The sequence below is a fragment of the Falco peregrinus genome, chromosome 6, assembly GCF_023634155.1.
Source record: "Falco peregrinus isolate bFalPer1 chromosome 6, bFalPer1.pri, whole genome shotgun sequence".
Lineage (NCBI taxonomy): Eukaryota > Metazoa > Chordata > Aves > Falconiformes > Falconidae > Falco > Falco peregrinus.
The window spans coordinates 25116189-25226667 of record NC_073726.1 but is presented as its reverse complement, the minus strand read 5'-3'; the positions used below and the strand labels follow the sequence as shown (position 1 = coordinate 25226667).

The following is a 110479-nucleotide window of genomic DNA, read 5'->3' as shown; positions in this document are numbered from 1 at the left end:
TCTTGGAGCAGGAAGGCAGCAGCATGGTGCTCAACCCAGCACGGTGAGGCTCTCACTTAGCACTGCTTGGCCGCTAGCTGAAATGTGGGTTACGGTAGGTAGATGCCTGTTCTGTATGTAGCTTGGTGTGTAGATATGGACGCTCCCTTAGGTGTGATCTTGGAATAGTAGAATCGTTGAGATTAGAAAAGACCCTTAAGATCTTCAGATCCAACTGTCACCCCAGCACTGGGACCTGCCTCTCACAGCCCCACGCTGGCAGGGCCCGATCCCCTGTGAGCACTTGCACCAGCTCCCCCAGTGCCCTCGGGTGGATCCCATCCAGCCCCGTACACGTGTGTGTGTCTCGGTGGTGTGGCAGGTCGCTGACCATTTCCCCTTGGATTACAGGGGCTCCGTGCCGCTCCCCATCCCTGCCATCCAGCGCAGGGGGCTGGGTGCCTGGAGAACAACTGCTCTGACTGTTAAGGACTGGGGCAAGGGTGGCACTGGGCACCTCAGCCTCTGCCTCAGCCTGTGTCGCTGCTTCCCCCGCATCCAGTAAAGGGTGCAGATTCTCCTCAGCTCTCCTTTCGTTGCTAATGTATTTATAGAAACACTTTTTATTGTCTTTTATGGCAGTGGCCAGATGAAGTTCTAGTTGCGCCTTGGCCCTTCTCACTTTCTCCCTGCACAACCTCATGACACCCTCGCAGCCCCCCGAGCTGACTGCCCCTTCTCCCAAAGGCCACAAACTCTCCTTTCCCCTCCCCCCCCCCTCCCCCGAGCTCCCCCCAAAGCTCTGTGCAGCCGGGTCGGCCTCCTTCCTTGCCGGCTTGTCCTTCGGCACGTGGGGACAGCCCGCTCCTCTGCCTTTAGGATTTCCTTCTTGAAGCACATCCAGCCTGCCTGGGCCCTGTGGCCCTTCAGGGCTGCCCCCGAGGGACATTGTCAGCCAGTTCGATGAGAAGCTTTTAGTGCATCACTTCTCGCACGCACCCCTCCACCTGCCCAGGGTCTTGCTCCCAGGCAATCCCTGCGTCATGCAGAGGCAAAGGCAGAGGAGTGGAGTCTTCCCCACGTTACTGACTCCCAAACTATAAATAACTTCTCCCCTGAGGTAAGGAGGGTCTTTAGACTAGATGGAGCCAACCCCTTCCACGGGAACACACCCTTCTCTGTGTGTTTTGTTTTTGTTTGGTCATCTTTTTTCCCTTCAAAACAGGCCGCTCTCTTCCCATGTGGGGTGGCTCCTCCCATGTTAGGAAATGCCTGGCTTGAAAAGTTGTCAGCGCAGCCACGACTACTTCACCTAACGGTCAGATGCATTCTTGTCTCAAGGGTTTTGCCAGGAAAGATTATTTTTGTTAATAGGGCTGGTCAATACTTCTCAGCCTTTGGATTTTTCCACTGGGCCATAATTACCTGCTGCTACTTGCAACCGGCAAAATAAAGAAAACCAGAAGAGGCTTCTAGTAACTTTAGGATTAAACTGAACAGGCACGAGGAACCAGCTGGCAGGCTTGGAGAAGCAACTCGTTTTCAATGTCCTTCTTGTTCGTGAGCCTTTGCACCTGCCCTGAGCTTTCATGAATGTCTCGTGGAGCCCCAGGAGTCACAAACTAATTGGGAGAGGTTCCCCGGAGCTGCTGAGGCACTGTTATCCTAGAACCATTATTTTCTCAGATGGGTGTCTCTGTGTCACAAAGAAATGCAGCTGTTACAGTGTCTTCACCAGAGGGACAAAGCAAGCCCAAGGTTTTGGGGGTTCCACCCCTCATCATTTTTTTTTTAAAGTATAGTTCCCTTTCCCGATAAAACCTGGCATGTATGTTGAAGGTTTGAATTTAGAAGACAGACATAAAATCCTTCGCTCAACCATTGAATCAGGGTGCAGCTCCAATTTCCAAAGCCTGTTCCATAGCCAGCCCAGGACTCTGCTGAGCTGCTGCCCGAGGTCTGTCACACATAGCTGTTTGCCTTAGTCCCTTCACTTGTGATTGCTCAGCCAGTACAGTGTCCCCCGTGGTGTCCCCTTGGCCACCCTGCTCTCAGACTAGCCCTTGCCTCAGTCCCTGCCCCAGGCTGCAGCAGCCACCTGACCAGCAAAACACCGTGTGGGGAAGGAGGCAACGACTGTCTCACCGTATCTATTGCAAAATTTTCTTTATTTGTGAAGCAGCAGCCCAACGCAGAGCTATGAGGAACCTGGGGCAGGCTGGGTTAGGACGTGCAGCTAACTGGTGCCATTCATTGCATAGAAAAGTGCTGTCTACCTTCCACGAGCAGCCCCTGGCGCTGCCGTAGCAGAGGAGCCGGGACATCCTTCCTCTCCATTTCCTGGCTTGCAAATGGAAGATTACAGCAGTTACTGAAAAAGCACCTGACCAAGAAACTAACAAGACAGGACCAGCAAAGGTCAAGGGATGTTTTGCCAGAGACCGGCCAGACCAGGGGGAAGCCCAGCTTAGCGGGTACTGCTGAACACCACACATGTATTTGTGAGTTTATGCAGAAAACTACAGCCAGGCTCTCCCAGTAAGCTCACATCCACCCCCCCAGCATCACCACACTCCCTGCCAAAGCCCCACACAGACCCTAGGACAGGCCCCATCTCCATAAACCATGGCTTGTCCTGCCCAGGAGTAACAGGGACCTGACGGAGCTCAGTGCAGCTGTATGACAGGGTGCAAGCATCCTTCACCAGCTGGGGAGCCAGCGTGGAGCTGCACGGGGCTCCGGGGACCCCAGCTCTTGCTGGGTGTAGCGCACGCTTGTGCTTAATGGCAGCTGTCACAGTACTCCTCTCCTGTTGCTGACGGTGGCTTCCCATGCAAGTCACTTCCCTCTCTGATTCAGCCTCGGAGAGCTCTTGTAGTGGGATCACTCATTTCCTCAGAGGTTTGGGAAGGTCAACTTCACCATCAAATGTTCGTGATGTACTTTTTCCCATCATTTCAATGGAAGTTCTCTACTCTGAGCTTTTGTTATTGTAAGCATCAGAAATATGTGTCATTTTTTATCTGTTCTCTGCTGGCTTATCCGTCCCCACGAGGAAGGGCAAGGGCTGCGTTTCCCAGCTGGGAAACAAGGACAATGATGTTAAGCCACGAAAAAAAGAGCAGAGATGAGCTTGACCTTTGGGTTGCCAGGTTTATACACTAATCCTGAATCACCCTGCCTCTCCCACCAGCACACCTACCACTTCAGTAGCATTTCCTTGCCAGCCCAGGAGAAAAACCAGCAGCCTGGAAGCTAAGACTCACGTGTGCAATGAGTTGTTCATACTGTGATTAACGAAGATAAGCCACCCATTGTGCTGATGCTGAGAGGGTGGAATGACACCAGAAGGAAAAGAGTATTCCTACCAGCCGTCATGGCAGGAGGGAGAGTATTTCTTCATTTCTTAGGAAACAGTTGTCAGCACATTTCTATTTCCGATATACAAGCCAGCACAAAGGTAGAGGATCGACAGGGTCTTCAGGCTTCATGACACAAACTTCATTACCATGGAACATTTCCTGCCTCCTAAACAGGTTTACCTTGCATGATTAGGTTTAAATTTTATTTATGGCATGAGTTCTCCAGCATGCTCAAGCCCAGGAAATAGGCACTGTGTGCCCAGCACGGCAGTTCCTGCTACATCCTGTAATAAATGCCCGGGCTCTGCACTGGCTGTGCCAAGAACAGACTTTCCTCTGCGGCGTGTCACCCTGCAGGCAACAGCGATGCTTTCCCTGAAACCAAAAGCTGGTTTGGTTTTACGTTAGGTAGGACTCACAGCTACTAATAAACCCCTAGTTTCACAGGGCTTGGGATTTGGGACCCACCTGAATAATAAACCACCGACGATTACACCTCTCAGGTGTTACAGTAAGAAAGGGAGAGTTTGTCTAAGTCCTGCTGTTGCATCCGTCTTTCCACTGGAAAAGAAAGGCTGCCGCAGAAGGGATAAGGAACTGGTGTCTGCCTGGAACAGCTTGGCTGAATTCTCATAAAGAAGCAGACTGCTCCTCCTGACCAGGCTGACCGATGGGTCTTCCTCCCAGGAGAGGGTTCTTCCTGCCACAGGCTTGAGGAGGAAGCCATAGCCCCACCACCACAGGAAAAGCTTCCCAGAGCAGAGATAAGAAAAGTCCCTCTCACTACTAGGTTACCTGGGCTTCATTTCTGTCACTCCAGGGATGCAACTCATAGCAGTTTAATAACCACTTACTGGATTAATACAGCCTAAGCACCAAACCTCTCTTCAGGCAGTTATAAAAGCCTTACCGATGCATTCAATTCTTGCTTCCCGGGAGAGAACACCTGATCTTTAGCTTGCTACAAACAGACATACGAGAGATGTATGTGTGTGCATGTATGTATATCTATACATCTATAATATACCTAATTTTAAGAATTGGATACTGGCGCAGCAAGGAGGATGACCAGCTCAGCTGGGCAGTGACACTGAGACACAGGGGAGCTCTGCAGCCAGGACCAGCTCTTCCTCGTAGAGCAGATGTGGACTTCCCATCACAGCCGGAGGGGCTTCCAGCAATTGTTCCCTGAAGAAATGCAAGCAAGGATGAGCGGCAGCCCCGACACCAGGCAGGCACAGTGCGCGCAGCATCCTGGCCCTGCCGGTGCGAAGGGTTTCTGAAGCTGGCTCTCTCAGGGCATCCTCTGGCTCTGGAGAGGCGGTTGCAGTCCCTCACTCACTGCCGTTTCGTGGCATTGCTATGTTCGATCAGGAGCTGCCCAAGAAGGAAGCCAAGGGTTCAGAAATTAGCGCCTATCTCCAAAATGGGGATTTTTGATTAAATTTGATTTTGATTTAACTAAATTAACCAGAAAAGAGGCTTTTAAGGGACTGAGTGGTGGCTGCAAGCCCTAGGAAGTAGGAACAGCAGGTGGAAAACTACAGTCCTGAGCAGGCTGCTTGGGTATCCCCAACTCCTGTACTTGCACAGGCTTGTCCTTGTTGGCAGCGGAGGCGCAGCTGACGGTAGTGGCTAATGCTACCAAAATCAAGACTCTCATTAACTCTGTTTCAGCATTTCTTCTCCCGCAGTGAGCTGACTGCTGTCAGAGCAACCCAATTTGCTTGCTCACAGGTATTTTGAGATGTTTCATGCCCTAGCATACCTTGTCTGAGCCTCTGCTACCACTGGAGGAGGACACAGGTCTACCCCAAGCCCCATATCATATCTGCCAGTCCCACACAGATGCCTTGGGTAACACCTCAAACAGCCTCAGTCACCTACGGGACTCAGCTCCAGATGAAGATGTGAATTTTGGTGGCTATGCACATGTGGGACACCCTGCTCCCACTACTGCAACAGAGATCTCACCCGTGACACCTAGGCAGTGACTGAAGTCACCCTAAAGAAGACACCTAGTAGCTGCTGAGGCTTCACTGATCTGATCTCCACCAGCTGTAGCAGGACTTTGATGCCTTCTACACAGTGTAGACATCTCAGCTGATTTCCACACTCAGGCACCTGATAGATGCAAGAAGTAGGACCTGAGCAATTTTGCATCTGTATGAGACTTCATGGGTACCAGAGGGCTTTTTTTTTTTTTTTTTTTTCACAGAACTGGCAGGAAACAAAACATCACTCTTTACAGCATCACTCCTTGACTGTTTCACACCACCTTTGGTGGTGCTTCCATGGAGCTTTCTGCATTTTAAGGTCTTCTTCTTCCAGTTCAAATTCCTATTTTGAGGAAGAGCAGTACACAGAGGGAACCCCTTCTCACGCACACAGAGCTCAAGTTCCAGTGTCTGGGAAGGAAACTTGCGGTCTAAATACATAAGTGAGATGACATGAATTCCTACAACAAGCTCTGTCTACCCTGAAACAAGGGTCCTCACCTCTGTCACTGCCAGGATGCCTACATGGACAGAGGAGTGGGGGTGGCCAAACAGCCACCAGGTGTGATGGAGCTTGCCTAGGACACAGCAGCATGAACAGGTTTAGCCATACAGCTTCTTAGATGCAGAGAGAACACCCTGCAGTCATGCCTGGAAGGCCAGTGATAAAAATGCATTCAGGCAATCAGCACACGGGAATGGCCCTGGGCCATGCGGGGAAGGACAGCCCATTAGGACAAGCCACCACAAAAACCATCCCCGTGTTACCAAGGGGGATCCGATGGCAAGAGGAGAACTGGCTACATGTATCTGCTGCAAACAGAGCTGAGCAATGAAACCAGCCTTAACATATTGGGTAATCCATCAAGAACAGGCCAGCGGTGTTATTTCTTGGGGACAAACATAGCGCCAAGGATTTCACACCGTGTAGATAAAATCAGTAGTTTCCCAAAGTCAGAAGTTTCCCAAAACTTCAATCACTTACACCAAATGGATGGAGCAGAGCGCGCAGCCAGGTACCTACCACAGCCATGTGACCCAAAATACAGGCATCCGGTGGCTTTCTCATCGCACTGCTGACCCTAGGGCTGCACGGTACCTTTAGTGGAGAAGAGCATCACCAGTATTCAAGATCATTTCCCTGGTCCTCACGAGTATTCGGGCTGTGAAACCCATTCGTGAGAATGCGACGTGGGTGTCCTTACCAAGACAACCTTGAGGTACTACCAAAAAATTGCAGACAATTCAGAGATAAATACAACAACGTTTTCAAGCTCTTGGGCTGTCAACCCTGACTTGTTTCCAGCAGAAAAGGCCACTCTCCTTTATCCCACACGCAACAGGAACTTTTTTCTTGCAGGTAAATGCCAAAGAACAAATAAACATCAGCAAAATCTAAGTTTCTTTCTCCTTTTTAAATGTCTGAACCATTTTTTTATTTGCCTGGTGGCTTGGATCCAGATAGTGGAGGGAGGGAAGGAAGGACTGAGTCTTTTTAACAAAACACCATTTGTTCTTCTAATGACATAGATAAACACCAAGTGTTTTAATGGCACAATCATACCCCAACAATAACTTAAAAGCAAACTTTATAATCCAAACAATACAAGTAAATGTTTTGACATTTACTCACTTGTTTGATTCCTGCCCAAAATAGCTTCCTGCTCCCAGCACATTGGGATCTCCTTACCAGTGGTTGGAAAAAAGCTATTTCTAGTTGAGTTCTGAGAGGAGACTATGAAGCGTCATCTCAGATGAGCATCTTCAGCGGGGCAGAATGGCGTGTGGCTGAGGAAAAACCTCAGTGTGGAAAAAATTAGTGGTGAAGCTGAAAAGGAAGGGAAAAAAAAATATTTATTAAGGGGCAACAACAGGCTTGTGGTATCATTATTATCATATTTATTTTGAAAATATTCACTCACCTGGCTAGGATATGTGGTCAACAGCACCGCATTTTGAGGATAATAGTAACTATCACAGTTTTTTACTCACTGTTTCATTCATCTACTTTAATTTATACCCCTCTGACAGAAAAGCACAATGACCATCTTGATAACAAGTGTGTAGCTGACGGCAGCTCAACAACCCTGCTCGGGCAGCGCAGCCACTGCTGCCGGTGCCACCAGTGCTGCTGGTCCTTCAGGTCCAACCTGCATGGACTACTAATGGCTTGCCCTTGGTCACAGCCGTCCTGAGTCGGTGCTGATGCTGAACAGCTGGACGAGCTGTGAAACGCTATGCTGCCAGCTGACCGAGCCCATCCTGGGTGATCTCCCCAAGTCAGCACTTTGCGACAGCACCACATTTACTGAAGTCAAAAGTGTTCCCACGTCAAGCACAGAGAAGGCTGCATCAGCAAACTGCCGAGTCCAGCAGTGTAACTCCTCGCAGCTCTCATCGTGCTGCCCCTGCCAAGCCCACAATTACTGCTTTGCTGGAAAGGGCAAATCAAAAAAACCTGAAAACTTGAGCAAATCAGGCAATCTCCACAATACAAAAGTACTTTTCTAAGCCTTAACATACATAAAATTACATTCTGTGTGTGTGCACTGCGGCATGTGCGTCGATGTGCTTGTATATATTTTTAGCTCCATAACAAAGAGGACAACAGTTCTTCCCTTTGAAGGCCTAGAAAGTTAATAAAATTATAGCAACATATAGCTGAAAACTCAGCAAGTCAGGAAGAAAAAAGATTTATACCTTTTCTTCTTTTATCATGTTACAGCATTGCAATGGTAGAGAAAGACAGCAGACAGCACCAGCTGGAGTTCAAGGTGTTGCCTGTGATTATGGACATTCCCAGTGAACCCACCACTTTCCCATTTAAGAGCTTCCCAGCCACCTCGGCTCCATCCTGGAGCAAGGACCAACACAGTACCTCAGCTCAACAGCCTTCCAAGTGATGCCCCATGAATCCTGGAATGGTTTGGGTGGGAAGGGACCTTAAACATCACCTAGTCCACCCCCCTGCCATGGGCAGGGACACCTCCCACCAGCCCAGGTTGCTCCCAGCCCCGTCCAGCCTGGCCCTGAGCACCCCCAGGGATGGGGCACCCACAGCTGCTCTGGGCAGCCTCTGCCAGCGCCTCACCGCCCTCACAGGGAAGGGTTTCTTCCTGATACCTCATCTAAATTTCCCCTCTTTTAAACTGCTGCCTCTTGTCCTGTCACTACGGGCCCTGCTAAGTCTCTCTCCAGCTTTCTTGAAGCCCCCTTTATATCCTGAAGGGATGCAGTAAGGTCTCCCCAGAGCCGGCTCTGCTCCAGGCTGAAGAACCCCACCTCTCAGCCTGTCCTCACAGGAGAGGGGCTCCAGCCTCTGGGATGCCCCAGGGTGCATCCCACCGGGTCCCATGGACTTACATATGTTCAGGTTCTTCAGCTGGTCACAAACCTGATCTCCTCCAGTGGGAAGGCCTTCATTTCCCCAGCCCCTGCCCTGAGCTTTGGGGGCTTGAGAGCTGCAGGAAGAGAGATTACCATCTAACACCAAAGCCACAGAAAAAATATATGAAGTACCATCATGCAACACACTTTCTGGTTGTCAGCAAGCCAGCTCAACAAGCCTCACATCTGTGAAGGCACAACTTCAAATATCCAGACCTGACTTTAGTCCAAATTCTTTCCAGAGAACGATAACAGAAATCTTTTATGCAAGAAAGAATTTCTCCATCTACGTATGCTTTCCTAGATTTAACTACTTCCATGCATGCTCAGGAACACTGCTCTAGAAATACTCTTTGCAAGAGCATATTTAACTAGCATCCCTTGAGAAACATTCCTGGAGGAACATCCTCTCTCTCATCGAACAATGCCACACCTTGAACTTGGTGTGATTCCCCCAGTGACCTGGTGCACCTGCAGGTCACCGTACTCCAGGCAAAGAGGAGATGCTCAGGGGGCTGGAGCCCCTCTGCCGTGAGGCCAGGCTGGGAGAGCTGGGGTGGTTCAGCCTGGAGCAGAGAAGACTCCGGGGAGACCTTGGAGCAGCTCCCAGTACCTAAAGGGGCCGGCAAGAAAGCTGGGGAGGGACGTTTTACAGGGGCCTGCAGCGACAGGACAAGGGGGAATGGCTTTAACCTGAAAGAGGGGAGACTTAGATTGGATACTGGGAAGAAATTCTTTACTGTGAGGGCGGTGAGGCGCTGGCAGAGGCTGCCCAGAGCAGCTGTGGGTGCCCCATCCCCGGGGGTGCTCAAGGCCAGGCTGGACGGGGCTGGGAGCAACCTGGGCTGGTGGGAGGTGACCCTGTCCGTGGCAGAGGAATGGAACTAGATGGTCTTTAAGGTCCCTTCCCACCCAAACCATCCTACAAATCTATGATACTAGATAAAACTTCATTAATAAAAATAAAAATGTCATCAGGATAAAGCAGCGATACTCACAGGTAAGACAAGCACTGATCAAAATACAGGTTATTTCCCTGTTCCTGTACCGAAAGCAGGCTGCTCACCTCGCCATTTTCAACTAAATATTCTTTAAACAATGACAAAGCATTCTAATGACATAAAATGAAATGACATTCCAATGACATCTAATGAAATAAAATGACTATGGGGTGCTGTAACCCCTACAGCAACAAATTGTACGTGACTCGGGTGGAAAAACTGCTCTGCAAGCAGCAGGATGGCACCTAGCTGCACCACATCTGTGAGGCTGTGGGGCCAGCACAACGGAGAAGCAAAGAATAGATAGGATGCAAATATTTTTTTTTTGCTGTGTATGTTCAAACATCATTGTTTCACTCGCAATGACTTTTGACATAAGATTTCTATTCAGCATACCATCAGAATAATTTATTTTGAAATTAAACTTCAAAAGATTTTTGAGGTCAGCCTGAAGTCCAGGAAATCCCCAACTGACCACCAACTGTTTTCAGCGAGTAATTTTATAAATGTATTTCCATCGATCCAAATTCCATCCAAGACATTAGATTGACACACACAAAACACTAAGGTGAACTCACATTTTATGTTTATGCAGTTATTCAATTCAGATAAATTAAATGCTTTTGAAACTAAGCAGCATGTTCAGAAAAGGAAGCTGACTTCAGTTTGAACCACAATTAGATGCTTAATTTGCTATTACGAATTAGTAGGTATTTTTCATCAGGGAAGTGGAAATTGGATTGGCCCGCTGGATACAGTCATACTGCCGTAAGAAGATGTTCCTGGAGGAGCTCAGAGTTACAAATGTGATTAATAAACATACCCATAAATTCTATGTGGAAAAAATTCATAGGAAAAGAAACAGTTGAAACGAAGACCTGGCCTTCCCACAATGTACTCCTCCTTGTAGGGCAGGTACATCCCACAGCCATGCCACGTGAAGGACCTTCTCCAAGCACAGGGACACTTGCAAACAACTGTGACAACGTGGGGGTTTTAAGGTGACTGTACACTTTCAGGATACTTGCCTCCTTACTAAATGATATCCGGCAGCAATCTAGCAAAATGCATCTACACATGACATTGTAAAACCTTCAAGCCACGCTCTGCAAACTGGAAGTTGTCTACCAGCAGCCTGAGCAGAGGTGTCCTTGGGGAAAATGCGCTCCAACGATTTGAACATCTCCCAACCCTGACTGCTGTTACAGCGCACAAATGAGAGGAGCAGACTTAAAGCTGCGCTTGCACTTTGTTCACTCCCACTGTTCAATTTTGTGATTACAGAACACAACGTTAAGTAGGCACATTGCAACAACCTTGAATCTTTCTGTCCAAACCACATCACTTGAATTAAGGTAGGCCAGTTTTCCAGTTCAGTTTCCCAGGTGGCTGCAGCAAGCCCCGGCTCCACACAACACCAAGGGGGCAACAGGAAGCTGCTGCAGACAAGGTGGTGTTAAGCCACTTCTTTCAGAGCCACTGTCAGCATGACAGCTTATGGGATGTGAAACGATGACCTGTTTCACAACTCCTTGCTGAACAAGAAAACCTTGCATTTGGTAGGTGTGCTTCCAGTACATTTCTTGGGGTAGGAATCCTCCTGCTTTGGTAAAATGCCATCTGTTTTTACATTACTTGTCCAAGCTACAGCCTGATGATATATCACAAACTCTTCAAAACATCGTTTCAGAAGGACAAAGTCAACGTAAAGAGACAGACACCAATTCTAAATTACAACACTTTATTGCAGCATTGGCAAAGATCAGATTTCTGAAGCTGGTGAAGATCGGGCGGCATTTCTGTATGAAATGTTGCATTTTACAAGTCTCTCTTCCTACATGCAGAAACCAAAAACAGTGGTAAAAAGGATTTTAAAAGAGCTAGAAAAAAAATTAGTAGTAACATACAGATGAGCTCCTTAACCCAATTAACTATCTCTACCTGAAAGCAAACAAAAATCTATGCTAATAAATAACAGATTGTCAGAAACAGACCAAGAAACCTCAATTTCTACTTAGAAAAAATAGAAATTCTACTTGTTTCCAGACTTAAATCTTGTGGGTTTTTTAAACTTTTTGTTTGTTTCAATAGACACAGAGGCTTATCAGCCCATGAAGATCAACAAAATATTTGGATCCACTCCTTGACATCCTTCTGTTACGCTGACCGGCACATTTTGGTTTTCAATGATACATACAACGGGCTCAACCATATCCCTGTCCTTAGGCTGGTGTCAGGCTGTTCCAAGCAGTTCAAGTCAACACCCTGTGTTAATCAACTTCACATTCTATTTTAAACCTCAACAGATATTTTACCTTCTTGCCTCTTTAAGTTTTTCACACCTTCCCACCTCCTCCTTCCTGCTCATCTGGCAGCAAAAGGCTATTCCTTAACCAAAACCTGTATTGCTGAGGAGTGTTTGATAAGTTAACCTACTTGTCAGGGGTTTCTTTTAGATTTCACTGTTTGCTCTACATTTTTCTATTGTAGATTTGCAGCCCCCAAGGAATATCCTTCCAACACAAAGCGCTTGATTCGGAGATAACGTAACTTGCGCCAAGTTTAGAACTCTGTTCTCCCACATACTGAGCTGTCCAAGACCTTTTCCATTCCAGTGTGATTTATCTGAATTTCAGGTTGATCTTTGTTTTCACCAAGCTGCTCACCAGTCAAGTTAACCATCTCATTCATTTACTTCTGCTCTTACAAAAAGATTAACCCTCAATGTGGTTCCCATTACAAAAAGCTTTTTTTTTCCTTTTATTTTTTTTCTTTTTTTTTTTTCTTTTTTTTTTGGTAGGCCATGACTGGAAGCTTCCACTTGTTCTGTGTGTATTTGGGGGGGAAGAGGGGAGGCTGTTGTCTCTGCCCCATGGCCCCAGCCTGTCCCAGGTTTTGATTCTGAACGCTCTAGACTGACATGCTGAGATGTGTCCACTGCTCTCATTTAATCACTGGAGAACTCCACTATCCACAACATCAGAGATACAGGACCTAATGAAATGACGCTTGCTGCTGGATCAACGTCTCCTAAGAAAAGGAAAGATAACAGAAATACTTTAGTTATAATATATCCAGTACTATGCAGGTTAGCAACCACTGAAAGCAACTGCTAGCAATTTTGATATTCTTTTACCCTATACATATTCAAGTTAGGTATTTCTATTACCTGCACTAATTTTTTTCAAAAGATTACATCAGATATAAGAAGGTAGATAATGTGTTTCAGGAAAAAGTCCCCTATACAATCTCAGCAGACGAATCTAAAATTGTTCAGAAATAGCTGCCTTATTCTCCCAGATGAGATGCTAAACTACTGAAGTGCACAACTGATTTGTCAATTTGTTGAAATACAAGTTATACTAAATCGTTTTCATCTTTTTGTGCAGTTTCTTAATGTTTAGAAGTACTGCAGAAATGTCAGAGGGCTTTCCAGAGTCAAATAAACATTTAGAACCTTTCTAGAGTCAACAGTTGTATTAAAATCTTCAATCATCCCTTGTTCACAAAATCATGTCCCAACCTAGAAAAAGTCGCATTTAATTACTCTTAAGAACGTAAATATCCATTGAAAAGTTACATCAATTTTCAGGCATGTGACTCAACAAGACCAGAGTAATCTAGCAGTAACGCTAATCCAGTATCCCTAACTTCATCACCACTGTCGGTTACTGGACCTGGGCTGCTTTTCATCTGATTTCTAGACTGCAAATTAAAATCTAGTAGTACAAAGCAAAGTTAAAATTAGACACTATTATAAGAAAGCTCCAGGGCTACACACCCAAGTCTTTTACCATGTAAACGAAACAGTTCCTATTTCTCTACATTAGTGCATAAACCCCAAGCATTTGTGGAACAGTAATTTAATCTAAACTTAGTTTTTATTGAAAAACTTGCAAGATAAATGTTTCAAGTATGTTAACTGGACATAGTAACTATAAAGCTTTCACAGTGATACTGTATTCTTATGTATTGCTTTGTTATGTTACCCAGTATTTGTGTATTTTACTTCAACATACTGTATGTTTTTGCCAGGAAGTACTGAGCTGATGCATCACTAGAACTTACTGCAGTATTGCTTCTATTACTTGGTTTTAACCACCTTTTAGTGAAACATAATATAATACTCCAATTCTTTGTGGCACACTCAATATCAGGAACACTGGCTATGTGTTTGCAAAAGAGAGGAATTATAATTTTAATATATTTAGTCGAATGAGATTTCACTTGCAGAATGTTACAACTGAGAAGAAACTTCCAACATCAATGAATTGCAGAATCATGCTTTTACCTCTACATGTCCCTTTAAAAAAATAATTCTGCTGTTGATGGGAAGGGAAGGGGAAAGGCTAGGACTAGCTGCGTGTATTTAACTTCATAAAAGTTACTCTCATCCAAACCAGCATGTTGGTGGCAGGTAAGGGAGAGTAAGCAGTGTTTCAGTGGATTACGGCAAGGTGCTGCTCATAAAAATCTTAGTTGTAGTTTTTCCAAACACAGGTATTTCACATGGCATCTCTCTCCAAACTAGTAAACTTGATTCAAACCTGTATCTGTGGCAAGGTCAAACTTGGTACACAGTTGTAATTAAAAAAAATCCTGAAATCTATGTGCAAAATATATCTTTTTTTCTGCAATCTACTCTCCTCCCCTACTTCCTGCTACCAACGCAGTTATTAATTTGTGTAAAAATCGTATAGTGAGCTTCTCAATGCCACTGCGTAAATATTAATAGTGCCTACATACTCCATGTGATGGAGAAACACATAGATACACTTTTACATAACCATGGCCACAGTAGAAAACTGGAACTCATAAAAATGCACAGAAACATTACACTGTAGTATACGCTACAAAATAATCACAAACCTATTGCACATGTGAAGTTGGGAGAGTCTAAGTCAGCAAGACAACATTATGGCTTAAAATGAAACATGCCCAGGAGAGTACATTAAATCAAGTAATTTCTGCACATCACCGATGTGTCCAGATTATATAAAAAACCTTATTATTTCTTAACATGTGAGACCTTTGAAATTAAACTGCACACTTCTGCCTAATCCCCTCAGGTCCTCCATCAATCCACAATGCCCTATGCATTTCTGAAGTACTGTATTTCTTCACAAATTTCAGGCACCTTCCTTCTCTGAACACCTCCTCTCAGAACTCACCTGGTGCTTTGCTTTTCATGACTAATCTCGGTTTTGGTGCTCTCTGTTGCCTCTCTCCCCTAATCACATTAACCACAAACAGGAATACAGTGAACACCTGAAATTTATTTTTCTGTTTTAAGCATACACTCTTCCACGAACAGCTCTTTTCTTTGTGTGCTTTATTCTGCTGAAAGCACTTTCTTGCTTTCAGATGCATGAGCTTGGGAGGGGACAAACAATTTCTCAGAGGGGAAAACAATCTGAAGTTCAGATTCCTGCTCCAAGCTGCTCCCTGCACGACAGCAGAGATAACTTACAGAGACAGATCTTTGTTTTCTCTCCCACAAAACTGCCCTTTGACAGTACGTATGCATTCCTGTATACTGGCAAGAGAAGAAAAATACTGGCAGATAGCAATGTAAATCCTGGGAAACTTAAATTCAAGCACTCGTCAAGCCACAGTCTGCTTCTTTCCTATCTCACACATCTATGGCATTGGACAAAGTATCCCTTGTCTTCCCCATGGCAGTACGCAAGTATGTTCACGTATCAGACCATGAGGTGATTTGATTCGACAGAAATGAATGCAGTAACAGAGATTAAAGACTTACTGTACCTTAATACGGGCTGGAGAGAAACATCAACAAATGTAAAGTGTTTAGACTCATTCTAAACACTTTGCTACTGCTCATGCGACTATGCTCTCAACAGCAAAATTGAAAATTACGTTCTGTAGAATGTGAGCCTAGCCATTTCGTATTGCAAAGAAATAGCACTGGACTTTAAACAGCTGTTATCAATTTAGCAGTGCAAGAATATATTATCTGGAATAATCATATTTCAGACCATGTGTTTCCGGACTAATAAAATACTAAGACGCCCATGGCATTTCCTAACAAAATCTGAATTACCAACTTCCATACTGTAAACAGCACAGATTCAAACAATCCACAAAAGCTAGACTCAACTATGTAAGAGAATCTTAAGTTGTGCAAGTTCTTTTTTATATTCTCATCTGTTCAACAAAAATTAAATAACCTGACTAAATAAAATCAAAGTCATAGTATGCCAGATGGGTTATTACCAGGAAGGTGTTTTGAGGATTGTAAGGTAGTTTCCAGAGGGCCACAAAACTGCAGAGGTTTTTGTCTGCTTTATTAGTATGATTATTATTGAAATAACTCTTTTAAACAAAGAGTCATTATAAACTAGTATGCAAATAAATAAAATCTTGCCTTCCTTTCCCTCTAAACTCTAATTGTGATCGGGGTCTCTCCACCTTTGCTACATGGGTTAGACTCCCACCTACATTTGCAGAGCCCAACAAGCACCACCTTGCCAAGACAAACACCTGAGAACCTGGCTTTTCTTACTTTTTTTGGTTCAATTCCAGTGCAGACCATCAAAAGAAGCTGCAGGACTTGGCCATCCCCCTACGCCCTTCATATTCCCACCCTGGGCTTCCTCCCATAAAAAAGCTGAAGAGGGAGGCTGGAATTTCCCTGCTGAGTTTGGATGGCTTTCGTGGAAGGCTACACTAGCATGTGTATGTATTAGGGAAAAGGATGTAGTACAGGATCGAGAATGACAACTGAGAAAAGGTCAAGATGAAACTAGTAGTGAAAAAGATGGCAAAGAGTAAGGTCAACTGAGCTACCACACAATTAAATAGATGACTGAATTCTTTAGTATCTGTATCTAGTACTTATATCTAGAATGTAAAAGTGGGAGCCACTTCATCATAAAAATCTCTGAAACTAGCAAAATATTACTGCTAAAGTGATGACCTTTCAATTTTATTTTTTTTAAAGAATACAAGAGATCATTGAAAATTACAACTAAAAATTTCGAAACCAGCATGAATAACCAAGAAATACATTTGTTAGTTGAAGACAGTGCCACACCAACACCCAGGAGTCTGTCTCATTTTAGAAAATGACAATGGTAGTCTATGACAATCAGCCAGACTGAGACTAACAGAGAAACTGGATTTAGGCTGCCCAAGACTTCTGGTATGTCAGTAAGAAGTGAATTCAAACCTTCAAAATACAATATTGGTCAATACATCAGCTACATGGCAGGTGATGTATGAAGTGTGTTTGTCCAGTAGCTGAAACAGGAAATTGTGTTAAATTCACACTTTTCCTTATTACCCCATGCTCTGACTTTTCAGCATTAATGCAATACTATTCATTATGAGAAAATTTAGCTAATAAAATCCTAACATTCTGTTACTGCCGTTATGCTTCACTTTTATTTATTAAGTGGGTTAAACAGAAGTAAGAGTCAGATGCAAACAGAAGATGTAAAATTACCAATTAACTTGAATATCGTTTAGTTTATCATAGTGCTGCATCCCAATGAACCTTTAGACACAAACAGGTCCTCTTTCTTTACTATACTTTCAGAACAGCAGTGAGTTTTGAGGTTACTGCTTTTAATAAGGAGAGGTTTAACAAGACAAAAAACCTCCTTGGTAAGGCCCACTTTCTCTATGGTCAAATACTCACTGCAATTCTTGGTAATCAATGTTTTAAAACAGATTTCACAAAATGTGGTTGCTTTCATTTCACTTTATAAGCAAGCCATTTATCAGGTATTCATCCTCTTTAAAGAAAGGAAAAAAATATTTTTGAAGTGAGAGGCCAAAGTCCTCTTTTAATACACAAATGCTACAGAACTGAAGGCAAAAGTGGAAAGTGTTGCCTTCCCAGTTTGCTGAAGCAAATCAAGGAACCCTACTTCCAAAAGAGTCACAGTAAATTATCTTTAAGGCCAGTCAGTCTTGAATGTACGAGTCCCAAAAAGAATCTCCTCCTTGCAGGATTAGCAGGTCTTAAAACCTGAGGCTAAACCAGGCGATTACAAGCAAATAACAATAAACTCCAATTTTTGATCCAGGATTTTGCACATGTTAAATAAGAAGAAATCTGACAAAGTCTGTAAATCTCACTTCATTTAATTCAATATAGAAAAAGTACATACATCACAAAGTAAACACTGTGGAAGATTTCTCTCTTGTTTTTTAACAAAGTGCATGTTATATAGCCACAGCCACTAATTAATTCTTTCATTTACTGTGGGTTTATCACAGGCAAAAGAGGCATCACATCTGTGGGTGATTTTGGTTTTTTTGGGTTTGTTTTGGTTTAGCACCCCACTAGGCCCAAACTGAAATCACAGAAAAATTTAGGTTCCAAGGGCCCTCTGGAGGTCATCTAGTCCAAATCCTGTGCAGACAGCAGGGCTAACTGCAAAGCCAGATCCAGCTGTTCAAGGCCAAAAACATACAAGAGAACAACCAGTGCTGCCCTCATGAATCTCTGAATCATCCATTACGATAGGTCTATTTGGATTTTACTTGCTAAAAGATGTTTGAAACATGGTGCTTAGGACATGTCAGCAGCACAAAAGGATTTGGTGTTTTTACCTTTACATTTCTCTACTCAACAGTACTTAAAATGCAAGAAAGTCCTCATCTCAACTTCAGCTATCAGAACCCATCATATTGTACATTACAGTGGAATCAACAAGGAGATTTATTTGCTCAGATTATCCCTAACCTCAGAAAATTTAAAATAAAAAGTTGCATACCTTAAAGAAAGTAACATACATTATTATTTCCAATAAATTCGAGTTACTATTGTAAGAAAATAATTTATCAGTTTTCCGTATATATGAAGAAACAATGCAACACAGCTCACTCATCACAAGTGATAACAGCATCCCGTAGGAAAGTGAAAACTTCTCTAAACAGATACTAAAATTAATAGCTCAGATCTCTCAGCAAATCGGAAACACTCTGGTGTCCTCTAAGTCCATGGGGTAACTTCTTAACTAAAGCATGACGGGAGTCTGGGCAGAGACTGCAGTCCACCCTTCAAAGTCAGAAGACAATCTTTAATATTCCCTATAAATCAGAAGCTCTAAAAACGTAGGTGACAGACAATCTATACCTGAAGTGGTAAGCCACTGGTGGACCCACAGTCTCTGGTAAGAAAATCTCTGCTTAAATATCTTTCAGTTGGGGTTAAGAAAAGCAAAATTCCCTTACTACAGGCTAAGATGGCTCAACTGATGCATGACCACAAGCCTGAGCACTGCATGACACAACAAATAAAATATGCCTGCTAAAACAAATTTCCTGGTCCCTGCTCTAAGGAGCTTACAGATTAAAAGGAACAAAGAGTAAATTACATAATATAAAACTACATCAGAATTGTAAGCACACGGCACAGCTATTTGAACAAGCAAACACTACTTAAACTGTTTGCTGGACAATGTCTGACCTAGTTTACAGCGAAGTCCTAAACTGTATTTTCCCTAAAACATTTGAAAAAAAAAAGCTTTCAAAAGAACTCATTTAAAAAAATCCTGCAAATATTGCACCTGCAGGTCTGGCTGCTGTTTTTAAAGAACTGCAGTGTGCTCCCCATACAGGTTGCAAGGCATTTGGGAAAGATGACCCAAAGAAGAGAAGGCTGCACAGTTATTTATGAAACACCTGCCGATATGGCAATTCAGTGTAACTGAATAGTTTCTATTCCTGTGACAGTATTAGGCCACAGTGCTATGAAAAAGCTAAAAGGACAGCACTGATCATTTTATTGAGTTATATTTGGTTAATTTTAAAAAAATATTATTTTAAACTGCAGCCTGTTTTCAAAAAACAGAGGGATTGTTTTGTTCAAGCAGTATCTGTATAGGGTCTCATTAGAGTGAGTGATCATCAGAGTTATTTTGTAACTATAAAAAAGTACCAGAAAGAATTTGGTAATGGTACTGTAACAGAGGTTTAGTATATTACGTTAACTTATTGGTAGTTTACAAAGACAGACCCATTAGTAGGTAAACTCTCCCTTCCCAGTTGTTGCTCCTATGTATCCACGGCCAAAATTAACTTGCAAAGAAAACAGAAACATGAAAGCAGTCTGTGTTTCACCTGAAACTGTCTATTCAAATTTGTGCTGCAGGGTTAATTTAATAGTTTATTTGCAAGCTTAATTTGAGTGAGAAAGGACACACTGAGATACATTAAAGTCTCAGAATTACTATTAGGCAATCTGGAATGATTCTTTTCATGTTAATACTGGTTTTGGTATGCTCTCACACACCATATATCAATGGTTCTCCTTCTCCTTCCCCACCTTTACTATATTTACTTTCCATTCATGGCTTCAAATACAGAGGTATAGCTCTCAAATTCACATTCACCAAACTGAAAAAGCACAATGAGAATTTCTCTAGACATTCAATAATATCCTCTCCCCTCTCACTGAGAAAGCAGACTTGCATCCTTTCCTCTATAAAAAAGAGGCTCAGATTCTCCCAGTCATTTCACAACTGAAAAATAATCCTCTGGCTTCCAAACCTGTGTCAAGGAGGTGTTAATAGACACCGTGTTAGAAGCACAAAACACTGCTCAGTATTTTAACTGAGTGCTTTAGAATGGAAACTACTAACAAATGCACTTGCAAGTACACAGATCATTATCTATTTCAATTATGAAGGTAATTACTTGCCTAGAACCGGAATTACCACATTTAAAAGAAGATTGTCCTACCTCCCACCAGTTTTAAAGATTAGATCTGCGTTAGGTGCTCCCTTCGGATGCTGGTAACGAGGCCGCCGTTCACGATTAGTATTTGCTGGAGCTGGACGCTGTGCCAGAGACTGCAGCATCTCTGTAATTTTACACAGAAGAAAGTTAAACACATTTTCTATGCATCATTTTAAAGAGGAATTTACACAAGGATATTTCACCACCATGTAGTAAAAAAGACATCTTATTTACAATTGGCAATACTTCAGGGTTAACACTCAATTTGTTCCACAACAGCTAATTTTAAAAAGTTACTAAATTGCATAGAGAGCTTCGACAAATCCAAGCTACCCCGTAATAAGAATTTGCATTTCCAGATGTTCTTACAGAAGCAACTGCCAGCAATGCTTTCCATCATAGGTGCTCACAAAAAAGGCCTGTGACCTTTTCTTTGTAAACTTATCAGCCACCACTTCTTTTATCAGTGATCAGGGACAAAGCTTCACAACCATATGAGAAGCCACAACATGAAACTACCCTGAAATAGTAACAACCAGACAATGCTACTGCCAATTAAAGACTCAGCAAGAAACCTGTCCTAAAATTAGGCACTGAGAAGTCTAAGCTGGCCATAATAGGATCCTTTTACAGAGAAGACAGGAACCTGAAGAGGGTGACTCAGCTGACCTACATTACACCAGCTGTCCCATGGATGGAGTTTTTCACTTTATGATCAGTGAGAAAAAAATAGGTGAGTGTAGAAAGAAGCCTACACCACCCTGTTTAGACCTGGACATCTAAATTTTAGGCAGTTTAGGCTAGGTAAGTATTGTACTTTGGCATTTGCTAAAAATTTCTAAAATGTCATTTTTTTAATGATACAAAATTGCTCTTTACCAGGCTAAGTTACTGGTTAAGTATCAAATATAATTATGAATACATCATAGGAACCTCCACATAAGCTCTGCCCATATGTTAGTGCATCTAATGGAAAGTATTTCTGACAGTCCACCTGTGCAAGAATCTGCATTACTCAGCAAACAGACAGATGGAATAAATGAAGGGGAAAATCGAATAAGCTTTTAAACAGGTTATGTTTGAAAGTCTGCTCTGTCTAGTTCTCTAATCTCTGGTAATCTCATTGGAGACACATAGCCATCATCTGCTAGAAACAAACTCCTGCTACTCTCACAATAACTTGCACAGGGCAAAACTAGAGACTTCAACGAGAATCTTTTGCCATTTACAAAATGCACATGAGGCTTTCAGTAAGTTATCCACCCAATCTTTAAGAAACTGGGAAATCATGAATGATTTTAATAGACAATATTGCTGTCAACAGTTAACAAACCATGTATTCACGCTCCACATACTCCCCTACTGACACCTGGAAAAGGCAAAGAAAGCCATTCAACACACTGACAGTCCATTTTTGTAAACATCATGAAATAACATCCTTTAAACCAATTCTGTATGCCGGGAGAGATCTCTGTTGGCAATGACAAGACTCAGGGAGAAAATAAGAAGAGATTATGGTACACTGCCAGCTAGACAGTAGAAGCAAGGAATGAATGAGCAAGTACACACATGCCTGTCTCTTCTGTTTTCCAGTGTAGGTGAAAGAAAATATTGGGGTTTGTGAAAAGTCAGTAACTGAGAAACTGCATAATGGAGAAGGTAACAGAAGGAAGAAATGGCAGGGGAGCACAATGTATTAGCTAGGCTGAAGGCATGTCAACCTACCTTTGGTTTTAGTGAAGAAAAAAGTTATCTACACAGAAAAATACTAGCCTAAATTAGAGACTCACCAGTTCCTAATATTTCTTTAAATGAAAAATGTTATTTTTAAAATTACTAACAAATATTGCTGAAGTATTAAATAATTATCTGATACTACTTTGAAGTACATTAGTGAATTTTAACCTATTAGCTACCTTGTGCAGATTAAAAAAAACCACAAAGTGCAAATGTTAGGACAACTCTGAGGCATTTTTCCAGAAACTGAGACTTCTTCCTCCACTGGCAACTTCAAAGCTTGGAACAGAAATTTAAAACCAACTTTTTCTTTCAATGGGTATGTACCAACTGGTTACAGGCAAGCTGACACTTCAAAAGTAACAATTAAATGCACAATATCTAAATAAAATATAGTTCCAAAGAGAAATGAATATGGCCTGTTTAACCTGATTAAAAGGTCCCTTTTAGTTTGGTTTTACTGTGTATATTATCCAGGTTAATAAAAAAAATCAATACCCATTTTAAAAATGGACACCAGTTATGGAAAAAGCTCTTTCTTCCACATTGATTTACCCCTGTATTAATGCTTTATACAGGACACCTAGAAAATCTATGAGAAAGTAGAAAACAATTACCAATTACTGGTTATCAATTAGTAGCAGTTGTCTGATTCATTTCTCTTGGACATAATCAATGTGATCCTTTTTTGGATAAAAAGCACAATTGCTCACAATAAAGTCTTAGATTAAACAGACATTTATAAAGATACTAACAAAGTCATATGCCAAGGCATAAACCCCCAAATGACCTGACCAGTAAAAATATCAGAAATATCATTAATGAGGAAAAACCCACAAAAAGCCTGAGAAAAGCACCTAAATGTCTAATTCTAGAGTCTACTGTTTCTCTTCCTTTTTTTTCACAGGTGGGCTATTATAAGAGGGGAGTGTCTCAGAAAATAAGTTGATTAGGTTATTTAATACTAAGAATATACTGTGTTACCATTTCAGAGCTCTGTAGACACTCACTTTGGAAAAAACCTCACTTTTATGAGTACAAGAACTAAACTTGCAATATCAAAGTTCTGAAAGAAGTGTTAGATTCCACTCTGTTTTAGAATTAGAGCTGCTTTGAGTTTCCCATTTCTTGATGAATGATGACCTTTCACTAAATAACCTCAAATGAGATTTCCTGTTAATTAACTACTTATACTGTGATTACCACCAGACTACAACATCTTTACAAAAAAACAGAGCAAGTACTTTGGAGATGTTAAATGGAAACACTAACGCAAGAACTGATTACGATCAACTTTATTGGTCTGGTTTTATCTACTATCTTTGTAAGCCAAGGAAAGTTAAGCCTGAAAAAAGAAAACACCAAACCACAAAACAAACCACCCAACAACCAAACACATCAAATGCATCAGTTTAGGGGCTATCGGATCTGTTGTATTATCTGTTTGCTTCAATCTGTCCAAGTACCAAAATGCCTGCCTTACATACCTCTAAAAAACAAATTAGATCATATAATTTGTACAAAACTTTATTTCTGTTAATATATTCTTATGCTCCATATTTGTAGCACTCTAGAACCCTTAGCAATACGAAGCTGAGGTGACAGTTTTTATTTTTCAGGTGAAGGCTACCTTTTTGTATTTGCAAGTCTTAGCTAGACTGATGAAGATTCTAAATACTATGAATATCTAAAATAACTATTAGTATCTAAAAAGCAGAGTTTAAGTTGCACAGAATCAACTCCTCTTGTATCCAACTCACTTGCCTTGCAGTAATGGAGACAATGCCACAAACAACAGATTAATATTGTGTTATCTTATTTTTAAGGAAAGTCTCAGTTACTCTCTTTCCCAAAATAAATGGAAATGCTGAGATCTGATGCCCACCTGAAAAGTCTCTTCCATGCAAAAGCTGTAAAAACTTCTTCAAGCACAGAGACCAAAGAGTAAAATAATGAATGACAAACTAAAATACAGGTGTTCCATGAAGTATTGCAAACCAATATTCAGAACTTGAACTGCTAGCTAGTTATCACAAACAATATTTTCTCTAGATCCATGAAAGTTCCTCTGAAAATAAAAATAAAAATTAAATACTTGGTGATTTTCATACCCTGGTAGTCCTCTTGTTCTTGCCGTTCATTGATATCCAAAGTGAGCTTTTTCATCCTCATTCTCTCTTCCTGTTCAGCTTGCTGTTGGTTCCAATGATTTGCAGCAAGTTGGGAAGACATTGGTACATTTAGGATCTTAAACTGCAAATGAAAATACATTTGTAAGTGCTCATCACAGAAAAAACCCAACCCCAAAGCAATCCAAAATGCAGAAGGGTTATGGTTATTTCTACGTCATTGTGATGAGATACTTCCTACAGAAGTTTCTACTTCTACTACTAGAAGTATGTTGTTTCTTGGTTTTGTTTGTGGAGTTTTTTTAAACTCTTATTTCACATAAGGAACCATGAGAAAATACAAGACACTCGGATCTCCTAAAGGCACTGAGAACATAAAAAATGCTGACGTGCCGCTAAGGCAAAAGACTATACACACAGTATTTAAGGGGAACAAAACTGATCCACTTTCTCCAGAAACACATAGCTGTATGCTTTATTTCTCATTTTCATACAAGCCAATGCCCTCACAGTGAATGACACTAGTCTTGAGATAAAAGCACCATGGCTGGCTCAGAAAGCTGCATCTCCCTCCAACAGTCTCTATTTTCTAAAGAGATGAAGCCCCTGAGCAGAATGTCTACTATCACTTGTGATAACAGAGAAGAAAGGTTCCAAGCATTTCAGATATCCTCTGGTATTCATTCCTTGGCTGGTACTTTTCCTTTTAGGGATGACTCGAGCTCCACAGGGCTTCTTACTAGTCTGGAGACAACTGTGGTGCCAAATTTAGTCTTTTCCTCCTCCCCCACATGCAAACACTCACACTACACATTCAACCGATTATCTGATTTGCTATAAGCTATGGTAAAGGTAAGCTTAGTACCACTCCTATGGAAGTACCCTCTCTCTGAAAAATACAGCTGAGCTTTTCAGAGAGGCATAGAGAAGATGCTTTCTTTTTCCCTAGCCTCAGATAATCCAAGTTTTTATTTCCACAGAAGCTCCAGAACAGAAAAGTGATTCTTAATCTTAACTGCAACTGAAATAATAGTTTTCAGAAACGTCTTAATGCTAAAGTTTGTGAACATATTTAGAAAAATTTCACTTCCTCCTTCAACTGCATGTGTATTAGAAAGAAATATTTTCGTGCTATATGTAGGGTAATGCATTTAAGGATAATCACTCTCAATATTCCACAAACTGGTACTAGTCTGAATCCTGCTGCTTGTTCTTGTAATCTATTTCCACAGAAACAGAAGCAGAGCAAACTTCTAAGTGTTCTTTTCTGCTACGCTGTCAAAAGCTAGAGACAGAAAGATACATTATCAAAACCTCTGTTGGAAGGTATATAGTAAAAGCAAAATCCTCACTATGTATGGTTAGTATTTAATGCAATCATTACTAGAGAAATCTCAAGGTATCTATTAGATAGTTAGTGCCCCACTAGCAGCAGATGAATAATGAGTGTGAGAAGACACCAAGTACTCAGATGCAGCATTTGAAAATAAACTGCGTTTGAAACAGTTAAGACAGACCCTTGCAAAGACTTGACAAAAACCTGGGTACAGTGAAACCCTATAAACTACATTTATTTAGATGAGACAGATCAGGCAGAAGATTTTTTTTTTTAGGGGCCAGGGGAGGGTAATAGCATATTATACTAGAAATTAATACAAGGTTGTTATTAAGGTGTGCAGGGAAGAACAAAACTGAAAATTCTTCAAATTCCAACAGAAAACAGTACTTATTACTGAGAATACTATGCACGTTCCCAGATACTGTCAAATACTTTACACAAACTACATAAATATCTAACCCATTATAAGCATTTCATGATAAAAATAATTCCTTAGCTTCACCACTAAGCTCCTCATCCATTTTAATATGTCCTTTATGTTTTATCAGTACTATGGATTTATCAGCTTAATGGGACTGGTAAGTGTTTTCAGACAGAATGCTTCAAGTATAAAAAAGAGAACTAAGGGTGCATATTAAAGAAAGGAAAAACAACAGACTGGTAATTAACAAAGTATCACTGAGTCACTGTCCCAAGGCATTCAGACAGTTCCCATCCCAAATCAAACTACTGATGACAATTGCTAAAGGATATGATGATTAGTGAGCAAACAAAATATTTTTGATTTGCAAATAATGAAGAGGTATATTAAAAACCTCTTACAAAATCTGTGCGATGAGGACTGAACATAAGGACTTCACTTTGAAGATGGCAATCTGAAGAAGAAAAATTATCATTCAGAAGACTAGGTTACAGATTTCATAAAAACATTACTGAGATAAAGAACTTCACGTAGGAGAAGGTAATGGATATTGCCACTCTTTTACAGAAATCTTTCAAACAAAAGGATATCTTTTGTCTTAGGTGTTAACCAAGTTTCTGGACATTACGTGACTTGCTTTTTACTGTCTAAATCTCACCTTAGCTCACACCTACCTGGCACAAAACTTCTTGGACAGTTTCAAAAACATCTAATGGTATTAGACAGACCTCAGCTCCGATCCTTTATGATAGCAATATTTCTTTATTTCCCCTTGTCCTCTCATGGCTTGCAGATAAATCATGATGCCACTGTCTCATTTCCAGTAACAATGTTCAGTTCTCTGCTATTGGTTTTCTAAGTTTTGTTATACAACTTCCTTGCTCAGTTGACAGCTGAAAAACCCACCCATCTACTGCAAGACACTGGTCTACCCAATATCCTTGCTATTGCATGTTTTAGTAAATCACAGTGTGACAAAGGATAAAAATATTGTGTCCTTGTCACTATCAGCCCGTAATGACTATTAATTTGGGTTGTATGCTGCTTTCAGTTGTTCTTGTGTTGCTTGAAAAAACTAGCTGTCAATGCCCCACCAAAATCTGGCTGAACACTGGCACATGAGCTGAGTACTTAGTGACTGGACCTCAACTACCAAATATTAGCCTCCAGAAGGAAGCACAGCACATACCATTTTCATCAGCAAGTACTCTCTTACTGTGTGAATTTCTAGTTTCAGCAGCACTGTTGACAAAGCACACAGAGACCAAACCAACTGCTAAGATAGCAAGTGATTAGGTTGATGTCGTAGTGAAGCAGTGATGCTTATCATTCCAGTGGCAGTGCAGATGAGAAGCTACTCACAGCCTTCCAAGGTTGTCTGCAAACTCCTTTTGACTGTTTTTAAAAAGCTGAAAGTTTACAGCTATAACTTAACACTAAAGCAGGCATCCATCACTTCAAAACTCTGCACATTCTGTTCATGCAGATTTAAAATAAAGTTCCGTAAGAAGGAATAATTATTTTCTTTTCAACTCCACCTCTTCTTCTTTCCTGCTTATTTTTCTGTTAAAACTGACTGCTAAGACTTATTTTTCTGAATACAGAACTATAGACAAAGAAGGCTTTCACTGACTCAAGAACTGCAGTAGTCTACAAAGCAACTGTTTTCTACATTTCTAGAAACACTGAGAGGAGTTTTGGCAGGAAGAGCCTACTCCCAAAACCAAATACTGGGGGAGGAGCAGGGAAAACTCCTGAACAAGTCCTGCTTTCTTCTTAAGCCACACGTTGGCAATATTTTCCCCTCACAGAGTACGAAGATCTTAAAATTCTTGGTAACTACAGATACTCCCAGTAAATTATCCTGAAAGAGCTAAACACCCTTTTTTTTTTTTTAATAGACTTCTCTTAAATCCCTCCTCAGCCCGATGACAACAGTTAAAACGCCCCACTCAAAATCTCTGTAGAACTTTCAGTCTGGTTTGGGCTGGGGTAGAGTTAATTTTCTTCATAGGAGCTGGCATGTGGTTGTGTTTCACATTTGTGTTGGAAACCGCGCTGATAACACAGTGGTGTTTTCCTTATTGCTGGGCAGCGCTTACACAGCATCAAGGCCTTTTCTGCTCCTCATCCCACCCCACCAGCAAGTCGGCTGCGGGGCACAAGGACTTGGGAGGGGACACAGCCAGGACAGCTGGCCCCAACGGACCAAAGGGATATTCCATACCATATGACATCATGCTCAGCATATAAAGCTGGAGGAAGAATTAGAAAGGGGAAGACATTCGGAGTGATGGCGCTTGTCTTCCCCAGTAACCATCACATGTGGTGAAGCCCTGCTTTCCTGGAGATGGCTGAACACCTGTCTGCCCATGGGAAGTGGTGAATGAATTCCTTGCTTTGCTTAAAGACGTGGCTTTTGCTGACTTTACCTCAACCCGCAAGCTTTCTCACTTCTACTCTTCTGATTCTCCCCCCATCGCACTGTGAAGGGAGTGAGCGAGCAGCCGTGAAGGGCTTAGTTGTCAGCTGGGGTTAAACCACAGCAAATTGATATACCACACTCAAGTTCCAGGAAAACAGAATAACCAAAGAAACATAGCAAGGAAATCAGTTAATCACCACTACTAAGTGCAAGCACGTATGTGCCCACTCAAATAGGTATCGCCACTTCCACTTTGAAAGCAGTTAGCACAGCGCACACTCAGTAGTTGAAGTGTTTTATAAGAGGCATCACTTTCTACATTAATTTTTGAAATGTCTTTCATATGAAAGAAAAGAAAGACTCTACTTTGGGTTTATATACCTCAACTGTTACACTACTGTCACAATTCAGTTAACAAATGTCCAGAGTAATTACAGGGATCTAAACACTTAAATGGTACAGATGCATGGAATGAAACAGTGCCTTGGGTTTCCTTTCCATATAAACGCGTTCATTTTCACCATCAATTTACACAACAAAAATGAAAAGGTTCTTTCGAAGACTTAAACCATGATGAGAAATGCATGTGGAACATGTCAGGTATTTATTTGTATACTATGCATTTGCTGACCTAAGAAAATTCAAACATACTGAAGAAACGAGCCAAGACAGATATATAGCTTGGCTGCATGAAGCAAGGCATTTGTTTGGTTTATCTACATTATTTCCATTTAAGTTTCTCCAACAGATTCACTCAGTGTGTTCTGGAATAGTCCCCTATAAATGTCTTCAGAGATAATGACTTTTTTGGCAAGGTGAACAAATTCAGCCAAATGGGAGTTACTCAGGAAATGGAATTTAGCAAATGACATATATCTCGACTTGAAGCCGAAAGTGTTTTCAGAAGAATCTGTAGAATCTTAAGATTCTGGAATATTCCTTTTTATTTTTTGCTACTCCTTTCAACATTCAGTGGCAGTCCATCAATCGCATCCATTCATCTTCCACAACTGTACTTCAAATACATTTAAGACATACTACTGTCCTACTGGTGTAATCACCAAATGTAACTAGCAATGGTATAATTTAACCACAGAGTTTTTCCACGTGATTTCTATTAACAGCCAAGAACTCCAAGAAACTACATATGGTATTTTCTGTTTAGCAAAAGTAAGTTATCTGTACCCCATTCTGAGAAAAGGGTGAGGAATGAAAACACCTGTGTGACTCAAAAGTCACAGTGTGACTTTAAGTGAAAGGATTTTAGTTATTTAAACAATATCTCGGCCTTATGTAAACTCCTACCTGCTGTTTGTTGCCTTTTCTTGTTAACATGACAAATGGCATTGTGTCTCCAGACTCTGACTCTCCTTCCCCACCACCAAGCGGAGGACCCTTCTTCAGTTGACTTTTGAGATGTAGAGGAATAGCAACATCCAACTGATGTACTTTAACAGATTCACCACTCCGTTGCTATAAAAAAAAAAAGTGGTAAATTATATAAATGACCAGATACTAAAAATGTCAGTTAAGTCTGGCAACATGCATATTTTCATGACTGAGAAAAGGTTTAATCTCCCAGGAAAATGGAACAACATAGAAATAAATGTATTAGGCTTTATTACATTTCCTTTTAGTTTCCTTGCTTGTGAAGAAGACAGTTAAAGGGACAGAGTACTTCAAATTTTAAAGTTATTCTGAATAACAACCTTCTAAAGAAAGAAATCTAGAGACTTGATTAGACAGACTTGAGAAAGGATATTCTACATTCAAGATTTCTTGTAGCCTCTTAGTAATGTATTCCTCATACAGGGTTTGCTATACTCAACACTATTGATTAGATGTGACTGGAACAAAAAAAAAAGAACTTAAAGGTTATGTAAACATAAATGCAGCTACATTTTAAACATATTAAAACCTAGGCATGGATGCTTTAGGATCAAGTCAGAAGCATCGTATAGTATCTGATGTAGCTGTTATATATGTCAGCATGTCATATATTCACTAGGCAAACAACACAACATCTATTTTACTAAAAGCTACTTATCCAAATGTGTCAACTACAGAGAAGAGGCCACAGTTAAGAAAAAAAAAAATCATGTTCTTTACTATAGGAAGCTAAGCATTTCAATAGCTTATTTTAAAAAATAATAATTAATATTTATATATATATTTATAGTATATAGAATTATATTTAGAAGTTTAATTTAAAAATTTTTAAAATTAAAACAATCGAATATAGTTAGCTGTACAGCAAATTATATTAATTCAAGAAAATAAATATCTATACCTGAAGATTTTCCAGCATCATTTTATCCAATGCCTGAATGAAGTCCTCATCTTCTGCACAAGGGACATGCTTAAGTCCTCCTCCTTTAATCATTACTTCCTATTGCAGTGGGAATAAACATTCTACTACGTTAGTTTCAGAAATACAAATATGCAGTCTAGAAATAAGTGGAACAATATCCTTATTGCTTATTATATATCATACATAATCAAAAGCTTTAAACAATTGGATTGTTAAAGAAAAAAAGCTTTCAGCCTGAATTATTTTCTTGAAGAAATATTTCCTGACCCTTATTGCATCAATTATTATGAAGGCTGGCCAGTCATAACATTCTGACATACTAGTGTATGTGCACAGATATGTATGTACACATTCTAGATACAGCAAAAATACAAAGAAAAGTCTCTATCCTTACCACACCTAATTTAACTAATTTTTCCAGTAAGTCCATAAAGTTAGATGGTCTTTTCAAGACAACTACTACTCTTCAGTATTTGGAAAGCATAACATTGTTTCTAGAACAATGTGTTAGGGTACTGGTAATGTTCATTACTTTCCTTACTATGTAACTGCAGTTCAGGCTCAACCGGATGGGTTCTTTTGCTACAGGTGTTACAATCTACCAATCCCAAATTTGTATTTTAGCAATTCTGCACTTTGTAGTTTGTCTCCTTTTTAGTTTTGAAATCTAGTGGAGCGTAACTACTTTACCTTGTTGTATAATACCACTTTGCTACCATTGCTAGATTGCAAAACTATCATTTATGCAATCTTTTCCAGACTAGCTACCACCTGTGAAAGCGCACAGTCCTGTGAAAACATGTTGTAGTAAAGTTGACAGCGTCAATATTTTCAGAAGGTAATCATGAAAGTTTGCAAATATAAAAATAACTCTAAAATGTATTTGAAAGAATAGCAAGGAGTGTTCTTGCCGTATTTTCCCAGACATGTTAGGAGCAGCATGGGAAAAAACATTCAGTAAAGAAAACCAAAGATGCAAAATTCCATTCACTTATCTTAAGCTACAATACATACTGTATTCTCCTCATCAGTTTCATTTTCCTTATTGGAGTCTGTAAGATAATCTGTGTTTTCTTCCTCCTCTTCTTCACCTTCTTCTTCCTCATTGTCAGAGCCCTCCTGAAATATTCAATGAATAACTTCTGACTATTTTAAAACAAAAAAGGCCACTTGCATCTGATTCTTCATTCACCTTTTCTGTACCTTTCCTACCCGCTCCCCAGCCAAACCTGTTTAGTTCAGTTCAGCCTCAGTAAATGTGTTATGTTTTGCATTTAATGTTTCGGTCTGGACTCACTCAGCTTTATCTGACATTTCCACACAAACATACAGCAGAAAACTGGGAGCAATGGCTGATACACGAGATGGTTGTGCTGCCACTCAGAGAGAACTCGACAAACTGGAGGAATGGACTGGCAGGAACTCATGAAGTTCAATGAAGGGAAATGCAAAGTCCAGCATCTGAGGAGCAAGAACCCTGTTCCACCAGTACAGGCTGGAAAGCAGCTCTGCAGAGAAGGACCCTGGGGTCCCGGAGGACACCAAACTGACCAAGAACCAGCAATGCACCCTTGCAGCAAAGGCAGCTGACAGCATCCTGGGCTGCATTAGGGAAAACATGTTCTTGACATGTCAAACGAGGCGGCCCTTCCTGCCTGCTCAGCACTGGCAAGACACATCTGAAGTGCTGTGCCCAGCTCTGGGTTCCCCAATACACAACAGATATGGACACATGGAGTGAATGCAGCAATAGGCTGTAAAGATGATTAAGGGACTGGAGCACCTGTCATAGGAGGAAAGGCTGAGACAGGTGGTGGTGTTTAGCCTGGGGAGGAGAAGGCTCTGAGTGGGGTGAGATCTTCTCAATGTGTGTAATACCTCAAGGGAGGGAACAAAGAAGAGGGAGCTGGACTTTTCTCAGTGGTGCCCTGTGACAGACCCAGAAGCAGTTGGGCCCCGACTCAGACACAAGTTGAAAATTTCCATTTAGATGTAAGAAAACCAGCCTTCTTTACTGTGACGGTGCCTAAACACTGGACCAGATTACCCAGAAAAGTTGTACAGCCTCCATTCTTGGAGATACTAGAAACTTGATTGGACACTGCCTCAGGCAACCTGCTGTAGGTGACCCTGCTTTGAGCAAAGGGAGGCTGGACAAGAAGATCTCCAGCGGTCCTTTCCCCACCCCACAACCACTTCTGATTCTAACGATACTATTAATTTGTGGTAAAAGGCACAAACCCAGCCAAACTTCAGGAACTTTAACACTGAGAAGCATGGATTGGAAGAAAGCTTACTAGTAGACCAACAAACCCAAGCATAAGGAGAAAAAGTATTTCCTGTTACCTTGATGAACTCATTTTCTCGTAACACTACCACTACCACGTAAACTGCTGTGTCATAGTGACAAGTTAGAATTTCTATGTACACATCTTTTTTATTGGCTCCACCATTTCTGATTCAAAATATGATTGGCAGAGTAAACAAGGAAGGTTGTTATGCTCCATAACTCTTATTTATTCACATTATACAGGCATACTCTGAACACCTGTTATTTTTCCTACACAACTGCTCAGACATCTAGTCAATGCTTTTGCTTCTACAACAGATAAAGATAATTATCTGAAAGTGTTTTCATGCCAAAAAGTAAAGGCATCTTTTTGTTGAGAAGCAGCACATACCCTGAACAAAGTTATCAGGTTCACATTGCTGCCATAAATTCTCTAGAATAAGCCTCAGACACTGTATTCAGTTTTCCATATATACAAAACTGGGATGGAAATAGCCTCAGAGTACTGAATGAGTTGTGCACACCCCACATTTCACCTGCTAACTCCATGAGATAGAAGGGCTTCAGAAAATAATGAGTAATCAAAATACCGATTACTCATTCTTTTTATGCAAGGCAAGTAAATTATTAAGTTCACCTCTTCTTCTGGCTCATTTACTTCACTTTCATTTCCAGATTGTTCCTCTGTCTCTGCTCCACCTTCTTCCTCCTCTTCATCTTCTTCCAGGGTTCTCTCCTTCTGTAATGGAATCTTTGGAATCTTTGTCATTTACAATTCCTGAAATGTGGAAAAAGAGAAAGAAGTAGAAACACATATAACCGCTCAAGTTATATGTGGAAGATCACTGCAAAAGTCCATTGTTACTGAACATTAAAACTTCCAATGGGTTGTAATACTTGACTTTTGAATGAAACATTTTCTATATAGCTACCTTACTCACAAAGGGTAATAATTTCCCTGCCAGAAAAGGAGGAAAACGTTATGAAGAATGTTTAAAGTCTCCCATAAAACAGAATCAAGATGCTGCACTGTGCAAACTGCTTCAAAATATCCACAAACTAAATGTGCAACCTTACTGAAACATAAGCACTGTTATAGATGCTCTACAAAGCCAGCAGAACCACAGAACACATCAAGACCCTGCAGTCTTAGTTACAGTACTTCACCACTACTGCCAATTTACAGGTTTCGAAACAACTATATTCTCAGACTGTAATAAAACTTTCTGACACTCTTTTCATGCTCTGAGGCTGCACTTGAACCTACGAGGATGTATATATATAAAGTCTTTAAGAAACCAGTCTCTTCCAAAAGTATTATCTAGTATGCTCACCCTACTTGCAGACAGGGACTGATAGTTCTTTCACTGTTTTACTTCATCTTCTAGTTTTCCTTACCTGTCCTGCTTGCTGTCTCTCAAGACGTTTTGGTTTACTCTGTGTGCACATTACCAAATGTAGCTCCCTAAACCTCTGCTTTCTTTTAATAAGGTATCCTTCAGTGTAATACCCTTATCTATACCATTCCCACAGCAGTGAACAGTAAGTTTTAGCTTCTTTCAGTGTCCAACTTAGTCTTAGAAATAGACTTCAATCAGAATCGTTTTCAGAGAAAGTATTAAGAATTGAGCATGGTTCTGATTCGGGGGGGGGGGGGGGGGGGGGGGAATCAATCTGTTTTTCAAGAACGGTCACTGCAAAAAATTAGTCATCCAATGCAAAACAGAACAAGCTTCCAGCACATACACTGTTGTTCTCATACATTCTTTTAATTTGGTTTCATTGATTTACAAAGCCACTTAAGCCTCCAGAGGATCATGGTTTGAGCTAGCACAAAGCAACGCTGATACCAGTCTTCTGCAACACAGCAGAACTAAGCAAGCAATTTTTGAAAGATTTTACTAAGGAGTCAATACAAGTCACTATGCAGTTCGTCATTCATGTTTTGACATCATACTGACCACACCTGGGGATGGCCATTAGCGTAAAGTCTTTTGGAGAGCAAATGAACACATCAGTTCTGTATTCATGCCACTCCTCGTTTGTTCTCTCCATATGCAAAGAACAAATGCAGGAGTACACAATTCCCAAGCAGAAGTCTAGATTCTGAGGGCATATCTCATTGGTTTTTTGTTGGTTTTTTTTTTATTTCTCTTCCAGCTGTCTTTAAGAGATCCAATATGCAGACACACACAGCCAGATCTCTGACAAAAATTTGACTAACATCACAAAGATCAGCTTTAGAAGGAGGTGAATTTTCAGAGCAATGCTCAAATTAAACAAAACTCAGAAATAAAATTAATAGTATATACGGTTTTATGGTAGTTACTGAGGATTTCAGTTCTGTGTAAACACACACATATGCTTCCTCCTTCATATTCCAGACATTTCAAAGCATTCTTCTGCACCGCCCCCCCCCGCCCCCCCCCCCCCCCTTTATTAATACTGGGCTCTTCAAAAGCACGTGCTGCTCCACAATTATGCACAAGTTCCTTTTGAATTGACCCTAATTCTTACTGGTAGAAAACCCACCAGAGCAGCACAGGAACCAACAGTCAGTCCCAAACGCACACTCTGCAGGCAACAAGCCAACCCACTGTTCTGCATAGAATTACACTTAGGACTGACAAAGAGCAAAGCACACCATGGTCTTTTGCACAGTACCTTCTTGGTGTTACTGTCCATGGGGCTGGGAAACCGTGGGGACAAACTGAATCAAGAACTGCAGATTTATTAGAGCTTTTGCTCAAGTATTAAAAACCTCATTTCCTTCAGACGTGCTTGCACCTATCATCATAACCTTTTCAAGGCATTTGTAGGAGAGAAGTGCCAAGTGTCTTTCAAAAGAATATTACATTTTATGTCACTACTTGTAAATTGCTTCTTGGTTATCATTTGGAAAGCATAAAAGCTGGTATTTAGATCATACCATAAGGAAATTTTTATCTACGTTACTACATAGGTAATTTTAAGGCATGTCAATTAAACAAACAGCATATTAAAAAACAAATTCCACGTAAAACAGAATTTGCAATGTTTTACCTGGCTCTTACACATACTTATCCAACTGGATTAAAGGATTATTCTTAAAAATTCTATTTGTCTAACTAGATGAAGTGCTATTAAGGCTCTAATTAACACTTAAATAGTGTAAAATTTACATATGAAAGCTTTTAATGAACAATCTTGTCTTCAAATAAAAATAGAAGATTAGAAAACAACTCCATTTAATGAGAAATGAGCACAGTACTATTCAATAATTAGTAAGAACTGATTTGTAAAAAGTTCTAAAAGTTAATATGACAATGATAGTTTAAGATACACACCAGTATTTTGTCAACTGAGCTGTACTGCAAACCCAACCTTTTTCTCCAGGAATTACTGATTTTTAACACAGCAAGATTTATAAATACATATTACTGTAATCTTAGCAAGAACTACAAACTAGCATGGAACCTTGCCAAAAGGTAAATATTAAGAAGAAAAAAAAAACCTTTAATAATCTAACCAAAGCTCTAATTCATGAAAAGGAAATCACCCTCTGGCCTCTACTGAAATGTAAAGTCCATTCAAAATTATTCCAAAGGAAGTGTAATGCTCAAGGTACCTGATTGTGTTTTAAAAAGCAAAATCTGTTCCCAGATTTTTTGTAGTCTTAAACTAATGCTTACTTTGACACATTAACTTTGGTGAAATCCAGAACTGGGAAGGAACACAGAGTTGCAAGCAACCAATCTACCAAAATGACCAAGCTGGTTTTCATCAGTGGCTTACCAACCCAACAGGCTGCAGGAACTGAGTGCACAGATACTACTTGCTTTTCGTAGTAGAGCATGCTTTCTAAAGTTTTCTGATGATATTCAGTTTTCTTCCTCATCATTTGCACCATACTACTGCATATACTAATATAATGTATCTACAAACAGACACACTCTCCCACTCCAAATACTACTATATTAACAGTATTGGTATTGACTTTTTTTAAAAAAAATAATTCATCACTGTAGAGTTATGGAGAGTCTATATGATCTCCATGGTGATGAGAGAAATGCAAAGAAGTTACACAAATATTCCTATCATGAGACTAAAAAGATTGTACCATGCAAATAACAATGTTACCCATCATTACCCACCATACAAAAGACCATTTAAAGAAAGACAGGAATTATCAAAACCAACTCATTTCACTTGTACACTTTCTTACCTAATTTTATTAAGAATTCTCGTTCCAAGTCTTGCACCTGTCTGATAGCTTCTTCCAGAGAATTGCAGAGCTTTATCTTTGGTCTCAGCAGTTCCAGAGTATCACTGATCATATAGTCTATGTCTATAGGAAATGGGTGGTCTTTTGTCCAAACATCCAGACTTTTCTTCCACCAAACATACCGCTAGAACACAAAATATTAAAATAAATTATATGCACAGTGGCATTTATAAACTATACAAGTTATTAATGCTTACCTATATTTGTACAGTAAAAAACGCAAAAGATTTCACATCACTGCTCTCCTATTTCATACAACTGTCAGATATTTTGATATCACTAAACACTGTTTGGTAACACTGGTATCACAAACATTAAGAACATGATCCTTTTATCATAACACTTGCCAGAAGTATGAAGACTGAGCAAAAAGGCACTGAAAAGAAAGCACCTTCTAAGGGTAGATTCTTTCTATGAGAGATGAGCGCTTGACCAGCCAGCTTTCAACTCCTTCTTCTGTATATTTTCAAGAAAAATTAATTCCCCCAAAGGCATATTATGAGGAAAAAGGGGGGGAAACATCACAAAATTTTTAAGACTGCAGCTAGCATGAAGTGACTGATACAGTTTGCTTCATAATAAAATTAGCACATACCCTTTAAAATAAAAGTGTAAGAAATAAACGCTGATCCTAAGTGAACCTAACAGTGGAATCCAAGAACAAAGGTGTTGCAAAAATCACATCTGAAAACGACATACAAGCAACAGATTTTTTTATTTAAAAGGTGACACGGTCAAAAGGAACGCTTGTCTGAAACCGTAAGGTGTAACAAAAATACAATGACTTTTTCACTGACAAGTTTATTCTGGGTTTAAAAACAAGACCATGCTGTACTTCAAAACATCATTTTACATCTTGTATACAGATGAAGGATATCCATTCTGGAGGTCTGAAATAAGTCGTTATCACCTATTTTTTTAAAATATCCTTGTTTTAGTACAATTTGAAGAGAGAAGCAGAAAGACAAAGAAATTAAAAGCCAAAGATTTTTAGCATGAACTCCATGGGCTGGAATTCCCCACTTTCTGAGGAACACATTCCAGTGTTTAAACACCCCCATCATGAAATCCTCCCCCCCCCCCCCCCCCCTTACGAAATCCTTCCCCCCCCCATTACATCTATTGAATCAGAACTTTCCTTGCTGCACCTTGTGACCATTACTTCTCATCCTTTCACTGTGCACACCTGAGAAGTTCTGACTCCTCCTCTACAAACACTATTAGCTGAGGACAGCAACTTAATGAGCATTCTCTTCTCCAAGCTGAGTAAACCCAAAATGTGAGCACTGACAGCCTCCTGATCATTTTGGTGAGCCTCCACCGGACCCAGCTTAGTTTGCTGATGTCTCTCCTCTCATCTGCCAGGAAGCCCTGACCTGGAAACAGTGCTCCAGATGTGGTCTCACAAGTGCCAAGAAGGAAAGTGAAAAAAGAAAAAAAATCATTCAAACCTCTGGCTACACCCCTGCCAACACAACACAGTATGCTGTTGGCCTTCATCACCCTAATGGTGAAAAACTTTATGTCATGTTCATACAGTACAGGAGTCCCAGACCTTTTCCTGCAAAGCTGCTGTCTAAGTAGTCAGTACCAAGGCAGTATTGCTGCATGGAGCTATTCCATCCCAAATAGAAGACCTGATACTTACCTTGGCTGGAATTCACAAGGTTTCTGTCAGCCCATTTTCCCATTTGCTGAGATCCCCTGAAGGGGGGGAACCCAAACCCTTCAGTGAATCTACCGCTACCCCCAGTGTCCTGCAACTTTGCTGGAACAGTAACATCTACATATAAATCACTTTAAAATAAAACTGCTATCAGACAGACAGGATTCTAAGAACTATAGTGCTAGAAAACAATGTAAGTAACAGAGTGACTCATGTTCGGCTTGTTAGAGAAATCTACAGAACTACATAGAATTTAGTTTAGCATACCTGAAAATATACAAGGAAGCAATCAAGTTTACGTTTGCTGGATCCTCTGTCAAAATACTGCCCACAGGTATCGAGGATAGTACAAACTAGTCTGATTCTGAAAAGATGCTCTGGAGGATCCAGTGGACTAGGACTACCATCAGGGTTCACACCAAATGATGTGAAAGAATACAGAGTTCGAAATATTACAGCTGATTCCACCATTCGATAATTGTAAAGCTCCCCCAAAAACTTGGCACTGCTGATCCGCCGTTGGTTAAACTTTGGCTGGTTAACCTTTATCAAAAAAGAAAACAAAAAAATCACTTTATCATGCAGACACAACAGAATCTTTGTAAAAGGTTTGTTGTTTGGTGGGGTTTTGGTTTGCTTTTTTTTTTTTAAAGAAAAAAGTAGTATACAAAAATTGATGCATTTGTTATAATTACAGATGGTTACTTCTGGCTACATACACTAACAAAATCAAACATTAAAAAGTAGTTATGAAAGCTGGTCAACTAATAGTTATTATAAAGTTCACATACATTTAGCACACACTCTATCTTGCCCAGAGAATTCTTGTAAATTCACCTATCAAAATATGGACTAGTCTCCAAAGTTAAGGTGCATGAATCTGACTACACTGTGAAAGAACAAATTGTATGCCATTACTACAAGGGGAGCACAGCAACTATCCTAGTAATGTCTGCAGTTTGCTGGGTTTTTTTTTGGGGTGTTGTTTTTTTTTAATTTAAATAAACCCACACAAAGCAAATAACTGAGGTAAAAAAGTCATCAAACAACAACCCAGAATCCAAGGACACCTTTCTTTAAGCAAGATTATTTTACTATTTTCCTTTCAACATAAGTAGATGAATATAGTTTAGTAAGAATGTCAGTTGTTTACCTCCATTCCTAGTCGAATATCCTCTAGTACTCCATCCACAACATGAATTCCAACATCTTCCTGGTATAAGACCAACCCTGCTAAGAGGTTGGCTACACAGTGAATACTATTATATTTCACATTCCAGATGTTGATCATACAGCATATAACATAGTCTTTTACTTCCGCATCCTGCCAAGGCAGCTTGCGCATCTGTCTCAGGACCTAAACCAAATTTTAAGACAAACAACATTTTAGCAGGCAAAGTAACAGGTTACTCACTGTCATCCCCACATCTCTCAGCTGGGATGAAATCTCTGTAGGCACCTGCAAGCAATCTCATTCTCTTTTTCAAGCATCCTCCAGATCTGCAGTAGCTATGGAAAACTCCATACATGTAACCCAACTTCTGTTCTCTAGCTACTAATGAAGCTGTCCAAATCTGTTCTGTAATTTCCTTGCTCTTACAGTCTGTATTTAACTGTAGCCTTTTATCTCTTACTCTGAACACAAGGTACTTAGCACAAAGATTCTCATTTCATTCTATATTTGTGCAGCACTTAACGCTGTGGAGAACACAGGTCCATGAATGGAACTTCTATGCATTCCAATAAAATAAATTAAGCTATCTTAAAATTTTTTTATTCCTACTTGATCTCTCTTGCTTGCAATTAAAAAAATTATAACCCTCCCCAAACCCTGTAGGTACTATATCACTTCCAGTAAAACCTGTATTAAAGATTTCAAAAGGACTTGCCTTCTCTGTGGTGACTTTGGAGAGATCCTTGTAAAGAAGCTTACGAATATATTCCTGCAAAGGAGGACGTTTTTTCTTCACAGTTTTTTCAGCTGGAGGGGGATTACAGTAGTAATATGCATTTTCTACCATTGTAACATAGCGTGCATCAAGATGCATTGCTTGTTTTTTTCTCATCATTTGTTCCTGGAAATAAATGCAAATGTTCAACTAAAGACATTGATATATTACATTTTCAAGTCAAAGGCTTTTACATCTACGTTTGGGACAAAGGAAACATGAAAGATCACAGAAAAGTAAGTTAAAAGCTTGGGTAGAGAGAAGAAAGGACAATGCATGTATGTAGTTCTGGGTTGCTATTTCCAGGATCATTTTTCTTTACAATCCCCATTTTAATAATGGTTCACCTATGGTGAAAAAAGTTTCAGGACAGTATTTAAAGTTTAACTTGAAATCTAATTGTTATGATTTAGATAAATGATTAATAAGATTATTAGCAATTCCATTCAAAACATGATTTTATTTAACTAAAGTAACTGAAATATTGATGTCTTGACACAAGCATAATGAATTATCATAAGAGTGGCAATCTATTTTCTACATCAGTATGCAACTCCAGAAAGTTTATACTGATGGTTTCACATTGCTTTTCAATGGTTTAGGCAATGACATTTTCCTTATTACATGCTCCATTGTTGTTTACCCAAGCAGAATAGGTAGTTTTTCTTGCAGTCGACCACAATGTATGACTTTGGGGAAAAAAAATTAGACAAGTAAAAGGTTACTACATCAACACTAATTACTGTGCTTAACTGTCAGGTTTGTCCTAATTTTCCTCACTGAATACAATCTTCTCTCCATATTTCATCTTGAATATGTACTTTAAGATTTATTTTGTGGGTTTTAAAAGTTTCTTGTATCTAAAAATTCTGTACAAGAACTAAAGTAGCTGTTCTAAGCCGCTGATTTTTACAGTTAAAGATGACAATGAGCTTAATTCCATTATAAAATATTTTTATACACATATGTGTATTTATGTATATATGTGTGTAATTCTGTAAGTTGCACTGCATTTTTATGTACAACATATGATCCCATATATTCTAAATCACTCTAAAGTGGTTCAACAGAAAAAGAAACTGCACCATTTTAGACTATTATTTAATAGAGGTTGGCTAAACAATAATTTACAGCATCAAACAGATAAACAAAACTAAGGTGTAAGTACTGTTCTATCACTATACCCAAATGTTAGTATATACATTCATGCAGTCCAGTAAACTAATGAAAAGGGTTTAAACCTTTTTTGATCATTAGTAAAGAAGTACAATTCTTCATGCGGTGGACTTTCCAATAAGATTGAGTAATTTAAAGTTTCTTTTACAAGACAGTGGTTGTAAATATACTTAAACAGCTCCTTAACCTTGAGTTTCAGCTGCTAATTCAATAAGGAAGAGCAGCTTTGTGTAACATAGTAACTCAACAAATAATGTGATTTTCCTCCTAGACTGCTCTATTCCTAGGAAGACTAATCTGACAACAATGCTAAGGCATTTCATTTTTAACCCTTTCCATGACACAAATGGCCTCCCCTTTGATTCCCTGAGACTGCTCCCTTCCAAATGGGAAATTTCTGTCAATTAGTAGCAAGTTTACCTACAGATGCTTAACAAATGCATACATAAATTGTGGGGAAAAACCACTTATAGTACAAAGTTCCAAAACCTAACAGTGTCATCATATACGTTAATGTCACCTTTGCAAATTTTTCACCTTTTCTAGATGCATCGGGAGAAAATACATCTTTACTGCCTTAATGACATTTATCATGCTTTACTATAAACTGAAAAATGAAGTGGGGCAAAGTAAAGCATACCAGAGAAAATGGCAGAAGGGCTTGCAAATAAAATTAAAAACTCACTAAAACTACATAATTTTTCTGTCCTCCTGTTATAAAAAGTTGTACATTATACTGTAAATAACAGGTTATAATTAAAATGTTTCTTCCCAGATGAGACAATAGGCACTTCCCCACGTCTCAAAATCACTGTAATTCATAATCTTTTTGAGCAATCCCAAGTATGTATTCTAACTCTAAGTGGATGGTATTAATCTTAATCTCTGTTTAAAATCATCACTATTTTAACCAACCATGTGTATTTCAATCCTTTTCCATTTACGGCATCAAGTCAGATGGACAGGCAACAAAGAGAAACCGTAACAATACACTGCCTACAATAACAAAAAACCTTGACACATTTCAGAAGAAAAAAGCAAGACCTGCAGTCTAAAGCACTTTAGGCTAACTCGTTTTCCTAGTCTAAAATGAAGAATCACAAAGGTAAAGCATTACATTTAAAGATTAGGTTTCTGGTTTTCCTTTAATAAAAAGATATCACAAATAACATTAAAATATCCAAAAGTTAAAACAGCAAAAGGGTTTAGTGTTTGGTTTTTTTCTTGGTACCAAAACCTCTCTGTATGTAGTGTATACTGCAGATGCATTTCAAAAGAAAATCTGGGGAGAATTAGGAGATGCTCCCCTGGTTAATAGTCTTGCTCTTGCCCCCCTCAAGGTGATAACATCAACCTGCATTGCAAGAAATAGAATTTTTGCAAAGCAGACCAAAAAAAAACAAAAAGAGAGAGAAGGGGGGGAAAAAAAGAGAAGTCACCAAGTAAAACATAAGGAGCAGGAAAAGCCCATTTCAGAAAAGCATTTCAGCATGACTAACATTTACATTATCAGATTGTAATAAAGATTGTAATAAGATACTGAAACAGTTCAGCTTCTCCTTCCCTTTACTACCCACACTACCCTGCTACTTGTTCAACAGTTCAAAATCAAAATTCTAAACTTCTTGGAAGCACAGCACTGTTATAGTGAATTAACAGTCTCATTCTAATTGTAATTCTACAATTACACTGTCACATCCTCCCACAGTTTCAACTCCCTCTACGAAAGGAGTCTCCCCAAGAAACGGCCACTGTGTAGCTTAAGTTCTATATGTTTATGAATAAAAGTGATCTTGCCCTAAAGCTTTAAAAGACAATTGTCTAAATTAAAGGATTAAAAATGCATCAGAAGTCTTTTAATACCGAAACTTGGTATTCTTTTAACAAGGCCAGAACAGCATAAGACAAGAATTTGACATTTTAAAATGATTATATTAAAGAAACATAGATCAAGATAATACTGATCTTCCTTCCAAAGCACCAATTAAAATAATCCAATTCAAATAATCTATTTATCAACAGACCAACCCTAAAGCCAAGCTAGTTTTACATCAGTATTTTAAATTACATAAAGGATATTGAATTTGAAAGACTTGCCAAGAATGATTAACAGAAATAAACATTGCCCTGATAAAAGAATCTTTAAATAATTTGCGAAACCTGACAGTAGTTCTACAAACCCAGAATGTGACCATCAAATGTTTCTCTGAAGTCACTTAGTGCCACTAAGTTTGTGGCACTCTCACAGAACAATTTAGTGCCTAATAATTAATTTTCCCTAAATAACTTTCAAAATCCATTCTTAGCTATGACTTTCTTCCACACCAGGACAAAGCAATATTGTCTTTAATAGGAGACATATGGCCTGTTTGACATCTTACTACATAATATATCGTCAGCAGTGAAGATTTAAGACCAATAATTATCTGGAAGATCAACAGGCCTTAATTCTACTAGTAAGAGTCATTGGTAAGATCAGCTTTACACTTCCTTAGACTTTTACCACAAAATCCTAATTAGCTTGCTTTAGGAGTCATCTTTTCTACAGAATACACTAACTGGTACCACACTATTTAAGTAAAAATGAAATCTCTACATTCTACAGGGCAACATTAGAAGAGGCAGCTGTTAATATGGTTGTAGAATATAAATGTTAAGCTTATTTTACATCTTAATAGATATTCCAAACTTACTTGTCATCTCTAGCTTTTCTCCTGGTTCCTCAATGTGTAAGAAAAGGTTACTTATCCAAAATCTTGTGAGGCTTTAAGCCTCAGTTATTGACAGAGCATTTGTGGTTTGTCTCACACTTCACAGTCAAGTCATGTTTAGCATTCATCCAACAGATTTCAGCAATACAGCTAACAATCAGCATTTTTGCAGTGCATAAGACTAAAAGCAGTCTGTTACAAAAAGCAACTCTGGTAAAGGTATTTGATTTTTCCTGACCTCTAAAATTTTTATTAACTACAAGAAATTGGTAGCAGTGAGTAAAGTGTCTTTTAAAGACAATGGGCTAGTGTTTTCAGGGGAAAATACTTCATTATGGACAGGAATATATTTAACGATAAAACACATCAGCTGGCAAACCTTTCGAAAACTGAGAGATTGAGCCTTTCAAGATACAAAGTACACTGCAACAAAAATCACGAGCTGAGAACTTGCAAATTATTTGCCAATCTCTATCCTCCTGTGACTGACTATGCCACTGAAACAACGCTACAACATTCTAAGATGTTCAGAAAGAAATAGCATTTTGTAGAAAAGAAATCGTATGATGTACCCAAGTATGTAACAACTACGTCTTCATTAACTCTACAGCATGAGAAGGGAGGCTATAGAGTCAAGAAAATGACATGTCAAGTATAAGCCTGTGCTTTGGTAAGGAGGAGAGAGAGCAGACCCAGCAATATTTCAGAGTTTAAGTGCTGTGTCTCTACAGAAAGAGATTCCAAACACTTACAACTGCTCCCTTCCAGAAGGGTAAAATGTCCACTTTCTCCCCCAAACACAAATACTACTTTCTTTACTGCAGATACACATGTCTATATAATTCCTGCAGTGCACAGATTTGAAGGGAACATTAAAACATCTAGTCATACTTCTAATACAGCAACATGGGCTATTAGTAGGTCTGTATCTGCTTAAGTTGCTTTTAATTTAACGCAATTTCCTATGGGTAGTATCTATTGTTGATGGACTTCAAACATGTTTGACTCAGTCTCTTGGCTTGGACACAGACTTTTAGGATTGTCTCAAGCCTGTAAACATATTATTCAGGGCTCAAATTCATACATTAAAAAAAGACCCAAAGTTAATCCTTGTTATTTTTAAATCTTTGCCAGTACTTACCTAGACTTACAGATACCACTTCTACTCTCACCTTAATTACCAATCTCCATTTCTAAACCCCCTTCCTCTAGCATCTTCATAAACTTTTTCTTCAAATTCAGAACCTCAGGTTGTTATGCAGGGCGCATAAAGGCACACTCTCAAGGCTATCTTCACCTCCAGCTGAAATATCTTACTATCTCTGGTTCGATTTACCACCATTTTCCCCCTCAAATAGCATCTCAAGCATGTTCAGGTACAGCTACCATGTTCTTTCAACCTCATCCTCTGGTTTTGCCCTATCTCTGAATTATCTGAAAAACAATAGTTTTTTTGCTTCAGAAACTAAATTCTTTATTTACATTTTAAGTCATGAACAGATTTATAGGTCAGCTGGAGTTCTCCAGCATACTTTCAGAAAGCTGTTCTCACAGGAGGTGCAATCTCAGAGCTGAGACAACACTGGACAGGCTATAAATAACAAGATGACAGGTCCATAGGACTACAAACCAAGGCTGATAGAGCCAAAGCAGCCCAGGACTCGCACATATATAATACTAGTCCATCTCAACCCCATTCCGCAATGAAAAGGCAAGATTTCAGGAAAATTGATTCATTGTCCTCCCATACTTGTCTTCTTTTTATTAAAGAATCTTATCCTCCCTGAGCAGCCAAGATAAAACTTAATGAAAGTTTTCACTTACAATTGTTTCAACATTGTAACTGACAATTAAGATATTAGTCACAATCATTGTTACAGTGACACCACTTCACAAAGCCAGAAAATAGAAGAATTGGTTTAATTAAGTGCATGACACCCTCCCCCATAAGACGATGAGTCTCCTCTTACCAAAAGAACACTGGTTCTTAAGTGAGATTCTGGTGATCTAAAGAGGAATCGTCCACAGGTTTCCAGCAGAGTACATGCCATTTCAATATGGTGATGAGAGAAGTCTGACAGAAGCATCTGGTATATGTTTATGTAAAAACACAGCATGTTAAGCATCTTTTTCAACTGCAGAAAACAGTAAGTTGTATCTACCAGACTTTACATTCCATAGTCTTTAAGAAAAAAACCGCTAATTGATTTTACTGATCAGATGTCAACAAAACCCAAAATATTCATCTTATTAAAAAAATATAAGAACTGTCTAGACCCCAAATTCTGACTCCAGAAGGCTGAAACACAGGACAGTTCCTAAGTCTAGCATAAAAAGACTACAATATTAAAACAAACACTGTAATTTCTCCCATATTCCTTCCAACTCAGGCACATCTCCTTTAAAATTCCTGCTGCTAGACTGGAAAATCACCAAATAATACTGCAAAAGGACACCATAACCTCAGAGCACATCTAATTGAATTGTATTGTTTAAGTTAAGCAATAACTACAAATTAATAGAGCTTTGCATTTTACAATAACCTATAGATGAGAGAAGAAAAATTATGAGTAACTATTTAAGCATTCAGCTTCAATACCTAATGAGTCCATATAAATGAAATTATTCCCACCAGAAGCCATCTTAATTCAAGTGAGTCTTCAACCACCTTTTATGAAAGGCACTTTTATTTTTTTAAACCCATTTTTAATTTGGTATTTGACATCAAGGATAAATGTGAACGTTTAACAGCATACAAATCGAGACTATATGCCTAGAGGTTAACGCTTTCCACAGATTTTTGTTCCTCAACAGAAGCATCTGCTAAAATGGCACATAAGCCTTTCCTTGCATCACTGAAAAACTTTCTGCCTTTAACCTCTCCCCCTTACTGTTATTTTCTCTGTAAAAACATTAATTGAGATCAACATAATGAAAGTTTTGCAATGTCTAGTAGATAAGTAGCAATGTCTACCATCACTTCACACAGAAAATTATTAGCAATTTGATTATGTCCAAAGGTGGAAGTTTATTTTAGTATATTCCTACCACTACAAAAATTAAAACATTCTAACTTCTAGAACAGCTATAAAAAAGTCTCCTCACATACAGTAGCAGCAGACATTAGGGTTAAAACATCTTAAGCAATGAATTAATGGATAACATCATCAACAGAGATACGAAGGGGAACAGGACACAACATCAGCACATACAGTAATACAGGACTGTCACAACACTAACCTTTAAACAGTGGAGAGTATCATTTTTGGAGAACATCTTAAACTTGGTAAGTTCACCAATAAATCTCACAGTTTTATTCTTTGTTTCAATGTTGATCTGGTCCTTTTTTCTTACCTAGGGGAAAAAAAAAGTTTTATTTTAGGCCCTCAAAAATACCTACCTCTTAGAAATTACTTTGACCTGAATGTGTACAATAAGCTTGGGAATTCAGCAGTGTCTGTATTTGTGTGGTTCCTTATGCTCTGTTTTTACCTATCACTGAGGTTCCTAAAAGTTTCTACAAACTTGTTTCTTTAGAAGCTTTTCATTTTCTTTCCCCATCCCCCCAAAATACTGAAGTCCTCTGACATACTTAATGTTATAGACATGCATCCACCTGGCCACCCCCACTTTAAGTAGTGGTTAAATATTCTAGATTCTATATTTTAAAAATCAACAAACAGTCTCTATATGAATATGACCACTTGTATAGTCCATAAGAAAATATTAAACATTGGCAGCTTTTTCAAGCCAGGTTAATAAAGTAAAGACTTTTTTTTTCTTTTTAAAATTACTGACATCCAGCATAATTTTACTAACAAAGTACAAATTTATATCTACCTCTAAACATAATCCACAAAATAAAAAATGGTATTTCTCCCCAACAGAAAAAGCTTAACTTCAGATAGTTAAGACTTCAGTACATCTGATCAATTCATACACATTTTTAACAGCAGTATTAGAAAAAAAATTTGAAATCTGTGCCATAAATCTCAGAAAACAGTGAGGGAATCATCACTGTGCACCATAACCGATTTGATTACAGAACTTAGAAGAATGTGGAAGAAACAATGCCACAAAATACGTTTGTGAGGAATATAAAATTCTGGTTGATGAAAACTGTAAAAAATAATTTGACTTAAGCACTACATTACAATAATAACAACTACATTAGAAAAGTAACCTTGTAGTGGGGAACCTGTTGTTAGAATAGGTTGGTTCTCATTTTGAATGCAACTTATTAATTTACAGAAGACTCAACGCTTACTGTTAAAGCAGTTTCTAATTTTTGCAACTTTTGTTTTGTTTGCAACTGTTGTACAGTTCATTTTAATACATATATATGCAGGCATACATGGTAAATTGTAATTCTAGAACAAATTTGCTTGGCTGACAAATATTCACTGAATTTAAGAATTAGTATCAACATAAAAACAAATGTTATTTTATTCCCCAAGGGATGACTTATTAGCAGACTGGTTAATCTGAATGCAAAAAACTGAATCAACAAAACATACATGAAACCTGAAATCCCCTTTCAGCATGGAACAAAGATCCTCTGCTACATCAGACATACACGGATGCAATGTGGCAACCAGTCTTGCATAAAATGGTAGCAAATCCAACCTGCAAACAAAGGAGTTTATAAAATAGACAACTAATTTATAAACAGAAATGCATTTCTGTCTACAAATATGGGCACCACTTTACTTGTGACAAGAATGAATGTATGTGTACCGACAGAACTACGTACATGCAGTTTTATGGGCTCACACTTCAGACTGCAGCATCATTTAAAAACAACAAGACAAGAAGGTATGCCACCACATCCTACTGGAATCCTTCGAAGTTAATTTCCTTTCAAAACTACTGCCTTAGGTGAAATGCCAAACACCACCTTACCTACAGAATTTGACCTTTAAGAAATCACCAGATACAAACAAAATTCAGAACCCATTTCAACATTCAAAACGAAAAATTCTTCCACAACTCCATTTGTTACCACTTTTTTTTTTTGAGTAGCAGCGGACATACCCAGGAAGGTAAAAACATCTTTATTTCTAAGGCAGTGAACTTCTACATGAATGCAGTAGTTATTACATAAAATAAAGCTCAGCAGATGTGATGTGGCAACCCTGTTCCCCAAAACTAAGCTAGCAGTCCCACAAACATTACTTCAAAATTTTCTATAGAACTTTCCTTATTTTCTTTTTCTTTCCTGGATTATATGCCTTCATACCCATTTCAAAGTACTGCATACTTCCCTTAGGGAATTCTGGAGGGCAATTTGTATTTTCCTTGTTTTGTACTTTGTTCCTTTCCATCAAAGACTATCTGGTTGTAGAAATGGGATAAGTGCTCTTAAACCTGGTTTGCACCATCCTGTAACAGGACACAAAACGTAACACTGCTGCTTTGTGTCAATGTGTATGTATCACTTAAATGCAGAGAAACCAACTGCACTCTGAGGCCTCGTAATATTATTTAACGAGCTGAAAGAAGTCTTCTTGGTTTATTTTCAGAATGTAAGTCAATGCTCCAAACACATGAACTGCAGAATGAGCCTACTGTTTTAAGTGTACAGAAACATCTTAAATTTGCATGCCTCAAGTGAGAAATTGCCTATAAGTGCCTATAAGGGAAAAACGGATCTTGAGTTTACACTTTATGAAGTTTTAAGGTTTTCCCTACTGCTAGGGAAAAGAAAAAAAAATACCAAGAGAAAAAATCTAAAAGCATAGCTGATACATTGAGCTTGCCCTGGCATGAAGTAAAACTGGAAAAGCATAAAGACAAAAACCCCAAAACAAAGAATACTCGACCACCTCCCCTCTCCTTTCTACTGCTATGTCACTAGAGACATTTCCAAGATCTTTAATATCCACTCACAGAAAGAGGGATAATTATTTATTTCAACTGTGGATTAGAAGCGTCAGAATATACTACCTGGAAGAAGCAGCCATAAAACTCCTGGTGAAACATTGCAGGTAGCCCAGTTACCTATTTAACAGTTTTTATTCTTTCCTGTTAATCGATAACTGAAGCAGTATTTACATTTTTCAAGCTTGTTGGAACACACAGTCACGAACGACTAGCCACAGCAAGTTACTATGATGTTATTAAGCATTTAGCCATTAACTCTCAGAAAAGTGAAAGTCTCATTACTTCATACACACCTACAAAAGCTCAACTAAGAAAGGACTTTGGCTGAATTGAGGAGGTGTATTTGAACTGAGGGGATTTCTGTATGGTATCTCTTTTAAGAGAAACAGCTGAAAGTTTTATTCTGGTCTGAACAAGTACCTGCCTGCTGAAAGCTAATAATTTCATCTCTGTGTAAAGTGAACATACCTGGGGGAAAATTAAAGTCTTAGAGCACATTGTTGTTATTCCCTTACAGAATACAAAAGGTTTCTTCATGGGGAAGAATACCAAGACTGGGTATTTAGAAATAGGTGAAATATAATAAGGAAAAGCCTTAGGTCAATTACAGTGAAATTGGCAATCAGAGATTGAATCTGTTCCCTCTCTCACAGGGGAGACACAAATTCATGTTCAGAAGTGGAGCTCTCACAGGATCAGTGGCACCATCTACTGGTACTTGCATAAAGGCTTATCAAACCGGGTTTTCTTTTCTCCAAAAGCATTTCTTTTCCTTGAGAAGGCGGGTAGAAATTAAAAAAACCCAACAGGAATCCCACGGGATTGCTTTCCCTTCCTACTCTTCTACATTATGAAGCAAGACCTAGCATCAGGGATGAGTCAGTTACTCTTTGAAGCCCCTGTTAAGCATCCTAAATATAAAGTATCACAGTAAAAACCCCACTACTTCTGACCATTGTCATTTTGACCACACACTTTGGGTTTAAATCTAGTTAACTCTGGATCACATGGACTCCACTTCAGTGCTGAGTACATCTTTTCCTGTAAGTTTCAAATGTTAAACAAAACAAAAAAACCTCAGAAAAATAAAACAACTTCACTCAAAATTAAAGTCCTAATTGCAATCTCTCTAGAAAATTGTATATCCAGAAAGTCTATATAAAAAAGTACAAAAAAAAAAAAAAAAAATATATATATATATAAAAAACACCTACACCCAGAAAGACTGAAGGGGCATTTTTACATTTATTAACTGGGATGCTCCCAGAAAGCCAGCTTAAAGAATGAAGTAACACAGCAAGAACTCCTGCCTCAGAAAAATAATCATAAACCAGATAAATGCAGCGTATTCACAGGGCCTGAACAGGTACAAACTGCCACCGGCACTGTTCAGTGGGAAGAGAATGATGCAGCGGACCTTGCACGCTGCCAGATAACCACTTTTTGCTTTTCTTTCTTTGCCATGGCATAAACTCCTTGATCTCAAGCACATCCCTCAGTTTTATCCTTAAATGAGACACGCCACTGAAATACTGTTAAGTCACGTTCAATTGAACAAAAAGAACCTGAGGATTCTCAGGATATAGAGCTACAGGACTACAATTTTTTCAGTTAAAATGCTCAGAAATATACAACACTCAAGAAGCAGTTAATTAATAACAGTGAAAGATAATGCTAAAAACTTCTGAATGACGAACAACGGATCCTTTCCTTAGTAAACTCACAACTTCAGAGATCACCCTAGATGGCAACAGCAAAAAAATCAGAAGCCACAACTCCTATTTACTGTTTAGCATTTGGCTAGAATTGTTTTGAATTTAAGGCATTTTAAACTTTGCACATTGAAGCTGAAAAATGTGACAGAATTGCTGTATGCAGTTAAACATAAATAATTACATGTATCTGTATAGGAAGATAATTCAGTTAGATAGCAAAGAATTACATATAAATACCCTAAAGCTGCAAGCAGTATGGGTTAAATCACTGTATTGTCACTTTATTGCAAACTATGTAGTCCTGAACTAAAAGGCTAATCATTAGTTTTAAAGCAATCCTCCAATGAAAATCTGAAAGCCACTTGTATGCTAACATTGAAAAATCTTTTTAAAAGGCTTTCTGTTCTGTTGGGTTGGAGGTTCAGATTGCAGCTGAAAATATAAATGCCATCCATTCATAAGTATTTTACAGAGCAGTGCAATGATGTTGTATACTAACACTAATCTACAGTTAGTTCAGGAAACACTGTCCTTTTCTGTCAAGTTCAGGTTTCTGTCTTGAAGAATCCTGCATTTGTCCCAATCTATCCAACCCTAGGAGCAGCGAGAAAGCTCCCTGGCAACACTGCATAATGACTTCAACTTTACGGTGTCTGCCTTACTCCTCCTACATGAAACCAGTTTGTACTTTCTTGGTAAAACTGTTGTCCCTGCACATTTCCTAAAACTCTTTAAGATCTCTCAAGAGTAGAAACAGAACTGACTCGGTTATTGAAACACCTTATTACTGCTGCCAACATAATAGCTAGACTTGGACAGCATTATCTTACATGCTTGGAGACTAAATGCTTTGGAAAATATACTGGTTTATCTACACCCTATAAAGGACACTGTTCCTCTGAGTCTTTCACAAAAATACCCAAAACCTAAAACCCCCACAAAAAAAACCTCCTCCAGGACATAACCACAACAAGCTTTCTTCTCCCATGGTATCCCAGAAGGATATTGCACAAACTCCTGGAATTAGTAAAAACCAGTTGCAGCAACAATAACGGAAGGTAAAGACATACCATTGTGGCTCAATGAAGAGATAAATGAAGCAAAACCACTGTCAAAACATAGCATACAAACCTTCAAAGCAGTGTATTATATAATTTTCTAAGTCAATTTGTAGCATTTTATAGCAGCCATTAGTACTGTGTGCCATATACACAATTCCACAAGGATTATAAACGTTGATTTCAAGACAGAAAGCAGAACTGCTCCTTTACTAACTGCAGTAATAAAGCAAATCTAAATAATACGGCTAGATTGCCATTTGAAGTCATCTGCATCTATGGGCAATTCAGCAGGTATTTTCAATGCAACTGTCTGTGGTTCAGAACAAGCAGCTCAGTCCACATCCTGTTTCTCCTGCTTAGTAGTCCAGGGACAGGCACCACTAATGCAGGCAAAAGAACAGGCAGATATACGCTACTGAACTTCAGATCTTACAGCTGGAAGATGGAGCATTAGTCAGTCCAGTAGGTCTCTGAGCAGACAGCAGAAAAAGGTATTAAAATACCTTTTTGTACGTGGAATATTAATATTTCCTAATATTAACAATAATATTTATAATTAAAAAGCAACAGTGAGAAGATCAGCTGAGCCATTTCAGTATTAGTTCCAACTATTAGAGAATTGAACTGTCACGAAGATAGCAGCTTCTTGAGCCAACCACACCATCTATACTAGTCTACTAGTTCCTACAGAAAAATTAATCTTTTTAAAATTATTATAAAACACTTTTGTGGGATAATGAAACTACCACTGGGAGGACAGCAACAATGTGGAGACTATATATGTTTCTGGGAACTTACTGTGTTCCTAGTACAGCCTCATCAAAGACACATCTCCTTTTTTTAAGTACTACAATACACAAAAGAATTTAACTTTTGCTTTCATGGTATCTGTGAAACCAAGCTGCTGGATTTACAAGCCATTATGATGTTGTTCTTTGAAAAAACCTCTTCCACTGGGGACAATGTCAACAAGTTCCTTCAGATCATTATCATCTAGCACACTGCAGTGGATTATGCAAAAAAAATAATGCATCTTCAAGGAGATTCTAAGAGTTAACAATCAATTTAACCTATCTGGAATCCACAGCACCAGAAAGAAATACAGAGCAGTAGTACAAATATTACTGTATGTTCACAGACCAGCCAACAAGCCCCTTTTAATTTTGCAAACATGGAAAATCCTCTATTATGGTAGAGCTGAAGACAATAATTTAAGTCATCCTGCTGATTTATATTGCTGCAGATGTCATAGACCATGAAAAAAAAAAGTTCTTCTCAAACTGTGTTCTGATGCATTTCATGATTACCAGCAGGCTGATAAATGGAAACATCATTTCCTCTACACCGTCATTCGGACTGAAGAGCACCTAGTTATGTCTAGCACAGAAGATATTCAGCTGCCTGCCTCCTCTATCAGTCATATTTCAGGCACAATCAGGCCTCTATCAAAGCCTCCAAAGACTGAGACGTCAAAACCTTAATTTTTAGAGAAAAGAATGCATAAGAGAATGGAAGATTATGTGTACTATCTAACTGCAAAACCTAGTATCAACATAAGAGTCAGGTTAATGGATACGGTCAGCAAACAAACCATTGCTTTATATACAGCTAAAAGAGCAGGGTTATTAGCACAGGAGATGCTTATTGCAGATGGAGTGTAGAAATAAGCTAGAATTAAGGTTGAAAACACAGTGTAGGAAGTGATTAAAAGGAAAACACCACAACAAAGTGTTTATTCAAAGCGGTAGTCTACACAAGTTTTGAGACAAAATGGACACTCAAACCATGTTTCTTCCCCCAGTGTTAAAAGGGAATGGAATCAAAGTGGTGTGAACTCTTAACAGGATATCCAAGATGTTGATGAAACACTTGAAACTAAAATCAGGATCAAAACAACCAGGAGAAACAAGGCAAGGTGGAGCTGGAAGAGCGACTCCTTCATAATTGCACCTATTTAAGTTACACCTATTAAAGGTGTAAGTTTACCAGAGAGCAGAGAAATATATTATTCTTCCAATGAATTTAACATTTTTATTTTAACATTTGCAATCATTTTGTAAGCAAGGCTCTTCCTGGAAGTGCAGGGACCTTGCTTACACAAAGAGAGACAAGGAAAAACAGCAAAACTCTACACGGACAGAAGAGGCCAGGCTCAAACTATTCTACTTGCTTTCTCTAAACTGGATGGTGTGGAATCCTCTCCTGCTGCAGAAGATACAAGGCTATTATAACAACTATGTACTATATCAGAATTAACGTACCACAGAAAATCCTCCTACCTAAACTACACTGTGCTCTAACTATTCACAGGTTCTTACATAAAGCGGTGCAAGTTCTCCTGAATTAAATATATTTTCCTTTTTTGATAGAAGGTAGGTTTTGTTGGTTTCATGGTTAAAAAAAAGTAATGAAAAGATTCACTATAAACACGCAAGTACCAGAAAACGGAAGTAATTATTAAAAGAATTTACACTGCTGTGGCAAAATATTGTGTGAATTGCTTCATCATGAATCCTAAATATTTCTTTGGGGCTCTAGCATAAATTGGTCCAGAAGTGCACATCAGTAATAAACAAATGCTACTTGGAACATACATTGGTTTTCAGTTACTTAAGCAGTTAAAAAATATACACATATATCATATGTTAAGTTAAATAACCAAAGGGTGAATCCAGCTTGTTCCAATTCAGTTCTTACCTCTGTCGAGGCACTATGAAAAGTGCTCGTACTAGTTTTCTTCTGTTCGCTTTTGTATTCATATTCATGCAAAAATCCATTGCTGCCTATAAAGAGAATAGTCAATACAGTACTTCACCTTTAATGGAGTAGGTTTTTTTAAAGCAATATAGCATGCTTTTCAAAAGCATCTTTTAGAGCTATTGCTGTTACATGCAGCTGCTTTAAAAATAACCAGAAAGAAAAATCTTCATTTTTGTCTAGAACTGACATAGCCAGAAAACACGTCCAGTTACAGGAATACAGACTGATTCTTTAAATGAACACAAGGACGAAAGCAGCTGTAGGTAGATGAAGAGTAATTTGTCAGGCAGTAATGGGAGGAAAAAAGGAAAAAGTCAAGTCTACTTCCAAAACAAACACACATGTAAGAAAATGGCCAGACTAAATCAGTATCACATGGTATTTGGGCAATGGCTAAGTGAGAAAAAGAAAGTATTTCCTCCAGGTTAAAAATTAATTCAGCTACCGCTAAACTCCAAAACTTCAAATCTTTATTTCTGATCTATTTGATCTAGCATTATAGCTTTTAAGAGTGGAAAAAATGAAAACTATGACTATACCTTGTCTATGAGGTCTCTGTTGACACAGTTTGGAAGCTGCTGGAGAAAAGCATCTACTATAAGTTTTAAATGAGATCCAGTACTGGCTTCTTCATCCTCTTGTTCTAACAGAGTGAAATAAACAAGCAGCACACATCTTTAAGCTATGAAATATCATGATTTACAATCACATTCCCAAAACACAATGCATTTGTAATGATCAGTTAAACATTCATCCACAGATTCAAAAAAAGATACAAAGATGAATACAAAATTTCATTTTTTAATGCAAAAAAAAAAAAATCCATTGATTGTCTATGCTGACAAAAGTCAGAAGTATCACCTTCAAAACCTGTATTTGTATTAATGAAGTTCCTTCCCTCCTAATTTATACTGTCAGCAGCAGCATCAAATATATATTCCTAGAAAACTATGGTAACTTCTTGAGGTGATAAAAGGAGGACCACAAGAAAGCCCAAACATGAAGGAAAATAATACAGGAATGAAAAACCCCAAACACCTTAATGCAACTGAAGATTCTACTTTTTCATGTATGTTTGCTCTGCAGGAGGAATAGAATTTTTGATCAAAAATGTCCACTCAGATCATTCTTTCATCCGGTATGCTCTTGACATCTTTTCACTTGAGGCTCTAAAAGCTAGAGGCCAACCTAATTCCTTCAGCTTACAGAAACAAGAGTATAGAACCATAAAGCAACAAGAAGGGAGGGTTGATCATGTAGCAATTGCAAGGCAAGTGACAACTTGTTTTTCAAGCAAATGCTTCTGTGTAATTAGCAACATGGGGAGCAGTGACAGTGACCTGTATCTACTGACTGAGTCAATAACACTACTCAGGTAGAAGACTGCAGGCCAACTCTACCACTGAAATCCAGATTTTCTAACATTAACTGTAAAGATCTCACCAAACCAATCCCCCTAGTTACCCTCCAATTGGAAAACCGTAGTATGCCTCAAAAAATGTCCAGATTTTACTAGAGAGGCATTTAGTTTGCTCTATAGCACAACACAGGTCAAAACAATGAATTATAACACAAACACTCAGAAAGAACCCTTCCTCAGCCAAAGGAACACTAAAGAACACTACTTCCTGAAATAAGGATCATCATGAAGCTTGGTTTTCTTTCAGTTTGAGGATGTTCAGTAGTAACAGAAGTACCCAAGACGTATGTGAAAGGAAAACAGGCACAGACTTCAGAGGAGAATATGGTGGTGGTGGTTGAAATCACACTCAAATAAACTACAAAATACCCAACACCTGGTGAAGTCACTATGTCTTTACAGACTAAACAGTAAGAAAAACCAGCATGAGAACACCCATTCCTTTTTCAAGTTACTGAAAGGCAAAGAGATAACAAAGATGCTACACTGTAGGACTTTTTTTTTTTCCTTTTTCTTGTTTTTGTAAACTGCTAGGGGCAGGGGTTGAGCTTAGGTAGACAAATGCTAAGCATTGCTCCAAGGAACACTGCCAGATTCCCAGTCTTGAAGGTACTAGAGATTAAAGCAGACAACATTTCCTCCTCTCCGGCACAGGCAACTAGAAGTTGGAAGAACAAGAAAGAAGGGTTCATTAAGAAAGGCAGAAAAAAGGAAGGTGTTCCAGGTGGCTCAGACAAAAGACTACCACAAAGTTTTAAATGCTAATGGAACCCTGACTCTCATCATCCATCTAATCAGAGCTGGAGTTCACTAGGATGCATGCAACAGCTCAAGCCAGATAATTTTTACTAGCAAGTCTTGTTTTAAGGCATTTTTCCATCTAGGTATTTATAGGCACACTTCAGAACATTCTTTTATCTTCCCCTTTTTCCCTCAGAGCAATTAGTTGTCTCACCTCAATCTTCTACTCAAACTGACTCAATGCTCTTGAAATAAATTAAAAAAAATAAGTCTTTGACAATTCAGTCACTTTCCAAGACAATCTTTCAAGATGCCCCGCTACCACATTCGATCTCAACAGTTCCCAAATACAGCTATTCTTTCACTGGTCCTCTCCTTCACTGGAGGGCCACAGATATTCTTAAACCGTATTTCTAAGTATTTCTTTCTCATCGTAGTACACAGATAGTTTTGAAGTGGAAAGGCTCTTTTATAGTACCTGAATCAGGTTTGTGACTTAAGATAGAAAATTAAGAATTTTACAGTGACAGGAAATGAAACAGTCACGGCTTCCTTCTCTAAGGCAAATGACAATTCTAGGTATTTAATTCGTGCAAAAAAAATCACTCATTTCTTGATTTTCACCTTGATCCTCTTGAGTTCCGTTTCATCACCACCACATTTTTACAACGGCATTACCTCTTTTTAAATATTTACTACCAGTAGTTACGTGTAACAGTTACAGTTAGACTATTTGTGATAGTCTATCTGGGTGCAGATCAAATCATGCAGTATGATCACTGCAGAGACTGAAAGTAAATCTCTTTTCTTTTTAAACACCTTTATATTTAACCAAAAATGGATGCAACCCTGCAACTTCCAGGGAGCAGAACTGAGAAAGCATTAGAAGACACTAAGGACTTACTGAAGTCATTCTCCTGCAACGATCAGTATCAAACAATCTTCTACTTCAGCAACAACAGTTATTTGCCTTCCCCTCTCCCTACACACATACATTTTCTGAGAAAACCCTGGCTCCCTTATTGGCAACATCTTTTTTTTACTTTTTGCAAAACTCTAAACTTAGAGCAGTCTCTCTCCTAGAAAATCCACTCTGCCTGAAAGCTTCAGTCTACTTTGTACAGCATCACCCAGACAGTGGAAATAGAATTGCTTTTGTAATGCTAGTAGCTATTCCTCTGTAAGACAAATTTCTGTAATGAATCTGATGATGCAGGAGCCCTCACATTCAGATGGTATAAACCAACACCATAAGCAAATTGTTGGCTGGATCCCGCTCTCTGCACAACACTCAGGCATAGTATTAAAGATCTTGTTTGTTGAATCAAAGCCTCACTGAGGAATGTGTTCAGAAGCCAGTCTCACAACTCCAAAAAATATTTCTTAATGACTATTTTTAGATTTTTCTTCAATTCCTGCTTTTCTGATAGGTTTTCTGATAGATTGCTAGCTCTCTGAACAGTGTAGTAAAATTAAAAGGATTGACTTTGAGATTCCTGTGCATTCCTGTGCAACCTGCTCTAGGTGAACCTGCTTTAGCAGGGGTGTTGGACTAGGTGATCTCCAGAGGTCCCTTCCAACCCCAACCATTCTGTGATTCTGTGACTTAATACTTCCTTCTACACATCTTCTCTGCTGCTGAACAACCTTATAAAAACTGGTGCTAGATCAATATGTATTAACATCACTCTTCATGCTTCCAGTACCCTTCATGGCTTTCACCCTGTCCATTCCTTACTTAGCATCTTTGTCTTCATTCACACAGCTTCATTTTTACCATTTTACCTTCTCTCTTAAAAATAACCTCAAAACTCACTTCTTGCAGCATGTTTTCCGCCACTATTTTCAGCTCCAGTGCTATCTGCTCCCTTTCTCTTCCCTGAGCATATTGAAAACAAGAAAATTAAGATTCACTCAAAGTTAACACAATAGAGAAACAAAATAAATTAGCTGAATTCCTGGTAAGCAAATCTCTTCAACTAACTGCATCAACTTTCCTTTTACATGTCATATCTTAAATTTAGCTAACTATAGACTCCAACCAGGGCAGACCTGCTTTAAAAACATACACTTTGGAAAACTGCCTTGTCTGCCTCGTATTTGGATGGGGGAGAAAAGACTGAAGTGACAAGTGATGCAGAAGTAACAGAAGATATGCAGTGCCCACTGTCTGACTGGACTGTCTACCCCATTTATCCTGTTTTCCCCTCTGTAATTTACTTATTTCCTCTGTCAATGAAATCTACACCCCAAGTCATCACCTTACATCAGGCTAGACGGGGCTTTGAGCAATCTGATCTAGTTGAAGATGTCCCTGCTTATTGCAGGGCAGGCAGACTGCTTTAAAGGTCCCTTACAGCCTTTCCATCTTTCAGGAGGAGTCTGAAAAGATCTGGCTCTGGAGCTAACTTCTTTGAATCTGTGAGGTGTCACAGACCAGCATAGTCCCAAGATGAATTTCAGCTCATCTAACTTTAGGTACACAAGAGAGTCATCCAATTTAAAGATTGACATGCCCTAACCCATCCGTATTGCCACCTGAGAGAAACTTGCACTTTCAGTTGTTCACGCTACTCAACGCCCGAACTGACAGATCCATTCATGAGCCTGATCAGATGAACCCATGCTTTAAACACTGATACACATGCGTTCGCCGGGGTCTGAACTTCTCTGCTTTCACTGTGAACCCCATGGCTTGAAGTTCTGGCTTTAACTTCCTAGCTTTTAAAGACCAATGCAGATTCAAGCAAGAGGATGATTAGATTATAAATTCACTAGATCAGGTAGGATTTTCACTTTTAAACCACAGAATCTCCAGCCAGTCAATTCTAGATGTGATTTTTCCCATACACACACACATTCTAAACACAGAACAAGTTTCCTGCTTCAGAAGTTAAAAGAATCTGCACTGGCCCTTGGAAATCCAAAGCAGCAAAACCGATGGGTCTTACCAACTGGGCTCAAAGAAAACTCCTCACTTGCTCCTTTATACAGCTCTCAATACCTGCTTTACCCCTATTTAGTACTACTGAAACAAAAACTTGCAATTCATAAGAAAAATTCTCAAGAATCATTTTGCTGCTGTTTCCCTTAGTAAAATTAACACAGCTAGATTTTCACAGATGCCATTTGCAGCCCTTTACGCATAATTAGAGGTTAGAATTCTTAAATACTGCTGTGTAAAGCTGTAACATCAAAAGAAAAGTCTTTAATGAATAACAAGACAGAAAGGCAGAGATGAATCATAGATTTTAAGGGAAGTTAAAAACAGAAAACAATTTATTAGTACCCTAAGCACATTTGATGAAAAAATCGTTTATGCATTGAAGTCTATATACTCCTTTCTAGTCACTTTTCAGACAACTGCCTCCACATTCGTTTTTAAAAGCTGTATGAGGGCAACAGTAACTTTCACTATATAAACCTCCATGTATTTTTCACTTGTAGCCGAATGTCTCGTTTTGATTGCATTTCTGACCACAATCCTAACGGTTTCTAGCAACTACTTTCATAACTAAATAAATCTCCCTGAAGTCACTCTACATACTGACTAAAAACCACCAAGCTCAAAAAATGCCACCAGGGAACACCAAAGAATTCCTAAAAACCATTCTTTTTACCTTGCTCATCAAGCAGCTTTTTTGTAAGATCTTCTGCCTCATCTCCACAGTCTAACTCCAGGGGATCATCATTAATATCCAGGTTCTCCAGCTCCAACTCCAAATCCTCACTCCCAGATGCTTCCTTGTTATCTTTGGCATCTTTTGAATCTATTTAAAAGTTCAGTAGAAATATTAAATTATTAAATATACACAGTCACGATTAGAATACAGGAAGACTCGCATTTTGTTAAGTGTCTTCATCTTGTTAAAAGGAAATGGGACAAAGAATACCCACTTCTTGAGACGACACTGTCTCATCTGTTGGGTCTCAGTGGTTTGATACCCTCCATGCAGCTTTAACCACATGCCTAAAAATTGTAAACGTTTACCTGCACTGGGGCCTGTAAAGGACTGCCAACAGTTTTTAGTGCTTTGGTTTGTTTCAAACTATACTTGGTACATCTTCATTGGATGACATGCATACATTGAAATGGAACAAGATTTCAGAAATGTAGCAATCTAAGTCCAAAAGCGCTTAAAATGTAATTGCCAGGCCATCACATGAAAGTACAAGCAAACAAAACATGCATACTGGGAAGGTCAGGTAAAAAAACATCCTCCAAAAGCCTAGTAACTGAGTATTCACAAACAGTATTCAAAAAGAGCCAGTTTCAAAGATACTAATTCTAATGCCTGCACTGCATATTCTTCATAGCTCAACTGGTAACAAAATGGACAAAGCAAGGTAAGCAAAAGTGTTTTACGCAGACAAAGGGAAAAAAAAAAGCAAACAGCAGAACAGGAGGAAGATACTAAAGAAATCATGCGCTATGTAGAAGGTCAAATAAAAATCGTATTTTCCTTGAAAACAAATAATCTATGAATCTCTAGATGAAAATTCGGAAAGGAATCGCTAATATTTTTCTTGACAACACCACCAGTCCAGCATACAGCATTTTTCCAAGAGACTGCTATCTACATATTTTGCTATTCTTTCAGGCCTCCTTCAAACCTCACCTGCAGCCTACACATCATAAAAAAAAGTAATTTTCAAGGCAAATAACTTTATTAAAATACTTAAATTCTTCAAACAAAAATGTGACAACTTCTAAACAGTGCACACGTCATATGGAAACAGCAGATTCACAAAGCAGGCAACCTGTTTAGAATGACAGATGAAATTAGTCTGGAATGGACCTTGGTGAGGTCTCCAGTTGAACCTTCTGCTCAGAGTGGCTGAGCACTCTATTCACATCAGATTTCTCTCACATTTTTTCCAGTTGTCTTGAAAAATCCTTTAAGACAGAGATTCCAGTCTCCCTGGGCAAGCTGCTCCAACACCTAATTATCCTCACAGGGAAAGTTCAGAATTTAGAAATCAGAAAGAAGGCCATGGGCTATAAAGTTGAAATTCCATTAATACTGAGCCCTGACCTACTGCACGTGTATTAGAAAACCACGTGGCCTGTGTCTTTGCTGGCATTTCCTCAATGCCAGAACACTGCTCTTATCCAAAGATGCACCTTGTTACACTTTGAGCCAGCGATGGTGAATGTAATTTTCATCCTGTTATAACTGAAAGCCTACTAATGCCTGGCTGTGAACCTAGCGCTGCGTCAGAAATGAGGAACCACCCAGATCTTTAAATCTACTGGAATTTCGTACTGAGACAGTTAGCTACCATTAACAGTTTAGTGGAAAAAAACCAAAACGAACACTAACCATCTTTCAAATAAGGTAAACTTTCAGGTTTCCCACAGAAAAGTTAATGTTTACTCACACTGCTTAATCTCCAATTATTTTAAATTTAAAATCCTATCACTATTACAATGCATTTACTTTTTTTTTCTTCCTTAATACCATACCCAGATATAACCCTTATCCCACAGTTTCTTCCCTAAAAATTCATCCAAACTGGTGTACTCTTCTGATCACCACAAATTATTTCATGAGACTCATTACTTCCATCAAATTTGTATACCTGTTGGACAAGATATGTTAAAAAACTACTCATCTAAGCGTTCTACCTCTTGATTCATCTTTGCCAGATTCCTTGTTCTGGGAACATTTTTCATTATCTTTAAACAAAATTGCTGGCACAAAAGCCTTTAAGTCAATGAGATTCTCATAGAAGTTTCTAGCATCTTCATCTTCCCAGATACCCCCTTCCAGGTCATATTCTCCAGGCTTTCCTGGTGTGAAAATATCAATACCAGGTCCATGTTCTGCAAAAAGAGTGAAACCGTAAGTTATTTGCACACATTTCTGATTTCCTAATGGTAGGCCCCTTGAAAGATTAAAAACAATACTTTTAGAAACACATTAATGCATTTATTACTACTACTGTTTTCACTTAAATATTGCAATGTATAAAGTGCTTTTAACAACCCAATCTTAATACTAGATACATCAGTAAGTTATCTTAAAATTGTAAATTTGACAATGATAGAAAACACAGACAGTATCAGCGTGAAAGTCAAATCAAGCAGCACATTATGTGGTAAATTAAAAGGAAAGCTGTAACAGACTAAACTCCATTAGCATAAAAAGTAATCACTTTGAGTATGATAAACTGTACCCCATTACAGTTTAAGAACAGAAGTTTAAAACGAATAATTTAAATTTAGAGGCATTCAATAAATACAACTTTAAGCTCAAAATCAAGAGATAAGACTAAAGGTACAGTCATCATTTCAACAACATCTCTAAATCTAAAAATTTGAGATTAAGGCACTGAATAGCTCTGCCAGCTTAATGCTGCATTTCTCCTCAGGGGGCCAGAGAGCCACCTAGTGACTCACCCGGTTTAACAATATGTTCCAGCTCATAATATCATGACCCAAAATACACTTCAAACCCATTGTTGAACAATTTTAGATTTCAAAACTCTAACACAAAGTTCTTTAAATATTAAAAAATGCATTATATTAAATGGAATGGATTAGGTTAAAAACATTTTTAGTTTTCTATTTATTCCTATGCTACTTGAAACAAATCTAAAGAGATAGTAAGTTACCATAACTACGTGGCATATACAATAGTTAAGGTTACATGAGGTTTAATTATATTGATTAAAAAGTGTATTATTCGGTTATATCCTTAAGGGGGAAAGCCTAAATAAAAAGAAATCAGTGGAAAGCAAACATCAGAAAGGGTTTGGTTAGCTTTCCCACCACATCCAAGTGAAATCCAGCATTCTGTTTACTTGCTTTAGAAGATGGCCTACCCTCAGGTGTTGGTTTCTCCTGGGGCAGGTCAGGCATATTTTCATCCAAAAGATCAGCTAGAGATTGAGAATTTGCCAACAGCTTCTGATAGGACATTGCAAACTCCTCATATTGTTTGTGTCTGTCTTCACTCAGCTCTCCCTTGGAATGAAGAATGCGCCTATAAAAATCAAAGTAAGACCATTTCTTTCTTAAAATATATTTGAGCTATGCTGAACCACTACCAATGAGCAAAGCTAACCTTCCCTCTTCAAGGTAACTGCAAGAATTCTAGTTTAGATCACAATAGCAAAAGTTTGAGCAATTCTGGTTTTTTTCCAACCAGCCATACAGAACTACTGATTTTGGTATCATTGCGGATAGTACAGTCAACAGAAGCTCTAACTTCAAAGTCCAAAGAGAAAGGCTAACTTATTTTTTTGCCATGATTATCCTGTTACAGTCTTGCACTATGAAAAGACTTCTGTGGTAAATTAAAACATTCAACTTACATGAAAGCTGGATAAAAGTTGCTTTGCATCTGTAACAATTGTTTGAACAATGTGGAAATATATTAAGTGGGCAATCATTGCCAGGAGGCTCAAAAAAGTTGCATGTTAAAACAAGTCCATTAACTCTCTAACAAACCAAGTTATGTCAAGACCATCAGTCCAAATTAAGAGCAGTTACATTTATTTTTTCATTTGCTCTTTGTTTTCTTTTATGAAACTATCCATACTTAAATTATCATTTGTAAAATTGAAATCTGTTGTCAAAAGCAACTTGCATTTGAAGGAACGTAATCACTGCTTACAAGTACACAATAAAGCAGTTTCAGAATGATATGCAAAACAGTACAACCCAATGTTCTTTACCAAATTACAATTAAGACCATGTTGGATTTTAGACAAGACAAAAAAAATAATCAAGAACTTTCAGTAGTTTGAACCAAACATACAGAACAAAGTAGTCTCTGCTAGTACAAAGCTTGCCACAGAAGACTGATGAAAGACTGTCATTCTTGATTTTAAGTTAACTAAGAATAAGCTCATTGCTCATTAGCAATGTTCTAGTTTGTCCTCAGCTAGGGCCCCCGAGAAGTGCATTTTCCCCTCTGTGGCAGGGTCCACTCTGCATGAACCGTTCTTATATGGACAAGGCACAGTCAGTTCTTTACCAGTAAGGGACGCACTCTGGACCAACGGAGCTGTTTGGGGGCCTACCACAGCAAAGATACAAACGGACTCAGATCAAATGTGGACGTTCAAAGGGAAGCTGACAGAATGAGCTTGCCTTAGCAAGTTTCCAATTTGTTTTACAGTAATTTGGATAATGGTAGTAACATCAGACTGACTAGCTGTGACCACTGACAACACACCCTGCAATGAGATGAAAGAATCAGAAGATAAAAGTTTGAAAAAAGGTGCAATGACATAATTCCTAAAGCAGGTTGTATCATTACATAATTAATAGGCTTTCATTAAGCAGTAAGTATACAGTCATATTCTTGCCAAAATACCCTAACAATTTATGGCATAAAAATTCCAAAGCAGTCTAAGCAACATTGAGGGATATCAATCTTAGCTCTTCTCAGTTCCAGGTTAATTGTAAAATGAAAGTCATCTTTGTACACAACACATTCACAGGGTGAGCAACAAAATCCTTAATATCTGCTCAGAACCAAAACTTGACATAAATATCTTGCTAGAGGGCAAGAAGCAGTAACACTAGCAGAAGTTCTATTTCTTGTCCCTTTTACAAAACCACACATATATAACATGTATTACCTGCTCCTGCAAATTAGAGCAAAAAAAAAATATAATCACTGAAAATTTCTCAAGTGCAGTAGTTCAGTTTGGATTCAGGAAACATGTTAAGTGCCAATTCATAGCCTTTCCATAGAGACAGCTATCCATTAGGTACCTATTTTAAGTTTACAATATACCAGCAGTCTCAAACACGAGCACAGAAGCTCCGTGCTATTATTAAAAAACAAAAAAGCAAAGTGCTGTAACAACAGTACAGTAGCTCCAGTTCTTAGTTTCAGTTCCCAGAAGACAAGTATTAACAAATTCAGGCAAGCTAAAACCTACTAAGTAAACTTCTAAAAGCACAATTAATTTTTGAATACAATTAAAAGTATAGCACACAGCACTTATCTTACTTTATGTCTCTTCAGAATTTCATGAAGTCTCACAGCACAAGTTCAGCAGTTCTTAAAAACATCCTTAATTTAGATAAAAGAAGTTTCTTCTGTATCTAACTCTTGTTTTCGAAAACTCACGCTAGAATTTGGGAATCAAGTTGTTTCCTTCCAATGACCCAGCCTGCACAGATTTTCCTGTGCCCTTAGCTGGGTAACCAAACAACCTTCTACTTAAGGTAGTTTTCTTCATTATGCACTTGCAGAAAACCTTGTGTCTAATAATGTTTTAATTTTACTTAAATGATTCAGCAGGTAACACAGTATTAAAGCACTGTTAAGGTTAGTATATTAATTTCCAACTAACTCAACCAATCTGTACAGCTTGAGTTATGTCACACTCACTCTTCTGACACAGACAAATTCAAGAGGTATTTACCTGACAAACTATCATAACCTAAACATATGACACTATTGATGTACAAGAAGGAACAGTCTGCTGCCTGTTCACCTCATTGGTTCTGGAATAACAGTGGGAATAAAAGCTGTTGCTCTCTACAAAGTGGATCAGGTTTCAAATATAGACGACTTTTTTCTGGTAAGATCATTGCTTTTCTAAAAACAAAAAACCCCAAACAAACAGAAACAGAAAAAAACCCCACAAAACACAAAGCTACAACCTCCTGCCCCCCCAAAGAAAACCCAACCCAAAAGCAAGCAGCCAACCAACCACACAATCCCCTTTCCCAAAATCCACAATTTATGAAGATTTCTATAGTATTCACAGACTTCTTAGTACGAAAGTTTCTATCTTTGACTTCATGCCTTGCACCTCCATAGCATGCAAATGACAAGCACCTCTCTGTTACAGACATGCTGTAAGCAAATAAAATTAAGCTGGAAAGTTTTTTGATGTCTTGTTTCTTTAACAAAACCTATTCCCCAACTTTTATTAAGCAGTTAAAATACACACTTTACAGTTCAGGTAAATAATAAATTTATTCCAGTGATAAATGATAGTTCTTCATATTTCTTCCCCAAAACAAAGCTTTGCACCCAAGTTCATAGGTGTAATTCAGATAATAAGGTGCATAAAGAGGTCTCTAGTCTGATCTACTCAAAGCAGGCTCAATGATGAGAACAGACCAGGCTGCTCAGAGCTCTATCCAGTCATTTTTATTTAAAGCATATTTCCCTTTCCCAGATCACTTATGTTCTTTCGTCTTCACAGTTTCTTAGCATTCTTCATATCTCTGGGATTTTTTTCACTTTATTTCCTATCATACAGTCTTTGTAACACTCACTCATTGAAATCCCAGAACCAATTGTAACTGTGAAAGTATAAAAGTTTATATTCATCAACTTTTAAAAAATAATAACTAATAGCACACTTTAATAAGGTACTTCTGCAAGTTAACAGTAGTTCAAAAGTCAGTTTATAGTCCTGTGAAATAAAATGCCTAGCTGACCAAGACCTGGTGGGACTGCAGCACAATACCACCAGCACAATGGATCCAAGTTGAAAGCCTTGGTTTACGAACATCAAAATTTAATGTATTCTAAGCATACATTTGGCTCTGGATGTTCAGCCTCCTAGTCGAAACCTGTGCCTACACACAATAACACATTCATTTCTCTCTGCCTGAAGTGCTTCCAAAAGGTTTTAAAATGACTGCGTTTTAAGACCAGCAGCTGGGTTTAGGCTGTCTCCAATAATGACAACTCAGGATGCTCTGAAGAAAAGCAAACAATTACTAAACAATGTGAACATGGTAGAAATTAAATTATTCAGATTCCAATGCTGTGTATATCCAGACCCTTCAATATTAGTACTTCATATAGACATTTAAGAGGATTTGAATCAAATTGTCTATACTCTCCTACATTTTAATATATAAAATTTGCCCACATTAAAGTGTAAGGGATACCTTGTTAATCTAACCTAATTTTTCCTCCATACTGATAGGCTAAAAGAAAAAAGTAAACAAGCCAAAGCCATGGTGGCACATGCTCCATTAGGTGCATGTGGGTGGAAAGGGAGAAATCAGATTGTGCCAAAGGGAAAAGGACAGTACCAGCTGGGAAGGCAGCATTACTCTCAAGCTGCTAAGGAAGCATCACCAAAGTAACAGATTTAAGAGAATTAAAGCAAAAGGTAAACCTCTGTTTTCTTTAAAGATATGCAGAGTCTGTTTTGGTTTTGCTTTTTAAATATTCAGAGAATATCTAAAACTTTTTTTTCATAAATTGCAGAATATACTTATCGTCTACACATCACCAACAGGCTTTGTTTATAAATACTGCAACAAATCTAGGCATTTCATAAATAAAACTATTTTTTTCTCCATAAATAAAAAGCAACATTCAAGTGTCACCTGTTTTGTCTTTCAATATTTTGTAGCTCCCTGTGGTCCCTTTTCAGGTGTTTGGTCAAAGATGTAAAGTATTCCTTCAACAAATTCTGGAAAGGCTGTTGTTTCTCTGGGCTAATGATCTCACTAGGAGGAAAGCTCAGGTTAAACTTCTCTGCAACAGTTTTTACTTTCCTTGGTACCAAACCGGCAATGTCGTCTCCACAGTGCCGACAAAAGCTGATAACCACAGAAACATGGGTGTGGGATTCTCGATCAGCGTTAATAATATTTTTAAGCTGCTCATAGATTAAAGACAGACCTTCCTTGTCAGTGAAAATCCCAACTATTGTCAATTCTGCAATGAAACGCAAATCAGTTCTTAACTTGGTAATGTTGGGAGTCTTCTCTTCCTTCCTTGCTTCGAAATGTTTTTTCCAAGCCTGAAGTAATGAAGGAGCAAAATCAGCATAGCGCTGGTGAAAGAGAGAACACAAGTGCACAGCACAGTTCACATCTGATATTTTCAGTTTGGCTTCCACTATAGAAGCTACTGCTTCTGCAATGTATTTGCTTAAATTCAGGCTATTAAAGTCATGGGACAAGGAGTCCCTTTGTTGCTCTGTAATGGTTTTTAACTTCTTAACAAAAGCTGTGTTCTTCTTCAGACTAGAATCCAGTCTGCTGAAGAAGTTTTCCTCAGGGCGATTGTCTGGTGCATTCTGGTTTTTGCTGCGAAGCTCTTTTCTTGCCTGATGGCGCTCCCAAGCCTCCTGATGGAGCTGATGTGCTTCCTCTTTTTCCCTAAGAGAAATAAAAATTAGTCATTTTCTTACAGAACTTTAACCAGGTTAACAGTTCAAAGAAAAAAAAAAAATCATAGTTGGAAACCCTCCAGTAGTTCTAACAAGTTAATCATAGAAAGCTGAAGCATCTGCTTCATAAACTCAGTTTAAACTTTTTGCTGCAAAAGGCAAGTACTACTTGTAACAAAATGAAATTTATCAAATGTTTCTATGCAGAACATATTAATCCCAACAGACTTCAAAAATATAAACCTAAAACTCCATTTACTCCCCAGGAAGAGATTACATTCTTACAGAAGAGGACAACCACCTTTCAATAGGTTACTGTATTACACAGTTAAGGGAAATCTTTTATTCCCAGACTACTGAAATTACACAGAAAATTTTAAATAGGTTAAATACATCTGTCCCAGCTAGAATCTGGCAATAACATTGCCTGAGTCTTAGGAAGTGACATATTTCAAACACAAGAACGTCTGAAATCTTGCCTTTATTGGTCTAAAGATGCCATCTTCGACACTGTAGTACCTTTTGATAACATGCTAAGAAACACTGTCTTGGTAGTACCACATTAAACCGCCAGCTTACATGCTAAGAGACTACAGCCATCCTTCACAGTACATTTGCTCCTGTTATGGCCTGTGGTCTGCTAGAGCCTGTTTTCCCAATTTTATGACGCTAACACTCCTCTATCTTAACAGAAACTGCTCTTCTCCATTTTGCTCGCTTTGACTAGGGTAATTTAATTTTCTTCATAGAAGCTGGTATGGGGTCATGTTTCGGATTTTTGCTGGACACAGTGCTGGTAGCAGGCGTGTTTTCATTACCACTGAGCAGCACTGACACAGAGCCAAGGCCTTTTCTGCTTCTCACACGACCCCACCAGTGAGCAGGCTGGGGGTGCACAAGAAGTTGGGAGGGGACACAGGTGGGACAGCTGACCCCCCAACTGACCAAAGGGATATTGCAGACCATACAATGCCACGCTCAGCGGTATAAAGCTGGAGGAAGAAGCAGGGAGATATTTGGTGAGATGGTGTTTGTCTTCCCAAGTAACCATTACACATGACAGAGCCTGGCACTTGCTTGCCTTACTGTATATTAGTCTAGTCCTCATTAGTGGCTGATTTTTGCTTTCACTGCTTGTTGTAGTGCTGTATTGCTTATCATCTCACTCTCCTGTGCCTGTGAACATTATGGTAACAGCAATGGTGATGCACCTGGGCTGGCAGATGGCCAGGGCATCACTAGTGTTTTGGTGCTGCTGTACTGGACAGGCTGGAACTCCAGTATGAACTCAAGTCAAAAGGACCATGACCTGTGGATGAGTCCACACAGGAGCAGGACACCCTGAAGCATCTGTGGTCGTGGATAAGTCCATACCAGAGCACATGTATCTCAGAGCATCTGCAGCCATGGTTATATCGGTGCAGCCAGTACACCTCTGAAGGGACTGTGGCCCATGGAGAATGTCACACTGGAACAGGTGCACCTCAAAGCATCTGTGGATGTGGGTAAGTCTATGCTGCAGCAGGCATACCCTTGGAGAGACCGTGGCTCACAGGTGTAAGTCTCCACTTGGAGCAGGTACACCCACAAGGGACAGCAGTCTGTAGGTAAGACCACACCAGAGCACAGGCAAAGGAGTTCACTGCAACATAAAGCCCAATGGTCTTGTTCACATGGACCAGGGATGGAGACTGTAGCTTTAAATCATTGTAACCCAGGATTTGGGATGCATGTTATAGGAATTACTATAGCAGAAACTACCTGTTGCTAGCCAGGCTAGGAGCACAGGGAGGAGTTTACTGCAACGTTAAATCCTACAAACTGGCCCAAATGGATCAGGGGTGGTGACTGTAATGGGAATACTTTTAAACTGTTTTCACCCATTATTTCAGTTGCATGTTACACGAATGACTATACCAGAAACCACCCAAACTAGTGGAGGACAAGTCTTACAAGAAGCAGTGCAAGTGCAGCAGTGACCTGACCTGAGCTGGCTTCGGTGCCCAACACCTCCATGCAACACACCACCTCTCCTGTCCTGAGTGACCACCATAACAGATGGAACACAAAGTCATGGACTCAATGGACATTTTGTGGACTTTTGTAGACATTTTATAGGGGTCATATAAAGACTAAGGGAATGACATCTATGTATTACATCAAAGGACAGGAGAGGGGGTGGTGGTTAATGATGTTCTAATGGATAGAGTGACCTTAGCATGATGTAAATAGTATGGAATAAGGGCAGGAGAAGGTGCTGGTTTGGGCTGGGGTAGAGTTAATTTTCTTCATAGGAGCTGGCATGTTTCACATTTGTGTTGGAAACCGCGCTGATAACACAGTGGTGTTTTCCTTATTGCTGGGCAGCGCTTACACAGCATCAAGGCCTTTTCTGCTCCTCATCCCACCCCACCAGCAAGTCAGCTGGGGGGCACAAGGACTTGGGAGGGGACACAGCCAGGACAGCTGGCCCCAACTGACCAAAGGGATATTCCGTACCATATGACATCATGCTCAGCATATAAAGCTGGAGGAAGAATTAGAAAGGGGAAGACATTCGGAGTGATGGCGCTTGTCTTCCCCAGTAACCATCACATGTGGTGAAGCCCTGCTTTCCTGGAGATGGCTGAACACCTGTCTGCCCATGGGAAGTGGTGAATGAATTCCTTGCTTTGCTTAAAGACGTGGCTTTTGCTGACTTTACCTCAACCCGCAAGCTTTCTCACTTCTACTCTTCTGATTCTCCCCCCCATCGCACTGTGAAGGGAGTGAGCGAGCAGCTGTGAAGGGCTTAGTTGCCCGCTGGGGTTAAACCACAACATTTATTCAAGCATAATTGTGCATTACATGGTCATCACATGGAAAATACTATCAAAACCCCATATTAGAGACTAAAGTAACAGGTGTTAGAGGTGAAAACCCAAAACTACGTAGGCATACATTACAAAGCATACCCAGCTAGCCATGTAAAACACTACATAAGTAACTCAAACAGTTAACCTTTTATAATTCTGCCCACAATCCTGACAGCAAGACTACAGCATTTGGCACAATTAAGCCCTTAAAAGACAACTTACTTCAGTTGAGCAGCTGCTTCTTCTTGTTTCTTTTTCTCTTCCTCCTCTTGTTTCTTTCTCTCCTCCTCTTCAAGTTTCTTTTTTTCTTCTTCTTCTTTCTTCTTTTGCTCTTCTTCTGCCTTTACTTTATCCTCTTCTTTCTTCTTCCGCTCCTTGTCTTCCTTTTTTCTTTTATCTTCTTCCAGTTTTTTCTTTTTATCTTCTGGAACCTTTAAAGTCTCTCTCTTCATGCCAACTTTGACATCTTCTTTCGGCTTCTCCCTGGTGTTTACTGGTCGCCTTTCACTAAATTCTTTTTCTTTATTATTTAATGTAGATTCTTTTTCATCCATATTTGCTGGCTTTTTCCTCTCAGCTGGCATTGTGTTACCCAGGGAAGTCTGGAGAATCACAGGAAAATAAATACTTTTAACTTGTTGATGTATTAGCCATTTCCACAGACCACCCATGCTCACTTAGTTCTTAACTAAGTAAGATAACTCACAAATGTCTCGCCAGAATAAAATACAGCTTTAAAGTAAGTTTTATTGAACTAAGGAATGGACCTAACAACAGGTAAAATCTAATGATTTTGTTATGGCATTATACTGCAAAATTGTCTTCAACAAGACTTGTGAAGTAAAAGCATTTGAAGTTTTGACAACCAGAGGAATACAAAACTTTTTAACAAACTGAAGCCCATCTGGAAAAAAATAATAACCAAGACTGACAAAAGCAAAGTATTCCCAATTTTAAAATAAGTATTTGATTCATCAGCATGCACCTGCACCTCACTGATCTTTCCACACATCTCCTAAGCATACTCCCTCTTCCAGAACCTCTACTTAGGATCACAGGATAACTAGATAGATAGGACCTCAAGTGCGTCCATCTCCTGTTCAAAGCAGGGTCAGCTATGAGGGTCAGACAAGATAGCTCCAGGCTCCAGTCTTTAAAACTGCCAAGGATACAGACTGCACAACCTCTCCAGCCAACTTGCTCCAATACCTGACTGTCCTCATTGTGCAAAGGCATCATCTTGCCCCCTCCTTCTCAGCTTGAGAAGATTTCTCCCCAGTCTTCTCAAGCACTCTTCCCCATAGCACAAGTACCAGCTGGAAGAACATGCTGTGCTAAGATGTACACACAAACCTCCCTGCCAGCAGAACAAATGGAAGTAACAGAAAAACAACAATTAGCAAGCATTATCAATGGCTCCGATTTGTATTTCTTTCTACTCAACCAATGCTATTCTGGAGACTCATAGGAACTTCAGCATCTTTGGGGTTTCTAGCCCTCTAAGCTTTAGTTTCATTTGACTAAGGATACAAAAGATAACATATAGTGAACAAGGGTAGAATCACAGAATAGCTTGGATGGGAAGGAAACTGTGGAGGCCCCCTAGTTCAAGCCCTTGCTCAAAACAAGGTCAAATCAGATCAGGGACTTAGCTATCTAAGTTTTGAGTATCTCCAAGGACAAAGATGCATCGGTCCCCTCTGGGCCCCTGTTCCAGTGCCTGGATAACCACACTGTGAAAAAGCTTTTCCTAATGCCATCCTGGAATTTGCTATGCCCCGTTTTATGTCTATTTCTTTTCATCTTATCCCTGTACAACTTTGAGAAGAACCACCCAGCTCCATCTTCTCTTTAACTCTCCCGTTAGGTTGTTGTAAGCAGTAGCGAGACTTTCCTCTCTCTTCTTACAGATTAAGAAACCCAGTTCTCTCAGACCCTCTTCAGATACGTCCTTCAGCCCCTAATGACCTCGGTGGCCCTCCAGTGAACTTGCTCCAGCATGTCAGTGCCGTTCTTGGAACTGAGACTGCACAGCTGGATGTGGTGTCTAAATTTGTTTTGCTAAGCACTAAACAGAGGGAAAGACTCACCTTCCTCAACCAGCTGGGTAACTTGTTACTACAGTCTAGAATGCAGCTGGCCTCAATGCAAAGCATTCTGCTGACTCATGTCCAGGATCAGATAGGGCTGGACAGGACTGAAAGAGGCACCTAGAATCACCTAAGCCTTATTTACTTCAGGTTAAATTAACTTCTTAAAACAAAAAGTAATTTTCACATACTTACGTGCTTCCATTTAAGCACATACATAGGCAGGACTGGTGGGACACATTGCAAGTGATACCTCCTAAATAGTTTTTTATTAGTAACACCAGTTTGATTCCCAATTACCACCCCTACTTTTGCCTTTCTCACATTTTACTCAGACTGGACAATGAAAATATGCTAGATTCACATGGATAATGAGACACTTGCATTCCAATGTAGAGTGCTTCTAGTATTATTTTTAACTATTTTTGAAAGATATTTATAAGTAAGACATCATGCTAAAGAAAATCTCTGTTTCTAACTAAGTATTCCACCTTCCCCCACCACCTCTCAATAAAACGACTTGTATACTATTCCATAAGGAACACTGTGCTACAGTTTTTTATATGCTTGTCCAGGTCCTCTCAAGAAAAAACTGTTTACAAAAGTCCACAGTATATTCAGAAATGGGCAATGACAGCTTCCCAATGGAGAACCTATTTGGGGCTTGGCCTCTCTGGCAGCAAGTGGCAACAGCGCCAATGAAGAAATCTTTGTTCTGACACCAACTTACAAAAGTGAGACCAATCAAATCGGCATTGCTTAAGCAAGTACTAGCAAATGTGGCTCCCTAACGCATGCCTACAACTAAAAGGTTTCACAGTTCAACATAATCTGAACTCCTTAAATTTCACAAACACTGATCTACATCATCTTAAAACAACATTATTATGCAATGAGTACTTAACCAAGAGGGGGAAATCAACAAAACCCAAACAACTAAGCATCGCCCCCAAACCCCTTCATATTAGAGGTCTAAACTAATTTTTGTGCCCTGTAGGGCAGTTAAGTGGGACCTGCTCCTCACACATTCATCTGAGGGATGCGAATCCTCTACAAGTCCCGTTTCAAATTCAACATAACTATTTATTAATCTTTTCTCACTATGAATGCACATTGGAAATTCCATCACTTTGAGACAGCTAAAGCATCTCTCCCACCATTTTTAAAAAAAGCGTTTTGAAAGGGAAGCTTTTAGCATTTAAACATCACCATAATGTCCTACTACTAAGATTAGGTCCATTAGAACATTGCGTAAGACTCTCCAATAATTGTATCAAAATGTTTTTCACCAAGAAGCCTATTAAACAAAAAGAACAGAGTAACACATTCATTAAAAAGAAATTTAGATTCCAGAAGATAACAACTTGGGAGCCAAGTTTAAAAGGAAAACATTGGGAAAAAATGTTTTCTTGATTAAAGACATGCTGGAAAGGCAAGTCACAATTCCAATACTCTGGCTTTTATCTTTGTCCCCCACCTGTTGTCAGTAGGGCAATTCAATTGATTTGTAAAACAAAAAAAAAAACACCCACAAAACAAGATATGCAGCTACACATGTAACTTTTAATGCAGTTGCTTACAAAAATCATCACAGTTCTCAAACCCTTATTAAATTTAGGAACTCAGATTTCTGTTTTAAAGACATATCTGACATTTGGCTTGTACAAAAGCAAAATAGTGAAGATAGGATAAAAAGAAAAGGGATGGAACATAATAGGATACATTGTCATCTTGGCCACAAGGCAGCATTATCCACTTTTCCCTACGAACACTGACTACGAAAATAATCCCAACAACCTATTTTACAATAGATTTCTGTCCTGTATCACGTATCTTACAATACTCCTTACTACCTGCTATGTACATAGCTGCTTATCTCACACTTCTGATCATACTGCCAGCTCATTTATGCCTAACAGCTACTGATGGCAGGAGGCAGGCAGTGCGGTTGCTGCCTCCAAGCTACACACAGACTGATTCAGCGGTCAGCGCGAGTGCCAGCAACAGCACAGACAGAACAGAACTGTCCACTGAGCATATGCTATCACCCTTCCCTCAGCAAGAACAGTAATGTAGCCCTTGTTGCTTTTCCTCAGCTGCCTGTTCTCCCAAGACCTGTAGAATGTTTATACCTTCAAAATATCTGCCTAATTTGACTGAAACTGGCTGAAAGGTTCAAAAGTTGCAGGAAGCAAAGAAAAATGGAAAGAGACAGGTAGCAGGCTAGCCTGGCTCCCATTTCCACAGGAAATAAGGCTGAAGATAAACACTTTGGTCCAGATTAAGAGAATGGCAAGAAAACAGTAAGAAAAAGTTAACCATTAAGAGAATTTCTATTTAATACCTAATGTTTATGTGAATGTACCGATGAAAAGACACAATAATGACATGAACTTCATAAGCAAATAAATCAAAAGAACCGGTGCTCACAACTGAAAATCAGAAAGAACAGAGAAGACAGATACAAGACAAGCATCCATGTGCTTCTGGACTCTTGACAGTCCATTTCTGTAGTGACATTTAGAAGCTTTAATACTCTATCTTCTTCGTTTCATCACTTACAGATGCTATTTTTCAGGAGAAAACCATTTCCCTTAATTTTTTCTATTATTTGACATACCTTAACTCACTCCTAATTAAGAAATTTTTTATTGTACCTGAATTTCTACTTAGTTTTTTTTCATGCTAATCCTGCTATTTGAAAAAGCAATGGGACTGAGCTCATGATACTGTAGGCTCAGAAACTTAAGAAATAAGTCTTGAAATATGCAGACAACATTTAAGAACAAGAATCTATATACTTACTCTCAAGGAAACCAAAGATTCATATAAGGTATTCAGCATCACTAACTCATTCACCATTCAGAACATATGGATAAACAGCAACACCCTGGCCTGATACGCTTAAACCCTCTCAAATCTGTAAGAACAGCCTACTGTCACAGACTGCACTACCATGAACCAGAACCTCGATCCTTACAAACACTAGTTGGGAGGGGGAAGGAATACAGCTTTATTAAATAAAGCATACAGAGATTTTTTTCACACTTTCTTACTGCTGCTGGAAATTTATCACATAAACATTCCTTTATGCAGCTACTCTATCACAAAAGAGATAAGGGAGGTGAAAGAATGTAAGTAAGACATCCCAGTCCTGACCATGTGAAAAAACTTCAGAGAGGAACAAACTTTTCCACTGTTACAAATCACACCCCTCGAAAATTAAGTTTCAAGAATCGAAACGCAATTAAGGTCTCTCTTAAAGCGAGGAAAGGAACATAAGAGAAAAAGCATGGTGAATCAAAAGAAAGTAAACTTAACCACAACTTTTGAAAGGTGATAGACTGAGCAAGCCAGGCAATCACGGTGCTGAGAAGTCCCCCCTGTGCCCCGGCAGGGGAGGCAGGCCTGCCTGACCAGCCGGGCAGTTTTACTTTCGATTCCATACGTCCCGGAGAAAGTGTTTTGCTGTCACATCTGCAGGAACACGCTTTTCACTGGGAAGAGGCCTACAGACACGCCACTAAATACACGCTGAGCAGAAGACTCCTCAGCGAACAAGCCTCCCCCCTCGCTCCCTCCAGGACGCCCCTCACACGCCGACCTGCGCGCGCAGGCCCTCCCGCGAGCCAGGCAGCCCCCGGCTCTGCCTCCCCCGCCCGCACCGCAAGCCCGAGAACAGCCGCCACCTGCCCCCCCCAGCGCTCCCTCCCCTTCACCTTCACGTCCCGCCCTGCCCCGGGACCCCTCAGCCCTGAGGAACCCTCGCCCCGCTCCGCCTCACGGCCCCCGCCCCCGACAGGCCCCCGCGCCCTCCCACCGCCTCCCGGGCCCTCTTCCCCACGCAACACGGCACGGCCCGGCACCGCCCTCCGAGCCGCCCGGCGTCCCCGCTCCGCTACCTCCGCCCGGTGCGAACATGGGCCCGGCCTCCCGCGGAGCGACGACTCCTCCGCCCGCCACAGCCCCCTCCCGGCGCGCGAGGCCCCCTCGCTCTTCTCCCCTCACGACGCCCGCCTCGTTCCTTGCCGGGGCGCCCGCCGCGCTGCCTGACCGACAGCACCGCCCCGGCCGAGCCCGCCGCGCCCGCCCGCGCCGCCCGGCCGCGACAGGAAAGGTAGCGCCGCCTAACCGCGCCGTGGTCGCGGCTGCAGCCGGCTCGGCCAGCGGCGCTTCCCGCCGGGCGGGATCAGGCGGTGCTGAGGGCAGCCCCGGGCGGGGTCCTGGCGGCGGGCGGCCCTGCTCGGGTTACCGGGAGGCGGCGGAGGCGGAAGTAACGGAGGGAGGGGGCGCCCGTACGGCGCCTGGGGGGTTGGCCCCGGGGTGGGGTGTCCGCGGGCCCCGGCGCACTGTTCGGCCTGTTGCTCCGCGTGTTGTCGCTGCGATGGCGTGTCGGTGGCCGTGAGCCGTCACGTCGCATGGCGCTCGTCGTCATGTTCAGGGTGGCCTGCCTGAGGGGGCCGCGCCGCGGCTGCGGGGCACGGGTGGCTGCGGGGCGCGGCGCTGCCTGAGCCGCTCAGCTGTCACCGTGAGAAAACACTGGGAATAACTCTGGCGTAACACCAAGTTACTACATCAGTAGCGATTTAATGAGTGTCGTCGGCTGTGTTGCATAGCCTGAAGCTGGTGCCTGCACTGAGGCCTGCTGGCTGTCCGGTGTGCCAGCCGCTTGTGCCTACCCGGTGTCCGGAGGCCCTTTGCAGCAGTCAACGTGCCAGCACAAAACCCCCCGATTTGAGGCACTCACAACCTGCGTGCCAGTTCCATGTCAGCTGCTGGGCAGCTCTGGAGGTGCTCAAGCTGGAAAAAGCTGGCACAACCCAGAATTCCAGATGATAATCTGCTATTTAATCCTCATTTTGAATCCGGATCCATTTTTCTTGAGTGTGGGACAATGTTTACACCGCTCCACGCCTAAGCACCCAGAAATACCTGACAGTGCCAGCCGGCAGGCCTGGATGTGCGTAATGAGATTATTCAGCTGTTAAAGCCACCTTTTTATTCAGAGGCAAGAGTCAGTCCAAATTTAAGACTGTTCACTGATGTAGAGGTTTAGGTGTACTCTACCCACCAGTACAGGACTAGACAGGTGGGTTTTTTTCAGGAAAGACCTCTCCTCCCTGTTTAAATTAATCACAGACACATCTAAAAATCTCTGAGTTTGAAAGGGCAAAGTCATGCTTATTATTTACACAGATCATTCCAGTGTCCCTACTACACAAAGATTTCATTTACTTGCCAAAATATCTGGAGTTACCAGGTTGATTAAGCTTGATTCACTAGAGAGAAGATCCATGTGCTAAATGTGGAAAAAAAGAAGTTAAATGGGGAGGCTAACTCCAGGCTAAGTGTTGGCACTTTATTTTCCAAAGGCACCAATCCCACAGCCTGTTAAAGGATGCCTTTGAATTATTCCTTTTTGAGTCTGTTTTGAAAAGGCGGACTCAGCATTATGTTAGGCTGATGTATCAGTTTCAGTGGCATTCCATCAAGAAATGTTGGCTTGTTTTCTTTTGAAGCATGATATTGCTGCCTTTTCTAACATGACTAAAATGCACTATCAAAATTTTGAAAGGAAACAAGTTCCTTCTGTATTTATACCACACTCCCACGCAGTACACCTGTGTCAGAACTCTGTTCTGTAAAGACCATGCAAGTAAATCTTGTTTTACCTTCGATAGCTCAGAAGGCTTTTCCTTGTAAAGTACCTGTTTCATCGGTGTACATACTGATCAAGTTTTCCTACTAACTTGCCAAAAAGAAAACCAGGTAGATCTCATTTCCTGAGCCTCAGATATAAAACATATCTTTCACTTTTTGTAATTCCTGAAGCTCTTATTCCCAGCTTTTTCAATATGTTTCCTCAATTAACTGCCACCAAACGTGGACACAGTATTCAGAGAGGAATCACAGTCGTGCCAAATACTGACCTAATGTAGAATCTGTAGGTGTCCTCAGTATTTCCTTGTAGCCAAATCCAGAAGATAATCTTTCTTGCCAAGTGAGCTGATATTCACATCACTTTTTTAGACCCATCTGTTTCAGTCCTATGATTTTCAGAGGTAATTCATAGCCACTATTTCCTGGAAAGGAGCTATGTTTTAATGCCTATACTCTTTCAAGGTATACAAGCTTGCGTCTCATCCTGTTAAAATAAATTGCATTTGCTTATGCCCAGTCCATCTTGACACTCAGATCCAAGTTAACCTCTCTTCACCATGTACCTCCAGCTGATAAATTTTGACAGGACTTAATTTGTGGGCAGTTTTTTCAGGTTGATATAGCTGCTGAAGTGGCAAGGACTATAATCCCTTTAGAAATACTCTCAGCTGATGATTTTCTGTTTAAAATATTGCAAGTTTAGATCTGCTAGGTAGTCAATTGCATACTATTTAGTATATATACAACCCTGATTTTCAAGCATTTCTGGTTTTCTTATCCAGAATATCAGGTACTATGAATCAGCCTCACATAGGAGTCCTCTAGGGCAGGCTCTCTGTGCCAGAAGGGTCAGGCCAGGAGAGGCTCCTTGCAAAGCTAGAACATATGCCCTTAGCAGTGGTGTTTCTGCTGGCACAGGCACCACTTTCTCAGATTTAGACATGAACCAAAGTCAACAAAATCTTCTGTTGACCTAGATATAGTTACAGCAAGGCTTTTGCCACGTCTAATCATGTCCTACGCAAGATGATTACACTGGCAAAAGTCTGCAGAGCACTTCAAATCTTTATTAACTGAATTTTGAATCACAGAAAATGCCCAATGAGTTAACTTGATGAAATATATATTCCATAAATACATGCTTAGACTTCATTAAACTGGTAAGTGAACCCATATATACAAATATGCCGTTACTTCTCCAAGATCCACATTGTGTGATGGAATCATCTCCTTTAGTCCTTTTTAACTTGGGGAAAAAATTTACTGTTCAAACCCATTCCTATCAGTGCTAGTTGGGAAATACTCAACAAAGTCTCTATCTGCTTTAAAGCAAAGCCACAGTGCTATTTATTTATTTATGCTATTTGACTGATATTTACTTTAGAACTGTGGAAAAGTATTTCATCATCATGCAATCTGTCTGCAACTTTTGTCTTTTTTCCCAAGCACAGAAAGAAATATTTAACTATATCAACCTTTTTTGCCTCTCTACTGTCAACGCCAGGAAATCATGTAACGTTGCAACATTATTTTCAAGGTTTCTTTGTTCTGATATACATTGAAAAAAACAATATCCAAAGCCATATTTCCACTACACTTTACTCTGTTGGCATATGTCAACTGTCCTTCTATAGCTGCATCCTTTTGCTTTCTTTGCAGCATTAAATTTAATATAAAATTTAAAGCATTAAATTTAAATAAAACATTTAAAGTTTTATTTTTCTCCCAAATTGGCTTTTCTAAATCTGCATAAACCCAGCCATATGAACTCAAGGAACGCAAGTGGTCCCTCTGCAAGAACTGTGAATATCTTAAAATCTGTGTCCAGCTGTGGTGTCATAACTGATTCAGTTGCAAAATGCAGTTCCACCTGTTCCAAAAGCATATAACCGTGGTTTGATGTGAAGGAAAAAAATACTCTTTGAGTTCCCTGTTGTGAAGGCAATATACAAAGTAGATTCATGAGCACAACCAAACCTGTGGAAAGGCAACTGGCCAGCTGCATTCACACAAAGTTTACTGAATGACAGAACGGCTGACATTGGAAGGGACCCCTGGAGATCATCTGGTCCAATCCCCCTGCTCAAGCAGGGCGACCTGCAGCCAGCTGCCCAGGGCTGTCCTGACAGCTTTTGAGTATCTCCAAGGATGGAGACTCTACAACCTCCCTGGGTGACCTGTGCCAGTGCTCAGTCACCCTTGCAGGGACAGAGCGTTTCCTAATGTTCAGAGCGAAGCTCCAGTGTTTCAGTTTGTGCCCATTGCCTCTGGTCCTGCCAGTGGGCACAACTTGTTCTCCTCTTTGTATCCTCCCTTCAACCATTTATGTACACTGATAAAATACCCCCAAGCCTTCTCTTCTCCAGGCTGAAGGGTCCCAGTTCTCTTAGCCCTTCCTCACATGTGAGATGTTCCAGTCCCTTCATCATCTCCATGGCCCTTCATTGGACTTTCTCCCCTATGTCCATGTTTGTCTTGTACTGAGCCAAAAACTCTACACAGGTGAAGCCAGCTGTGGCCTTACCAGCGCTGAGCAGAGGGGGCCTGCTGGCAGTACTTTAGTGAATGCAGCCCAGGATATCATTTGCTACCTTTGCTGCAAAGGTACGATTGCTGGCTCATGTTCAGCTTGGTGCCTGCCAGGAGCTCCAGGCCCTTCTCTGCCAAGCTGCTTGCTAGCTGGGTGGCCCCCAGCATGTGCTGGTGCGTGGGGTTGTACCTCCCCAAGGTGAAGTGAAAAGTTATTACATTGATTACTGCTTATGAAGAAGTGTTTGCCTTTAATTAGGGATCGCTTAACTTGGACAGGGAGCTCAGGGAGCTCAAGGACAGCTTTAATGAGCAGCTGGGGTTTGTCCTGAGCCCCCTCAACCGGCAAGATGTGAGCAGGACCATCCAGACAATAAATACTGTGTGCAGCTGCGTCATGGTGGTAACGCCACTGCGCTTGGGGGTCTGGCCAACATCCCTGGCATGTGTGAGCCTTATGAATCATCAGACAGTGCACGCCTGCAATTAGCCTAAACTTAAAAGTTTACATACACTAGGTATATAAACTGGTTTTGTTTTTCACCAACTATGAAGGCTTGCAAGCTCCAGGATTGGGCCAGAAGCCTCACCTACGGGTGGATGCACCACGTAGAAATTCTCCCAGTTACCAAGAGACTCCTGGTGCCAGGTGCAACGGGGCTCCCAGCTGAAGGGTGGGCCTGGGCGGTGTTAAGGTGAGAATTCATCATGTCTCCTTTTCTTAGTCTCGGTAATGCTTTGCAGTAACAAATTGGTGCTTTGCTGCTGTTGCTTCTTTATCATATTGTACATAACTAGTAGTTTCCTTTTATCATATTGCATGCTATTTTTCTTTATTGTATCCTAATATATTAAACTGCATTTATTCTTATATTTGATTTGGAATTCATTTTTGCTTGGCAGCCAGTCAATCAGCAAAACACAGGTGCAGGACTTTGCACTTGTCCTTGCTGAACTGCACAGTACGGCTGTCGGCCTGTTTCTCCAACCTGCTGAGGTCTCCCTGGATAGCAGAATCCCCGTCATGGATCAGCCACTCCTCACGCTTTTGTTTCATGGGCAAACTCCCTCTGTGCCCCATCATCCCGATCATTGGTGAAGATGGTGAACACAACTGGACCCAGTGTTGACCCCCAGGGTACACCGCTCCTCACCAGCCTCCAAGCAGGCTTCACCCTGCTGACAGCCACCCCCTGGCCCCAGCCCTCCTGCCAGTGTGCAGCCGCCCCCCGTCTGCCCCCCCAGCCCATGCATCGCCTGTGAGAGGGTGCGGGGCCTGCCAGGCAGCAGCCCCCAGCCCCTCGCCAGCCCCTCGCCAGCCCCACACGGCAGGCAGCCCAGTTGGTCAAGCAGCGCCAGGCCATGCTGGCGGCTCCTGACCTTCCTCATCCTCCTTGTGTTTCGAAACGGTTCGCAGCACCTGAAAAGCAAAGCTTTTCGGTTTTGTTCCAACTTTCTTCCTCACGGCCTTTTTTGGTGGGTTTTGCGGAGATGGTGAGGTTACCATGCCGCCCTCAGCCCAAGCACAGCCCAGCACGCCGTAGGCACAGGGTGAAGCTTTGACTTTCACCGGAGGGTGAGGCAGCCTTTTAATGGGAAATACCAGGGCACTGGCACACATTTCTGCAGCCGCGGAAAGGATCAAACAAGCAGTGCGGGCGGTCGAAGCCACGGGGGGCACCGGCGCAGCCGCCCCCCCGCCGCCCGGGCCGGCCCCCTCTGGGGGCGCGGGGCGAGAAGCGGCGGCTCCGCCCGGCTGGGGGGCGGTGGTGGCGGCGGGGCCGGCGGTTGGCGGGCGGCAGCAGCAGCCATGGCGGCGGCGAGCTTTCGCTGTGCTCCGTGGCGGGGCGGCCTGCGGCGCTGGTACCGCACCGAGCGGGGCGTCTACGGCTACAAGCCGCGGCAGGCGGTGAGCGGGCGAGTGGCGGAGCGGCGCGGCGCCGGGGCGAGCGGCAAAGCAGGTCGGGCATCGGGCACCTCTCCGCTGCTCGCCGGAGCCGCGCCGGGCTGAGCGGAGGGCGGCGGGGGCTGCCGGAGGGTCTGCGCGTCCCGCCGCGGCTCGGGGGGCGGCTGGGGTCCCGCCGCGGCGGCCGCAGCCCCGCGCTCGCCTGAGGGAAGGCGACGGCCCTGCGAGCGCTGCGGGGCCCAAAGTCCGAGGGCGCCAAGCGCCGGTCGCAGGCGCTTCGTATTCGGTTGCTTGTGCCTGAACGAGCGCCGTGCGGGGCCGGCGGGGGCCGTGCGGGGCCGGCGGGGACCGTGCGGCAGCGCTGCTCCTCGCCGCGCCGTTTGCTTTGGCTGCCGGGGAGCCACCGGCCCATCCCCGAGGGCTGCCGGCGCCGCCTCAGGCGTGTGCCCCGCTCGTAGGAGTGCCTGCGCCGGGCGCCTGCCGCTCTCCCTCGTTATGTTATGCTGCTTGAACTAGCCAAGTACAGGTAACGCACTCCTCTAGCAGTAACGGCGATGCTTGTAGCGCACTTACTTTTAGCGCGGAAAGGTAATTTCAAGCACAGAGCCCTCTGGGGCCCTCGGGAGACGCTGGTAGGATTTAAGCCCGTCGCAGAGGAGCCGGGAGCGCAGCCGGTCTTGTAGCTCCTGGACACCAAGTCCTATTACTAAGTAGCCTCCTTGTTAAGCTAGGAAAGGGTTAATATATTTTTACGTTACTTTTTTCAAACTGCTTTCTTGCTGAGAGTGCTGTAGGAGATGTTAGGGTCGTGTTCTGTTAGAGAAAGGGACCGGATTTGGATGTGCCAGCTGTGTGAACATAATAGCTGGAGCAGAGTGCCAGCAGTGGAAACACGCATGTCAGAGAAGTAACTGTGAAATGGGCTCCGAAATTGCATTGTTTTGTAAAAATCAGTCTTCAGACCTGAGTGGTGTCAGCATTGCCATCTTTATCAGGGTAACTCCCCCCACTCCCTCCTGCCTGGCCCCAATTGTTTATCCATTATAAACTGGTTCATATCATTACTTTGTAACAGATTCTGCTTGCAATATATTGTATTGTTTTACAGTTTTTCAACCTGGGCTGTGGCATGTGCTCAATGACAGCAATGTTGTGGGCATGACCTTTCAGCTGGTCAAGTTTTGTTTATGTTGATAATTTTTTTTACCTCAGTGCAAAATGCCTGCAACATCTGCTGAAAAACATTTTCACCTACTCGAATTTTTAGTGTCTGGCCTAGCTCAGCACATGCATGTGCTGCTGGCTAGTGGCTCCTGTGGATACACTACTGAGTTCTTTTTCAATTATACAACCTGAGTTGTTGTTAAGACCCTATCCTGCCATTCCAGCAAGGAACAGGGAAGCATAAGTGGTATGATCGAGTTGGCTGAGGAAATAAGACTTTGCACACTTGTAGTGTGCTGATCTTGAGTTGGACGTACGTGTTGTAAAGAGATTCAAAGCCAAGTGAAGTAGCTTTGCGTATGTTTACAAGAGCCTGTTGGGGGAAATCTGGAATGTACTTGCTTGAGAATTGGATGGGTGAGCAGATTTAGCAGTTTGATGATAGGAGCTGTTGTGGGGTGTTAAGGTGAAAACAACTGCTTAGAAAAACTGTCTTTACAGCCAGAATCTTGATTATCAGTGGACAGAATGCTCCTGTGTTGGTGCTATAAATGGATTAAATGTGAACACATGTGTGATGCTGTTCTACTTTCTTTTTGATTTTAGTTGACCATGCTCTTGCTCGTTTAATAACTGCATATGCTGAACATGGCCACAAAGCAGCCAAAATAAACCCATTGTTTGCTGGCCAAGCTGTTATGAACATTGTACCTGAAATCCAAGAGTTGGCGGAAGTTCTTCAAGGGCCTCTCATTACTACAGGTAAGTTTGCAGCCTTATCACAGCAAATTCTCTTCACGGGTGATTTACTGAGAGGCTGTGGCCTCTGCAGATGAGCTAAATATTGAGTGCTGGTTAAATCAGTAATGAACTGTTGGATGGGAAATTGTTAACTTCAGCCTACTTACATGTTTGTTGCAGAAATAATCATGTGATGAGGAGCTACCTTGTAGCATCTTTGGAAATCATGAAAATTTTTACTTGTTACAGCTACTGAGATTGTACATTCATTTCCTGTGTTGCTGTAACATTCTGTGATTTACCATAATACTTAACATGGTAGTGAAGCTGTCGGAGCATTGGGGCAGAAGTCAAGACTTGTCTTTTCTTGGATCAATTAGACTCTTGCTGTGACCTTGAACAAAGGAGGCTCTTCATGCTTTATGTTCTTTGTCTGCAAAACAAGTGCTTAATTATTTGTGATGCAGCTGGGATCAGAGCTCATCTCTCTGAGCCGCAAGATACCAAGTGCTATACTGAGTCACAAAACTAGTGACTTTGTGTCATTCACAGTAAACCCTTTCCAAAGGGCATTTTGAGCACCTTACAAATAAGGAAGAGACCCTTGTATTAATTACATTGAAGTGCACTTATAAAATAATTTCTTGACTTTTGTTTTTAAATGGAGGAAAGGAACACAAGACGTTAATTTGTATGCTCAAAATGTCAATGTAATTGCAAGGCAACAGTTTAGGTCTTAGTGCTTCTCCCTCCTTCCCCAAAGTGGCTAACAACATTTATTTCCCACCAGGGCTTCTGAACATGGGAAAAGAAGAGGCTTCCTTAGAGGATGTGTTGGCTTACCTTAACCATATATACTGCGGGCATATTTCCATAGAAACAAGCCAGCTTTCAACTTTGGAGGAGAGAGAATGGTTTGCTAAAAGGTTTGAAGAGCTAAAACAAGAAGCATTCACACCTGAAGAGAAAAAGCACTTGTGCAAACTGATGTTGGAGTCTCAGGTATCTTGTTCATTATTAGTGGATTTTAATAGAATTCTGGAGTCTGTTGTGAACCCTTTACTGCTCCAGACATTACTCATGCAGATAAAGAACAATCGCTCTCCTGAAAGGCTTTTACAGGGTGTAAGAGGAAGAAGTACAAGGTTTTGCCTGAAAAAGTGCAATATACAAATGCAGGAATCTCATTAGAGGTTGTTGCTGAGTTTACTTAGCAGCCATCATCGAAACAAATAGCAATACCTTTTGGTTTGTGTTGATTATTTTGGAAATTATTTCTAGGAAAATATTTCCGGGCAGTTCCAAACTCAAAAGGCTTTTAGAATTAATTAGAACATACACGGTGTGTAATGTATATTCTTGTAACCTATATTCTTTATCATTCAGAGACACAAACAATGACCCTACAAACCCATGAGTAATCAGTCTTTAAAAGTGAGGTTCTCTTAGGCTAATGATCTGACAGCTTATGTTAAATGTTAGTGATGTGAATGCAAGGTTGGGCAGAGCTCTGTGAAATTGTGTGTTCTGGTGTAGCTGTTCTGCGTTTTCCTTCATCCTCATGCTGATCTGTTTACTAGCTTTTTAAGTATGAGGTCTCTCAAGGTTTTGGGAGAGCAAAGAGTCCAACCAGAGAGTTGGACTGAGGTGTTAGCCATATAGCACTGGTACATTTGTTGCTTTTCAGCAAAGGAACCTTTGTTTCATGCATCCTGTACAGAAATGGAAGATTTATGTACTTGCAAAATGTATAGCAAAAATTTATTGCAGTAATTCTGTACTGTGAAAAATCTGCTTTTTTTTTCTCCCCCCTTTTTTCTCCACGTTATCGAGAAGGATGGAAAGGTAGAAGAGCAGGTTCCACAAAAATGTCTGTTTCCAGTTTTCAAGTGAAAGGAGTGTTAAATGTGATATTTACCAATGACTAAACAGAAGTGTATGGCACATTTTGTGTTTTTCTTGCCTGTTTGGCAGTTAGAGGAATTTGACAGTGACACAGGAGGTTGAAACTGAGACCCTGATGTACCCTATCTTGATTTCAGTATGACCAGAAATATGCTTGTATGAGTGTAGAATTTAACCCTGACAGGAAAAACTGCTTCTAGGTGTGGCTAGTTTTGTATACATTATTCCTTAGAACTAAATGTTGCTTAACTAGAAGGAGTTCAGCAGTTGGCTCGGATCTTTGGCTGTGGCTCAGTCTTCCCTTCTCAGTTACAGACTTGATTTATTTTCAGTCTTCATTTGCAAAACACTACAGACACTTCCAGTGCTTCCAAAACTTTGTCATTTAGGAGAGCTGTCTAGGAGTAGATGAATGGAATGAAGTGAGAAGAAAATGAAGTAAATACAGATGTGTGTATTTTCCTTTTCTCAAGCATTCTTCTACCTATGCACTAAGGACTGTGTCCAATAGTAATCAAAATTAAACAGTGTGCTTCTCTAGCACTTTGCATCTCAGAATAGTTAAGGTTTATACTGTAAAAAAGCACCATTCCTTAATTTCCACCTAAAATAGCTAAATGATCAAGGAATTTGTAAATTGCTGTGGTATTGTTTCTTTGTGCACCTCCTTCCATGTTGGATGGAGAGAGTTTGGTCCTCAATTCAACATTTTTCTGCTTAAGAGGAGATAACAGCTGATTTATTGTAGTCATCATAGCTTCTGGTCTTAGTTTGTGTGGGTGGAGAATGAGCTGAGAAATTTAAGGAGTATGCTTAGGTTCCTATGTCTTAAAGGTACAAACATAAATTATATTTCAATTTTACAAACAGAAGACTGCTGCTTAAAATAGCTCAATACTGAAGTTCTCCTGGTTTTAATAGGAGTTTGACCACTTCTTAGCCACAAAGTTTGCCACAGTGAAGCGGTATGGTGGTGAAGGAGCAGAGAGTATGATGGGTTTCTTCCATGAGTTGTTCAAGATGTGCGCGTACAGCGGTGTGACAGATATCATTCTTGGAATGCCTCATCGTGGAAGACTTAATCTTCTCACAGGTTTACTTCAGCTTCCACCTGAGGTGAGTGATTTATATTCTGATTGGCAGTTGCTCTATGCCTGGTTTATTTGCACTAAAGTAAAATCGCAGAAGTTTGTCATGCTGCAAATGCTGGAGCAATAAAAAAAGTTACCTGTGTGAGTGTTTTCCCCTCCTGTCAGCACTTCAGCCAAATACCCACAGGAGACTGTTAAAAGAACTCTTAATGAAGGGGTTTATGTGCTGTTATCAGAAGCATCCTTGCAATTTCAGGACTAAGAGAGCATACAGTTATGTAAATATTTTCCTTTCGTTGTGTCAATGAATCGGAAAGGAAGTTTAACCATATTTATTTCCATGCAGCTCATGTTCCGTAAGATGCGTGGTTTGAGTGAGTTTCCAGAGAATTCAGCAGCCATTGGAGATGTTCTCTCCCACCTGACATCTTCTGTAGATCTCGACTTCGGTTCCCACAGGCCTGTACATGTCACCTTGCTACCTAACCCCTCACACTTAGAAGCGATCAATCCAGTGGCCGTGGGCAAGACACGAGGAAGGCAACAGACTCTGCTCGATGGAGATTATTCCCCAGAGAGCTCGGCACAGCCTGGAGACAAAGTTATTTGCCTGCAGGTATTTTGTTCACAATTTGTAACTAGTCTTTATAAGGCTTCCTGGACTAGCATGTGAACAGAAGTAGCGTGTATAGAAATATCAAATGAAACCTGAATTAATGTAGAATATCCAGAACTGGGATCCTCTTTATGGAGAAAGAGGGCAAGGAAGATTTCCAGGTGACATATTGGCATTTAAACAATTCCACTTCTAAGATTTCTGAAGGACTGATTCTGATACCTTCCTTTTATTTTAATAGTACTCTGCATTGAGTGCCATGTATGCCTTTCCTCACAGACAACTTTTGCATTTAGGTCACCACTGTTAGTCTTCTTTAAATTTAAATGGGTTTGGAGAAGAGCTGTCAACAAGGTTGCAAAATTATACAGGAGGATGTAGAATTTTGTCATTTTATCATGGTACTGTTGAAGAGTCTTCTGGAATTGATTTTTACTCCTTGAACTGTCTTTTATAGCTGTGGAGGCAGTTCTAAATAGTTCCTTCATAAATTTTCTTTTCTTGTATTATATTCAACTTAGAAATATGAGTGAGTTGAGCTGGCAGTAAAAACAAGTTGAGGCAGAACTGTTCTCCTGTGAAGTATAATAAACGTGGAGGAAGTTACAGGTGGAAGTGCAAATGTATTTCAGTTAAATAAATCTTTTGCTTCCTTCTGGAAGGATGTGGATACTGAGAAAAAGCAGAAAGGAGAATATGAAATACTGAGAGAACTGGAGGCACCTTGGGGTTCTTACTGGTCGTATTTTCTTTTACAAAAAAAAAAAAAGTCTTTGGGGCATGTGAGTACTGGGAGAAAAGTTTGTTGCCTGATGCATCTTCTCCTCATCTTCCAGTGCAGTTATGTCAGTTAGTTTGATAAGATATTATTGTTTATTAGATTCTGTCGATCTTGTAATGTTAGATCTTCACCATGTAGTAATGAGACTACCACTCTTTAAACAAAGATTCTTCAGAATAAATGGACCTTCCCTATGCAAGAAAAATGTTTTATTTTTGGAAGGGGTAAGTGGTAAGGAGGGTTGCATAGTAGAGAAGAACAACATTGAGCTAGCCGCCTCTTTGTTATCAGTACTTGTGATTGTGTTTTTAAGAGGTCCAAGAATTACATTTAAAAAAAAAAAAAAGCAGCAAATTTTTCCAGTTGTGATAGTTAACTGCTCTCATTCAGCTAGTTTGGAAGCAGGCAGCTCCTCTTTCAGAATCTTGGTTTGGAGATTTCTCTTTGGGCTTTCTGTTTTCATTGCTGCTTTCTCTCCAGAAATATGCGTGGAAACTCTGAATTGAGGTTTACTCTGGCATTTGTTCTTTTATTCCACCAGCCTAAGTGCCAGAGCTTGAGGGTAGAAAGAGTAAAGATGAGCTAAGGTGCCAGTGTCAGTGGTGAGCGTTGTTGTCCAAGGTGTGAAGATCTTATTTTCTAGAACTTTATGGGGCCTGGAGTATATGAAAACTACGCGGCTTTGCATGGTTAACTACCATGGACACTTCTGCAATGTTTAATTGCCTACCTCCGCTGAAAAGCAGCTTATTTTTCACCTTCTCACATATCTTAACTCCACTTTGTGGAGTTCAGGCAGTTACTGGTGTTTATGATTTGAACTGAAATCTAAGAATAAGGTCTCTCTGAAATAAATTTCACATTTGATGTTCCACTGTCAGGGTCACTGTTTGAATTAAACTTGATAGTGACCTTGCTTTTATCTTCTTGGGTAATGCTGCCCAGAAAAAAATATGTGCTAGCAAAAATTGTTTCCAGCTTTCAGCTAGAAGGAGTTGTGCCTGCACCACAGGAATTGAATCCTCTGGGATTTGAGTTGCATATGATGAGTTTTGTGTAGCTGGATAGTCACAATGTCTGTAGGCTTTAATGCTTTGGGATGTACTGAAGGCCATAAAGTTCTTTAAGATACTCTAGGGTCTTCACTCAAATGGTATCACTGAGATACATAGCCTTCTTAGGCAGCAGAAGAAACCAGAAGGGAAAAGTGAAAACACAACACTTCAGGAACAAGTGTAGCGTGGTAAGAGAGTGGAGATGCTGTGTTGTTTCTGTTGCAGTAGTTAACTTTGTTTTTCTGTGGTGCCTTTTAAAAAAAGTCTCTGTATTAGAGCTGCATAAAACCCAGTGCTGCCATTTCGCTGGGTAATTGCCCCTCTATTCTCTTCCAGGTGTCCTTGCACCTCCAAAAGTCTCTTAAGGCTTGAAAACACTATCCCATAACTAGAAAATAGAACTGTCATCTGCTTTCAGTAAGAAATCACATCAGTCTGCATAGTGGCTTTGATCTGCAAAGCATCAAGTCTGCATTTTGAGGAAGCTGTGATCGTATTGATCAATGGAGAACTACCTCTAGTTTCAAACCACTGAAATGCCAGATGATGCTCATTCTAGTATCTCTCGCCTTTTGGAAACCTGGGTTGGGAATTACAGTAGTCTCCCCTCCCCTTCGAAACTTTTGCTTTTTGCTTGCAACATTTATTTACAATTTTGAAATGTAATCAAGAACTTCCTACTGAAAGCTTTTAGTTGCTTTGGAATGCTTCCATTAGTTCCTTTTCTACTTTTTTTTTTTTCTCCTGTTGTGTCTGTTCTTGTCTCTACTTGGTAAGGTGGGAGTAGGTATAAGTTCCAGTTCACTGTCATTTAACTCTCAGCAAAGCATGTAGCGAATGCCATGGTGACTGGCTTCCTTTTGTTCAAGGACTTGCTACTGACTGCTGCAGTTTTCTATAGTCCTGATGCTTGTGGTCACTTGCACACTGGTGAGTCAATTTAAAGAGATTACAGGTCAGTTTCAGGTAGTATTACATCAGGCAGTCATGTACGGATGTTGGCTGCTATGACCTTGTGTTAGTGATAAGACTGTATAAATCACGAAGGCAGTCTGAAAGGGGTTAAGAAGTGGATTCTACTGAAAATGTGTCTGTTCTACCTACTCAGTTTAAAATGTCTTGCTTAATGAGTTATAGTTTTGATTTTGCTCTTCCTCCATTGCTTTCTAACGAGACTTTTCAATCTTCTTCCCTAATATAGGTTCATGGAGATGCTGCTTTCTCTGGGCAGGGGATTGTTCCTGAAACACTGACCCTCTCTAATCTACCACATTTCAGAGTTGGTGGAAGCATCCATTTGATTGTTAATAACCAGCTGGGCTACACCACTCCTCCAGAGCGAGGAAGATCATCTCTGTATTGTAGTGATATTGGTATGTACAGTTGAATCAGAAGGAAGATTGCCTGTTCTGTTGGACAGTTTTTTTTACTCCAGTGTGAATATACGCTCTGCTATGGGCTTTTTATAGCAAGTGCCTATCAGCTCCAGGGAGTTAGATTAATATATCTCCATTTTCATGATAAAGTAGAAATTAAAATTATCTCCTACTAGCAAAAATTCAAGATGCTAAAAATATGTCCCCCTCATCTGCTTTTTGGCAAAGACTAAATATTAAGGGAAATCTTGTCACATTTTTACAGGGTGTTATAAAATATTTGCAAAATTACTGTGAAGTCTTTATATATAACTCATTTTTGCCATGTCATTGACAGCTTTTAAAAATGTATTGTGACGGAGTGTATAATAGATGTATTTTAAATGTATCTTGTTAAATTTAATCAAAATCATTCTAGTGTGTTTCATGACCAAGATTTATAAGTCAGTTATTCCTGCGTTTTTCTGTGATGTTTGTTGTCAGGTGAGCTTGTTGAGCCTTCAATTGAAAGACGAGGCTCACTGCATTTCTAAGCTTAAAGTAGAAGTCTTTTGTTTTGAATTGGTCTTTCTTAGTGATAAACAGATGTATTATGATCAGCAGGATCAGAGACGTAGTAGTTAGTTCCTTTGTGTATGTCTCTTGTAATTAAAAATACACTGGTATAAAAATACATCAAGTGTTTGTCTTACGGTTTCATCAAACTGTGAACAGGTAAATTCACTAAATCTGATAAGATAGATAGTATATGTTATGACTACGTTTTCCCTGGGCTGCTTTTGTGTTGTGAGGTTGGGTATTTTATGTTGTTTCTTTTTCTTCCTCCTTCCTTAGTTTTCTTTTCTTCTTACCTGGTCAGTGAGGAGGGGAGTGTTACCTATTTAAGGTTCGGGATTTTGCTAGGGAGGGAAACTTGATGTGGGTCAGGAATGGCTGAAGGTTCTTAATTTCCCAGAATTTGGGCAGATGAAGTATAAGAGGAGCACTTTGTTGCTGTGAAGATTTGCAGCCAAATTGTCACACAGGAGAGGGTGTCAAGATGTTTGACTTTTGCAGCATTTTCTGTAACGAGAGACTTCCCTGCCTGGAGGACGAGTGAATAGAACAACTGCTCACAAGGGAAAAGATTGTTTCTGGCCTGGATGAATTCATAGTAGTGATAGCTTAGGATAAGAAGGAAACAAAAATCATGTTTTCTTTGAAAGAGAAGCAATCAAATAGTTCTCTCCCATTCCCCATAGACTTCCATGGAGATTAATAAGATGCAGGAACTGTGTATAAATACAAAGTCCTTTGGGAATTTAGTGCTGGTAAAGAACTTGTGCTCAAAGTGTCACAAATACAACAGGTTGGGCTAATTGCACTTTCTCTCGGGGAAGACGACTACTCCTTACCCCAGCTCTCATCACAAAGAGCATCTTCTGTAGATTTGTTTTGTTAAATACACTTCACATGAATTGTCTGTGGCTTTCAGCAGAATAGGTGTGTGTCTGCTTTCTTTGGAAGGCGTTGGGTGTGATTGCTGTTGCTGTTTTGAATTCCTGGGCAGGTAAAATCGTTGGATGTGCAGTTATCCATGTGAATGGGGATGATCCTGAAGAAGTTGTGCGTGCCACACGACTGGCTGTCGAGTACCAACGCCAGTTTCGCAGGGACGTGATAGTAGACTTGCTGTGCTACAGGCAGTGGGGCCACAATGAACTTGATGAGCCATTCTTCACCAACCCCAGCATGTACAAAATCATCAGGTAAGGGTAACACCACCTGATGGGGGAACCCAGAATGTCTACACCAACTCGGTATTGCCTGCTAGCATAGTAGAATTATCTGTATAATGATCCTCTGCTATACCGACAAGTCTTTATTAGTGTAGCTACACTGTCAGCAGCCCTTGACTAAGGTGTGAGTCTGACAGTGTTAATGAAGGTAACCACTAGAATTGGTTCTTGAACATGCGGCTTGATGCTTCTTGGAGAACAATCTTGCGCGTAGCCCTTGGATTTCAAATTCATGATTGCTAGTAATCAGAAGGCAAAGTTGTCTTCTGTGTGTCAGAGGGCAGCATAGATAATGTGGGAGAATAAGCAGGAAGCCAGTAGGGTGGTTGTCTCTTCTTTGCCCGGTCCTTCTGGTTCCAAATGGGGGCTCATCTTTATAAGCATTTAAATGTATTCAGATTCCATCTTTATCCCCAAAGAAAAATACACATAAAAATGTACTAGCCAATGAATTCTTGTATTTTAGGTGGAACATTTATGGAATGGATGGCTTGATTCTCAGCTAATACTGAAATCTGTAAATTTGTTCTCAGCTAATACTGTAAATTTGTTTGAATATGCATGATAGCACAGACTCAGCCTAACTGGGAGGGGTTTTTTTACTTGCTTTTACCTGTAACTGCCAATTATAGGCACTTTTTAAAAAAACGAAGGACTGTAAAGCACATATCCAAAAGAATTGTTATATTTCTGGAAATGCCAGAAAAGCAAACTTGATGCAAATGAGCGTAACGCACCAGGACGTCGTTTATTTTAGTTTTCCATGGTACCTGATGGTACTAAGGTGGTATTTCCTTGTTCTGCAGTGACACTTTTCAGGCTTAATATCTATGGGGTTTGATTCCCTCCCTGACAGATCCCGTAAGAGTATCCCAGATACGTATGCAGAGCACCTAATAGCTGCTGGACTCATGACTGAGGTTGAAGTATCTGAGATAAAGACAACATACTATTCTAAACTGAATGATCATCTTGCCAACATGACTTTGTATAGTCCACCTCCTACCAACCTGCAGGCTCACTGGAAAGGCTTTGTTGAGCCTTCAGCTAAAATCACCACTTGGGACACGGGTATGCCTATACCACTTCTGCAGTTTATTGGAGTCAAGTCTGTAGAGGTGCCTGAAGAACTCCAGATGCACAGCCATCTTCTGAAGACCTATGCACAGGTCAGTAGAGCATAGTGATGCTTCTAGTCTCATGGATCAAAGATGTGACCTGTTACAGGGAAAACTAAAGACAGCAAGGCTGCCAGTTAGAGAACAGCATAGTATTATCTAGGAAAAAACAAGCTCGTGCTCTTTTTTGAGCCTGAGATCGTAATTTTTCCTCCAGTTTTGAAGAAAGGCATGTCATCTTCCCCAAATCTGACCATATACTTAATTTTGTTACTTCAACAATATTTCCTTGCAATGAAGAAAAAAGCTTATAGAAAATAGTTGTTTATTCTTAGAAATAATACAAACTATTATGATAAATTACTATCATTTATATACTTTATGATTTTAATGAATACTTTGAGAGAATGAATCGGGAGCTTGTAATAGTGTGTGCACTTTCCAAAGCTGGCAGTGAATGTTAATGTTTTATATGTATAAACATAAGCATATGCATGTGGCCAAGTTTATCAGTCAGTTTTTGATAGCTTGTAAGTTTGTGTGCAATAGTTGGATTAGTTTGGGTTTGTGAATGTTTCCCTTTGATGAATTATGACCACATGTGAGTGTCTGGTTGGCAGCCATAGAGAGGCCATGAGCTGAATATTTCAGAAGACTGGTGTTCTTGTCTTCCCAGCCCAAGGCAAGAACACCACACCTGGGTAAGATCATTTGTCTGCAGTTCTGCAGGCCAGAACAGGGGAGAGTTCTGGTGACTGAAATACTTAAGCCTGGTATCTTCCGTCACTGCTAACCAGACAAACCAAAAGTTTGTCAAGAGTATGCTCTGTGCTGTGCTAAGATTTTTAATATTTTCAGACTTAAGATCTAATTTGTCAGATCACAGTTCGTTGACTGGTAGGTAAACATGTGGGTAATCCGTGGTTCTGTGGTTCTCAGGGAAACCTTCTTCAGGATGTGCTGAAGTAAGACTGTGTGTATTCCAAACCAACCTAAGCTGGTGGCAGGAATATAGCATTTCTCTCTATAATGGTGGAGGTTTTTTCCTCCAGCTTCTCATACTGCTGAAAAAGATGGAAAAAGACAAAATGATAACTTTTCCTTGTTTATTTTAGTCAAGAGTTCAAAAAATGGAGGAAGGAAAAAAGCTGGACTGGGCAACAGCTGAAACTTTAGCATTTGGTTCTCTGCTGAGCCAAGGTAAGAGGCAACTAGAGAGCAGACAAAATATTTTGGCTTTGATGTCAAGGAAGTATAACCTTAGAATTCTTTGGTGTTTCTAAGTCTGAAGATTGATACGATGTATAAATTTGACAATTTGCATTTGCATGGTACTACAAGAAGGTAGATATGAATCTTGTGTGTCGCTGATATTTATAGATCAAGTACTAAATGTCTTCAAAGAATTGTTGCTCCCTCCCACTCCCAAAAAACATTTGTGCGTGGAGCTAAGGACATGAACAGTGCAGCTGACATCAGCGGGGCCTCCCAAATCCTTGTAGAGTGTGTTTCATGATACTATTTCTTTCTCCTCCTCTCTAGCCTGAACTTATATCTCCATTTACATATGATACAGAATGCACTTTTTTTTGCAGTTTGCTTCAGTAAATTGAAGCATAAAGTAATTCTTGGCAGCAGAGAGGAGAAAAGAGAAATGTCTGAGCATCTCTGTGCTTGTGAGTTGGAACTGCTGGTGGTTAAGAATTCCATCTCAGATTTGATGTTGCTGGTAAGGGAAAATCCAAGAAGAGGCATAACAAGAGAAATAGTATTTTAAAGTAGCGTGGTGTTGTCCTGCATGTTTTCTTTTTACATGACTTGCTAATCCACTGTTTTGTTTATTGCTTGGCAAGGGTTTAATATCCGATTAAGTGGACAAGATGTTGGCAGAGGAACCTTTAGCCAACGACATGCAATGTTGGTTTGCCAAGAGACAGATGATACCTACATTCCTCTGAATCATATGTCCCCAGACCAGAAAGGTTTCTTAGAGGTAGGTCCTGCGGTCCACAAGACAACCTTCATGAAGTTGTGCTGAAACAGAATGCATATTTTAAAGCTGCTGAGGCATATGTATGTAGCCTGTATATTCTGGCAAATGTCAGATACAGAGACATAAAAATTAACAAATTTAACAAGGGGTTTTGCTTTTCCCTGAGAGATAAGATTCTTTTCCCCCCGCTGTTTTCATTCAAAAGCAAAAAAAACAGGTGACCATCGACTGCCTTTAGGAGTGCATGTCCTCAGTGTGCCTAGCACTGATGTGCCTGGTTCCAAAGGTTTTTAACCCTGGGTCATCTTCTTCCTCACCCACCCCTCCCAACAATTTCCTTTTGTTAGGTGAGTAACAGTCCCTTGTCTGAAGAAGCTGTGCTTGGTTTTGAATATGGAATGAGTATTGAGAGCCCTAAGTTACTGCCAATATGGGAAGCTCAATTTGGAGACTTCTTTAATGGAGCCCAGATAATATTTGACACTTTCATCTCTGGAGGTGAGTGTACAAGGAACTAATATATTTAGAAATCAATCATTTATACTAAACACTAGAAAATCCTTCATCTTTAAAGTAAAAGGGCAATGTGCTGAGAAAACAATTCTATTTTCTTAAGAAGTCTTGTGAGCTTGCCTATGTGGTCCTGACTTCTGTGCAGCTTTTCCCTGAAGACAAGACATCTAAAATGAAAGACACCCCACCCTTGGCAGAAGACAGTAATTCCAAAAGACAGTTCGTTATATCAATAGTGTTTCTTCCTGGCCCCCTCCCCAGTTTATTTTACTGTGTGTATACGTAGTTGATAGCTTTTTAGGCTGTACCTTTTCTTTTTGAGGCGTCTGAAAAAGTCCTGAAGCAATACAAAAGGAAAATAGTGATTTAAAACAGACAAATAACCCCACAACAAGGCTTGACAACTACCCTCTAAGTTTCACTCTAGCATACTTTCTGAGTGCTCAGATAAAAGACCTCTCTGAGCTGGAACATGCTTGAAAAAATGCTGGGATGGATTTCTGGAGTGAAATTCACTATATGTAAACATCCAGTGTTTTGGCATCTAGCCTCTCTTAGGTCTCAGCACTCCCTCTGTAATCATAGATGAAATTCAGAGGCCCTCTTAACCCACCTGTCTTCAACATGCATTTGAGGCTGGGATGAACACCTTCTGGATTTGACTGTAATCCCTTTAAATAGTGCAGGAGGTTTGACAGAGCCCAGGGGAAGCAGCCTGTGGCTAGCAGTGCTGTGCTAGCTAGGCCTAGCTCACAGTATGCTGCCTGGGTCACACCTGCAGAGAACTAAATGACAAGGTATGCAGGAAATACACAGTGAATTATGGTTAGGGGTTTTCTTACTGGAGAGTTAGAGGACACCTCAAAGTCAGGAAGGCAATTCCATTAAAAGGATTCTTGCTGTGGTGATGTTTTAGACTACATTTTAAAATCTTCACCTTATCACGTGTTCCACATGGACACTTAAGTCTTCTGGAAGCCCAAAGTTACATTGATAATTTCAGAAACTTCAGATCATCTTATGTGTGCAGTTTCACTGTTGTGAATCTCATGGCAAAATGTCAGCAGCATGTTTCAGGCTTGTATACAATGATGTGGAAATTAGCTATTTTATTTTCCCGAGTGTTTGTACGAAGTAGTAAGTGTTTTGTGGCTTTATGTTCTGTGGAAATATTTCTTTCCTTCCTCCTCATTGTGTGTTTTTAGGTGAGGCTAAATGGCTTCTGCAGAGTGGGATAGTAATTCTTCTTCCCCACGGCTATGATGGTGCAGGCCCTGAGCACTCGTCCTGCCGAATGGAACGGTTCTTACAGGTACCCAGCCACACCTTTCAGACTCACAGATCTCCCATCGCAACACTGGTGGTCAGTGCTCTGGGAGTCTTGCTGCAAAGTGCCCCATTGCTGGTGTTCCTGCTAGTGACAGCAGAAGCTGGAGGCATGCCAAGATCATACCACCATGATGAGATAACAACAGGCTGGGCTGAAAGTGGAGAAAGAAACCATACTGTGATTAGAAGGTGTAGGTCTGGAAGTGGTGAGGAAGCAGTTCTGGTTTAAATGCTGCCACAACAGCTTTGATGCAAGACTGTGATTGAACCTTGTAATAAGTGCTTGCTGTTACTGTTGCATCTCTGTTACCTGCCCAAGTAGGTGTGTGATAACCTGGAATTTCCTAACATGAGATTTGCGTAGTGCTTGCAGGGGCCCTGTGCCTACTGCACACAGCCCTAGTGGGACATGCTTCAGTACTGCCTGCTGTCTTTTTTTTGGATTGCTGCTCCTCAGCCGTGGCACTGCGCCACAGAACAAGTCCAGTAGCAAGAGGAACTGCTGAATTGCAAATAGCAGACCTCTAATGAGCACTTTGTATAGAAAGTATTTTGGGGGTTTGCATCAGAAACAGGCAGCCACCCTCTTGAGCAAACCACTCGCAGATCTGTCCACTAGCCACAGATCGTACAAACAAAATACTGGACACTATTAAATACCAGTTACTAACTATGTGGCACATTTAAAAAAAAAAACAAACACCCAAAACAACCCAAACAATGACTGTTATGCCCCTGTGACTCCAGTAAGTAAATGAAAGCCTTTTCATCTGAGTAATGAGGCTTAAGGAGGTGTTTACAGTGTATTTGGAGGCATGCTGCCACTCTGGTGAAGTCATGACCTCTCTGCTGTTATAAAAACTGTCATGCCCTGGTTTCACTTTGCTAGAAGGGGGCAGTTCAGATACAATCCTACCAGTTCAATGCTAAAGCCATTTCTTCTCTGACATTGTTCTTCCCTTGCAGTCAATGTCTGAATTGGGTTATTTGCTTTTCTGTTCTTACACTAGTCAGTGTCCCATGTGTGTCTAGATTCTCTCTTGCATAGTTGGTTTACTGCTGGCTTCTTGACAAGGTATTACTGTGTTCCCCTTATACAGATGTGTGACAGCTCAGAAGAGGGAGTTGATGGGGACCAGGTCAACATGTCAGTTGTGCATCCCACTACCCCAGCACAGTATTTCCATTTACTCCGGCGGCAAATGGTCCGAAACTTCAGGAAACCTCTCATTGTTGCTTCTCCCAAAGTGTTACTCAGGCTCCCTGTAAGCTGAAAACTTTATCTTCCTGTTTCTTTTCTTACCCCTCCTCTTCTTCTCTTCTGTGTTCTCTTCCCCTTTCTCTTTGTTCTTCCTCTGTTCTCTGTCTCTGTTTTGGGGTCAAATTGATGAAGTTTTCTCTGTTTGGAGCTGGATAGGTTGAGAATTAAAGCTGGGTGGAGGCGAGCTAGAAGTAGGGTTGATTCTAGGTCTGGTGGTGTTATTGGGAATCTTATCCCACTTTTTGTCGGTGGGAGTGGGAATGGGAATAGGAGGGAGAGGAAAGCCTGTATCTTTTGTGCTTATCAAAACCCTGCCTGGATATCTTCTCCCAAACTCTGGCCTCAGGGAAAATGCAGCAAGATTTGGTAACTTCCAACTCTCCCCCGTGTAGGCTGCTGTATCAAGTTTTGAAGAAATGGGCCCAAGGACAACATTCAAGCCTGTCATTGGTGACCACTCAGTAGATCCTAAAAGGTAGCTCTACTTTCTTAGAGGAAAGGCTCAGGAAGGATGTCCTGTCCCTTTCTCCTACCTAACAGCTTGAGCTTGAGGTGGTGTGAAAGAGGTGACTTTGGGGGGGAAAATGTGTTTTATGGTGGGTGACTTAGTTTACTTGTTTCTCTCCTTTTCTTCTGCTTACTTTTTGGGAGTTACCATATCTGCATAATAGTAAAGTGTTCAGGCTTTCAGCCTTTGCCCTACAGGGAGGCTGTGATTACAGTTAGTCAGACAGGTGCTGTTCTGTGCCGGGCCCATTAGCTAACAGTCACTGGGAGCAGCCATTATGTGAGTCATAGAATCATAGATTTGTTTAGGTTGGAAAAGACCTTTAAGATCATCAGATCCAACCATTAACCCATCACTGCCAAGCCCACCGTTAAACCATGTCCCTTAGCACTGCATCTACACGTCTTTTAAACACCTCTAGGGATGGAGACGCCACCCCCACCAGGCAGCCTGTTCTAATGCTTGACAGCCCTTTTGGTGAAGGAATTTCCCCTCATGCCCAATCTAAACCTCCCCTGTGCAACGTGAGGCTGTTTCCTCTTGTCCTGTTGCTTGTTACTTGGGAAAAGAGACCGACCCCCACGTTGCTACAGCCTCCTTTCAGGCAGCTGTAGGGAGCGATCAGGTGCCCTCTGAGCCCCCCCTCTCCTGGCTAAACACCCACAGTTCCCTCAGCCACTCCTCGCTCCTTGTAGGACTTTTGCTCCAGCCCCTTCCCCAGCCCTGCTGCCTGTCTTCAGATGTGCTCCAGCCCACTCAGTGTCTGTCTTAGTGAGTGGCCCAGAAGAGATGCAGAATTTTTGTTCTGGTGTTGGAACACTTGAGCTGATGAAGTTATGGCAATAATAAATTGTGTGGGTATATTTTCCTCCCTTTATGTATCATAGTGAATCCTCTTCACAATGTGCAATTCTAGGCTTCATTTTTTGCCTTCCTAAGCTTCTTATCTGGTCCTTGTCCCAGTAGTACCCGAGTCTGACAGCGTTGCTGATGTTTGCATCCTCACCCACACTCAAAGGCTGGAAGTATCTTAGCATCTTGGGTTTTTTTTTTAAGTGGGATGGTGAGGCACAAAGGGTGAGGTTAGGGAGCTGAGACCTCTCAGATTGCTGGAGGGTATTCTTTATCTCCGGCAGTCAGTTCCTGGCAGTCAGTTCCTCATTGGTGTGGGAGAGGATTGTTGTCTGGAAGTGCTTCTCTCTCTCTCTTGTTTATTCTCTACGGAGAGCACATAGATGACTAGCTTTGACTAGTTGTTTAATTTTTAGATATTTAAAGTTAAGCAAGATGAATCCCACTGTAAGGTAGCTTTCCCAGGATTACTGAAGAAACCAGACCTCTGGGCTGTGGTATACAGTGCCCAAAGGTTAGTTTGCCACCTGTTGGAGGTGAGTGGGAGAGAAAACAAAGAAGAGAAAAGATGTTCTAGGCTAGCAGTTTAGCTTCATAAACTTGTCTTCAAAGTTTGGCTGTTAGCTGAAAGTGTGAAACTGTCCTGCATAGAGTTTCTGTAACACACTAAACTTTGAAAAAATTCTTACTTTTCTTCAGTGTTACCCAGGTGGTGCTCTGTTCTGGTAAGCATTACTATGCTTTGGTGAAGCAAAGAGAGACACTAGGAGAGAAACAGCACAACACAGCTATTCTGAGACTTGAAGAACTGTGTCCTTTCCCCCTGGAAGCTCTACAGCAAGAGCTGAGCAAATACAGCCATGCAAAAGGTCAGCCAGATTTTTACCTTTGTGTTTCTACACTTTTTGAAGTACTGAACTAAATCTGTTGCCTGTCTTTTAGGATGAAGAGTTCTAGTGGCTTTTTGCTCTTTGTTCTTCCTCCAGCACATCTAGTGTTTCTGGGGTGGAATAATACAAATTTTTACCACTTGTGCTAAAAGAACTTGTCTCTCTGCTATTGATAGTTTCCATAAAGCACTACTAAAAATTACAGTGAACCTTTAAGTAGCTTTTGAAAATGGCAGTAGACAAGCAGAATATACTCACAGTATACCCTAATAGTGGATATACTTCTGGTTTGACTTCAGCAAGCTGTGACCTGCAAGGGAATTCAATCTGGCAAGCCTTCATTTCAAAGATAGTGCCAAGACAAAAAAGGTAGAGGTGCTACAAAGAAAAAACTGTTTTTCTTGGGCTGCTGAGAAGATAAATATATGCATTTTAATGTACCCTTGTCCTTCCTTTAGTCTTCATCTGGAGTCAGGAAGAACCACAGAACATGGGTCCATGGTCCTTTGTGTCACCACGGTTTGAAAAGCAGCTGGGGGTTAAGGTAAGATGGTCCCCATGGTGTTTTAGTCTTTAAAATGAAGTTTGAAGTTCTCCTTGAATGCAGAATTCTTTGGTGCTTACCCAAAAAAACTAATCCTGATGCCTAAACCAAGTAAGTGTTCTAATTTAAGCTACTTATGCTCTTTATAGCACCATTTAGCAGTAATGAGCAGGACTGGAGCTTTCTTCTACCCTGTGTTTAGTTAAGGTAGACAGGATGAGGAAAGATCCCAGGTAGGAAACAACATACTTGAAGTGAGCAGGAGGAGAATCCAAAGCTGCTGTTTGCTCTGGCAGATCGTGCACTATAATGTTCCTGGAGCCACGGTCTCTGGGAGATGGAGGATAACTTCCTGCATTACTTCAGCTGGGACTGACCAGTATGTGACAGTAGATACCCCCATGGCATCAGGGGACCTCAAGATGCAAACCTATGCTGTTGCTTCATTAATCATTTCCTCCTGACTCAAATTTCAGCTCCGTCTTGTGAGCAGACCTCCTTTACCAGCCCCAGCAGTTGGCATTGGAACCCTACACCACCAGCAGCAGGAAGAAATTCTTACCAACACATTTATCTAAATTTTCAACACATGGACTACTCCTGCTGTCAGTCAGGTTTGGTGCTTCCTGCTGTGAAGAACAACAAAAGCCAGACCCCTAAGACTAATTTCTCCAAAATCGAAAAAAAGAATGGAACAAGTTCCGTAATGATGAAGCAGTTTTTTCATGAAGGGGAATACTTAAAGATGAGAGGTGATGCCCTTTACTCTAGATACTTCTCTTGCAGTATTTTCTAAAAAACATCTTTTTAAAGTTAAAACCCCCTAAATAAATGCAGTCCAGGGGGCAGATCTGTGAGTTGACTATAAAATACTTTGTATCACATTGCTTATCTGCACTTGAAAGTTCCCTGAGATGGCGCATATGTGGAAACAGTTTCAGTTTCCATGGAAGTGTTGGTGCTCTTTGGTTGAATAAATGCTTCCCCATGCCTGGGAATGAGCCGTTTCTATAGCTGAGTGTCATGGATTTTCTCATTTCTTTTGCTATGGGCCAGGAGTTAAATCTGTTGCAGCTGTTGGTGCTCTTCTGAATGCATGAGTTGTTAAAGCAGGATTCCTGGGGGGAACCTTGCAGGATGGCTCCTGAAGGCTTCAGGCACCACTGTTTTTCTTGCCTGGAGAAGCAGTGCTTTCATAGGAGCTTGCAGGGTGGAAGGCACGCTGCAGACATTGTGCTGTATTTTAAAATCATGTTTTTTGGAGACCAAACCGGTTTCTGGAGGTTAGCTGAAGAGTGAAGACCTCCTACGTGGAAAATTCTCCTTAGTGTCCTTCTGGTTTGTTGGTTGTGTGTTTTTTGTTTTTGCTTAACCCCAAGATTGTACTGTTAAATTGGTTTAGTATTCCGTGTTGAGAAGGAATGTGTAATTTCTCACCAGTAAAGCCAAAGGGAAGTGCATTTAAGAAACCAGCTCTTTCCCAGTCCCAGGCTGCTTTGGTGGTTATCAGTTCTCGTGACTGGCCTGTTTTCAAGGGCTTACTTCTGCTTGGTTTCTTCCTTCAGTGGTCCTTGGGTTCCACACAAAGTCTTGCTCATGCTGGAAGAAGGCTGAAGTTGTGACCAAGTAAGAGCAACAGAAAAGAGTCCAAAGCTGTGGCAGGCTAAACAGAGAAGCGCAGTGAGGCGGCCTGCAAAGAGTTTGAGGGACAGCTTGCTGAAAGGTGTGAGTGAGGCCTCTTTCGAGTACACCAGAAGCTGGAAGGCTGAGAGGTGGGAGAATTAGGAGGTTGAAGTGACTTACCAAAAAAACTGCTATAGCAAAAAAAAGCCCAAACATCACTACTTTTTTTGGTTGGTGGTTGTTTTTTTTTGTTGGGGGAGATCCTCATGGCCTGTTAGGAGGTTCGTGAGCGAAAACTCTTCTTTGCAGTGTAGGTATTGCAGACTTTGTATTGAAAAGATGTGTCAGTAAAATGGGGTTATAGAAAGCAGCAAATGACAAAACAGGAAGGTAACCAGCCAGGTTTTCTGAAGGAGCTCAAACAGATGCAGGTATTCAAGCCATTTGAAGAAGGTCCCAAGATGCACCTTTGCTCCAGCAATGACACAAGCTGAGCAGGAGAGGACAGTCAGCTTTAGCTGTCACAAGCAAGGAGTGACCACGGGTCTTCCCCTTCTCACAGCTTCTGCTGATGGCCCTGAGAGGGCTTCTCCTGAATCCTATCTTACTGCACCAAGAACAATTCTTCCCTCTACAGCATGTGGGAGCTCTGCATCCCTTTAGAGGACTAGTGTGTCAGCTAGAGCTCCACAAGGGATCTGTTAGGGCTTCCAGAAGGCTCTTGCCCTTCTGCTTGTCTTAACTTTTTCAACTGAATGTGTTTGGAAGAAATGTGAAAAAAGCCCTTTGCCCTCCACTCCCACCTGCTGAGACATTTCTATAGCCACATGCTCTGTATCTCAGCAGTCAGCATCCAGTTCCTGGCTGGAAAGCCCTGGCACTTCCTGAGGGAAGGTTTCAGCACAGCTGTCATCTGGGGAAAGGAAAGAAATAGGTCTTTATTGGGAAGCAAAAGATAAATGACGAAACATGAAGTTAAGCAGGAGAATAATGAAGCCAGATGGCAGAGGGAGGCAAAAGCTGCCCAGGCAGATTCCAGTGTTGATGGCCCTCCTGCTGCCCCATGGAAGCTCTCCCATCCCCACAGGCTTTTTCCCAGCATTTTTTCTTTTCCAGTCTAGTTGTCAGTGTGAAGTTGGCACCTCCCTACTCCTCTCAAAGTTACCTGGGGGAGCATGGAGCGTGCTTGAATAAACAAAACCCACCACAAGCCAAAAAGCTTTTTGAAAAGAATCAAGTGGGGTTTAAGCAAATCCAGCACTTCTAGATGGAAAGTCACGGTAGGTGAGGAAGAGCAGATCACAGGCAGGGTGAGATTCATCTAGGGAAATGGCTCCCCAAAGTGTTTCTGAAGCCTACTTCGGTATTTTATCATAATTAATTCACACATTAATTCGTTAACTTTATATGACCCAGAAATAACCTCTGTAATCTCTGTTCTGTAGTCCGTTTACATGACTGACTGCTGTAGCACATCCATCACAGTGACATGAAATCACATTTCTTCCACTTTGCTCTAGCAAACTTTACAACTTCTCAACAGCTTTACCTGCTCAAGACACGTGCTGGTTTAAGCTTCCACTCTGAGATTTCTAAGGATTCCTGCCATGGTCCCTGGACAGTAGGCTCTTGCAGGTTAAGTCGCCTTTGCTGAGAATGGCTGAAGCTCTGCCTGTCCTTCTGTTTTAACCATGAATCTTGTCTAGTACAGCAGCTGCTCTCTCACAGGGATATGGTTACATTTTGTTTGGATATAATACATAATAATATGTATACTTCAGTTTGCTGGACACTTTGCCCAAACAGGCACTTTGTGTTGCACTTGATACTTACTTGTACAGTTTGTCTCCTGATGCTCTGCTCACAAAAAACCTCTACATTGATAACTAGAAAAAGGAGGCTAAAGACTAACAGTGCTTTGGCTGCAGCTGTAGCTCGGGAAGTTGTAGAGCTCAGTCACCAGCCTTGACTCCAAGCTGACGATTACATAAACTCATGGGTTTTTTTTCACTATGACAATACACCCAAGGGAAGAACAGACTTAGTATTTTTGAGTTTCATGTTGCCTAAACCTGACCTTTAACGCACTGCTCGCACACGGGCTGTGCAGGTTTGATTATCTAACCAAGCAACACGCTTGAGTGTTCAGAGCCTGGTTTATCCTCCTGGTGGGATGGGAGAGACGGCTATTTCTGTACCGCTGCTTGGCTGAATGTCCCCAGCCCAGTGTTGCTGTGTTATGGAGCCCCCAGGGATGCTGCAGTAAGGAAGGGAGAGCTTCAGTACAGCTTTCCTTGCTATTGCTGATGCAGATTGCCTGCAGAACATGCTCTTCTGTGATGGCTAACAGCTACCAGGAGCAAGACAAAGCACTTGCTGATTTAGGGGTTAACACTATTTCTCCCACCAATTTTGGACATCCATGAAACTGTTTTCCATCTGTATGCTATGCTCTGCTCTACATGTAGACTTGGCTGTCCCTGTGTAAGTGCTGGGTTGCTTTTGCAAAAAAAAACATTTTGGAAAAGAGAAGCAGAAATTGCAAAAGGCCCAGATGAGAGTGCTGCTTGACAATGGGAGCGAGTTTCCTGTGTGTGCAGGAAACTTCTTCCGGAAAGTGCCAGATGAAATGATATACAAGTTGGGTGAGTGGGTAACAGAGCAGGTCCCAATCCTTGGACAGGAGAGCTTTGTGGGTCATTAACAAAACCAAGGTGAAGCTTTACGTGCTGTTAGATAGCAAGAAAATAGAAAGAGAGGAAATGTTAAAACACTTGAGTGTCATGGTGTGTTCAGGAATTTCAGAGATGTGCAACACTAGAAAACAAAAAGTGAAGACATTGAAGGAATGAGATGTTGGGTAGTTCATTGAAGACAGCAGTAACTCTTAGTGACAGGAAGAAAACATATCAGGAAAACAATTTAAAACAATTGTTTAGTAACAGTGATGTTATTTTAGTTTCAAAAAAAATAACATTTAGCCTGAATTATGAAGGCACAAAGTTTTGAACACAAGGGTATTGATTTCAAACAAGCAAAGAAAACAATACAGCATTTTGATTTTCGACTTATTTTTTTACTGCCATCACTGGGAACCCATTTGTGAGTCACATAGTAGCATTTTTTCAGCATGCCTGAAGTGGTGCATCTATGTTAGTATGGACTGAAGAAACCTTCTGGATGTTTAATCAGTCACCAAAACGTGGACCAGCAACTATAAATAGGAGCTGTGAGCACATGAGCTTAAAGAACTTTTAAGATAAATACAGCTAAAAATCCAAACAAAGGGTAATTGCAAGAAACTTCCTCAATCTCAGCTATTAACCCAGCTATTACTTGGAGATTACGATCTACAAGTAAGATGCTAGGTCCATTAATCAGGCCATTTGTCAGACTAATCAGGAACTATAAGTGAAAGTAATTGCTACAGGGTAGCTCATTAATATTTGTAAAATTCTTGATTATATAAATTGGAAGAAAAAGCCTTTATCGGCCCTTTCAGAAAAGGGAGGCTAGTGAACAAAATTCTTTACAGATACTGTAGCAAGGTCTTGGTTAAGAGGATTTCTTCTCAGGGACTGCAAAGCAAAACCTTACGTATAGATTCAAGTACTCCTTTCACATGTCTCATGTTCTTTCTTGGTAGCTTAGCGTAAAACTAGGCTAGATGAGTTGCTCAGAAGAAAATATTATTTTAATTTATTGTATCTAAATCCTGCAATGAATTCTGTTAACTCTAGACCGTC

General features: G+C 40.5%; 2 protein-coding genes across 2 annotated transcripts; one reads left to right on the top strand and one right to left on the bottom strand.

Moving 5' to 3' along the window:
- Window positions 1-11450: 11450 nt before the first annotated feature.
- On the bottom strand, window positions 11451-79556 carry UPF2 (UPF2 regulator of nonsense mediated mRNA decay). The gene is given in 23 exon segments (XM_055807247.1): window positions 11451-12756; window positions 20443-20563; window positions 24288-24429; window positions 29796-29963; window positions 30781-30879; window positions 31816-31920; window positions 33729-33818; window positions 33820-33869; window positions 37296-37479; window positions 39289-39564; window positions 40175-40378; window positions 40911-41096; window positions 46828-46944; window positions 48098-48211; window positions 49375-49483; window positions 56214-56299; window positions 56816-56919; window positions 62058-62207; window positions 64067-64264; window positions 65266-65426; window positions 69764-70543; window positions 73632-74011; window positions 79402-79556. Coding segments are annotated over 22 exon segments (3816 nt in total). The 5' UTR covers window positions 73994-74011; window positions 79402-79556; the 3' UTR covers window positions 11451-12746.
- A 5915-nt stretch (window positions 79557-85471) lies between these two features.
- Window positions 85472-106123, top strand: DHTKD1 (dehydrogenase E1 and transketolase domain containing 1). Its single transcript, XM_055808243.1, has 17 exons — window positions 85472-85650; window positions 87366-87521; window positions 88291-88502; window positions 90327-90521; window positions 90843-91112; window positions 94150-94321; window positions 95874-96072; window positions 96959-97271; window positions 98336-98420; window positions 99074-99213; window positions 99561-99711; window positions 100932-101038; window positions 102156-102320; window positions 102709-102791; window positions 104376-104545; window positions 105025-105110; window positions 105587-106123. The coding sequence occupies exons 1-17, from the start codon at window positions 85500-85502 to the stop codon at window positions 105686-105688; spliced, it is 2757 nt and encodes a 918-aa protein (XP_055664218.1). The 5' UTR covers window positions 85472-85499; the 3' UTR covers window positions 105689-106123.
- Window positions 106124-110479: the final 4356 nt, after the last annotated feature.

Coding starts and splice junctions, on each gene's coding strand:
- DHTKD1 (XM_055808243.1), top strand. CDS start 85,500: ATGGCGGCGGCGAGCTTTCGCTGTGCTCCGTGGCGGGGCGGCCTGCGG. Junction 99,214..99,560: donor ACCAGAAAGGTTTCTTAGAG/GTAGGTCCTGCG, acceptor TCCTTTTGTTAG/GTGAGTAACAGTCCCTTGTC. Junction 104,546..105,024: donor CAAATACAGCCATGCAAAAG/GTCAGCCAGATT, acceptor TCCTTCCTTTAG/TCTTCATCTGGAGTCAGGAA.